The 108,820-nt window shown below is 41.8% G+C and overlaps 1 protein-coding gene across 2 annotated transcripts; it reads left to right on the top strand.

Annotated features, from left to right (window-relative positions):
- The first annotated feature begins 14,265 nt into the window (after window positions 1-14,265).
- Window positions 14,266-90,704, top strand: SCML4 (Scm polycomb group protein like 4). Of its 2 annotated transcripts, XM_080999811.1 has the most exons (9): window positions 14,266-14,818; window positions 26,534-26,606; window positions 45,482-45,693; window positions 59,010-59,139; window positions 63,294-63,494; window positions 67,794-67,985; window positions 78,206-78,472; window positions 83,912-84,057; window positions 89,662-90,704. In XM_080999811.1, exons 3-9 carry the CDS (start codon window positions 45,493-45,495, stop codon window positions 89,785-89,787), a joined length of 1,263 nt encoding a protein of 420 aa, XP_080855937.1. In that variant the 5' UTR covers window positions 14,266-14,818; window positions 26,534-26,606; window positions 45,482-45,492; the 3' UTR covers window positions 89,788-90,704. The 2 variants fall into 2 exon arrangements, with proteins under 2 accessions (XP_080855937.1, XP_080855936.1); XM_080999810.1 differs by lacking the exon at window positions 26,534-26,606.
- The last annotated feature ends 18,116 nt before the right edge of the window (window positions 90,705-108,820 follow it).

The raw sequence follows: 108,820 nt of genomic DNA, 5'->3' as shown, positions 1-108,820 counted from the left end.
CTATTTTGAAATATATTTCTCTAGTATGTGCTGACAGGGATTTGTATGCAGTCTTAGCCCACAGCCAATTCCAGCTGTCATAACACCTGGAGTTTATTAGGTACCCTTGGATAAGAAGATTTAATAACAGACAAACTTTTCTGAAAAACAACTTGGCCAGTGTGCCTTATGTTCCGCTGCCATATACAGCTGAAAGGGACTGTGATTTTCCAGAGAACTTGCTGATTTCAGATAGTAAGTTTCAGCTGACTTGGTCAGTACCCTACTTCAATTGAGTGTAATCCCTAGTAAATTCATTAGAATTCTCTGCAACCCAAAGGGCTATTTGCAGGATCAATAAGGCCCTGAAGCCAAAATGAGAGCTGGTGTTGTGTAGTGGTTACAGTGTTGGACTAGGACCTCGGAGACCAGGGTTCAAATCTCCATTCAGCCATGTAGCTCACTGGGTGACCTTGGGCCAGTCACTGCCTCTCAGCCTAACCTGCTTCACAGGGTCATTGTGGGGATTAAATGAGGGGGAGCACCAGCATCTCTCATGATCACCACTGGGTGTTGGTGCATTTAATTTAGCACTTTTATTTTTATTTGCTTCTATTTTCTACCGTCAACCTGTGCTACTGAAATATATGGTTTCATAATTTAATTAATCGCCATGATTTGTAATCATGTGGAATGACTGATTTATTAGCTTTCAAGGCTTCTGTAATTACTCTGTGTAAATCAAGTTTGGAGAGATTATGTTGTAATGGCTGCAAATGTACATTACTTGCGACACAGCAGGGATTGGTCAGACAAGAGAGGTTGTTCAGATGAATGCATTAATGGCTTGAATTCTGTAAAAACACGTGGATGGCACAATATTGTTGGTGGGGGGGATCTCAAGATGGACATCTGTGTTAGAATTCCTGCTCCATAACTGCAGTCATGGGATTTTTGTCTTTCAAATGACGGTATATGTTTTGACTCCACAGAGTGGGAAGTGAAGAAGACAGGATGTTTGTGTTAATGTGTTCCGTGAAGTGGGACTATTGTCCTTTTTTCTTTTTCTCTTTGCTGTCTGATGCTAGAGAGAGAGGGAGCCATGTTGCAGTGCTCTGTGTGTGTTTATATGTAAATAAAGTAGATTAGCCAAAATGCTGAGTTGTTGAGGTCTGTCACGCATGATGCACAAACTCTGCAGATCCTTAAGTGTGCCAGGGTCGGTTGGCATTGGTCGCTGTGATGTTCGGGCTGAAAAAAGCTTTTGAAGCTCCCGAATGATCGACCAGGAGGGAGAGAACATGCCAGTCGGGCATGTGTCTCTACCAGGGTCCTACTCGAGTGTAGGCTAAACTCCTGACAATCTGAAGCTATTGTTTAGACTAGGGTATGTGGGAATGTTGTGAATTAAAAGTCTTACATTACGGCACATACATAACTTGTGCAGTTTGTTGTCCAAATGGCTTTGGGGCTCTTGAAAATAGAACCTCTGAAAGAGTGAAGGTTCTTCAACCTTGCTAGATCCTAACTTTACCTTCCATGAATTGAATAGCTCTTTCTATCCACAGAACGCTTTTGCTCTACTGGTGGAAGTAGAAAGAAGGCAATTATTGCTGCTTCCCCTATCCCCTGCTGGATGTCCCAATCCTCTGGAGTAGATTTTCAGAAGTCACAAAGGGCTGTAGAGGAAGGATTGGACACTATGGGATGCATGAGATGGGTCTTTGGCACGACCCAGTAGGGTTCTTCTTGTGTTCTTAAAAGGAATTGGAAAAGGCCTTTCCACAGGATCCAAGCCTATTGATACAACTCTAAACACATTTACTCAGAAACAGTGAGTCTTCCTTCTGTGTTCATATGCATAGGGCTAAGCTGCAAGTTTCTGTACTGCTGTTGTATGTTGGTTTGCTGATATCTTCCACTTTAAAAAAAATGCATTGGTGCTTGAAATTTAAGCTATGTGTTGGGCTGCAGACAGACAATAGTTTTGTCTTAGAGATGACAGAGAATTGAAAATGATATGCGAGATATATCATTTTCCGTGGTGTGTGTGCACTCCTTCCTTTTATTCTACTATTGTCTGGAGTCAACAGTTTTTGCAGGCTTTTAAAACACTACAAAACCCTGTTTTACCAGAAATGATTGTGGAACAAAAGAAATGAATGAGCACACCCTGGGCAATGATGGTGCTGTCATGCCACTTTCAACTCTTTCTCAAAAATAATAATTCTTTCCGCCCTTAAGTATTACCCTTGAAATGCACCTTTCTTATTTGACAGAAGTTTATTCCCGAATCTTCTGCCTTTAAACCATCACAACCTAAAAATGAAATGAAACCTTACCTCTGTGGTAATCAGCTACAGCCTACTGTGTAATAAAACAGTTGCGATAATAGAAAATAATTGGAAAGAGACAAATGTCTTAAACTAGGCCTAATTCATTTTTCCCAGGAGGGTGAAAGCAACCCCTCTAGATACTGTGCCAACCCTAGCAGCGAGACAGAATTGCCTTTAAATACAAGAATAAAACATTCTGTGGAACAGGTATTTAATGGCTAATAAAATGCCAGGATGTGTGCCAGACCATGTGTGGTGAATTGCTCCAAGAAGTAGCAGAGGAAATGTACTCCCCTCTCCTCTGTTTATAAGTGTTTTGTGCACAGAGCGGGACCTTGCAATATGTTGATCTTATTTCTGGACCTTCCTTTATGAAGTATGATTCTATGTATGAATAGTGCTATTAGATGTACAAATACAAAGCACATGCCAATGTGTTTAAGTTCAGTCTTGTATTTAGTGTACTTCATCTGATATATGTTACTGTCTACTGTCAGTAAGTTCCAATAATTTGGTCAATGTTGATATCAACTGGTAAGTCTTAAGAAACCCAGAGGGAAATGTTAGGGGGAAACTGATGTTTACCAGTGAATGTGAGCAATTTTGGATGATGTGGGCATCCTGATGGAGGTATTATACTCATGGCTGCCCCATAGTTAAACAATTCCTTCTTTACAGAAGCTTGTAAAAGCAACAGTCACTTTGGGAAGTAGCATAAGACTTTTAAAGTTTGATAGACCATTGTTGGTAAGGGTGAAGCTTTTAACTGGAATGCACCTTATTTTTCTTGGACATTGATACTGCATGTTTATGTCTAGCAAGACCCTCAGAAGACTTAGGTTCTAAGAGAGGAAGTGAGCTAGAAATCCAATTAATCAAAGCAAAATTCAGGACATTCCTTCCAGTGTAGTTCTTCACTGAAATGATGCTCGATCTTGAGTGGATGAAAGCATGGCCTGAGATATGAAGTCCCGTAGACTTATCCATACAACATGTGTGGACGGTTTATGCTGTTGCTTTGCTCTGCCGCAAGCATATATATAACCTGGTGATGGATCATGGGGGAGAACTGCCTTTAAAGACTGAGAGCATAGAGTACAAGTTTATAATGTACATTGGCCTATGATTGCAAATCTGTAGCTAAAACAGGTTCTGGACTTTTAGCTTCACACCTGCTTATGTCAAAAGATAGTTCTGGTTCCCCACATTCCATAGCTCAGAACTACCACTCCATTTTAAAGAGCTGAACTTCATTGCATGTCTGGCTCACTTCCAGGCCACCAAATCGCAATTGCAGCCTTAAGGCAAACTGTGAGCTGTTCAGATCAATGGGAGTTTTGACACAGACCTGATGATATGTACTTCTTTAAAGATGTTTGACTTATGTAGGGCTTCACACTACACCCTTCTGCTTTGGCCCCAGATCTCAGTCCTTCCTTAGACTGATTTCAGTTATACATTGAATTTTGACTGAACATGACAGCTTCATTTTTCTACTAAAAGCTTATGATAATTAGACTTAATTAGTTTAAATTTTTAAATTATTTAAATTATAGGGTACCGTTTGATGTAAAACGACATTCTGTGGGAGCATATTAATTTTACTTGTGTATCTGCTCTGAGGATTAGTTGATGGTGGTGAGGGAATGTCATCTGGGTAGAACTTGACATATTTGTCTGCGTATTGCATACCAGGCCCACTACAGCAAGAGGCTTTATTGAGCAGATGACAACTGTTTAACACATTCAGCTTGGTCCATAAACCCAATGGAGCAGTTCACATGCATATGTAATTTTCAATTTGCCCTAGTTTTTCTGAAAATACTATATTGCAAGTTTTAAAAAGTAAATCAAGTACATTGGATCCTGCTTGTTTAAGGCTCACGAAGACCCCGTAACACTTTAATTTAAAGTATTCGTGGGATTCTTTGTTAGATCAGGTCAATGGGCTCCCCATGTGGAAGTGAACTAGGGGATTCTAGAGAAAACAACTGAAAAGCAGAAGCTCTCACCTTTTCCCCAGCATGGGCAGTTCCAGGCTACTGCTATTTTTTGGGTAGGATTCAGTCAGATACCAGCAAATTCAGGCTTCACAACTAAAGTTGATCTGGCACTTTGGCACAACAAACTTGCTTGCCCCTAAAAAAAACATTGATTGTAATTTTAATTACATCTTAATTCTTTTGCAATAAAGAAAAATGACGGGGAAATCTGAATCAAACTGAGTTAAATTTCTCCCCACTCCTTGCTCAACAGCCTTGCTTCACATCCTCCTTGAGTGTTTTTGCCTGACTGGAATCTGCCCTTGAACTTGGAGAAGGATTCTTGCTTGCCTGGAAGGAGGTTGGAGAAGGGTGTGTGAGTGGTATGGAAATCTGCCTAACAAACAAAGTTTTAAATTCATTGTTCTACCCCCTTTGCCCTTTTGGCTCCTGCAAGGTTGCCCAGAAAGGAATGTGGCTCTGAGTCTTGAAAATGTCCCCCACTCCTCCAGTATAGCCATAATGACTATTAGCCACTGACATGCCTGCCCTTCGTTTGCTCCACACTCAGAAGTCGCAAGAAATCTTTTTATGGTGAACAATATTACTGAGCAGACCTGAAAAGAATGTAATTCAACTAAGCAGAACAGAATGAACATGCTGTTTGTTCATTATGTGTCTTTGTACAGCCACTTGTAAATATTTCGCAGAGCGTTATATGGCCACACTCGTTAATGTTTACGGCTTGATGTTGAGCAGAGAAACAGAAGTAAGGAAAGGCAAAGGCTTTTTTAAAAGCTGAGAAAATTTACTGACTGCTCTGAAGCCGACTGAGAACTCCCAGGTAAGTTCCACCCACTATTGTGTGGGCACGTCGATCCCTCCCCTTACCTGGCCAACTCTCTCCTGGCAATGCCTCCCAGCTGGGATTGGGTAACTGGCAGAGGTAGGCGGCCACCTCCAGGTGTCCAGCCTGGGGGGGAGGGGTGCGAATCCCGGCTGTACTGCCAGGAGCCACATGGGATTGTGGGGGCTGCGCGCAACCACACAAAAGCCCCCCCCCCCATTTGATGTCATTGACGGTTAGCCATTAACTTTCTTGCAAAAGTGTGTGTGGTTAGGTGTTCTCGCCAGACGTTAAATTTCTGAGGCAATGGATTTGAGAGAGCGGGTGATTATTATTTAGATGGATTAATGTGTTTTACCATTAATACTTTAACTGTGTGCACTACAACTTGGCATTATTCCCATGAAAGAGATGTGCAACTGAGACAGATACTGCATCCCCCAGTAACTCTGTGCCTTGCACGTGCACACCAGAACCTGACATTCTGGTACATGTATTCTGTAATCACTTCCTATGGTCTGTGTTGGTCTGACAGTGCAAGGCTAGAAATCACACTCGTTCCTGATGCCTGTTCATTCACTGATGGGCAACTGATATTCCAAGTTCTAGAACAAACATCACACTACCCTGCCCAGGTAGAGATGAAATTTGACCAAGAGGAGAATCAGCACGAAGGTTCATGCTACAATAAGTGCATTCGTCTTTAAGGTATCGTGGGACTCTGACATTTATCCAGATTTGCTAAGGTGCTTTGCATTTCACATGCAAATCATATTTGAAAGGACAAGTGTACTTTTGAAGATTGTGAAACTGCACAAAAGGCGTATAACCATAAATATGTCAGTGGAACATTAAAAATGAGAGGCTGGGTTTGAGATTCTTACGAAAGCTTGACCTATAAATGTCAATGCAAAGGATAATGTTATGCCCTATAACCAACCACAATGTGTTGTGATAAAATGAGTAGACAGGACTCTGTTGTTTAACTGACACAGCAGGCTTTCTCCCCAGCTAATAAATAAATGAATGGATGAATTAAAGGGTGTAAATGAAGGCTGGTCTGCCTTTTGGAGGAAATTATATATGATTTCATAGACTTTTATTATCTTCCGTTTGGCTGTTACTTCCTAGTATTCACTTAAAACAAAACAAAACAAAAAAGTACAGGAAGCTGTGTTTGTCCATTAGTGAAATTCCAAAATCCACTGCAAGGCAGTATCTTTCTAGGACAAACCAAAATGGCACAGTATATAGTGAAGCAGTTTTTTATTGCTCCAGAGCTCTTCACTTAGGTTGGATGCTAAGCAAAATGAATGTGGGGAAAAGTGGGAAAAAGCTGGCTTGATGTGGAAGCCACAGAGCCTGCATTTCACTCCCAGTCTTAGGATGGAGCATATGATTGCAGACTTACACTGATTAGACTCCACTAGGTGCTATTGACCTTTCAGGTGTTTTGTTGCTAAAAGCTATGGATAGGCTAGATTTGTGGCAAAAGGAACTCTCTACACAGATTTGGGTTTGTGGCTTTGTTCCATAAGTGATGGGCTACATTTTAAGCCTTGTCAGTGATGCGCACATAGGTTCTTGCAGAAAAGCCTATGGGATTTTGGCCTTCAGTGAAAATATACCAGGTAAAAGGAGAAAGTGATTTGCAAGCCCGAAAGCAAGCCCCAATGAAAGCACAGCTTCTAAAAGGTATCGTGACAACAACTTAAACCTGTAGCAGCTTATACCACTATAATGGCTACAACTTGCCCAAAAGACTCTTGGGAATTGTAATTTGATGAGGTTGCTGAGATCTGCTCCCTGCCCAGAATCCCAGGAAGGATGGCTAAACAGGTTTGTCTGTGGTACAGGTCTATCCAGAAACTTCATTCAGTTTTTAATGTGACTGTAGTTCAGGCATTAGGAGCTGATCTCACCCTTGCTTTTCACATGCTGTTTGGGATTTTAGAAAGCACAGTTGCATCTTGTTGTATCTAGTTTGGCCCATAAGTGTGCTTTACAGGTGCACAAACAGGTGTTTGCTGCCGCCAGCATCATAACTGCTTTAGAGGTTGGAGTCTCTATAAACCTTATGCTCAGAAAGTGCCAAATAACAGCTGATTTGTTGGTGCTTTGGAAGCTATGAGCAGGGGAGGGGGGTTTGCAGGCACCAGTGTGTGCCTGCAAAGACCTTCTGATCTAAGCCCTACCTTTAGCTATGCCACAGCTGATGTCATATATGACATCAGGTGTGTGGCAGCTAGGAGGAGCTTGGCCAAAATGACACTGAGGGTCAAATGGGGAGGCCTGTGGGCTGGAGGTCATCTCCCCCATGCCTCCCCACATGATTTTTCTATGCTGTATATTTTTACTGTACTATAAGCAGCCATGGCTTCCGCCGCAAAATCCTAGGAAATGAGTTTGTAAAGGGTGCTGAAAGTTGCTAGGAGACTCTTATTCCCCTTGCAGAACTTCAGTTCCCAGAATTCCCTGGGAAGAGTGGTTTCCAATCCACTTTGAGAATTGTACTCTGTGAGATGAATAGCGCACTCAAACCACAGCTCCCAGGATTCTTTGGAGGAAGCCATCATGACTGTTTAAAGGGATGTGATACTGCTTTAAATGCATAGTGCAGATGTGGGTTAAGGCATACTTTGCACACCACATCCACAAATGGTTAAGAGTGAAATTAAGACTAAAATCAAAGAGACTTAAAACTGTCCTTCCTAAAGCAGCCTGGACACCCAAAGAAATTATGGCAGTTCATTTATATTTAAGAATTGGATATTCAATTAAAACCAGGATAGTGAGCACTGCGGTGGCGGGGAGTGGGGAAGGGTAATTTCTTTCCTGCACCTTAATGAACACTAGGCAGAAGCCTGCTGTGTCAGCCAGCTCATGTTACATGACACTGGTAACGTAGTGTGAACGGGCTGAAGTAACTGGACATGACAAGCCACAACAATGACACATCTGCTGAGGAAATGCAAAAAGACAGGGGTGACTGGGAATTATGGTGAAAAACTTTTACAGAATCTGAAGGAAGAAAAAAGAATAACCTTTTCATAAGAATCTGTTGAGGAATGCATTTTTGTCTCACAGAAGAGGAGGGCAGGGGGATGTTGGAGTAAAGCTTGTGAGCAGATCCTGGTTTGTATGGCATAATGCACATAGTGGTGTTAAATATGCACCAATTAATTAAGCAAAGTGAAGCCTTTGGAAATAATAATAATACCCCACCCATCTGCCCCAGCCACTCTGGCTTCCAACAAATCATAAAACCACAGCAAAGCATCAAACATTATACACTATTTAGGGAAGCACTTGCACATTTAGCGCTTTTTCATTTGTTACGAAGTCATGAGCTTTGGAATGAGCATTCTTATCAATGTTATTCTACACAACAAAATATCTTTTACATTCACACCGTAATACCGTGAGCCATGGCTGTTGCAGAATGTTCAAGAACATTCTGGCTGCTCCGGGAAAAAAGCTCACAATTTCAGCTTGCAGCTTCTTGTGAGAATTGGCAGGGCAAACTTTCACACAGACTCAAGGAGGGAAGTTAAAACATGGAGGTCTGTGAAGCAATGGAACTCACAAGACAAGGGAAAGATAAGGAGCCATTATGTGCTGTGGCTGAAGGAAGGAAATTAAAGGAAGGAAGGAAGGAAGGAAGTGGAGGAAGCAGGCAGTGTTCTCAAGGTCATCTGAGAACACTTTTTTTAAACCCTCCTTCTAAAACACATACACATTAGCAGCAAGAGAGAGTGTTTATTTGGATGAGATGGAGGAACTACATCTTCAAGAAGCCATCATGAAGTCATGCAGCTGCACAATAATCAATGAGAGCATCGGGGCAGGTGGCTGTGGTCCCTGGTCAGCTGAACACTGACTCAGTTCAAAATATTTGCCAGTCTGAACTGCATACAGTTGTCTTGGAATATAGTTCAGCATTACCAATAGACAAATCTGTATTTCAGGAATGGAATGGAAAACATTTGTTGACCTTCCTTTTTTGAATCACCTGTAGCTGCCTTCAACGGCATCCCTGTGGCAACATTCATGTGTGCTCCAGACAAGTTATCTCAGGGAACAGTAGATGGAAGAGCTAGAGATTGGAGCGGGGGCAGAGAAGATTAGGATTCAAAGAAGGGAGCAACAAATGAGAAAGGGGTCTGGCAATTGGCACTAATCTGCAGGCAAATTTTCACGGTAACTTCAAAAATAGAACTTGCAAACCGATGTGGAACTGAGTTGAACTTAAGATTGCACAAATGAGAAACAGAGATATAAAAAATAATAATAGTAGTAGTTACAGGTAGGTAGCTGTGTTGGTCTGCCGTAGTCGAAACAAAATTAAAAAAATCCTTCCAGTAGCACCTTAGAGACCAACTAAGTTTGTTATTGGTATGAGCTTTTGTGTGCATGCAGTGTATCTGAAGAAGTGTGCATGCACACGAAAGCTCATACCAATAACAAACTTAGTTGGTCTCTAAGGTGCTTCTGGAAGGATTTTTTAAATTTTGTTTCAAAATAATAATAAACGGATTTGCCAATCCTTACTGGAGATTATTTAAAACTATTGCAATATATATATATTTTTTAATAAACCACAAACTAGGGCACAAATCACCTCAGAAATAAATACGGCAGCATGGTTAACAATAAGCAGAATCAAGGGGTGCTTCCAGATGGGCAGCTGTTAGCAATATTAAATCACTGCTCCCCCACTGTTACTAGCAAAATTCCACTTGACTGTCCACTATAACTTACTGCACTTTTTCATCAGTCACAGTGGGTGGGATGTAGTGCTTTGAGCAGGGAAGGGAAAAGTCCAATGGTCAGAATGGTCATATGAAAATTGGAAAAAAGATTCTAAACTGGTGGTGACCATGAAGTTTCTTTCCTTGTTTACATTTGAAGTATAGTGTTATACCACTAACATTCATTCATTCAAACAATATATTTCCAATATGTTAATATTTTAAAAAATATGTTAATATTTAAAAAACCCAGATTGAAGCCAATGGAAGAATTAAGGAGCCAAGTCACGGATTGGTTACAGTATCACCAACTACACAGTATATTTAAACTAGATAAAAAAAAAAGGGTTTTGGACCAAAGCTCACAATCTGAAAGAGAGTTATTACAGAATAAGGAAAAACTACTGTCTAAAATGTATAAATTATTACTGGAATGGGAAACAAAGGACAAGCTGGTTAAAGCTTTAATGACCCACTGGGCAATGGACATAGGGCATAATATAGAATTAAAACTCTGGAAGAAACTTTGGAAGAATGATTTGGAATTTACTGTTTGCTACACACTGAAAGATAACTACATGAAAATGATTCATAGATGGTATTTAAACCTGAGCAGATAGGCTAAGATGTATAAGGTAGAATCAGATTTGTGTTGGAAATGTAATGAAATGGAAAGAACTTTTTCATATGTTGTGGGCATGTAAAAAAGTTAAAGAATATTGAGAAATGATATATAATGAAATGAAAAAAATGTTTAAAACAAACTTCCCAAAAAACCTGAAGGCATTTCTGTTAGGAATTGTTCAGACAGAGGTCCCCAGGTGTCAGAAAAACTTATTTATGTATGCAACAATGATGGCTCAGAGTTTGTTAGCCCAAAAATGGAAAGTGAGAGAGGTCCCAGGTAAGGAGGATTGGCAGCTTAAGATGATAGAATATGCAGAGTTAGCTGGTCTAACAAATAGAATAAGAGAGAAAAAAGAACAGGTATTTAAAGAGGAGTGGAAATTTTTTGTTGAGTATACAGAAAACAATTGTGCACAGTTGAAAAATGCTGGCAGCATTAGGGTAAATAAATTGAAAACACATATAACCTATAACATATATAATACTTAAAGCTGCAGCTATCGAATCTGCACTTCCTAAAGCAGTATGAGAACAAAAATGTAGGCATCCCTCGAAATTTGCACCTACCTGAATTTTGCAAGAGAGTTCTTCAACCGAACAATGCTTACAAAAATGCATATATTAGAGCAAAGTGTGCATATCAATGAAGATAACATAAAAATGAATTATATTAGGAGAACTTGCTTGCAAAATGTGTACATGAGTCCAAACCATATACAAAAATTTGTTTATTATGAGGAATGCACACTAACATGCTGAATAATTTGCATGAGGATTTTTTAAAATAACAAATCGCTGCAGAAATGTGGACAACTGAATTTAAGACTGGAAAAGTGAGAAGCCAAAAGAGCTGACATGTCCTTCTATCCCTTACCCCCTGCGTTTTCTTACCATTAGCTATAGCACAATGACACTCATTCATTTAAGCTGTATTTCCCATATATTTTAAATAATTATATCTGGAAATGCATTTTAGCACTGATTAAAAGGGTTTTTTTTAAAAAAAAAAGAAAAAGAAATGGAAGTTATGCATGCTGCCAAGGTGATAGTGAGTTTGTACTATGTAGTGAGAGGCTAACCTGCCTACTAGGTCACTGTTCACATCAAAACTGTGCGCCTTAAAAATGATGGAAGCATCACACTAAGTGCATCTACATCTGTGGAAATTGTGCTGCTCTTCCCCTCTTTAGAAAAACTTGATATTTTTGTGATAATAAAAAGGTTGGGTAAAAGAAAAGCATTACAATGGACAACTGAGTTGCATGGACTTCCTGTAAATATGAGTGAATGAGGCATGACAATTCCAAACTCAACCCCTAGTGTGGAAGAACCTAAGAGGAAGATTTTATACAACAGGCAAGAAAGGTTTCTTTGCAAAAGTGAAAGTGAAAAGGAAGGCATATGAAGAGCAAATTGCTAAAAATACACATCTTTAAATACTTCAGGAGCAGGCCCAACCAGAGGGCTGGTTCACATAACACCCCAAGCTGAACCTTGGCTTACCAAGAATGCCCAACTGCACAATTTGTCAGGCTCCTGGAGATGAGCTTGCAGCCAATTTGCTCCTCCTTGGTTCTGTTCTCTCCTATTTGTGGTATGATGAATCTCATATAACCATTAAGGCATGAAGGGAATTAATACCATAGAGCAAGGTGTCCTGCCAGGTTTAGCTAGGTCACCCCTCCTTACTTTGGGAGGAAGGTAATCAAGTCTATTGCTCTCTTGCAGTCTACTTGAGAAGATCAGCATGTAGAGGTCTGAGTAAGTTGCTCCAAGCTCAAACTATATGGTTTACATGAGCAGTTCTTGCATTCATATACCAGTAATTTAGGAACTGTAACCACTCTAAGTAAGCTAAGTTTTACTGCCTGTGCAATATTTTCTGAATGCTGTATGGAAAAGCACACGAACCTGACCTTTGGAGAGTAAACCTTTGTAAGTAAACCATTTTTAACATACTAAATGCATGGTCTTTTTCTATGCAAGGGAAAAAGGAAAACTTCAGAAGGAACTCACAATGACCTATTTTAAACATCTAACATCCTATATTTCCACACTTTACTGCACATTTCATGATTTTAAATGGGTTCTCTCACCAAAGAGTACTTGCCCCAAACTTTGATCTTGGCATTCAAGGAATTCACTCCCCCCCATTGCGAACCCACAGCAATGTCAAGCAAAGCTAAACTAAGGATTGGCTGTGCATGCCATATGAACTTAGACTTAAGGTTAAGCCCAACCCACACTTACCATGAGCTGTAACCAGTAGAGCTGCTACATGTCTTCCTAAAAAAAGCTTTTTGAAATATGGCAACCCTAGTAACCAGTATACAATGTGGAGAAAATGTATATAATTATTTTTCTCCCATGTTCTTAGGTCTAGAACTCAGAGTTAACCAGCAAGGTTGTTCACAAGTGGGACTTGCAACTTGTACAGTCCAGCCAGCCATAACGTCTTCTAAGTTCCTCCATTCCGTTCCTCTTTCTCTCCAGTTTTCTGTCAGTCCATCTGACAAATACCCAGCATATCGTGGCTACTGAGCCTGCTCAAACCTCTATAGGCTACTTTTGTGTGTTTTCTCAGAGATGAAGTTCATTAATAGCATATATAAGTGTATACTACTGCAGCAGTAAATATACTGGTGGTGATAGGCAAAAGAAAGTACTCAATGCAAAATTAATTTCACAGAGGATAGGTCTTCCGAGGCCTGTTAACCTTGGTGGAGGAATATAACTTCCATGTTGTAGTTATACCTCTAATTATCAGATGCTGGGGACAGGGCTTCCCAAACTTGGATCTCCAGCTGTTTTTGAACTATAATTCCCATCCTCCCTAACCACTGGTCCTACTAGCTAGAGATGATGGGACTTGCAGTCCAAATCAGCTGGAGACGCAAGTTTCAGAAACCCTGAAACATCATGTCCTGCTTGTAAGCTTTCCAGAAGCATCTGGTTGTAAACAAAATGTGAGATTATATGGACCTTGGTCTGAACCAACAACGCTGTGTTCATTTTTGTCTAACATTTTTCTCCAAAGAGGCCTATATTACCAGGGACTGCCTTTTGAATTTATAACAAATCTAATGCAGCAAATTATATATAAGCCTATGTAGTGAATGATAGATGTCACACTCTTTTCTTTTTTAAAGCCACAATAAAAACTAATCTAATCGCAGACATCACAGTGGTACATGGAAGGATGATTGTTGTTTAATTTTATTTGCAGGAAGTTTTCCTCAAACGCTACCGGCCTGTTCTATGCCTTGGAAGGTGAATGAAGATATGATCTCCTCCTCACTGAGGGAGACTGTGATGAAGATGGAAAGGGGAGCAACTTCCCTGGGCTCATCCTGCCCATCCTCGCCTGCTATTTTAACCAACTTTTGTAGATAGCGTTTTGTGCCCATCACTGTTGCATTGTATGCACCTGATACGCCCTAGATCGGGAGCACAAGCGTCAGTACATAAAATGGCTAGCCTGCATAAACAGTGCCATTAACCGAGGAAAACATTTGTTGCATCAAAAGCCACAGCCGCCTGCTGTCGTTAACGCCAGTCGAACGAACGACAGATCCTTCATGTCGCTGATGTCGTCTAAAGCGCAATACTGGGCCACGTTGCTGCATGACTGGGACAAAGAGATGATGATACAGTCTGGTTACTATGGCAACAAAGGAGGGATAGTTTAAAAAAAAGAGAGAGAGAGAGAAAGAGAGAGAGAGAGAGAGAAAGATTGAGAGAGAGAGAGGTTCCTAACACCCACTGTAATCATTGTCAAAGAATTCCTGTTACTGTAAGGGACATTATTTTAAAAGTACAAATGCTTTTTACCTATTTATGCAGACTTTCTATAACGTGACACATCCCTCCCTCTTTAGTTTAGCTGCAGCGAGCGGAAGAAAACACAGCACAGCACAGCACAGCATCACACACACACACACACACACACACATACAGGCCTCATTTTCTGCTTGTAAAATGTGTGTGTGTGTGTTCTTTAAAAGGCAGTGGTTGGCTGGTTTTCCGGACATGATGTGGTTGAAGCTGTCATCGTAATGGAAATTCATTGCTGTAGCTATGGTAAATCGAGTTTTCTGCCTGTGCTGAATGCATTAGTCTAATGAGATGTTTGCAGCTGGAGAGCGGAGCTGCTGGAGATGTACGGTGTGCTAACGGACAGGGGGAAAATGGCTTGTGGAACGGTCTGCGTGCACGTGCTCCAAGTCCTCTACTCTCTGGGCCAAAATATCTGGTGTCTGTAAAGAAGCTGATCCATCATTAAAACATAAGCAATAGGTAAGGGGAGGGGGGTTGTTGTTGTGGTGGTTGTTTTCCCTGTGCTTTGTTGCTGCTGCTGCTGGGTCATCCCGTTATTAAAAAATCAGCTGTCATTATATCGGCATGGCATGCTATCGACTTCAATATTTCTACAGCCTTTTTAATGTGATTCATACATGTATGCATATGCACATATCCTGGTGTACAATTTCAGGGAACACTCAAGCCTTAAGTTTAACCACCTTAATGCTAATTATCAGTACTGTCTTTGGAACAGTTCTGTATGGAAAGGCATCCTATTAAAGCCTTCTGCATGTTTTGTTTTTTCAGTATCAAACAAAGTCTGTGTGTGTGTGTGTGTAGTTAATTCTGTGGTTTTGATGATAAATGAATGGCTTGAAGGTTTTTCATATGTTTGTCAAAGTGGACTTTCCCCATTTCTGACAAGTAAAGGGGTGTGTGTGTGTGTTTTGAAAACTGCTTATACCAGAATATAAACAGTGTGGTTATAGCCTAGATTTTGCTGTTACGGCTATGAATCCCTTTAAACATTCTGTCCAAAACTGATCTATTTATACCTGAAGATTTATGCTGATGTACCCTTAATGAAATTCACAGGAAGCCCTGTATATATTTTAAGCATGATGATTTTAACTTGGAGAGTGTAAAACATAGAACTTACAGAGAAAACCTTTTTTTTTTTTTTTTTAGCTTTGGCTGTGTTTACCTGCACTATATTATTTTACATGTTTTAAAATGTATATGGAAATGTGTATTTGATGACTATTGAGTAGAACACCCAGAAACAAAAAGAGTCTTCGTCTGAGTCAGGGGAAATGCATCTGTTGCATAAAAAAGCCTCTCCGATGCCCCTAACGTAATTACCTTCCACCTTAGACCAAGGGGATTATCAATGAGTAATTGAACAATGAGCATCTCTGAAAGTTGCTTCTCTCCCCCCACCCCACCCCCGCTTGTAAATACGAGTCCATGAATGGGCTTTCAGTGAATAGGTTCATCTCATTAAGGAGGAATAATATGGAGTTTCCTGCTCATGTGTGACATGTTCCTGAAATTAAAATTTTATTTTTAAACAAAATGCCTGCGGATTTGTGGTCAAGCAGCCTCTTAATTGGTGGATGCTTTTAAAAATAAAATTAAAATATTATATGCTCTGGGCTTCTAAGGCTGGCTCCGCAGAAAAATAGAGGTTGGGGGGTGGGGGGAAGCAGACACAACAGGAGTGAATGAGTAGAAAATGCCGAGTGTTTGTTCTGTGCATATATAAAGCTGCAACCTGGAAATCAAGAGGATTTAGCTGGACTGAATTGCTTGCAGCTTTCTCAGAGATTCAGTCATTACTATCTTGAGTTTAGGACAAGTCTTTAGGGACAAATCTGATGCTGATGTGAATTGGTGACTCTGATCCTGAAGCCAACAGAGCTTGAGAAGTTGGATACAGGTTGAGTTTATGTCCAATAAATTCTGTGCTTCTGCACTGGTATTACCTATCTGTGGACCAGGCAGAAAATGTTTCAGTAGCATATTCCTCCAGCAGAGGATTTGCTGACCTTTAAAATACCTGCTTTTAGAGATCTTTTGGCAATATTAGGTTCAATAGATTTCTTGCTTATTCACTCCCATGTGTATGTTTCAAAGAATTGTCTTATGGTGGTTGTTTTCTCTATACAATTTTGTCAAGAGTGGTTAGATTGCCACTCCTGGGGATAAAGCATGAGTCTATGTCCTGGGCTTGATCAAAAATTCCTGGGCTAGATCAAAAATTTGAGTCTAATCTCTTGTCGGAATCAATCCTGACACTCAGGCTTGTAGAAATGTGGCAGCTGAATAGATTTGATATCTTTGCGTCTTCAGAGACCTGTTTGAAGCATTTGTAACCAGAATGCTTTGTAATACACAGGTGAATGCCATGGGGAACGGAATTAATACTGCAAGCTGATATGTGAGTTTGAACAGCCTTCAGCAACAGTTTATACTGTGAATGAACAAAAGGTGACCACACAACCAATAAGTGATATCCCACCCCCTCAGGCACTTACCAAGACAGCTTAACTGATACCTCTACCTGGGGATTGTCCCCAGTTAATTTTGACCCTTACTCCTTCTTTACTGTCCCCAAATAGAGAACAGTTATTTGAAAGTGAGGTGGCATAGCATCCTTTCTGCTTTCATACTAATTCCCCTCCCTTTGCAATCCTAGCAATGATACTATTTTGAGCTGGCATAAGGAAAATACAGACAGTGACACCCCACCCTTTTGCTTGCAGCCTGCATTGTTCAGTTACATTTTTCACTATCTACTCAAAGTTTTGGATCCAGTACAGTACTAGAAAGACGCTATGGGGATATAAAACCTGCAGCTCTCTCTCCCCCCTGCATATTTTCAACTATGCAGCACTCATTTTGCTTATCCATAAATTAATATCAGGTTTGTAAAACCATAAAATAGTACTAAGTCCCCCCCCCCCCATCCAATGTAGATTTAAAGGGGGTTAGACCAACACACGGAGCATAGGTCTATTAACAGCAGTTAGCTATGATAGCTCAATGAAACCTCCATGCTTGGATGCAGTAGCTCTGATTATTAGTATTAGATTCTAGAGACAAGATAAGGCTGTTGCCTTCACATCTTAGTACCTGCTTGGCCACTGCAGGGTGGAAGATGGTGAAACAGATAGATTTTTGGACTGATCTAACAGGAGTTTTCTTATGTTTGCATGTCCCTTCTTTTGTCTTATGAAATTGGGATTTTTGTTTTATTTTGCTGACTTAAAGCAATTGGAAGAGCAAGATTACAACAGGAATAGACCCATGACAACATGCCATGGTGTTTAAATATTTCAGGATTTTTATGTTTGTTTTTTAAAAAAAATGTTTATAAAACAGAGAACAGACCCTGCAAGCTTGAGCCCACATTTAAAATGCTTGTATCTTTTAGGCAAATGGTAAGAACAATTGTCACATAGTGCCTAAGAGACATGGACTGTATACACAGTATATTCTTAAAGCACATTTGAAACACATTCTTTTCCTAAAAAAACCTCTGGGCACTGTAGTTTGTTAAGGGCTGCTGTGAACTGTAACTCTGTGAAGGGCTAAACTACAGTGCCCAGAATTCTTTGAGGGAAGGAACATGGTTTGAATGTGCTTTAAAGGTAAAGTATGTACACAGTGTAGTCAAATATCATGTTTGCTATCAATTTAGGAATCTTTGGCAAGCCACTCCTCAGACTGCTCTGCCCTCCTCCCAAATATGTATTTGTGGAGAAAATAATACTGCTGTGACTCACAAAGAAGGTATAAGGATTGCTGAGAGAATGTGCCTGTTTTAATTTTTTTTAAAGTTATTTTTCATTTTGTTATTTATAGCAGTTTTCCTCAAAGACAAGAAACATATACCTAACAGGAATCTGAATAAAATCCTCAGTATCTAACAGTCACACTAAGCATTCTCTCCATTATACTAGCAACGATGGCTGATATCCAACTTAGTCATATTCAGAGTACATTTGTTCAAATCAATGAACTTAAGTCATTTAACTCCATTGATTTCAGTGGATCTACCCTATGACTACTGTTGGATATCACCCAATATCTGATTTATATAGTCACACAGATGTGTACTGGAAAACTATAGTGTTGTGCAATTCAGTCCAATATCTCAAAGCTTTACTCTTCCTTCCTTAACATGTATATGGCGTATAGAATGTCTTCTGCATCACTTAGTTACAGCTTAAGAGATAGAAAGGACTGCTCTGCAGGCTGAGTGGTGAAATGCTAAATTTGGGTTGAGCTGCAATATACAGCAGTCTCAGCAGCTCACACCAGGCTTCAAGGAGCTTCTCAGTCTTCATTCTCAAGCAGTTAATTTTGCCAAGATGAAGTAGCCTTGAAACAGGGCTACTTGAAAGGTGCAGAGTAAATTTGCATAGCAGTAGGTTTCAGAGATCAGAAGCCCCTGGGCCAGGAGGAATACCTCACAAACCCAGAGAGGCACCAGGGACATTAGGCCTTGGAAGCCAGCGCTTTGGAGAGGGGTGGTGGTGGTCCATGTCTGCTACTCACTCCCTTCTCAGAGTGGCCGTCCAGAAAAAATCTAGTTGCTGACCTGATATCTGCTGAGCTGATGTTTAGTATAATTTAGTGACCAGAAGGGATATGTAGCCAAACATTCATATGTGTCTCAGCAGAACAGAATAACTAGTGTGTATATTATTTATACATAAATGTATATTTTGCTATTCAGACTAAAGACTTCTGGAATGTCTAACAACCATAATTAAAAACAATAATCAGGTAGAAATATAGGTGTATTCTTGTTAAACGGGTCTTTTAAAAATCCTGTTATTCATTTTGCAATATCTCCTCTTTATGCTCCAAAAGATGGGAATAAAGAGAAAATATCTATTTACTTCCTTGCCCAAATGGCACGAATGTTTGAAATAAGTTGCTGTTAATATATAGGTGTATTAATATGCTGTTAAGTGAAACGGTGATTTGTTCACCTCCCCATTTAAAACATTTTAAAACAGATTTTTTTGCGTATGTAGAAAATACTCTGAAGATACAAATATCTCGGTCATCCAGAATGAGATGGTTTGGTGTGTAATTTTGTGAGAATACAGAACCGTACAGGGGAAAGAAATAAGATAAATGTGCATGCGGATCAATTAAACCCTTACAGATTTCAGTAAATGGAGACTTAAAACTTGGGGTAATTAAGGATGTGTGAGTATGAACTTTTAGTTTTTCACCCCAGTTTTGCTGTTTGTGAAGCAACTGCTGATATAGGTAACTTGCCCCCCTGCTTTTCTGTAGGCAGGTGGATAAGATTGTATTTGGACAATGAGAATGAGTCAAAAGGTTGCTAAACAAAGGTGAGAGAATCACCCTTTGAAATACCAAATTTGAAGCGGAACTTAAGATTTAAAATGATAGCAAGGCACCTCCTACAGAACTTGAGAGATAATTCTTAGTATATAGAATGTGGTATACATATGCATGGTATACCAGGATTGGATTTCTCTATTAAATCCCATAGGTTCTTATAAAATATATAAGATGTTGCCATTTCCCAGCACCATCTGTGGGAATTTCCCTGAGGAGAAATGCTATTTGAGAGAGAAATAGTCAAGTCTATAGCAGTGTGCTACAAGTGGACTTTGAGTATTGGAAAATGCTAATATTGTGAGGAATCTTCTAATCACAGGTATCGCCTAGGTAACCAGAGATTGTGAAGGAACTTTAAAAAGATTAGCTATTGCTACATTCATTGTTTCGTGAAAGATGATTGACAGATCTTTATTACAAGAAAAGCATACAGGATATGCAGCAAGCTTCTGTGACTATACTGTACTAGTAACAGAATGCAAGTCATCACATTATCTCTAGGTCTGTAATTAATTTTCTGATTTTTTTAAAAATAGTTTCTATGCAAAATTTGCCTCTGAAGCATCAGAAGATGGCTGCCTATTAGTGGCTTCTAGTGCACTTGTGGGGTGTGGAACTAGAATCTTCTGCTGTCTATTTGATGAAAATGCTCAGATCTATCTATGGCATATCCTGGAAGAAGGCTGGGGTGCCCAGCCAGATAGGCAGGGTATAAATATAACAACAACAACAACAACATGGTGTTTGAGCTGGACCCTGAGCAGAGGCATTCCATACTACCATGTTTTGCTGTAGAGACAACTTGACTAAGGGCTTATCCACCATTCCTCTTGTCCCACTGTTTACCCTCAGGAAAAATTGCTCTTTAGCACTCAATCGAAGCCAATGGAAATTTGGGGTTGCTCTAGATTGAGGTCTGCTCTGATTTAGCATAAAAGAGTGGGTTTTTCCTGGGAAATGAATGGGACAAGGGGAAAACCACTGAGCTCCACGTTTTCTAGGCATGGGACAAGCAGAAGTTTGGATGAGCCCTGAGATTCTAGAGCAGTGCTCTGAAACCTCAGGAGCTGGGCGGGGATGTTGTCCAGCCCAGTGAAGAGAGATTTGCAGTACAAGTGACTCTATGATCTGAAAATGGCACAGCTTATAACTGCTTACACACACAGAGAAAAATATGTTCATAAGAGACTATCATGAAAAAAAATCTATTTATCCTTAATGTTGCTGCAGCTGTGCACTTTGCCTTTGCAACAGAGAAATATTTTGCATATATCTTATCTCCCGATTCCATTTGGTAGCCTCCATCTATTTTCCCTATCAATGACGATGAGAGATGTGCCTAGTAGCTCTCTCATGGCTCAGTAAATACTTGAATTTATTTGCATATTAAGTTAGCTAAGTGTAGCATTACAAAATACTTCACAATGGGCCTAGTTCATCAGTAACGTGTCTAGGATTGATATTTTCAAGGCCCCTTAACACTAACAGAAAATAACTGCATAAATTCGGGAAGCTGGGCCATCATGGAGGCAAATATTTGTTTTATTGAGTCTCTGATTCAAGGGCTTCTGAAGTCAAATGTGATTCTTTCAGCCAGTCAATTAACTCTTGAAATTAAATAATACATTTTCTCCTTTCTTGCTTTCAACTGAAACCTTCTCCTAAAAAATGGTGAAATCATTTCATTGTTTGGCACATTCATCCTTTAATGTAAGGAAAGAGCACTTGCCACAATCCTGACTCTCCCATCTGAATATGTAAGTCTGTGCACCAAAAATATAGCTGTGCGCAGAGAGGCAGAAGTGCGGGAAGCAGACTAGAACCATGTACAAGATAAACGAGGCCAAAACTTCATTGGGTACAGGATCATTGGGTTTGATCTTGCATAAAGGCAAGGATCCTCTCTCTTGCTTCTAGGCTAAGGTTACCAGATTTCCCCGTTTCCTGGGGACAATCCCGGATTTACAAATCAGTCCCCTGACAAAATCCATCTATTTAGTAGGAAGCTGAAAAGTGTCCCCAGATTCATTGGAAAAAATCTGGTAACCTTATTCTAGGCAGCCCACATCCTGCACTGGGATTCCACCCAGCCTGCCTGCTGGGCAACCAGTAGGAATTGCCATGGGGAGGTTCACACCAAGGTGCATGCTAAGAAACAAATTAAAACACACACCAACATTCTACATGTTTCAGCAGGCTTTTAAAAAGGGGTTTTTAGCAGGCTCTGAGAAGAGTACAGCAAAGGCACCTGCCTAATGTCAATAGGGAGTTCCAAAGTTTGGTGCTATCACACTGAAAGATCGATTTCTTACAAATGCAGAATGGGTAATATATAATACCTGTAGTGTAGCAGTGCCAGCTCTGCAGATCAAAGCGGCATAGTGGGCATATTTGGAGTAAGGGGACAGGTACTGGTCCCAAGTTGTTGAAGGCTTTATATACTAGTAGCAGCACCTTGAACTTGGTCCAGTAGCAAATTGGCAACCAGGGCAGCTTCCAGATCAAGCACAAGGGAAGTCTCACACAGAACACATTGCAGTAATCCAGTCTTGGTACTTTATGTCATTATTTTACCCTATTAGGGTGATGTAAACACAATATAAAAAACAGATCACTGCATATCCTTTAGCTGTGGGATAAATATGGTTCCTCATGGCTTTGCAGTGACAAACATTCATTATCATGCTTCAGATGAACTGTCCACCTTCTTAAAATGTTAAACCGCTGCTGAAATATTCATATTTTATCTGTTCATTCATTGCCTTATTAATTTTTTAAAAGGAAACTTTTTTTTAAAAAAAAGAATAGAGCAGTTTTTTGTTATGACACAGGAATGCAGCCAATTGGAATCCTACACAGTTTCTGATTCTCACTTGCAAAGCTGATACTCCCTGCAAAAGCTCAACCCTAGAGAAGAAAAGTACGTTTGGACTGAATATAGTGCTTTAAACTCAGTACCATCACCCTAAAAAAATGTTACACATGTATTCTCCTTCCTGTACAAAATGCCAGTTTTACAACTTGTGGGATTGCAGTAATTTTATGATGTCTGCACAATATTGACTCCCCCCCCCCCCCAGGTTGTGTTTACTTCATGAGTCCTGGCTTCATTTTAGGGTAAAAATGAATGTGGTGCCTCTTAAATTCTGCTTAAATTCACTGTCTGCTGTCTGCTTTTCAAATAAGTGGAAAGGAAGTCACGGGAGTCCTGTGAGAGGACTACTTTGTAATGCAATTTTTAAAATGGTGCATTGTAATGCAAATTAAATTTGATTTCTCGCAACTTTCAGCGTGATCGCAAGAACCATTGTGTGGTCCCTTCTAGTCAGAAATGCTTCATGAATCAGCCAGTTGATGGATGTGCAAAAAGTTGGTTTGTCAATCCAAGCTGCCATGCTGCGTTCAGAGACCCTTCCCTTCCCCTCTCATAAAGGCAATTGCAAATGGTTGTTTCAGGAGAATTCTCATGCTCGATAGGGTTTGTCATGTATTGGTAGCAAGTGGCTTTGGTGTTTACCTTATTTGTTTTCCCCTTTGGCAGTAAGTTTGATTGCATCTGAGTTAACCCAATGTCTTTTCAAAGTGACAGGAATGTATTAATTGCCACGCTACTCTTTTGAGGCAAAACCAAACCTCAGCACTATCCCCTGAAAGGCAGGGCTGTGTTGTGTAATAGGCAAGACCTTGGACAGGTAATGAAGCAATGGGTAAGGATGCTAACCTTAAGGCTGCTTCTGCGTTGCTCTGCGACCTTGAAAATGTCCTTGAGAATGCTGTGCGCCACTTTCTTGCACTGCTATGCCAAACAAGCTTAAATAGCCTTTGAACAGCTCGCTGTGTATAGTGAAAATTTTACCCTTCATTTTAACTCATTTACAAGTCCACTGAATTAAACACGGGCTCAATTGGTGCTCCTTCCTAAAGCTACAGTCCTATGCACAATTGGAAGAAAGAACCACTGACATCTGTAGGACTTACAGCTCAGTCCTATGCCTGTTTACTAACTGGGTGTCAGCTATACTGGAGAGAAAATGTTTTGCAGAAAGATTTTGCTCTGGTTATTGAATTCAGAGTTTGAGTGTGACCCTATAGGATGATATAAAGGAAAACTGGGTGTCCCATTGTATTTTTTTTGGGGGGGGGGTCTGTTTTGGAGTGCATGGCTGGCACAATAAAAGAACCACATTTCCAAAATTCCAGCGGTCTCTGTATAATCAAAGCCGTGGAGTTTGTCACAGGTTTACATCTAGTCCAACATTTCCCCCATTGGGCTTGGTCTTTTTTAAAAATTCAATTTCCATAGGAAATGCTTCCTAGACATCAATGACAGGAGGATCAGAGATCTTTGAACATATCCCCAAGAGGACACTGCTATTAAAGCAAATTGTCTACATTTCAAACTCCCGCTGATTCCTGAGAGTTTGCTCTCCTTTTTATTGTCCACCTACATTAGCAAAAATAGTATTTCAAAAGGCATCATTTTCTTTAGCAGCGCAGCCAGTATTAGTGGATAATTGGTTTCCTCACATTGGTGTGTTTCAACATGGATCTCTTGTAGGCACAGAAGGTTTAAAAATAGATTACAGACAGGTAAGTTAATGCCTTATTGTGTTAAGGATAATGAAAGACATACTGCTTCTCTTCTGCTATGTTTTTATGAAATTTGGGGCTTGGCTTTCCCCTTATAGTGGTGAAGGGAACTATGCCATTTCGGGCTGCAGGTGGTGTGTGTCTCTCTGTGTGTGCATGTGAAACTTTTGAATGTTCCCAACTGTGGCATCCCCCCCCCCAAAAAAACTCCTTACAGGTAAATTTTAGGTCATCAGGAAGAATTGTTCCAGTATAACTACTGTACTCCCTTCTCTGCTCTCTTTCCATTTTCTTTCTTTTTGCCAAGGAAACATTTTTTTAAAAAATGTGATTGTTCATTTACAACCTGAGGTAAGACTGATCAACCTATCACTTCATACCCACCTAATTCTGCTGCATATGTAGACCAGGCCAGTCAAATAAGTCGTTGCTACTTACCAGGAGGCAGAGAGGGATGGGCAAGGCAGAGGCGAAGTTGGCTCTTGAACTGGAATTAAATGAGGAGAATATTACCTCAAGTAAGCATACACTGGACTGCAGCCTTAAACGTTGTTCCTCAGAGTTGGCCTTCCTATTCCCTGCAGCTTCTTCTCAGGTAATTTATCTTCTAGGCACCTTGTCCATTGAGTAGCTATACTGAACATGTGCAGTAAACTGTTCCTCAGCTGGGATCCAATTCATGCATGGCACAAGTAGGCTTAATTTAAATGAAGCTAGCCCAGTTTCCACCATCTGAGAAAGACCTGCTAGAGAGCAGATCCTTTTCTGTTTTCCCCCAGAAGGCTTAGGATGAAGTTGTGCTTGCAGTGAGCAAGCAGCTGGACATGGAATTAGTGTCAACAGGGTTTTTAACAGGTGTTTTAGAATTAGCTTTTTATTATTATTGACACAAATAGTACAGACAGTAACATTTGTGCAAAGGCAGGTATTCAGAGTGCCTATATTAAATTTGCCTTCTGTGGGTGCCATACATGATTCCTCATTAGCCAAAGCTGCTCAATTTGAAGACTATTGCAAAATGGGAGGGGTGGGGATATAGAACTCTGTAGCTTTAGCCAGTAATTTATACATAGTTAGAAGAGTCATACGGAGCCAACAAGCTGTATGGAGCCAGCAAGAAGACTAAATTATTTGTCACTGCTAAAAAGCACGTCCGTTCAGCAGTGCTTCAATTAACATCAGTATGTCAGGCCTTTAATCCTTGTTTCATTTTTAAAAGACTCTACTTATTTGCCAGAGCATTCGGAAAAGATAATTCACATTTGTTATCCTCTCATATTTATTATTGCAAAGGGAAGAGATTTTCTCATTCTTAACTGGGCAAACATGTCTATTTTGGTTTTTCTCTGTTTCTTATTTTTCCAGTCTTATGCTTGGTTCTTCATATTTCCACATCATTTCAGGATTTAAAAAAAAGTCCTCATGAAACTTCAGCATTTTAGTGCAAATCTCTCCTAATGGATGCATTTTTGCAAAAGCAATTTCCCCTAATATAATGTGTTTTTGTATGTCGTTTTCACCAATATATTCCTTTATATGCACAGTTTATCCTATTAAATGCATTTCTGTACACATTTGGCTGGAGAACTGCACTCCAAGATTTGGGAAAGTGCAAATTTCAAATTATGGCTATGCTTCATGGATAGTCTGGAAAGTGTGAATTAGATAAGATCACCTTTAAGTGTAAACTGACTTGGATTTCTCTCACATCCCTAATCTTAACTAGTAAAACAATTGCCAAAAAATCCATACTGTTCACTCACCCCAGCTTCTCTCATCTCTGCCCATCTTTTCCATGCAACATGGATTCTTATTTGACTATTAGCTTTGGTAACTTAATTCTGAAATCCAGTGCTATTCTCTTTATGCCTCTTTCATCATTCATCAGCCAGCTTCCAAAGGGCATAGAAATATGTTTCTCTTATGTTGAGGAACAGACAAGCTGAAATAGAAATGCTGTTTATTATTCTACTTTATTTGGTATAAATAGTGCTAGGAGGTATATGAGACTAAAAGTTTTTTTATTAAAAAAATAATACACTGTAATTAAAACAAAAACAAATCAAACCATTTTGCATAATTCATCATTTGTATAATATGTTAGAGAGAGAGAGAGAGAGAGAGAGAGAGAGAGTTTGCAAGATTTTGATGTTCTGAAGTGCAAGATTCCCAGGGAATCTACACTTCTTGCATCAAATGTGCATTGTGCTGTCCTCTTATTTGTTTCAACAGCAGCAGATTTGCTGGCCTGCTGAACAAAGCACTCCTGCCTGCTGGATATTGCAGGCACTGTGCCCTTATGAAGGTAAGAACCCAGTTTGCCCTTACAGTGAACCAGTAAGCAGTGTAATAAATGTCACATCACACAGATGTTTCATCAAGTGCTCAGTAGGTAACATCTACTGGAGATGTCCTCATCACATCTGGTTGTGAACAACTCAGCAAATAATTGCCATTTCAGCAGCCATTGTTTTCATCAGCATTTTCCTGTGTAGCAAGAATGCCAGCACAGAACTTTTAGAATTTCAAAGTGAAAGTTAGCTTTGGTTCTTGAAAAGCATGAATGAATTCTGATAAGGCTTATCAACAACTACTCTGTGCCATCAGTAAATTATGAAACAGGCTGCACTACAGTGTTGGTCACAGTAGAAGTGGTCAAATACTAACAGCCGACCCAATGAAATACCATGGGCCTGACAGACATTTCTGCAAATGTAGAAGTGACTATTGGTACACTGTCATCCAGACAGCATAAAACAGTGTGTGTTCCTGACAGAGCTAATTGAGGCAGTCAAATAAATATCCTTTTTAAATATTTAATTTTGTAACCAGCTTGAATGGAAAACCAAAACCGCACGCAGTGAAAAGTCATGCTTCCCTGATTAAGCTATCTGTTTCTTCCTGAATGAACACTGAAACAAATCTAGCCCATCTTCCATCTTTTCCTTTTGAACTACACCCAAGTTTTCCTATTGAAACACCAGAGTAAACATGTTTAGGAAAGGACTATGGCTCAGTGGTAGGTAAGATGTTTTTCATGCAGAAGGAGCCATCTCCAAGTTGACAAGCCACACCTGATGAACTTCACTCTCTATCATCATCATTGTCATCATCATGTGGCACTTTTATCCTGCTTTCAGCCAAAAAAAGGGGGGTTTCCAGAGTAGCTTACAAATGCAGACAGAAGATCAGGGGTGCCAACTTGAATAAAATATTGGGAGGGGGGCAGGTAAGCCCCACCCTGCATAACTGATCACAAGACGTGGTGCACACACACCATTTGAACGGCAATGCCCAACAACTTGGGGCGGGGGCAGCCCCCTCAAATATTTTAAGGCGCCCCTAGGAGATGGCTCCTACGCAGAAGATAGTCCCTGACATGTGGCTAAAAGACAAGACACAAAAAAAGGAGGATGGGAGGGAGGAAGAGAAAAGCAAACTCAAGTACAGTGGTACCTCAGGTTAAGTACTTAATTTGTTCCGGAGGTCCGTTCTTAACCTGAAACTGTTCTTAACCTGAAGCACCACTTTAGCTAATGGGGCCTCCTGCTGCCGCCACGCCGCCAGAGCCCGATTTCTGTTCTTATCCTGAAGCAAAGTTCTTAACCCGAAGCACTATTTCTGGGTTAGCGGAGTGTGTAACCTGAAGTGTATGTAACCTGAAGCGTATGTAACCTGAGGTACCACTGTACTACAGAGATCTTGTAGTGAACAGCAGGAGAAGACAAATTTGGAGATGAGCCAAAAGTTACTGGTCTGGTGGAAGAGCCGTGTTTTTTTTTTTGGATCTTGCCTCCCTACCTCCAGGTCGGGCTAAGGAAGACCCCTGTCTGAAACCCTGAGAAATTACTGCCTGTCAGTTTAGATAGCATTGAGCTACAGGGATCAAAGATATCAGGAAAGCACAGTTTCTATGTTCTTCCTAAAATCATAATTGTTTTCATAAGATTCTTAGCCAGTAGTTTGCCAAAGTGTAAGCATTTAATTCTATATGAGTTCATTTTTAGCTTGATAACATCTCAGGCTTTTAAATATGGGCCTCTATTCTACATGGGATTGTAATAAATCTCTGTTGAAAAGGACATTTGAAAAAGGTAGGGTTCACCAACTGGTTTATGCCAGCTGAGACAGACACAGCTGTGCTTTTCAAGAATAATGCAGTTAAATGAGGACTCTGAGTGGTTCCTCCTGACGCGTCACTTCCTGTTGCACCCTTTCTTTTTTCAGAACAGTGGAGCATTGTGAGATCATGTTAGCTGAATTGTAGGGTGAAGGAAAGAAGGAGAGCAGGAGTCATTTCCCAAAGTTTGCATTCAGATTTTTCAAGTTTTAGATTAAGGCAAATCTTTGTTTCAGGTATGCTCTAAGGAGCCCTTCCTTCATCCTTGCCATCATTCAGTATTGCAGCTTGTAATCCCCGCCTCCCCAGTATGTTCCTGAATGATGCTAAGATGTAAGGGTCAGATGGCAAGTTACATACCGTGGGCAAGGGTTGTGCTTCAGCTGCAGAGGTCAGTTATGGACTAAGCAGTCACACAATGGGACACGTCTTAATTCATCGTGATGGCTGCCTTCTGACTAAAATGACCTATCCCAGTGATGTTAATGGAGCCATTCACCTGAATAAAAGTATACTGAATATGACTGAAGGTTTCGAAGTGGGGTTTTGGGTTTTTTAAATGCAGAACTCGTTGAATTACATAATTCGCTGTGGAATGCCCACATATCCAATGAACATAAAGGTCTTCAAGTAATGTTTTTCCAGTCAGGGAAGGTGTGCAAGGGAGAGCAAAAACCAACAAGCTGAGGGAGAGTAATATACCTGCAAATAACCAAGGGTTAGGGTTTCCTCAGGTGTGCATCACACACTCCTGTAGCACTGCTATAGCAGGGTCACACACTCCTTGCTATTGTGGACTCTGTTAGCTTATGTAAACAGGAGGGTACATATAGAATCTGGGAGAGAAGTGGAGCAGGGGGAATATAGGCTTTTGATGGGCTGGGAAGAAGTGGCTCTGATGTATAAGGCAAGGCCAGGTATAACTCATGAGGTTTCTAGGCTACATGTGACTGGGTGGATGAAGAAGATTCTAACATGTTTGTGAAAGCAGTTGTAAAACCAAACGATTTCCCCCCTCAAAACTTATGTTGCTTTAAAGGCAGAAAGCCCATCTTCATCTGCCCATTATAAACAGTACATATAGGAAGCATATTTCTTACCCAGCAAACCAGGAGAAATAAAATCTAGGCTGGAATAGGACCTGAAACAGATGGCCGAAGGCACAGCATGTCTGAAAAAGGACCAAATTGGAGTGGAATTGTGCATCTTCCTTTCCATGGCAAACATTAATTCCCAGTGCAGTTATGCACCATTCCACAAGTCCATAAACATTTTCTCATTACATTATTCTGCAACTGCTAATGCACTTGTGGCTTCTCATCTGCCTCTCTTTCATGATCTGTGCTTGTGCTAGGTCAGCCCATAACACACTGCCCTTGGCTATACTGACACTAATTAAATGGTCTTTCTTCTTCCTTCTGTGATAGGTGCCTATATAGAGATATATATGTACAGTCTTAACCAGTGCTTTTTTATAAAAAAATGTTTAGGGGTACTCTCATTTTCCTACTAATATTGAAATACTGCCCCTCAATGAGGCCAAACTTAGATTCACAACATGTTTAGGGGTATGCGTACCCCTGCGTACACCCCCCCCCAAAAAAGCACTGGTCTTAACCAAAGTGCCAGTTCACAGGTAGGGGCAGTGTCCAAAAAACTAAGGGAATGTTCTCTTGGCATATATAGAAAGGCATAAGTATAGGGAGGGAGTTTTTGGCACATAGAGAAAAGCATAAGGAAAGAGAAGTGGATTATTTGCACTGATAGTTTGGGTGACTATTTTGCATTTTTCTTACTTAAAACTTCCAGCACCTCCCTCAGATGCTTTGATATATTTTATGAAAGTGCAAGTTATAAATAAAATACTAGACTCTGGATGCCTGGAGTTCACAACTGGAAGGGTGGGGTGGCAGCAGTGCAGCCTTTTGCCTCCTATGGGAAAATTTGTAGATAGAATTGCATAGTTGGAAGGGATGCCAAGGGCCATCTAGTCCAACCCCCTGCAATGCAGGAATCTCAGCAAAAGCATCTGTGACAGATGGCCATCCAAATGTAGACGTGTTACTTTAAAAGCAGGTGCAGCACCGGACGTGCATCCAATAAGAAGTCACATGGGAAGTCACATGAGCAACGTCATGGGAGGAGTGTTCCTAGGACCAAGGTGGAACTGTGATGCTCCCTTGTAGTTTTTGTTATCAAATGCTGCATGTTGCTTAAGTGATCTTGTTATATTTGTAATATTGGAATGCAGTTTCTTGGTATGTTGTTATATTTGTTTGAAATGCATCTAGTTTCTGTCGTAAGCCGCTTTGAGCATGATTTTTTTGAAAAATAAAAAATGTGACATATAAATAAAATGAATGAATGGGAGAGGCTTTTAAGGTCTGTCTGTCCATTTCCAGCAGATGGATGGTAAACTACCCTTCCTGCCAGATCATGGCAGTGTGGGTCCAGCTTGTTGTCTCAGGACTAAGTAGGTATGGTTGCCATGTTGAGCTTTTTTTTGGCAAATTCACAATAACTGCCGACATGGGTTGCCATACGTCCGGATTTCCCCAGACCTTTCTTTGCCATTTCCAGCATGATGCTGCTTTCGGCTGCAGTATTCCGGATGTGTCCGGGAAATTCCCTAAAGTAGGAACCTTTTGCTCTGTGATCTGAATTAGCAGTTGGCAAGGGTGTTTCTAAACTTAATCTGGAAGAGCCTTCTAAAGAGAAAATTAAAAATTACAACAGGGCAAAACTATGGTGAGGGAATGGGGAATCAATGTTGTGAACTGCCCTGAGATTTACAGATGAAGGGCAGTGTGTGTGTATATATATATATACACACACAGAAGTAACAGTAATAGTGATAGATTTGGCTGGCTATGAGCAGTGTACAGCTCTAATCAAGGCTTGGAACCAGGGTTAAGTTACCCAAGCATTCTTCAGTAGGTACCACTTTTACAGTTGAAGATTTGGGTGGATAACCAAGGACTTTTGTAGATCAGCAACTCAATTAAATTCTTATTTAAATACAGGTGTCTTGATTCCTGGGTCTGGGAGCAACGAAACATGTTGCATGGATTGAAAAGCAAAATGGAATGGTGGTTTCCCCCCGACCTCCATTTTATTTTTCTGTCAAGCAGATCAGTATGTGGTCAGGCTTCTAACTAATCAAGAGAGCTTATATTGGTCAGACAAAGAATGAAGAGGAAGCTGCCCTCTGGGTTACTATTTTATCAAAGGTTGATTTAAGCGTCTCCAGTTCCAGCAATGTTTCTTCAGAGCATTGTGTTTCCAGATTAGATTAAACACTTAATCTTGTTTTCAAGGTCAAGCAGGGTTTGATTAAGTTTTCTGGTTCAACTTTATGAGATTAAAAAAAAAAAACTACTGCTGCTCCTTCCCTTCTAGTTCAGAAAAGCATTGCCTATGCCTCTCCCCCCCACCCCCAAGTCCAGTAACAAAACAGTTATTCTGATAGAGTGTTTTGATCCAAGTGAAAAGAAGAGCTATGGGCACTATCTGCTTTTTACAACAGGAGCTGTGATGACTTTAATTTTGTCATAGAAAATGTACAAAATCTAAACTTTGTATGCATTTTAAATTAATTTTTCAAAGTCATCTCTGGAGAAAACCATTTATGTAGACTAACACTGCAATCCTAGGTGTTACTCTGAATTAATTCCCATTGTTTTCAATGGGGCTCACTCCCAGAAAAGTGTGCATAGGATTGCAGCCTAACTATGACTGGGATCCAAAGGACTGTGCAACTAGTTCCATGAACCTAATGAGCTTTGGTGCTTGAGTTCGCAAACAGCCACATTCAGATGTTGGATGGGGACCTGCTTTTCAAGGAAGGAAACATTACAGTTTGGTCATGCCCAAATCCTTGGCATCTTTAACATTGGTTTGAGATCCTGGCCTTTAATTACTCTGATGCTGAATTCACAGTAGGACGAGACCTTTACTAGGGGACCAAGCAAAATAGCATGAAATAGTAAGTTTTATGATTGTTCCTAATAAAAACATTGCTATACTGTAGATTTTTATAGACCAATATGACTATCTATACTTTGTTCTGATGTGGATGCAAATTTGCCTAAAAATCCAGGGATGCAACTCTCATTGGCTCAAGACAGTTTGTTGCCCAATCAGCTATGCCATGCGATCCAATAATCCTGTGCCAATATTTCTTGCAATCTAGCAGCAAATTCCAGGGTACAGTCCTCTGACTGCACCTGTCTAGGTAGAATCTGAAAGTTGCACCCATGATCTTCTGCCTCAGTGATGGTCACCTCCCACCCACCCTGGGTCACATGCTGGCTGAGGGTAAGGCACTCCTGGATATGCAGGGTGTGCCCTTCTGTTCAGCCCACCTTGCCTCTTCCAAGAACTTGATGCTACAAGATAAAGGGGAAGATGAGCCTTATCAGGCTGTCCTTTATCAATCAACAACCTCTTTCCTGGGGTCTGCCTGAAATTTGCAAAGTAGAGAAGGTTATGGCGTCTAGGCATAAGGGTGTTTACAATAGTAGAAAAAGTTTACTAAAATGAGAAAGAGATAATTTTAAGGAAAACATAATTGAGAATCCAGCAAATTCCCCAACCGAGCAAAAACCAAAAGTAGATTAAAATGCAGACCTTGAACTTAAACAGTCCCTTTCCCTACCAGACTTTCAGAAGAATCTTGCTCTTGAGTATCAGCTTTCTTGTTTGCCCCTCTTTCAGGCTTAAAATATTTTTTCCTTACCATGCTGAGAGCCACCTTGATCTACCTACCCTCTGGCTAGCAACCTTTGTTTCAAGCCTTTGTCTACCTGCCCGCTTTATATCACAGGCTCTTCACAGCAGGTTACGGCAACAGGAAGTCTTAGAGCCCAGATCACAGGCTCCAGGAAGTGATGGAGCCCTTAATTTTCCCACCTTCAGGCAAGGGATGTGCTATCTTTCACACACAGATACACATACTGGAGCTGTACTGCCTCCACATCTGGGTTTAATGTTTAATTGCTTGTTCAGCACTAGACTAGAATCTCCACAAGCCAACCAAATACCTCTAGGAAGTTTACAAGGAAATACTATATCATCATGGGAAGGGCAATCATCCCTTGTAGTTCATCTGCAGCATTTGATAATCCAAATTACTGCTTATTTGATTCAGATTCATTAGTAGCATTCAGCCTATTCTGCTGGCACTGGACAGAAAGGCAGAGCGTGAAGTGAATGTGTGGCATTATGGAGTCAGGTAGCACATCGAGAAGCATGAAGTCAATAAAAATACTCTATAAGGGATTTAAAAAATAAATAGGAATTCCATCATGCAAATAAAATGGATGGTATAAAATTCATTCAGATGACACACGAAGCCACTGGTTCTGCAGGCTTCTGGCTTTCTTTCGTTTTTGGAGAGGGTGTCCAAATGACGTATGAGAATTTGATTAAAATCTTTCCTCCAACCTTCTTGAGGGTGATAAAAGAGCTAAGAAATCTTTGCTGCATGGGGGAATGATGAACTGCACAAGGGAGGAGAAAGGGAGAAGAGAGGTTTAACGAACAATTTCGGGTTATAAATATGACTGCATATAAATATGATTCCGACAGTGAATCCTATAACCCGTTTTGGGGGATCAGCATGACAGAAGCTGTGTTCTTGGAATTTGATCCACTCTTCGCTTTTGTGGCAACCTGTCCTTTAACTTGAATGGTGCGGGACAGGTGCATTGTAGGGACTGAAGGGAGCAGGGAGACAGCTTCTGCGGCAAGTGATGAAGACAAAATAAAATGAAGATACAGCTCAAGAAGTGGTGGTGAGAGCTATTTCCTTGTAGTTAACCTCCTGCTAAATGAATAATAGTTCTAAGAATGTATTTCACATCCCTGCTGTTCTTCAGATAGCCCTCTGTCAATCACTATCAAACCACCATGGAAGCAATTGCCAACTTGGTGCCCACCAGATATTTTGGACAAGAAATCTCTTCAGCCCAGCCAGCTCGCTACTCTCCTTCCTATCCTGGCTCAGAACATCTGCTTTACCCTTTACCATTCTATGCCCCGTATAAGCCCAGGACATAAATCAATTTTTATGTTGGAATCTGAAATGTTTCTGCTAAATATGTCAGACAGAACTAGGATTTCTATCCAAACCCAAGTTTCAGCATGTAGATTTCGACCGTCAGATGTCATCATTGGCCATTGTTTCCTTGAATAGCCATCCTGCAGCATTGTGGTGTTCATTCAAGAAGCACCGGTCTATGATTTGCTGATCTTAGATTGGAGTGCAGAGAAGCTCTTAGGGCATCTCTTGCTTAAAATGGTAACTTGCAAATCTGATTCTGTTTCAGCAGGAGAGTCTCTTCTTGAGCAAAATGAATGGCAGAATGGTGCTCATAACAGGGCAATTTGTAAAATTACACAGACATCTTCCTTTTTGATTAGTAATAAAGTCATTTGTCCTCGCGGCCACTTGATTGAGTACATGAAAAGGAGCTTAACAGCACAAACCCCTCGATTTCAATAAGATTTCTCATGGCACAGGATCAATTAAGCTTAAAGTTTAAAAGAAGAGTTTCCGCTTTGGAATGTTCAGGGCAGCACATTTATTTCAATGTCATCTCATTAAAAGTAAGTACTCAGATATCATAAGTAAATGGTTTCTGTTTTACTCCGCTCAGAAAAGGGCAGGCTCTGTAGCCTGCGCTTGAAGTCAGCTCATCTGTTCATTGGATGGGATATTTATCCCAGCTGTCAGCCCTGAAGTAAGCAAGCTGTAATCAGTCGTTTCCTTGGTCAGGACCTCTCCTGTTTGTGCATCTTTATATAGAAGAGCTGCTCACCTACTGAATACATTTTTAATGTATTTTTTTATTCCAGCAAGCATCTTGCTTAAATTTGATTTCATGATTTTTACTGACTTTCATTTTTATTGCACTGAGAGTTTTTGTTGTACATCAAGCAGTTATATAAATTGCAGAAATAAACTTAAATAATTATAAATATATAGCCATTTCTCCAGGGCAAGGTTTAACCCTGCTAATGCATTCTGCCTTTTTACTTAGAGTTCCTCTTTTCTTTTCTTTTTTTTTACATAAGGGGGCAGAAACATATTAACCATATGCTTCAGGCAGACTGTAAATTAAGAGAAGATTGAAACACTGGCCACTGGTTTGAGCAGTGGTGTACACAATCCACATCTATCCTGTTGTCTCATATGAAATACTGCATTTTTTGTGTTTTTCTGCAAAACAGCTTCAATCTGAATTTCATTTTTTAAAATAAATTAAATTTACGTACTGCCCTTCATCCAAAGATCAAGGGCAGTTTACAGTATAAAAACACAAAATACATGACATATGAGAAAAAAGAAAATAAAAGAGAATTGAGAGACAGAATGTCCTGGCTGCATTTTAAGCTGGTAGTATGTGCACAGCCAGTGAGAACAATAACTCAGAAATCTTTTGACACTGCCTTCAACAGTCTTACAGGTGTCTGTCTGTCTGTCTGTCTGTCTGTCTATCTATCTATCTATCTATCTATCTATCTATCTATCTCTCTATCGCAATAGGGTATGTGTTCCCTAAACGGGATTTAGAGTGTCTGTTAAACAAGCTGTCTGATCCAAGTCTGGTTTAAAGATTATGAGCTATAAAAATGGAGCCCAGGAGAGACCTTGAAGTTGCCAGTCTACGGTGAGGCTTTGGGTAGCAGACTGAGCAGGCATGCAGGTGACCTGCTCACATTGTATTTCTATTTAAATTATAGTAATTATTTCTAAACTTGCATCTATACATATGAATTTTATGCAAATCTGTATCCTCCTTTGTCTTTTCTTTTTTTTTGACGAAGCATTTTCTCATTTTGGGTGATGCGAAAATGTCCATTTAACAGTCCACTGAAAAAAAAAAAGGGGGGGGGGGAATCTCACCAAACCGCTAAGGCCTAGAAAATCCTCTGGAAGATGTATTCAGAGTATTGAAGCATATTATCTCCATTAAATATTATTTAAATACTGAAATCTGCATTTGTTACTCTCCCTCAAAGTACTTATTGAATACTTATTAAATATTTACCATTGAACTCTTAAAATAAGTCTAGTGATCATAAGCTAATAATTCTGTATCCAGCAATTTGTTCAGGGAACTTGCAATCATCTTGCAATCAATGCATGTTCCTCCACCACAGACCTAAAATACTGTCAACATAGGCTAGAAATGGAAAGAAACACATTTTTAATATATGCATTCTTAATATATTTAATATGTGTATTAATTTAAATACATTAATATATTAATTTAATATATGCACTATTAAATATGTACTCTTGCAAGTTCAGCTCTTAGATAATGTGACAAATATCACAAGAGAGCCAAAATTGCATAGTAGTCAGTGGGTGGTATTCTGCTATCAGCATAAGGATTTCTGTTTGTGTAACAGGACTTTCCTCCTTTCCTCTGAACGTGGGTGTCCTGCACCCTCCCCAAAACCATTCCAGAGGGTTGGGGGAGCCCCTAGAACAGATTTAGGGACACTCAGGAGGAGGAGAGGGCAAGAATATTTTGTGGCACAAGTGGAAATTCATTCCCTGACAGAATGTTTATCTGATTGCTATCTGATTGCTATGCTGGATTCCACCAAGAATATTTGCCTTTTACCTCAGTCAGTCTTGGGTTCAAAATCCCCTTTAGCCTTGAAACTCACTGGGTGACAAGCTATATTTACTTGTTGGTTAATTGTTTTTTAAAAAAAACTCCCAGTTGTGAGGTGGTGGAAGAAAAAGACATGGAAGAGCAAATGCCAATATAATAAATACATCTGAGTGATGGCCTGGGATATTCCAAGAACTGGTTCAGCTTGCATAGCCCCAGACACTTCACTGATTACTTAAGAAGTAAACAATAGTATGTATGAACAGCAGTGGAAGATTTTCCCCTCAATTTTGTTAGTCCTCTAGTAGGCAGCAACAATGATAACATAAATTTTATTAGTGAACAAAACTGGCCTTGAACTCAGTGCATGAGCTAAACTAATCAATCATAACTAATCAATCATATTCACAAAGGCAAAGAAAATTCCCAGCATTTTATGGCTATATTTTCAGTGTTTTCTTTTTCTTCAACTTGGATAAAGGGACTTTAACTGAAGATATAGCTCAGATGGTTAGAGTGTGGTGCTGATAACACCAAGATTGCAGGTTTGCTCCCCATGTGGGACAGTTGCATATTCCTGCACTGCAGAGGGTTGGACTAGATGATCCTCAGGGTCCCTTCCAAGTTCTATGACTTTGGAAAGAACATTTACCAGCACACGCTTACATCCATCAAATGGAAATCAACATGATTTTGTGGCTGGATTAACTGTGGCTGGATCATACCAGCACTCTTTGTCCACACCAGCTAACTGTACGGCCTTGTTCCTCACTGTTGAGAATGGGAAAGGGTTTCATAGCAATTTTTCTTTAATTTCACCCGAACATTATGACAGAGACCACTCACAGTTATGTGAGTCATTGTGTTGCAAAGGCACAAGAATGAGATTTGCCCTTTAAAATCACTAAAAAAAGAGGGGGGATCATATATTTCAATAAATACAATAAAGAAAATACTTCAGTCTATGCCTTGAAAGACTGGCTGTAGCAATCTGTTTTTTTTAAATTTCACATTAATTCTAGTCTCTCTCTCTCTCTCTCTCTCTCTCTCTCTCTCTCTCTCTCTTTCTTTCTTTCATAGGGCATATACCTGTGTGTCAACTGCCCCCCTTAAAGTCTGAAACCTGAATTTGATAATTTCTTTTTCTGTTCTCTCTTTATGCACTCAAACTACCTAGCAAATCCTGATAATCACGTGCCCTTGTCAGCTACATTTTTCATATATTTACTTCTTTTTCTAAAAAAAACCCTGTCTACATCATTCTTGTCTGTAGAGTTTTACATCGTCAATTCATTGCCATAGGCTGCTAGTCTTCAACAAAAATGTCAGACCAAATGAAGAAAGGTAAGACTGTAGGAATGGAAGTTGGTCACTTCTACTCCTCTGGGTCCCATTCCTTCAAAGACTCTTTCAGGTTCTTCTGGCTCATTAACCAAACCTGAGTTAGAGGCGTATTCAGCTACTGCTCTTCCTTCTGTCACTGGAGTGTCATACTTCAAAGAAACATCTCCTAAAGGACAGCAAAGTGCCACTGCTGGTGAATTCAGCTTTTTTATTTAAAAAATGTACTATGAGATGACACCAAGGACCCATTCACTCTCATTCTCCTTCCTCCCCGAAGTGAGGAAAAGAACAAAGGCAGTCAGAGCACTAATTCTGAAGTCCTGGTGGATTTGGGGAAGAAATCCTCCTCAGTTAAGTACGACTCCATGGAGGTGCAATTGAGGACTGTAAGAAAACTTTAATTGTGGGTTCTGCTTCAATGCAAACACAGGTGGGATAATTTATATCCTGTGACATGGTGACCATGAAAAGCTAGTAAGCTCAGCCCAAACCAGGTGCATGCAGTGTGGATTCAATTTGTGAAGTAATCTTGTTGTTCTTTGTCACAGCCACCAAGTCAACTGTTCACAACATGAAGCCGCTCCTCTGTGCTCTGCAACAATATATAGAACTGAAATATTGTTCCTCTCTGCCTGTTGCCTGCTGTTGCTATCCTGCTGCTGCTTTTATTTAACCCCCCCGGTTCCCTAAACAAACAAACAAACAAACAAACAAATGAAAATATGAAGATATTTTTCTCTCTGCCTGAATTATTCATCCCTGCCCTGTCTATATGTGCTGCACTTTCCCAAGTCCACCCTCGCAGGGAGCTGTGCACATGCAGGAACGTAAAAGACGTGAAGTTCTCTGTGTGGCTTCAACATGCATGTAACTTGTCATGCATGCAAGCATAATGTGTGCTAGGTTATTTAACACTGTCATAGTTTTTCAGCTCTGCCCATTTCTCATTGTGCAAGTACCACGTTGCCTAGAAGAAGTAAAAACAATGATATGGAGAAGGCCGCTGGGGATGCGTTCTCCCCATCTGTAATTAATAATACCTTATTTTCCTTTCCCCCACTCCCATGTCTGGACTGTGAATTTTCTGTGGGTATATTCAGGTGAACAGCTGAAGTGGTGTGCGACGTGATAAAAATACCTGTGATAAAATTGTGGGCATGGAGACAAGTGATTTGAATGTCCTGACATATCAGAGATGTGTGGCAAGATCAAAATCACCACCTCCTGAGAAATTTATGAAATTTGGCTTGCGCCAGGAGGTGGAAAGTTGCAATCGCACTGTGCATTTGTCACATATCAAAACATGCAGTCAATTAGGTCATGTTGAAACAACGAGAAAATCACTGGTTTCAACATTTCTGCCGTCCCCTCCATCGACTGTTTGAATTCCTCAGTGGAAACTTCAGAATGCAGGGAAATGAATGCACATAGGATGCTATTAATGAAAGAACAGAAACAAATATAGTTTGTTCCATTCTGTGGTCATTCCCTGTGAGATTTTTGCGAGAAGAGGTGGTGATTGCAATTACTTTTTACAAGTAGTTTTGAGAGAAACTTGCAAAAAAGAAGAAAACCTTAGGTACCACAAAATTCCCCTGCTTATACATCAACTATGCATACCTTTCTTGTCCCTAAGTATAGCCTTTCAACAAAATGGCAGCTTCTTTACTCATTGTTACAGTGTAGGAAGCAAAAGAGCTGCTGTGTGCCATTTTGTGGCTCCTTCTAGTCTTGTCTCCATTCAGTAAGTAAGCAGTTAAAATGAACAAGGGTCTTATGCAGAGAGAGAAAATGTTTCTAATCCCAGTGCAAATACAGATGTGGATAAAAAATTGCTCTGTCGGACATAGTGAGTCCTGTATGTAAGTGGTGACATCTGTCATGGTGGGAGAAGTTTGAAATGGCTTCTGTTTGGCAGCCATTTTGTGTGTACTGGCCAAGGACTGCAAGTCTGCATGTAGTTTACCTGTAGAGTAGCCCCATACCATAGAGAGGTTTTTCTTTTTTGCTAACAAGGATACCAACAACATGTAGCTGCGAGGGGGGGGGGGGACGACGACGACGTGCAAGCAAGTTCTAGTAGCCCATTCCTTGGCTCTGACTCCCAGATTTAGGAATCACTGCCTTGGAATACAGCTGGAAGTTTAAAAATTAATACGAGTTGCAGTGGAAGGTTAATATAACTCATTTATAACTCCACAATCCTGACCTTTTGCAAATGATATCAAAAGTCCATAAAGGCATTAATGCTGCCTATTACCACAGGTTAATTTATATACTACTTCTCACATTCATGAGGCTCAGAAACATGAAAGGAACTCTGCTTCTTTCAAGTATTATCTCCTGAATATCAAATTTCCTGTCCTCCAAAGGAACCTTTAACTCTGTTAAGCTAACTATATAGGAAACTATTATTCTGTGAAACTGAACCTGAAAATTAACTGCTGTCTCCTTACTAGCTTGGGCTTGTGATTTTTTGTTGATCAGGTAGATGCTATATGGACATAGTACATATTATTTTTTAGCAAGAGGTGGAAGGCAGACAGGAACTTAGATGCTATTCTTTGGACATTGCTGATTTCCAATCTGGTTGTGTGTTCTGTTTACGTTAGTGATTAATACTTCCAAAGAATTGGATACATTGCCAATGCAGGAATGCCGCTTCACAGGTCCAAGCCTTGAGTTAATAAGTATTTTTAAAAATGACACAATTTAACCAAATGTATGCATATGAGCAGTAGAATTATGGCCCCTGCTCTTCTCTTCTGTTTCCCATTTATCCACATGACTTGGGAACATTCAGAGCATCCAGATTATGAGATGAACAGAAAAATGCTTGTGCTTTACAAATATATGTAAGGTGGCTTCAAATGGGGGGGGGGGGATAAGGCAGAGGGAATCTAAATAGTAATAATGAGATATCAGGAATTCTCTATGGCACAGGAGTCAAAATGCATGACATGGAAAAGCAAATCCGTACTCAGCAGATGCCTAAAAAAGGGGTGGGAGGGAAATTTGGTTCAGTTTGCAATTAAGGGCAGCCTTACCTAATTCGCAATTTCTGAAACAATATGCAAACTGACATACAACCATCCTTCAAAATCCACACTTTCCTGTATTTTGCAATGCAGTTCTCCTACCAATTCATGTGTACATACGTGTAGATTAGGTGAAAGTGTAGCAATGGTTGGGGCCAGGGTGGTTTTCCTTTGCTTTCCTTTATCTATGTATATCGTTTTAGTTCTATTAATTAATCCCATTAATGTTTAATTGTTTTTTAATTACTGTTTTTCCTGTGTTGTTAGCAATTCTTATTTTTACGCAGCCTTGACTCCTTTCAGGGGAAAAGGTGGGATATGAATAAATATATAATAAAGATGTTTTCCTGGAAATAAGAGCTCAACCTAGTAACTTACTCAGGGCATTGGTTTTCCAGCTCTAAATATGATTAGATATTTTGTGTGAAGTGTGATAAAGCTGCTTACCAGCCATCTTGGTGACACCTAAAGATGGGCTGTGATCAGACTACCACCTCTTTCACTAGGCTTCCCATCAAGTTGAATACCAGCTTTGAATATATCCACCTTCCTTATTATTTTCTGGCATAAGGTAATTAATTTTTTTTAATTTGCTGAGTCTTTTTAGTTATTGCTATATATTTTGGTGCTTTAAAAAATCCTACTGGCTGTTGCTTGGTTTTCAGAACTGCCACTGTTTTTAATGTCTCACTGCTTTATATTTTAATATTGATGGCTATTCTTTCAATTTATTGTTTTAAATATTACCTGCCCAGAGAACCATTTGGAATTGAACTGTGGACTATTTATCTATATAAGGATTGTTACCCTGTCTTTCTAAAGCCCCTGTGGGTCTGTTTATCATAATGAGGGTGACAATAAATTATATTAGAACTTATTTTACAAAGAAACCCAAAATGACTAACAATATAAACCAATCAGCATAAGCAAATAAACAATCAGTAAAAGTAACAATCTGAATATAACATTAGATAACAGTATGAAGAGAAGCAAGCAGAAACTATAATCTCTTTAGAAGTGACTCTAACAGGAAGACATAAAATACAATTTTAAATGTCAATACAGCTACAACACTTTCTAGCACCACTCTCTGACATTTCAAAAAGCAGAGTAAGAAACTATTGTTACATTAAAGCATGGCCATCTAGGGACTAGGGTCAAGGGGAAATTGCACTTCCAATATCCACAGATCCCAACCTTCCTACCTTCCTTCCTTGTATGTTTCTGGCATAGTCTTCTCATTTTTTCTGAGAAGCTAGCTTGCTCCTCACTTTCCATATTTTACCTTGCCCTCCTCTGGAAAAACTCCTGCAGATATCCCGGCGTGTAAGACCAATCCACAAAGGCCCAGCTTCTCTTTACTTCTGCTTTCTGTCTAACCAGGAACCAATGTGTTTCCATTACTGCATGCCACAGATCTGGGTAACCTTTGTGCTTTCAAAAACGGAGAGCAGCCGTTGTTTCTGTGTCTCAGAATCTTTGTTGTATGATATACACCACCCAGCAGAGACTTATTCGGTATGTAGTTTCCATCTTGGAAATGAGTCTGAAAGCTGACTGCCGGCTATAGCACCTGACCCTAATTGCCGGAATTTTTTTCTTAGGATTTTTCCTTGTCCCACTACTTCCTGCTTTGTGTAACATCTTGCCAAAGAGAGCTGGAGAAAAATTGCCCTTATTTTATGACATTTTTGTTAGTTCTGATAAAGGTATTGCCCAAATGTGGATTTTGGTGTGCTGATCGTCTCTTATGAACCAACCTTTTGCTTTCTGTGTGCTTTTCCAATTGTGACTATGTCTGGATGTGAGGAGGGGAAAAGTCCTGCACAATTATCGGAAATCTCTACTTTGAAAGAGAAAAAATTATATCAATAGAATGTGTGTGTAAAAAGCTGGTGGGGTCTGTCTCTGCAGCCTTATCACATCATTTCTAGGCAATCTATTAATTTAGCCTCTTTGTATTTACCATCCTTCTTTACTCAGCATGTGGTTTTATATGATGTTAGACCTTTTACCATGTGTTTGAGAGTTTTGGACAGCTGGTGTTAATGGTGTTATAACCAATCTTCAAATCTTACAGCGTATAATGGATCTATCTGAGCAGAGTAAGTGCCTGTAACTCTGTTTAAAAGATCTATTATTGAGTAGCTTCAAAAACAAATGCATTTGCTTCAGCACAAAATTGGAGTCATCTCTGCTCCTTTTTCTAAGGATCATTTTGCGTAAATACATTCATAATTATGGAAGCCTTATTGGTGTCATCTACAATAATTTCATGTCATATTTTCTGGCTTCTCCAATATATTAACCTCAATGTAATGGGGATTAATACTACATGCTACAAACAAGCCATTGGTCACTGTGCCTGAGTCTCACCTTGTCTGAGGCCAAAAGCAGTTTTCAATGCCACCAATCAGTCTGGGAACTTTCATGTAACATGGAGATTTTTCTAGCCCTTTGCAAAGTGCATTTCTCTCACCATTTGGATAACTTTAGCTAGCCTGTGTGCATCAGAGATGGAGAAGAAGAGCTGCGAGGTCTAAAATGATAATTTCCAGGTCAAGCCAAACAGTTGTATCTCTCATTTTAAGATTTAAGGATTGTTTACTCTTTGCTTTGTGGAGGGAAAAATGTGTTTTGTCTGCGTGTGCTAAAGCACATTATTGCATCAATATTGTAATAGTTTTTAAAGAATGAGTAAAATAAGCAGAAATTGAAGTGCTGATTTAAGAAATACATGGCTGAAATGGTGCTGGCTGATAGTGGCAGCTGAAGGATGGATGCAAGAGATAGGCTCAACCTATAAACATCAAAATAGGGTAGTGATAGAGACCTGTGGAGATTGTGCTAGTGTTCTGTTCTTTTTTTTAAAAAAGTTGGACAAATGGAGCATAGGAAAGTTGCAGGAGGACAATGACCTGAGATGAAATCATGTAGAAGTTCTTTAGAAATGGAGTCAATAAAGTATGGCAATTCTATAGGCAACACCTAATATGCAAGCATCTCCTAGAACTGAGCATTCACACCAAACTTAACCAAAATGTGGGAAGCTATGAGGCATGATGGTATTGCACAGTGCAAACTGAAGACAGATGTGTCCTTAATCCATAGATTAAAGAAGGAATGGGGAACCTTTTTCAGTCCAAAGACAACTGTCCTGGGTCCACCTGTCAACAGCCAAATGCAAAAGTGGCCATGACTAAAGTAAAAAAGTGGGTGGAGCAACAGATACGAGTTTTACATCTATACAGAAGTCTCTGTTCCAGCCATGCAGAAACCGTCCTTTCCATGGTTAGTGGCTTGGCTCCAGGTTTTGCTCCTACTGGCAGGAGCATCCTCTGGGCAGTGGAAGGTGAACAGGTGTCCTTCTATAGGAACACACTAGAAGCTGAGGTAATGGCTATTGAGTTTTATTCTTGATGAGGCCTGGGAGCCTGCACGAAGCAGAAACTAACACTCTAGCCAGGGCATACCTGTGAGTCTGCTGTCCAGCAGTTGGCCCCCCTGGGTCATAGCTGTTTCTCTTAAAGGGGCCATATGTCAAGTATTTAGTTGATAATGCATACATTACAGAGACTTTTGCTTATTTCTCTGCCCCACAGTCCTTCCAAAAATCTGACTAGAGGGATTGAGGCATGTTCCCACAACAGGGTGGGGACTGTAGAGAAGGGGGGGGGGGATAAGAGGAAATTGATTCATCCCTTTTCCCCGTGGGTTTCCTCCATTACATCGAAAGACTTCTGTGAGCAGAAGGGGCCTTTCAGCTCAGAAATAGCAGTCTGGATTGAACCCACTGTGATTAGAAGTGTGTTCTGTCATTGTGGATGGGCACATTATTTTCCCCATGACATTGGTGATAACGATAAAATGTAATGGAGGAAGATGGTCCTTCAGACACCCCTGCGGTGCTAGCTGGGAGAGGGAGGGACCACTATGGGAGATGGATGGTGACCATTTCTCTACCTTGCTTACAAAATTTGTTTGTGGTTCTCTCTTCCCCACCCACCCCCATTTTCAACAATATAACTTTTTTTAAATTAAATTACAGCTCCTTTACTTATGAATCATTTGCCATCACTGCCTCCAAGACTGGATACTGTGGACATGCAGTCTCCCAGAATACCAGGTCGAAAAAGAGGAAGACCCCCGCTGCATTCGACGCCTATGAAAATGGCTGTTCATAACCTCTATTCTGCACCAGCTGGTTCTCTGCCTGTTGTGAAGATTCCAAAGAAGCGAGGGAGGAAACCTGGATACAAGGTATGCCATCCTACCGGCTCATTAAGTAGCTATGATGTTTGTCTTTTTGTCTTGTAGCTAGCCTGTGGCCTTCTGGATATTGCTGGTCTCCATCTTCCACCAGCCTACAGCCAGCTTGACCCACTGGCAGGGATGCTAGGAGCTGCAGTTCATCAAAATCCTGAAGGCCACATGTTAGCCTCTCCTTGATATTTGGAATATATCCATGTGGCATGAACACATATGCCAATGTGAGAAGGCGGAAGGAGATTCATGCTCCTTCTTCTTGCTGCTGCTGTGTGGTTAAGAAGCAGGAAGGGCAGTAGCGCAGAATCCTTAGCAGCCTGTTCAGGCTAACACCCTCGTTGGCTCATGCCAGTACAGATATTCAGAAGATTCTATGGACATGCAGTGTAGCAAACTAGTCTTCCACCACCACTGGTTCTTCCTTGGTTGCTTGCTGTTCAGTCACGGTACCAAGAATTTCCGGTGGTGTTTCCTTTTCCTTTTCGCTACAGCAATTCTGACTGCTGAAGAGCCAAACCACTGCTTTAAACCAAACAGGAGAGCACATGTCCAGCAATGGGAAATGGCTATTGTGAAAAATTTTCAAAGAAAGCTCTGTTTGCTGAGATATGATTCTGGTTTAAGACAATAATTTCGTGGTCAAAGTGTTCAGGAGAGGGAATTATCAAAACACACAAAAGTTAAAACTATCCTCCATATTTAGGTAATTTATATACAACCATACTTCTGTAAGGTAAAATAATTAATGATAAGCAGAATATTACCCTCTGTAAGCGGCTTCACTATTCACATTGGGTTGTGTTTTTTTTAAAAAAACAAAACTAAAAACAACTACTGGGCTCTATAATAAGTTAATGAATTCTCCTGCATTTGACCATTTTCATAATATCCCACAGTTTCCCAAGCCATTCTTATTTCACAGGCATCTCCTTACATATCCAACAAGCATAAACCACTCTAGCAACTGATAGACCATGAAATATTACTTCAGGGTTCTTTCTGGTGTACAAAATCTGCTGTGAACTTAAGAAGGCAAACAAGATATTGCTTGGAATAAATGAGTTCAGTGGTTGGTTTCAGATTCCTATTTTAATGCACTTTTATTGAAGCTGATTGGTTGTTTCAAAAATTTTGTGAGCCACTGGAAACACCCAACAGAATGGAAAGATGGAAGAGAAGCTGTAAATAAGCATTTGGGTTTTGGTTTTTTTAAAATCTGCATTTGCTAAATTGATAAGTTTATGCAGGTCACAGAATCCAGCCTGATGCAGATATTTGATTTTTAGTGTAGACTATAGACTGCTTTGAAAGCAGCTGACAAGCTAGGTTACATCCAAAGGTCACCTTTCTCAGCCAGAAGCAGCTTCCTCTGACAGAAGGGAGACCTTCATTCAGTGAAAGGAATCCATTTATCAAAGGAGGGCTCCTTCTGAGAGAGAAAGGGAACTTTTGCATCCAACTCATGTGTCCTGTATAAGCTGCTGTCCATCGCATTATGGGGCACAAGAAATTCAAACTACTATTAAATGCTTTCCAAGTAAGGATAGAGAAGAAATTCAATTCAGTGCCATTTAAAGGCAAACCTTCCTTATTTGCACTTTCTGAAACAATACAATACAGTGGTACCTCGGGTTACATACACTTCAGGTTACATACGCTTCAGGTTACAGACTCCGCTAACCCAGAAATATTACCTTGGGTTAAGAATTTTGCTTCAGGATGAGAACAGAAATCGTGCTCCGACGGCGTGGCGGCAGCAGGAGGCCCCATTAGCTAAAGTGGTGCTTCAGGTTAAGAACAGTTTCGGGTTAAGAACAGACCTCCGGAACAAATTAAGTACTTAACCTGAGGTACCACTGTAATGAAAACACAACTATCTTTCATAATTCACACTTTTCCATATTTTGAAATGCAGTTTTCCAACCAAGTACTGTACAGTCATACCTTATGTTGCGTTCAGTTCATGTTGCGTCTATTCGGCCTGCGAACGCGGCGAACCTGGAAGTGTATAATTCCGGGTTCCACCGCACGCACGCATAAGTGTTCTGCACGCTTTGCACATGTGCAGAAGTGCTCTATCGCGCTCCGCACTTGCGCAGAAGCGCTGCTCTAGTTGCGGACTTTTCGGGTTGCGAACGGCACCTTGGAGCGGATCGTGTCCGCAACTAGAGGTACCGCTGTAATGCATACAAATGTTCATCTACGAGGGTAAAATGTGCATCAAAATACACATATTATTGGCAAAAGCATACAAAATGCACCATAAAAGGGAAATGACTCTGGAAAAGTGTGATTATTGCATAATACAAAAATATGTGCATTAGGAAAAATTCACACCAAAATTCTGATGAGGTTTTTTAAAGAATTGCAAGCTGATGTGGAAATGTGATGAATTGAATGGGAAAATGGAAAAACGAGAAACCAAAATTTACAGCTTTGCCTATCGCCACTTCCAAATAGTACTTGGTTTTCTGTGCTCCTATAACAATAGGATTTGGGACAAATCTTTGCAAGGTCAAATTTCACCTCCTCCAGCAAAAGGAAAGTTTGAGGTGTTTTACATAATTGTTTTAGTGAAACCTGACAAAGATGCATGCCCTTTTCTTCATGTGTGAAGACTTTTATTTGCTACCAAATATAGAAGTGGGGCAAAAAAAAGGGAGGCAGTAAATTGAAGATCATTCATTATTTATGGGGACTGGTTTAATGCAATCATTTCTGTCATCTAACCCGTAAGAATAGCAAGTTCGGGGGTGATGCTGTTTCTTGATGAATGGAGACCAAAAGTAAGACATTCTCTAGTAAACAATGGCTCCAGGTTCTGAGGCTGACAACAGCAATCTGTAATGCTCAACACATCTGACTTTGTGTTTTTCATTAGCATTGGAAGATTTGTACACCGAAGCAACATTTCAGCAAGAAGCCTTTCTGTTGGATATGGTCCCCACTGCTAAAGCATACAGCTCTCAATCACAATGCACTTGCTGCTAGAGTCAGAGAATACATTTGTGACGGGTAGATCTCTTGATTTAATTAGCTCCCAAATAGCATGGGTTCCTGCTTCCATGAGACTTTTATGTGCATTTTTAAAAGCTCTTGCATGCTCAAATGGCAGGCGACCAACTTCTTTATGGCAGCTGGATGTTGGATTATTACAGAACAGATGGATCAATTTGTGTCTGTACGTTACAAAAAAATGAATTTACAATCTGGGTTAAATTTTATTTTGATGGAAGTTTGCAATAAATCCATAGATGCCAACAAAGGCATTTTTATTGTCCCCTGTATAGATCTGACTTTTCCAGTTACCATTAAACCTTCATGACTGGAATAATTAGCACATTATAGATAGATAAAGACAGACATGAAGTTTTAGTTCCCCCTCCCCATTTTTTCTTATAGTGGTCTCTCACTGATGCCTGTGGGTTACTCTAGTTAGTTGTGTGCATCTAGACAACCTAGAGTGCAGCCTAAAAGCCTATTGCTTGGTGGAAGATGAATAGGCAAGATGTTGCATTGAAACAATTGATCTACACAGACTTCAGAGCCTATAGAGACTATTGATGTCTATTACTAACCCACTCATGGAATGGAGCCATGGCCCCAACTCAGCATTTCAGTTCCATTGTGGCACCCCTCTGTTACATGTGGTGCTAAATGCATCCATATAATTATATTTTTCTAGTTGGCCAGGTAACTGATCTCCATGGAGACTGATCGATCAGGAAATTGATCTCCAAGAAAGCTCATTTAGATAAATCAGATACTGCTGGATCAATTTCCTTCGAAGGAGAAAATATTGTACATGGTGGTGTCTTTGTAACCATTTTGCAAATGTATAGGCTGAGTATATATTACAGGGAAGAATAGCAAGCACAGCAGGCATGGCCAGCATTTACCGTATTTTTCGCCCCATAGGACGCACCGCCCTATAGGACGCACCTAGTTTTTTGGGGGGGGGAAAGAAAGGGAAAAAAATTATTTCCCCCCCCAGGCACGGGGCTGGCGCGGGGGAAGCCCGAGCTTCCCCCGACCCCAGCCCCCAGAAGAGCCTGCTATCCGCAAGCCTAGGGAGCCGTGCCGGTCTACCTAGGCTTGCGGACAGCTGTGCGAAGCCCAGGCGTGCTGAGGCTTCCTAATGCAGGCAGCTCTGCGCAACCCTCCGGAGGCCGGCGCGGCTTCGTGCCGGGCTCCGGAGGGTTGCGCAGAGCTTCCTGAAGCCTGGAGAGCGAGAGCCTCTCGCTCTCCAGGCTTCAGCGAAAACCTGTATTCGCCCCATAGGACGCACCCACATTTCCCCTTCATTTTTGGAGGGGGAAAAGTGCATCTTATAGGGTGAAAAATACGGTATCCCCAAATCAATATCACTTCAACCCCTTCTACTAACCAAAATTTTATAGAGAGAAGAACGTACTTATTATTATTATTATTAGGCCCAAGCCCACAGAAAGTTGTCCTCAAAGAAATGTAGCCTTCAGGCTGAAAAAAGTAAGTTCCCTAGCCCTGCATTAAAACCATCAGAATAATTAAAACAGACATAGGTAAGAATCTGAAAGCACTAGCAGCCCTGCGCTCCTTTGGGATGGAGGTTGGGGTATAAGTTTAATAAACAAGTGAATAAATTTAAAACCTAGATCATAAAACAGTGTTCTTTAGTTGCTTGAAAACAGCTGAAGAAGGGGAGAGGATGATAACAAGCTGTCCTGGATCTCTGCTGACAAAGCATCCCATAGTGCTGGCACTGCTGCTGGAAAGGACCTGTCTTTCCTACCCACCATTTTGATCTCACAGGTGTCTGGGACAGAGAGCAGGGCCTTTGCTGCTGCTTTTAAAGTCCAGGAGGGAGAAGGCCAGTTTCTCAGGTAATCTGGCCCCAAGCTTTTTATACCATTAATGTTTAACACCTCTACAGTAAATTGGGCTCGTAATCAAATAGGCAGCCCATGCAGATGGAATAGAAATGGAGCAATAGGAGTCTCAGCATACAAAAAAGAAAAAAGTTTAAAAAATAAATTTCCTTCCCTCTGCAGTACAGAAAGCAGCGGCTGTTGCAATATCTTCCCTCTGATGTTATACCTGCTGCTTACTACTAGCTAAAATTTATTTAGAAGCCACAGTATATTAGGCACCCACACTTACTCATTTTGGCACCAGCCTTGTTACAAGATTTTTATCAAGATTCTTTCAGCCGACAACTATAAACGTTTGCCTCTGTTTAGCTTAATAGATAACCGCTGTAAATGTCTGCCTTTGTTTAGCTTCATGGCTTTTCTCTCTCCCCTCCCCTCTTGCCTAAACCTTTCTCTTAGCTGAGGCTGAAGGAATGCATTGGCTTTGACGGCTTCTGCTATGTGTCATTTTCTTGCCCTCACCACATTGCCTCTTTCACTTGACTGGAGCAAGTGCCTTGGGTATTGTGCGTAGTCTTTTGTGCTGTCATTCTCTTCACCATATAAACATATCAAAAGTTAAATCCTATCAGCATTAAAGAAAACAAAAACAGGATAAGCCGTTTCAAATGGCAGGATAAGTGCGCCAGACAAATTGGAGGTCATTAACATGTGCTATGACCACCAGAAAGAAAGACCATAAAGAAAGTTGATGCTTTTGAATTATGGTGCTGGAGGAGACTCTTGAGAGTCCCATGGACTGCAAGAAGATCAAACCTATCCACTCTTAAGGAAGTCAGCCCTGAGTGCTCACTGGAAGGACAGATTGTGAAGCTGAGGCTCCAATACTTTGGCCACCTCATGAGACGAGAAGACTCCCCGGAAAAGACCCTGATGTTGGGAAAGATGGAGGGCCCAAGGAGAAGGGGACGACAGAGGACGAGATGGTTGGACAGTGTTCTCGAAGCTACCAGCATGAGTTTGACCAAACTGCGGGAGGCTGTGGAAGACAGGGGTGCCTGGCGTGCTCTGGTCCATGGGGTCACGAAGAGTCGGACATGACTAAACGACTAAACAACAACAACAACAACGACCACCAGATCTGTGTGATTCAGTTCACAGTGCTTATATGTATTATACCTGTGATCCTTATCATAGGGCCACAATGCCTGTCTCAAGTCCCCCACTCACTCTAATGTTGTTGCACTTCAACTCCCATCAGCCACAGCCAGTGTGGCTTTTGGTCAAGGTGATGGTGGGAGTTGGAGTCCAACAACATCTGGAGAGCTACAGGTTGCCCATCCCTGGCATAAAATATCCATCATATTTATGAAGCCTTGTTTCTAGGAACATAGCAAATCATACTGAGTCTGACCATTGATCCATCAAGCTTGGTATTGTCTGCACCAATGGCAGCAGATCTAAAGGGTTTCAGGCTAGAGTCTCTCCCAGTCTTACCTGAAGATGTTAGGATTGAACTTGGAACATTTTGATACTCCCACATAAGCTCCTATCGTTTTGCTTAGTAGCTGTGTTTCATGGAATGATTCTTCGGATTCTAGCATAATAACTTTCCATCTAGAGTTGCAGTAAAGTGCCTCTGTGCTTTGGGGCTGTATGGAGCCACCCCAAAATAAGTGTGGGTTCTACATGACTAAGGGATTCCTTAAGGATATCATGGGATATCCTTATTTTTTTTTTCAAATTTAAAAAGAAGTAAGGATAATACTACCCAAACATTGGCTGATAAGGACCAGGACCTTTGAGGTTGGGAGCATAAAGGTAAGAACATTTTGGAGCACCTCATCTCTGTCTGGAGAGGGAGCTTCCAGGCTGAACACCAAGAGAAACTCCTATCTGTTTGACAGGAGCAGACACTTCTATCCAATCACAGCTGTGCTAGAATCTTGGATTTCTCTATTGCTTTTTATGGGTAGCTGTCACTTCCATTGTGGCAGTGACAAAGTAGCTTGGCAGACTCTGTGAGTGACTGAGAACAGCTGAGACATGAAGTGTTAGGATATTGGTTGGAACAAACCAGAGTAATAAAGGACATGTAAGAGAGCAGCTGAGACAATGAAGTTTGGGTCCTGTAATAACTTAAACTTCATGGCAGTAAAGGTTCCCATTGTCTCCTCCCACCTGCAGCCACCTGCCGGCTGGTTGAATTTTGCTTAAAGGCCTTTCCACCTTGCTGCAACAGAAAGTTGGGACAGTGTTAAGAACTGTGTGGCTGCAGGTAAAGGTAAATCACCCCTGGAGGATTAAGTAGCTATTTATCTACTTGCTTTGATAAGCTTTTGAACCGCTAGGTTGGCAGAAGCTGGGACAGAGCAATGGGAGCTCACCCCGTTGTTCGGATTCAAATTGCCAACCTTGTGATCAGCAAGCCCAAGAGGCTTGGTGGTTTAGACCACATCACCACCCGTGTCCCATGTAGCTGCAGAGACTATTGGTGCTAATGACTTGAGGGCTCCCAGATCTCAAGAACCATCTATTTTGTATGGGCATGGTGTGAGGTGGCAGGGTTCTGTCACTGGGCCAATCCCCAAAGGGGTGACTAAAGTCTTGCTTAAAATGACAATGAGCCTGAAATCCCATGTAACAAGTTGCAGCAGCATAAGTTCTCAAGTGGCCTACAGGTACATTTTCATGTCCAAAGGGATCCTTATAGGTTCTTCTTTATGTCCATTGATGGAGGGAGAAAACATAACAGAGTGAAAATAGTTGTTTAGTTATTCCTGCTTGATTTTTAAAAAAAAGTATTTGAGAGGTAGGAGGGAGCATGCAAAAGGACATTACTTATATCCGGTGATCTCCATTTTCTCAGACAAAGGGATCATTTCACTTACTGATTTATTGTGTTCCGTGAAGTCTTCGTCAGATCCAAATTAGAACTTGTAACATGCAATTTTCTCCTCCATTGCTTTTGATTGTCTTCTTGAAAAGTCTCTTTACACCGGATAGGTTTTTCCACAGCTTTGTATACTCATGTCTTTATTACAGAAATATATTTTTATTACGCAGAAAGCAGAGATGCACAGGTTTCTCAAATCATTCCTGAGCTCAAGAGATACAGAAGCCTTAGGCAGAAGGCAGAGCCCTTACACTGGATCTGTGCTGTGGAAGGGTGAGGTAGCAATTCCATTCAGATTGCATTTAAAGGCAAACCTCCCCTATTTGCACTTTCTGAAACAATAAATGAACCAAAACATAGCTATCCACCAGAATTTCACAAGGCGGTGCTCCAACCAAAAAATGTGTATTAACATGCATATCTTGTTTTTATTTTATTCACTTAAATATTTATACATCACACTTTCATATAAGGTATAAAAAATCTGGGTTCAACTCAAAAACACAACCTTACAGTAACACCAGTAAAAACAATCAATAACATATAAATAAAAATTGGCTGGTAGAAGATTTCCACAGGCCAGTCCGAACAATGCAGTTTTGAAAAGACATTGAGAAGAAAGCAAGAATGACTCCCACTGAACTTCTGTTGGCAAGGAGTTCCACAGGGCAGGACCTGCCCCCCTGATGACTTAGTTTCTCATAAAAGCCAAACAAATCTCAGAGGTATGGAGGACCACCAAAAGTGCCCCATGAGAAGATCTCAGTGGCCAAGGTGGAGCACAAGGAATGAGAGAAAGTGTACATGAAAATACATAGTGAAAATAACACAAACTGCATTATATTTAGTCAAATTTACATAAAAAAATGTGCATATTAAGAGAAATGTACACCAAAATGCTAATGAATTTATAAAACAATTTTTGTTGACTGAACAATCACCTCATTCTTTACAAAGTATTTGTCTGGGGATGAGATTACAGATAATAGTAACTTCAACATGGAGACTTTATAGTTCTCCCTAGCCTAAAGAGTTGAAGTTACGTAGTTTGAAGGAAGTACTATCATTTGTGGTAAGAACAAGTGTTCTATGTGGGGCTAACTTGGGGGTTCATTTGGCAGTGCAGAATGTGGCGGACCAGTTGCTCAAGGTGGCAGACTCCCGTCAGTATGCAACACCCTACTGTCAGGATTTGCCCTGGCTGCCATTCTGCTACCAGACCAAGTTCAAGGTGGTAGTATAACATATAAGGCCCTGTACCACTCAGGATCAGGTTACTTGAGAGACCACTTCATCCCTTATGCACCTAGTAGGTTGCTGCAGTTTGCAGGAGAGTTTCTCCTGCAAGTTGTTATTGTTATTAGCCTTTATTGGCATAAGTTTAAACAATAAAATCATACAAAGTCATCCAAATACATTAATACTCCAAACTCATGCAATATATAACAGTCTAGAGTTCCAAAGTTCCAAAGATTTCAGATGCCTACTCTGCAGACTTTTAGTGTTCCTGTTGATACATGACAGGTGCCCACTACCTGCACTTTCTGGAAGGAACTGGAGACATTTTGGTTCCAATGGGCTTTTCCAGCTAGATAAATGGCTCCTTGCCCCATGTGTGTCTATTTTGTATAGTTGTAGTTTTAAATGTATCTGGGTTTTGCTTGTGGCATTTTAAACAGTATTTAAACTATTTCCTCCTTTTTAAAATTGTACATCACCCTAGAGAATTGTATAGAAAGCAATCAATAAATCAATAATAAATACAAAAACAAAACTCATTCCACTTTCTGCTGTATTGATTTAGTGAATCAAAAGGAATGCTATGTGCATGCACCATAGGAGGTTAGCGTAGGGTTGCCATATTTCAAAAAGTAAAAATCAGGACACACACAAAATGAAGTTTTTCAGCTATTTTGGGGGGAATTTGCCCAAAAAATCAACACTTCTGATATTGGCTGCCATACACCCAGGTTTTCCCCGACATTTTAACCGATTGCTAAAAATTCCGCCTGGATGCCAGTTTTGACGGATGAATCCTGGCTATGTCCTGGAAATTCCAGACATATGCCAGCCCTGTTATCGCCCTCCATTTCTACTTTTAACTGTTGCCATTCACTCTGCTTTCTAGTTAGCAGATGGTCCATTTTTTAGCCTAAACATCTGTCAAACACTAGACCAGTCTCTCCCAACCTTAGATGTTTTGGACTACAACCCCCAAGTGAGTCAAAGTGCCCTTTGCTAAACACATTTCATGTTCTCCTTATCTATTGATTACAAAACTATCTTGTAGCTCTTATGGTAAAGATGAGAGATATTTAAATACATATGCATCTCTCTCCCCCCCTCTCGCCCCAGTATTGCTGTTGGCCCCTGTGAAGGTGTGGTGAAATATATTTACAGGAACTTTCATTTCAGTATGATATGTCTATACCTGTACCCACTTTAAGCACACAAGTTTCAGCTAAGTGGAATATTTCTATTCCAATAAATTCATTGCGGTCTTTACATGCTGTGCCAGGAATGGCATTTGAAAGGGCAGGAGAAATGCTTTTGAAAATGTAGATTTCAGTCAACTGACTTTTAAAATGTACCTTTTCATATTATCTGTTGTCATATTACTTTTTAATGGGTAATAAATAGGGGCATAAATTTTGTTGTCAGGCAGTGACAGGAAAGTGATGGGGGAAATAAGATGAAATACAGTATTTAGCTTTCTGCATAAGTGTTTGACAGTAGCCCTGGCTTTGTGCTTAGAAGTGCGCTCAAGGTGTCTAGTTTATAAGACCACTCTTAAAGGATGGATTGGTCCTTCTTAGATTAGAAATGACACAGTCGGAGACATACTATTAGGGCAAAGAAGCAGTGGACCTATCTACACTGCCAGTCCCTGTCCAAACTAGATCACTGTTCTGTTTCTCCTCTCCTCTCCCTGGAGCTCCTCTCCACTGTTCTGTTTCTTAAAGAGAAAGAAAGGGAAGGGAATATCCCTTTGTGCCTGCTACAGATTCACTGTTTGAGCTAAGGCTGGAATTGTAGGGGAAATGTCATAGTCTGGGATAATTTTTATGTATGTAGATCACCCCATGGCTCATTGGTTCCCTAAAACCCTAAAAGTTTGCCATATGAACCAATCCAGACTTGCAACCATCATCTGAGGCCCTTCTTTGTGAGAGGTCTAGAGGGCAAAAACACAAGAACGGGCCTTTTCTGTGGGGACTCCCCATTTGTGGAATACTCTTGCCTGGTGTCATCATTACATATATTTAGGCACCAGGCAAAACTTTCCTCTATAACCAAGCCTGTGGCCTTTTAGAAGTGGGCAGGATGTTTTCAATGTCCTGCACCCTTGGTTTTAATGTATTTATGGACGGTTTTGTTTTGTTTGCTGGAAGTCGCTTTGATTTGCCTTGGGCAAAATAAACTGACTAACAAATTTAATAAATGATAAAAAATATAATTGGATGCGGTAAGTAGGTAGTTGCTTCTATGGTTCTTTTGCAGCTCTCCTAACCTTTCTTTTTTGGGGTTTGATTCTGATCTGTAGCAGACCCAATGCTTTGTATTTGCATTCTTGAAAACACACACACACACACACACACACACCCCGAGCCCTTTCAGATATTCTGAGTTGATTTTATTATTTGTTGTTCTCTGCTTTCAGTACAATGTAGGGACTCCCCTTCTTTTCACACCCTGAGCGATGCATGAGATAGCTGCTGAATAGCAAACATTTCGTTTAAAACCTAATGGATCTGAAATTTCCCAGCAAACCTACATTTGTGCGTGCATTTGTTCTACAGCATCTTTTATTTTGTCATTTGCAATAAATGGAGGGAAACCAATTACTAGCCGGAATGTAAGGTTCGTTCTCAGAAATGGTGCAGAATGCTACATCAACATTGTGATGTAGGTATGAACCCACAGCATAGTTGGGAGATCAAACATCTCATGGGAACTAGGCAATAATGACATTTGATAACACAAGCATTCGCTTTTACTATCAATGCTGGCATGATCCTATTATAGTTACAGATACTCTGGCTCGTCTATGTCTCTAAACATAACAGGTAGGATTATACGTTGATTCCTAAGAACAAGGAGGGCTCATAAAACAGAATTTCCCATGTCTTCCTTTCTGTTGTATTTTCCTGTGGGGATCCCTGGAAATGCTGTTGGCTGTAGCATGCGGGTAAAGCTGGAGTGGGGAATTAGCAAAAATCAGGAGCTGTCTCCTGGCGCAAGAGAAAGTGTCCTCTGCTTAAGCAAGCAGCCATTGTAAATTAGACCTACTGTGGTCCCAAATTCTGGGACATCACCATTGCGGAGAAGCTTACACATAAAATCCATGTCATTAAGGGACAAGCCGAACAGGATGCCTTTCTTTTGCAGAATGGAATATTTATCTTTTTCATGTAAGTCTGGCAGTACAAGGGCCAGTCCAAAATGCAACAATTTAGAAAAATAATTCATGATTTAAGTGTCTAGGGAAGGATAATCAGTTCACACTAACGAAGCCTTATGCCCTTCTGTCTGACAAATCTGATTTGTCAGATTTTTAAAACACACACATGCCAAACACTGGATGGGGGTCTAAATCTCTGCTTGTTGTGCAATGACTGCATTACCTAAGGGTTCCCTTCGGCATGGGGCTAATATGGTGCAAATATGGATACATTTTTATTAAAGCAAAATAAAAAATGGCTTTCACACTTGAGGTGTATATTTTTGTGATTAAATCAGTAAACGGTTTTAAATATTGTGTTTTAATGTTGTAACCCACTCAAGGTGGGTGGGTAACAAACAAAGGGTGGGTAACAAACAAACCAACAACTGCAAGAGAGTTACACGTGTGCAGTTAAGGGCCAAATTGTAAATGACAACTTTATGTCAAGGGTTCCCAAGCTCTGGTCCATAAACCACGTGGTCTGCAAGTTTCATTCAGATGGTCCATGGCATGTCTGCATTAAATATTCACATTGATTTTTAACAGTATTTTTATTTCTTATATTGGATTTTATTGTAGCAAACTTCAAAATCTATAGAATGCAAATTGTAATACAATAAATACAATATAAGAAGCAAAAGAAGCAAAAAATACAATTAAAAATAATACAGCATCTTTCACAGTGCAATACAATTGCTAATGCGGGCAGAAAAATAATTAAGTGGTCTGCTACAACCACCAGCAATTTTCAAGTAGTCTCTGTGGTCTAACATTCCAGCATTGCACTTTATGTAAGAAATTTTTACATCTGCATTGAATTTTTTTTTACATCTGCATTGAAAAAGTTATTTTTTAAAAAATAAGCAATACTTTGATAGTCCTTTCCTAAGATGTAAATAACTATGCCTTGAATTGCATAATATTTTGTTTTTTGCAACTTCACTTGCGTTAACATTTTAGTTCCATTCCCTGTATTCCTTGAAAGCATTAATGTGTCTAAGAATGAATGTGATACTGTGGTAATTTGCTGTAGTGTGGGAGTTTAAAGAGCTCCAATATGTAGTATAATAAAACAGATTCTGCATGTGTTTTCATTACCCAAATTGGTTCTGTCTTCCAGCTGAAATCTCGTGTTCTAATGACTCCTTTAGCGATTTCCCCACCAAGAAGCACCCCGGAACCTGATATTAGCTCAATCCCTCAGGATGCAGCTACAATCCCCAACTCAGCGGCCCCACAAGCCCTCACAGGTATGTGAAACGAAACAGTCCATCAGAAAAGGAGTATTCATTTATGGATTTATTTAAAGGATTTCTAACCTGCTCTTCAACCAGATCTCAGGGAATAGAGGGGGATTCAATTCACTTCACTTTCCAATATAATATGTGAACTAAAAGGTGGCTGTGTTCTCAATTTGCACCTCTGCAAATTCTGTGCTGCAGTGCTTCAATCAAAATAATGTACCATAATGTGTGGTATTAGGGGAAAACGTGCACAAAAATATGCATTTTGGTGAAAATAACATACAAAGATGCATTCGATTGGGGAAAATTGATTCTAAAAATGTACATATTAGGATAAAGTGCATGCAAAATACTCAGTTTAGGTATGATAAGGATACAACCCCCCCTCCATCAAAACTATTTTATTGAACTTTAAAAACCCACTATCCTATACATGTTTTGAGCTGTACTGTTCATCAGTGATTCTTGTTTAAGTAAAGCAAATATTTGAACTCCAAAGACAAGTTATCAGTTGTTTGCTGGAGATCTATCCAGATTTCTTCTTCATTCTCTTTATATTCTCAATTTTGTTTCCGGCTACCATGTCTGTACGTGATAGAAAATCAACTGCACACACATAAACAAAGCACACCCCAGCTCTGCCTTAAGAAACACTGTGTCACTCATCGGTAGGAAGCAAAAATCTGTGCTGTTTTGTATTAATAAATCTGTCATCAGATCTCCGTAATGCAGTTCATGTCCTTCGTTCGTGCTTGTAATGGTTTCTCCTGTTTGTTTGTATGGCCTTTTGATGGCTTGAAGTGCTATGTAATGCTAACTATTATTGCCATTATAGTCCTATTTACCCAGAATAGATTGCTTTGAGTCTTTTTATTGTTCAGCCTGAGTGGCTGTTAACACTTCAAGCACTAGATTTTCATTATGGTGTGATACTAACTGTATATTATCCCCAACACTGCTCAGCCATCATCCACGTCCTTCGCTCTGTTATAATTTCTTTTGTCACCTATCTGATTTCTGTCACAGGGTAATGCTATATGTTCTGAAAGATGACAACTCTAGCACGCTTGCAGCCAGCAATAACAATGTGTCTTACTTTAGGCTGACTCACACAATCCTATAAAATAAGCACGCATGCCAGAAAGACTGGAACCTCTGCTACCCCTTAAAACAGGAAGGTTCCGGTATGTAAAATGTTAACAGGGATTCTCATGCTACAGAGGCCTAATCGTCTTATAAACCATGTTATTAATCCGTGCAACAATATGTAAAAGCTGGGTTGTCCTTTTAGCCTCAACATTGTCCTCTATTGAACATTTAAGTACAAGGAAAAGAGATAAAATATATGTTGATAGATTTCAGCATAAGTATCAAAGATTGGTTTTCTTTTTCCTGAGTAGTTCATTTTAGTGGCCTCTTAATTAACTAATTAACTAACTAAAAGGTTTTTGGGCTGCTTTATTCAACAATGTCCTCTCAAGGTGGCTTACATACCTAATTCAATAAATCACAAGCGACAATAAAATAATATAATTGCAACACACCACAAATTAAACCTCTTAAAAGTACAGACCCGTAGGATGAGATGCAATATAGTTTGAGGTTTGCACTTACGCCGTTGGGCTTTCCGTTCTGCTCCCTGCATGCCCCAAAACATTGGTGCAGGGCATCCTCCAGAGAAGATATTGAGGTCACATAGGGAGGGGAGCTGGGGGGAGGGAAACTGAAGGTTAACTGTGTGCAAGCTGGAGAACATCATTGAATATTGCCTATATCCTTAAAGCACTTTATAGGAGAAAGCTTTTGTGCTTTCTTACAAGAAGATTTCTCATATACTAGGAATGAGGTGTACCACTACCAGAACATGAAATATGACTTTTCAAGTAAGTTAAAAAAACACCAAATAAACTTCTTTTATTAGTAAACGGCCTTTCATCAATAAATTCAGTTTTGTATTGTGCAAATGGCAGTATTCTCTAACCATATTCTTATCTGTAGACCACTGCATTAATTTCTCCCCATTTCAAATGCTTGCCTTACAACACAGTCCTATGCCTACTTAGTAACGGGTTCAGAGGGGCTTATTCCCAGGAAAGAGGGTTTAGCACTGCAGTCTGAATTATATGTCCAGTGAACAGCGGATATCATGATGAAATATAGTGCACACTGAACCTTCAGCCTGTTAATTAATTCCTTACGGTTTGCTATCTCTTCTCAGAACACAGCTTAGGTCAATTTCTGTTTCCTTCACTCTCAGATAAGAGATTTTTTAAAAAGTGGATTTATGGATTTCAGAGAAATCTGCCATGCAGAACTGTGCAAACTCTTCTTTCTTGAGAATGTAAACTTTAAAATTAGCCTTGAAACAACTTCTGCACAGACATTGGGAGCAAACATTAAATATACTGAAATTATCACTGAAATTATCCAGGATAGGGTTACACAAATACTGTTAGGCTTAATTCTCAATAGTTGGGGGGTCCCTGGAGTTCAGCAGGAAATATGCTTAGCCCTCCCCTTCAATGGTTTCTTTGCCACTTTATTTTCTCCTGTAAATGAACACTTGGCATTCACTCCTGTGGATTAAAGTTCAGTGTTGCAGGAAGATTAAAACTCTTAAAAACATTTGTTTGTTTTTTTGTTTTCAAAAAAAGGTTGAACAAATGTCACAATTACTTGTAATGCATTCTGTACTGATTGTTCTAAATGTGTACCTTTTAATACATAAAACTTCTGTCTAAAATACAAACCTGGGAGTGAAGCACCACAGGTGTACATAGGGTGCCTCATGGTCTTTATAGTCAGCACCTAGCATCTTACGCAGCTGGAGGGGGGTCCCATGCCCAAGAAGGACCAACCTCTAAACCAGCCTCTCCCCTCTCCCATAAAGCTGGTTCTGTGACCCACCTGCTATTTTAATTCCCTACAGTGTCTCAGAACAACACTATGTCAATAGTACTGTGGGTAAAGTGCTGGGCAGCTAGCAATCACCTACCAGAGATATAAAATATTACTACCAGAAGGTAAGTGCAATGGGAGCCCCCACAAGAAGGGGGCGTCTCAAACCCGAGCTAGCCCTGGTTCCAAACCACTATCTTGTCCTATTATTAGAAGCAGATAAAATGGCAATTCAAAAGCTGTTTGCCTTTGCTCAAATCAGTGCTGCCAGACCAAAAATATGTTTCATTTTCTTATAGGTTTTTTTTCCTGGGACAACTAGTGGAAGCCACCCAGAGTGGCTAGGGCAACCCAGTCAGATGGACAGGGCACAAATAATAAAATTATTATTAGTCAGGTCCTCCATCATGGAGGGCACGTGTTGTGGTGAGATCATCAGAAACTGCCTCCCTGTTGTGGGGCAGGACCATTTGGATGGCCACAACACTCCATTGGTTGCCCCTCTGTTGCTGGGGCAGAAATTTGGTCAGTTGGGTTGGGTATTGGCTGCTGAGGGGCTACTTAAGCTGCTGCACATCGCTGGAGAGTTTCACTTTCTTGCAACGTGCAGTGGATCACCCGCCCTCCTCTCCCTATATGTAGGGTTGTTCTTATGGCCTTGCTATCCCTGTCTAGGGGTCATCTGTTTTGGAGCAGGGGCCCGGTAGGAATTTTGCCATTTGGCTGATTGGTTGGTGCCACTTGGTTTTTGCATACTGTGTAGCAAATCGTCACAACTTTGTAAGGTTGGTGGTTAGGCATTTGGTTCAATGTTTTGGTTGGCTGTGCCTGCCCCTCAATTGCTGCTGCTAGGGAATCCAGGGGCTTAAAGAAATCCAGGGGCTTGCCTTGCTTTTGTCTGAACCCTGTCAAGGGGCTAAGGCCATGCCAGAGCCCCTGGGAGCATCTGGGGTGAGCTGTAAGATCGAAGGAGTTCTCACTCTCCCAGGATGCTTTCCCTTACTGATATCTGGTGGCGCCCAGTGTCAGTCCTGTTCCTGCCACCGTGCAGGTTCAGGTAGTCTGGAACCAATACCCAAGCAACCACTCACATGCTGTAATCAATAAAGTTGTAGCCAAAATTTAATGCCAAAAACCTTAAACTAAAATCTGTGTCTATTGTGTCTTCATTTGGGGGTGGTTTTGGGGGTCTTCACACGTTGTTGTTGTTGTTGTTGTTGTTGTTGTTGTTGTTACAGTGACATCTTTCTCCTTTTGTTTAGTCTGCATTTATGTCAACAAGCAAGCAAATGTGGGGCCATACCTTGAACGAAAGAAAGTGCTGCAACTTCCAGACCACTTTGGACCTGAGCGGCCTTCGATGGTGCTACAGCAGGCAGTTCAGGCATGCATTGACTGTGCACACCAGCAAAAGACCGTCTTCTCACTTGTCAAGCAGGGCTACGGAGGTGAAATGGTGTCAGGTGAGAATGTATGTTGTGTTTAGGGTAGCCATATGTCTTCTTTTTCCAGGGCACATCCTCTTTTTTCACTGGTATGTAAAATGAGAGTCGTTATAACGATCCAGAGTTAAAAGTAGAATTTGGCAAATGTGTCCTCTTTTTCGTTCTTCAAAATATGGCAACTCTAGTTATGTTACATTTGTCTCTGTACTTAGAAGCAGTCTTTTGTCTAATTCCAGCTGATAAAAATGAGTGATTAAAGGGATTCACTTTAGATGATGGATTACAATCTGTTTTGCACTCTTCCACGCAACCTTTTTTGAGCATGAGCTGGTCTTCAAACATGAAATATATAATAGTTTTCTAAGCATGCACCAAGCATTCTATGTTGCATTCTTCAAAGTGGACTGTATGGCTCCCTTGGAATTCTGTTCCTTCCCTGTGTCTGTGAGGGGGGAAGCATTTGCCACACCCTCCACCCCTGCAAGAAGAGGAGAGATGGACTCTGCTGCAGGGGTAACGTGGGCAACCAAATGGGGTGATTTTCCCTGTAGGGGAAAAGTGGAGATCCAGCAATTTAAGCCAGTTCCACCCTGCACTCTTCCCTCTTCTCATTGAGGGGACTGAGAAGGATTTTTTGGGGAGAAACTAATTGGCCTGTGTCACATCTTTTTCTTCTGCTTCACACTTTTGGTTGTTGTCTGAATATGGCTAATTGGCATTTGTTCCAGGTTGATGAGTGGATTTTGGCGGAAAATCCAACTAATATCAGAGACAGAGTGGTGTTTGGGCCTGTCCGGTGCATTGGGGTGAACACTGGCCAATGGGGCCTTGGTGCACATGTCAGGTTCCTATACCCAAGGAGCGTGCAGCGAGGCGGGAGGAGTTTCCTTGGGCCTTGCTGCTGGATCACAGCATGTAGCTGGCAGCTGGCTCAGGAGATGGGGGAGCTGAAATCCTCCCCTTAATCTGCATCAACATCCAGACTTCATTGGTTTTGGTTAATTTGATCGAATTATTCTGCTTGGCATTGCACTTTGCATTTGGTGATGGCTGAAGGGGTGGCACTAGATTTAAACTTGAAATGCATAATTGTTTCCCAGATGTATCAAATTTCATTCCAATATTTTAATGTTCAATGGAGCTGTTGCATTAAAAGCAAGAAGAGAAGCAAATGGAATGCTGGGTGGTAAATTACAAACTAATGGTGTTACTTTGATCCACCGGTAAGGTTACTTGCACGTAACAATTTATTGTTGTCTCGGCGCTGTTCATGCATGCAACATTTTCATAGTGACCATAAGAAGTCCTCTTCAAAATGCCACCTGATATTCCACCCACCCAATATAATATACTTTTACTGTTACTATGGGTTATTTAGTTATGTATTGGATTTTCTGCATAAATGGTAATTCGAAATTAAATGAGAAAATAATACAGGGTGGAATTGTTATGAGGATGAGGTTGCGTGGATGCTGCACAAAGCTTGAGTGCATGAGCAGTACCAAGTCGGCAGTCAACTGCCATATGGAAGTATCCTTAGGGCACAGTCACTTCCTCATATTATGAGGCATGGCCTCCACAAGAAGTTACGGATGTGCTCAGGCTCCTTCCTGGCTCCTTTCCAAGCCATGTGTGTCTTGCTTTGACAAGTAGGTGAAGTGATTGCTTGAATGACTAAGTAGAGTAACTAAATGAGCATCAATTACTGCTGTTCTGAATCATTGTTCTTGCAAGGTAATTGTCGCACACTGTATGTTTTTGTATTTAACGTCCATCTGATGAGGATGTCACCGGGGATGGGGAAACTGCAGTCCTCCAGATCTTGCTGGACTCCTGCTTCCATCTACCCCAGCCAGTATGGCCATTGGTCAGGGAGGATGGGCGTTAGAGTTTGATAATAACTGGAGGGCCACAGGTGCCCCAGCCCTGCTCTATACTCATATGTATCTGCCAACTGAGGATAGACTCTAGTCAATCAAAGTTTGTGCTGTAATAAACTTGCCAGTCCTCAATGTGCCACAAGACTCTTGTCTTGGACCTCCTGGAGAATGCTGATAGTTTCTGTGAGGAGGATAGAGAGAGAAATAATGGAAATGTTTAAGCCTCTATGTTAGTTGACTCAAACGTTTACAAGATTTTTGCTTTGTTTTCGTTTTTAAGCTATGTAATAGTTACTTGGAAATTAGGCATTAACATTTTTAGCTGAATTTACTAAGGAAAAGGTGAAGAACAAATACACGTTAAGAACTATTTAGTTCCCTGAAAGTGGATGTAGATAAAACATGTTTGGCAGTGATCACCACACCATTGCTGCCGCATCCTTGGGACCCTCCTCCATGCTGTGCAACCCTGAGCTTTATCCTGCTGTGCAACATTTAATTATATTCTGTCTCTACTTTCATTTCCCCCCGAGGCACTCTGATCCCAGTTTGCATCCTTGTTGAAAGAAACAAAAAGCTACACATGTTTGAGAAATTATTTCAGCTTGTTCCTGAAAGCATGCCAATCAGTTGTGTCCAATAAAGTCCATTATTTCTTCTTGTATGGATATGATTAAATTCCTATTAACATTAATGAGATGATAGCCTTATGGGCTCAGGCTGTAATTCATTTGACTTCGGTCCTCTGAATAAACTCAAACTGAAGCACTAAAGCTGAAAGATAAGTATATTTGTTGAGATCATTGGCTGGTTCTCTGCTAGAAGTAAAAGGCAAAGCTCAAAAGCTACCAGTGCAAATCCTAGCCGAAGAGATGTTAGTAAACTTCCAGCACAACTGCCCAGCAGGTCTAAATGGACGTGATGGACTTCTATAGATCTACATCACTACGTGGCACATGCCAAAAGCAGCTTGCACAGTGGGGGGAAGCTGTGGCCGACTCTCTGTGGCGCCCTGTGTGATGCTAAAACTGGGTGCCCCCGCCTCTCACACTCCATTTTACAGCATAGAATGTGCTCCCCTAAAACCACCTCTGTGGGAAGCTGCAATGCATACCAGGAGAGTCAATGTGGCGGGGAGGTTGAGATGATGGGGATGCATGGGCAGGAGTGCCAGATTGGCTCTGCTAGCGCACCCAAATTGCACCAACCTCTCCTCCCCCTCCCCCTGCTGCCGGCAAGCTAGTATTGTGCACGTTCCCCACTGGACACGTTTCTTCTGGCAGTGGGAATGCTGGGGCAGAAGGCAAGGAGGCCAACAGCAGGTGGCACCAGAGCCACTGACAGGTAGAGCCAACTAACGATAGCTTGGTCCCCATAATCTTCCCTGCTGAGTGCTACAAGGGCAACAATAAAACCTAGGAGGATGAAGCTGGCAGGCAATGTCACACCCCTGGACTGCTTGTAAGTAAAAAGGCATGTGGGGTGAGGGGCTGGCTGAGGAGAGAGCTCCATTTGCCCATGTGGACCAGCCTTCACTGGCTTCTGGCGCAAGCTTTATCTACGGTACTTTAAAAAAAAATGTTGGTCCCCATTCAGGCTTTGGGCCAATCTGTTGAATGTATACCATGGATCACTTGGCACAACCATTTTTCATGCTATTTTCTCCAGTCCGTTGCAACATTTTCCACTTTACAGATCCATATAGTTATCTATTTATTTCTTAAAATAACACAACATAGTATTGCTAAGTCTGTTTTAATAATATTTATGTGATTTTAATTGTTTTGTTTGCTTGTTTTTTACTTTGGTGGCAAATCACTTAGGAACTTCTTTAGTGGGAAGCAATGCATAAACTGAATAAACCTGAAACAAACTTGAAACCTCAGCCTAAATATGTATGCTACCTCTTTGCAAAGGTTCCAGTTAATGGTGCCACTACAAATTATTTAAAAAGACAATTAGAAGTGACATGCTCTTTTGTCATTTGTAAAGTATATGTCACCATAGATTGGGGTTAGGGTGGGTAGAAATTTCACCAAAGTAGTGAATTGGTCCTGCGATCTAGGATTCAGAGTACAGCTTTCATCAGAGTCTGGTGATTTGATTTTTAGCTTAGCACAAAGAGATGAAGTAACAGAGAAGTTTGTGTATGGATTTGAAGGTAATCCACATTGTGACTCTGGAAGAGAGATTCAGACTCTTCCCTTTCTGTGAAATATTTAAAGCAACAAAAATCAATGATACTCTGTAGTACTTTCATCCTTCTTGTATTTATTTAGTGAATGGCCTAAAGAGGTCACAGTATCAGCATTTGCTCAAAAGATGTGTGGCTTGTAAAAAAGAGAATGTGTGCTCTGTTAAGAGAACCATCTGTTTTATGAAAGAAACTACTGCTTATATTGGAGAATCTCCTAATTCCTCCTCATTTCTCCCCCAGTTTCTGCTTCTTTTGATGGAAAACAGCACCTCTTGAGCCTGCCAGTAGTGAACAGCATTGGTTATGTTTTGCGGTTCCTCAAAAAGCTTTGCCGTAGCTTATTGTGTGACAATCTTTTCAGCAATCAACCTTTCCCACAATACAACACTGCCGAAAACCCTGAAGAATATGAAAATGGACGGATGGAATCAGGTCAGTTGGTTTTTTATGACTTTTGAATATGTATTTGAAGAAATCCATGTCTGTGTGTTGGACTACCATTTTCAAGGGAGAATCAGGGACAGCAGGTTCTTAACCCTTCTCACACGTTAGCTCTTCCTCACAAATTCCTGCTTATTCTTTCTTCACAGCAAATACTGCTTTCCCTCCCAACCACACCTCTTCTGATCTTAGGGCCCAGCTGAGGGGAAACAGTTTTAAACAGAAAGAGAGATCTGCAGGAGAGAAACAGCAAGTGTGTGGAGGGTTCAAATCTCCTATCCACCTACTATCTCCAGCAAATTCTTGCCTCCTAATCCACATTAGTGTTATGGGGAAAACACAACACGCGGAGGCCAATTTTTCTCTTGTAGTGTTTAGTTTCCCTCTACCTTTGTGAGATCTTGGAGAGACACACAGATTTATTAGTCTGACAGGTATTATATTTGCATTAGAAGTGGATATTATACCACTTAACTGTACACACATGACACTTTGATGTATCCTGAATCTTGGACAGTAAGTCCAGCCTCCTTTTGCAAAGATGAAAACATGCTTTTTGTCTCTTGCTGTATGAATTTGGAGGACTGTTCTTTCAAGTCACACTGTCACAGTTATGCCCAACTGATACAAGCTGGGAGGGTGGAGTGTTTTGAGAGCTAAGCTTTGTAATGTCATTTGTTATTTTGCTTATGCCATTTAAAGTTTTTATTTTTAGACTATCAAGGACTTTATTAAAACCTTATAATGTTTAGAAAAAATAGACATGTGAGTCTCCTGCCTGATTTCAAAGTGATCTTCTGAAGGGGAGGAGGGAGGCAACATGAGTTCAATATCTCAAAAGCAATAAATGTGTTGTGTTATTCTTACTCTTATTTAGTCCTGTGGCAGACTTGATTTTGCCTTCCCCTGTATAATAACTGCAGTACATGGCTTTGGAACATAGTCAAAATAAATGGCTTTTATGGTTATCAGTAGTCTCGGCTTTGGTTCAGCATTTAATTACCTGCACAAGCCATTTATTGCCTCATATATTCTTCTGCCACGAACATTATCCCTTAAACAATAAATAAAATATTAAGGTCAGATTTAAAGGGGGAATGGGAGATCTGTGCAATGCACTCAACCACAACAAAATTTAATAGAAAACTATTTGCCTGATCTAAAAAGGTTTGTGGAGAAGAGGTCATTATGTTATCTTCGGTGTTTGAAATGAGATGGAATGTGATGATTGTATACATGGATTTTTCATCCCTTTTGACAGCTGAGCTGCAGTCAAAAGGGTTATGGCACTGCCACCTTTACACCCCCAATTCAGACACTGCTTGACAGTGATTCAGTGAAGAGGACATTAGATTAGCATAATATGCCATTTGTAAACATCTACTTTGCACAAAGTAGAAACTGACATTTATTTACTGTACTACGTTCTATTCATGACAGCTGTCTAGTGTACCTGTGGAACAACACTGGGATGCTGCCTGGCAAATTTTCAACCAGGCTGGGTATTTTTCTTGTTAATATCCGACCATGTGTTGGTTTGCTTGCAGCACAAACCATAATCCTTATGGTATAATGCTTATTTTTAGTATTGCAAGTAACTGATCCCCATAGCTCAGGCACACTGGTGGGCTTTAACGTGTGCACATCTAGGGCAGTTCACACTGCTGATAGGGATGGCTTGCAGAAGAAATGTCAGTATCACCCGGCTGGTACAGACTGCTGTGTAAGCTATCATAAATTGGGGCAGGGCATGAGGATGGTGGCTAGATCTGAGCATGAAAGGGGAAGTGGGGATCTTCCTTTTAATGCTGAGCAGGAGTGGCAGCATTACAAAGCAGCAACAGGCAAGTGTGGATCAGTGCTCAAATTATGTGGGGTGGGGAGGTAGGAGGGCCCTTAAAGAAATTCAAAGCCCCAGTCCATGATCCCCTTTCCCAAATTTTATCACAATTCCCTGGAACATCCTGAAACAGTAGCCAAGGGAACTGTCACTCAGGTGAGGCCCCCATAATTCAACAACTGCTATGGTCTCCAGTTCACCTGATGCTTCCAAATTTCTGTTCTGCAGTGTGCCTGTTTAGACAAGCATTCCCCTGATCTTTTGATTTGAATCTCCTGCTTTGAGTTTTGTTTAACTGTTATACTGTTTTAATCGACTTGTTTTTTTAATGTTTTAATTGTGGACATTTTAATGTAGTTGTTTTACTGTGCATTTTAATTAAAAGTAGCTATTTTTTTTATAATTGGTTTTGTTTGCATTATTTTGCTGTTGGCTTTTATTTGTATGTGAACCACCTTGGTATTTCTTCTTGAAATGGAAGGCAGTATATAAATTATGAGATAATGATTAATAATAATAACATAGGAAGCACACACACATACACAATGAATCGTTCATGATGAACAACAGAAAACAAATGTTTCAAGCAAACAAATGAATAATGTTCACAGGGGTCACACCTTGAAGTAATCCTCATTGCACTTGCCCGTGTCAGAGATGTTCATCATACCTGGGTCCCTGTGAGAGAGGCGTTCATCTTGCCCTCTTCCAGGAAACCCATAAGTGTGGAGTGGATACTTGGGAGGAGGAAGTCAATCAAGCTTCCTCTCTTGCTGCTTCTGTGGAATGTACAAAATGGCTCAGGATCTATCTCCACGCATCTGGTGAAAGGTCAAAATAAAGATCTTCCTGTAAAACTATTGCTCCAATCCATTTTTTTTAATGCACCAGTCTGTTAATAACAAGGAGTTTGGGGTTGAAGTTTGTTGATTTCAGGGAGTTGGAAGGCCATCTGTTTCAACACATTGCATCCCCTAATAAGAATTTGAAGGTGGCTTCAGAACTGACACAGATGTTAAATCAGTCTCAACATTATGTAAAAAAAAGAAATAAATAAAAGTAGATATTATTTATTGAGGCCGTCTTTGGAATACAGCTTTAAGGCTGTTCTAATCTCTTCCAACCGGTAGATGAGCCAATGGCATAGCTCAAACGAAGGGCAGGGCTGTGTGACCATAGGGCTGATAATAGATGGGCCACATCTGGCCACCCCATTATAAGAAAAATATTATAGCACTTTAAAAGGTAGAGGGGTGGGGTCATGGGGTGATTTCAGGATGAAATATTATGAGCAATGGGAAGAGAAAGAGAGGCAAATGTGGACCTGAGGAATATTCATGAGAAATATAGCTGAGACAGCATAAATCAGGAAATCCTGCAAAAAATAGTGCAAAATACTGTATTTAAAAATGAAAATATAAGTTGTGGAACATTTGCCCTGGTGTATGGTGGTAGAGAAATCCTACATTAAAGATCTGGACATCCAGTTTGTGAGGTGAGAGTCTAACATCTGTATTGCCTCTGCACATAGCTGATCAAATGTGTGTGGTGAAAACTGAGTCTTGGCAGGTTTTCCTCACCTGGTATCTCCTGCCTTGCATACTTGCCCCACTCCTGATGCCCACATGGGTGCTGCAGGCACAAAACAAATTGTGTGTATACTCAATGTGCATAATCTATGCACCAAAAATTGGAGTGCGTGTAGATATTATAGAGTGTAAAGATATTTATACTTATGTCCTTCTCAACTCCCAGGTTCAGAAATGGCTAGTGGTTGTTATTTAAAAATGCCAGCTAGGGAACTGGTAAAAGAATGATGATAGAAAGTGAGGAGAAGGCAGGACAAGAACAAGGGCCCTTATTCTAGATGGCAGAGAACTCTGTTAAATGGAATTAATGTCTCCCAATTTGCTCATCACTCCCTCTTATATTCTTTTGACATCCACAATGATGATCTATACATGAGACTGTAGTATCCCTTTCCACTTATTGGACTCATCATATTAGGCGAAATACTGGCTTCCTCACAATTTTCACAAAATATTTTTCATATTAAATCTCCTTCAGCCTCTAAGGCTTACTTTTCCATCTCTAATATTTGTGTACTGCTATGTGTTGTTAACAAAACTAATTAAATCTTGTAATACTGTCACAAATACTGTGTTAGCATTTGATTGAGCTGCTAACAGCTTCTTGTTATGAGTCCTGTGGATTGCAACATTGACCTATGCCAATGTGGGTTTAAGGACCAGTTCAGACACTAACTATCTGAATTTAATAAACAATTATAAGTTAGGCTGAGAACAAACCTTGTGTTGTTGTGTTCCATTCTTGTTCCCCTCCTCTTCTTATGTGTCCACTTTCAGCCCAGCTTCTATCAGGATTTATTAAACCACAATTCCCCATTATGTACAAGCATAGAAACTCTTTTTTACAAACCAGAATATGAAACTAGGATCAGATTGTGGAGAGTAAGCACTGATTAAACCACAGTTTTCCAGTTCAGATGTAATAGGAAACAAGGGCTTAACAAAACCCAGAATCACTCTCTCATGTTATGCAACAGAAGGGAAATAATGTGAGGGAAGGAGCACATGGACACAAACTTGAATGGAAACTAGCCAATAGAGAACACACAGAGAAACACCAGACTTGTTCTTAAAATCATGGTCTCAATTTAAAAAAACAAACAAACCACATGCATATATAGTCGCAAAGTGATTTCATGCTCTTTATTCAGCTCATAGTGGTGAGGAGGAATGAATAAATGTCCCCTCACAGTATCTGCTTTATATACATTATTTACACAATGGGCTGCACATGATTGGCTAATTCTGGAATTCTACTGTAAGCCAATCAGGTTGTGGATTCACTTCTATCTGGAGCAGGATTGGGTGGTTCCTGCCAACCAATCATACTGCTGCATTGTTCTAGGACCAATCAGACTGCTGCATTCTGAATCCTATTGTTCTAGGACCAATCAGACTGCTGCCTTTTGGATCCTATTGTTCTAGGACCAATCAGACTGCTACAGTTTGGATCCTATTCAACTCAGTACATAACACCCCTCCCCTCTAAGTTCCAGTCCTGCCCGGGAGGTCGCATTCATAGTCCTCAAGGTATGCCGGCGGCCTACGTGTGCGTTGTGGCCTGGGGTGTTCCCTGGTCCGGGCTCCGGGTTCTGGCTCGTGTTCCAAGGATGCTGGCTGTGATGCAGCTGTTTGGTCTGGTGCAACCGGCTCGCTCAGTCGTGGTTCTGGTTCCGGTGTCCTTTCGGCCTCACGGGTCCTCTCTGTATTTACTGATTCTGCCTCTCCTGCTGGCCCCTCCTGCTCTATGGGCCTCACTGCCCCGCTGTTCCCTTGGGACTCCTCTGACCTGTCCTCCTCCTGGTTTTCTCCCGGGAATCGTCGCCGTATCTGGTCGCAGTGGCGGCGCCAGCATTGCCCCCCATCCGTTAGCACCTCGTACGACACGGGGCCAGTGACCCTGGTGATTGTGGCGGGTACCCATGCTGGGCCTGCCCCAAAATTCTTTGCGTACACTGGGTCCTGGGCCTCGAAGGTCCGGGGGTTCCTGCCTTCCCCCACCACTATCTCATCCTGAGCTCTATCGGGGTGAAGGCGGTCCAATCTGATTGCAAGGCGCCGACCCATTAGTAGTTCAGCGGGGCTCCGGCCAGTCGTTGAGCTGGGGGTGCTGTGCTGTGCTAGAAGGAATGTGGCAAGGCGGTACTCCCAGTCCCCTTGCGTCATGCGGCGAAGGGTGTCCTTGGTGGTCCGCACCATGCGTTCTGCTTGGCCATTGGTGGCAGGGTGGAACGGCGCCGAACGGATGTGGCGGATGGCGTTCGGCGCTGTGAAGGTTTGGAATTCTCCTGACGTAAATGCAGTCCCGTTGTCTGAGACGAGAGTGTCAGGGAGCCCGTGGGTTGCAAACAGCCTGCGTAGTACCCGGATGGCTGCGGACGTGGAAGTGGACGGTACCAGTGCGACTTCCAGCCATTTGGTGTAGGAGTCCACCACTATGAAGAATGTTTTCCCCTGAAAGGGGCCAGCGAAATCCACATGCAGGCGTGACCATGGTGCTCGGGCGGACTCCCAGGACTGGACTGGGGCCCTTGGGGGATCTGGGCGGGATTCTTGGCAGGCCTGGCAGTGTTTGACCCAGGCCTCTATCTCTCCATCGATCCCCGGCCACCACACATAACTCCTGGCAAGGGCCTTCATTCTTACTACCCCTGGATGTGTCTCGTGTAGGGCTGTGAGGACCCTTTTGCAGAGGGGCTGGGGAACAACGACTCTGCTTCCCCATAACAGGCACCCCTTGTGGGCCGACAGTTCATGTTTGCGGGTTGTGTAGCCGGCGAATTCTGGCCCGGGGCTGCTGCTGGGCCATCCCCTCCACACCCAGTCCAGGACCCGGGAGATGACCCTATCTTTCTTGGAATGGTGTGCAACTTCTTGTGCCTGAATGGGGCGGTCGGGAAGCAGCTCCAGGCTCATAACCTCTTGTGCAGGTGCTGGGTCAGGGCCTGTTTCCGGTAGTGGTAGCCTGCTGAGGGCGTCCGCATGGCCCATCGCCTTCCCAGGTCGGTGAATCAGTGCATACTGGTAGCTGGCAAGGAAAATTGACCACCTGAGGACGCGAGGAGACAGCACTTGGGGGGTCTGCTTTTCGGGGGCAAACAAGCCAAGCAACGGCTTGTGGTCAGTCACCACGGTGAAGGGCCGCCCGTACAAGAAATCATGGAATTTTTTTACTCCCTTTACGATTGCCAGACCCTCCTTGTCGATTTGCGAGTAGTTCCGCTCGGTTGTGTTGAGTGTCTGGGAAAAGTACGCCACCGGTACCTCTCTTCCATCCGGGAGTTGGTGCCCCAGGACAGCTCCAATGCCATAGGGTGAGGCGTCGCATGCTAGCACCACCGGCAGCCTCTCGTCGAAGTGTGCCAAGACCGAGTTTGAGACAAGCAAGTCCTTGACTGCCTGGAATGCGGCCTCCTGGCGCTGGCCCCACACCCAAGGGGCCCGCTTGTCCAGGAGTCTGTGTAGGGGCTCCGCTACCGCCGCCTTGTGGGGAAGGAAGGAATGGTAAAAGTTCAATAGCCCCAAGAAGGCCTGAAGTTCAGTCTTGCTCTTGGGCGCTGGGGCATCACAAATGGCCCGTACCTTGTCCCCAGTCGGGTGGACCCCTTCTGCGTCCACCATAAATCCCAGAAAGTCCACCTGAGGCACTCCTAGTAGACATTTTTCCCGCTTCACCTTGAGACCCGCCGTCTGGAAACGGTGCAGAACGGTGCGGAGGCGGTCCTCAAACTCCTCTGGTGTGGGGCCGGCAATCAACACATCATCGAAGAAGGGGGTGACGCCAGGAATCCCTTTAAGGAGAGAGTCCATTATATTCTGGAATATGCCTGGTGCCACGCTGACACCGAATTGCAGCCGCTTTACCCTGAACGCTCCTCTGTGCGTCACAATCGTCTGTGCCTCTGCTGTGGCCTCATCTACTGGCAGCTGTTGATATGCTTGGGCCAAGTCCAGCTTGCCAAAAATTTTCGACCCAGCCAGGGTGGCAAGGACATGGCTGACCACTGGCACTGGGTATGCGTGGGCCGTGAGGGCCTTGTTTATGGTACATTTGTAGTCTGCGCAGATGCGGACCGAACCATTAGGCTTGACGGGTGTGACGATTGGGGTTTCCCAGGGAGCATTAGGCACCGGCTCCAGCACTCCTTGCTCTACGAGTCGGTCCAATTCCTCGTCTATACGGGGTTTCAAGGCGAACGGGACCCGGCGGGCCTTGAGCCTGACCGGTCGTACTGCGGGGTCAAGCTGTAGCGCAATGGGGGGGCCCGTATACTGTCCCAATTTCCCATCGAAAACCCCTGGAAATTCCTTGCATATGGCGTCCACGTCCACTTGTAAGCTAGTGTGGTTCACCCCGGTGACAGCTAGCCCCAGTGGTCCAAACCATGCCAATCCCAGTAAGCTAATGTAGGGGCCCTTGACCACAAGCAAGTCCAGTTGCCGCGTCCGCCCTCGGTATTGCACCCTGAAGGTCCCCACCCCCATTGTGGGGACCTTACGTTTCTGGAAGTCCCGGAGGGTGAATGGGGCCGGCCTGAGTTTGGGACCCCCAGTGGGACACAGTTTCCTTAAGGTCCTTGTCGAGATTATGGATAGAGTTGAACCCGTGTCAAGCTCCATGCGGCATGGGGCCCCCTCTATCTGTACCTCTACATAAATTTTCTCTACGTTGGGGTGGGGCAACTGGTATACCTGGAAGTCCGTGAGCTCCGTCGAGTTGCCTTGGTGCGTTGGGCCCCGGGACCTGGGGCTCTTGGATTGGTCATCTGATGCCTGGTGTCGGGTGGGCCGAGCCCGACACACCCGGGCGATGTGTCCCGATTTTCTGCACTGCCTGCACTCTGCGTTGCGGAAACGGCAGGTCCTCCTCTCGTGACTCTCCCCGCAGCTTGCGCAGTTCCCTCCTTCTCGTCGAGGCAGCTGTGGTCTGTGCGCTGCTTGAGTGCGCTGCTGTACTCGGTGCACCTCCTCCCTGTCGGATCCTGAGTCGTCGGTGAGGTCTTCATGGTGGACCCTCGGTTGGGATGGCAGGCTCGGCCGTGCCTCTTGGGTCGACCTCTCGGCAGCTTCTGTTGCCAGGGCCTCCTCCAGAGCGACCTGGAACGTTAGGTCCTTCTTAGCGTAGAGGCGTCGTTGCAGCTTCTCATCCTTCAGGCCACCGACGAGGCGGTCACGAAGCATGTTCTCCAGCTCTGAGAAGTTGCAGAACCGGGCGGCTTGGCGGAGAGAGGTCACAAACCCAGTTATGGTTTCCCCAGGGGCTTGCCGCTTTGCGTAGAAGGCATTTCGACGAGCCACCACTGAGGGCTGCGGCGAAAAGTGCCCCTTCAGCTGTTCCATTATTGTTTTGTATGGAACAGTAGCGACGTCTTCAGGCGCAAGGAGAGCCCGGGCGATTTCAAACGTCTCCTCTCCGCAGACGCTGAAGAATATCGCCCTCTTCTTGGCGTCTTCTTCGTCGGTGACCCCTTTGGCTTCTAGGAGGAAGGTGAAACGGGAGGCGTACGCTTCCCAGTCTCCAGATGCTGGGTTGAATGGCGAGAAGCTGCTGTTGGCTGCCATTCTGAGTTCCTTGTGCCCCGGAGCTGAAGCCTGGATACACGGTGCGAGGCAGCGGTGCGGCAGTTGGCGGTGCTGCGGTGCTGTGTGTGGCAGTCAGCTCAGCGGGATCCCACCTTCGTCGCCAGTGAAATATACTCAGAGTCGCAAAGGGATTTCATGCTCTTTATTCAGCTCATAGTGGTGAGGAGGAATGAATAAATGTCCCCTCACAGTATCTGCTTTATATACATTATTTACACAATGGGCTGCACATGATTGGCTAATTCTGGAATTCTACTGTAAGCCAATCAGGTTGTGGATTCACTTCTATCTGGAGCAGGATTGGGTGGTTCCTGCCAACCAATCATACTGCTGCATTGTTCTAGGACCAATCAGACTGCTGCATTCTGAATCCTATTGTTCTAGGACCAATCAGACTGCTGCCTTTTGGATCCTATTGTTCTAGGACCAATCAGACTGCTACAGTTTGGATCCTATTCAACTCAGTACATAACAGTAACATTTTGAGAGGAAAGCAGTCAGGGTTTTTTTTAATCTATTAGCCACATGTACTATTATTATTCTTTTTATTTACACCTTCATGTTGTAAGTACAAGTAAATAGTGGACTTGATGGCCGGTTAACTCCCTGTCTTCTCAAATTGTACTATTTGGCCTGGAGTGTATTATTAAATATCTGGCACTCCAGGTTTTGATGAACTACAACTCCCATCAGCCTTTTCGCTATGGATGATGGGAATAGTAGTTTGGAAACATCTGGAGGACTCCAGGTTAGCTTCCCCTGCATTAAGCAAATAAGCCTTGTGCTCAAGCCTCACCCCAACACCCTGAATCCATTTGGCCTATATATAAACATCTTTAAAATCATATACTTTCTGTAACTGCATAAAATCATTCTTCAGCAAACCAAGCACTGTAGTCAACCAAAGCCTCGAGTGAAGTTGACTTACATATATTATTAATTTCAGAATAGAAAGTCACAATCCCATAAATTAATTCAAATCCATTTCCTATTATAAATCCTCATTGATAAATTAAATCCCACATACTGCAGTTTCTTCTAATTCTGTTCACACTTTAGTTTGCTAATGGGTTTTAGCTGCCTGTCTGCTATTTAAGACTGAGTGAAAATAGAAAAAAATTTTTTTTTAAAGTAATTTCACTTCGGTAGAAAATCAATGATGTTATTTCATTAACCCCTGATCCTTTCTTTTCGAACAGAAACAGTCATACCTGAAGACTACCTGGTTGATCCAGTGAACACAAAGCATTACAGCGTAGACCCCTCTGATTCTGCCTTTAATTGTATGGGATCCGTGTACTCTATGAGGCAGAGTTCTGGGGATGGGCGTCACGGTGGAGGGTCATCTTCCTCTTGCAGTCATCGCTCTGGCCAGATGGCCTCTGGAGGACCATCAGCTGCAGCTCTGAGGCATCAGACATCAAGCCCAACCAGAAATGGAACCTACATGGAAGGAAACAGAAGTGGTAACATCTTACACTCAATTTTTATTTGATGATGTGTTGAGTTCCTTTGCTACCTGTGAAGTTTAATACTGTGAAGTTTCTATTCTTCCTTAAAGACTAACTCTTGTCATGATGATATCATTTTATGAGCCAGGCCACTCACAACCAAGTGCAGCTCAGCAGCCTTGTATAGTCTGACCCTGAAATGGAGGCGTTGTCCACAATTCTGATGGGCTCTATTGTGACTGATTCACCACAAGTTGTGTGGGTCTGATATAAGCATATAAGTTACAATAAAAAGCAGTTTCTTTTTATTTCTTACTGTTTATGTTAAGAAGAAGAAGAGAAACATTTGAAATATGTATTCCAAAAGGCTCAAGCCTTGAGATTAAAATAGTTTACTAACCTGTTTTTAAATAATTACACGAACATTTATTTTTGCAAGCCAGGAAAAGAAACTGAATCTTAATTAGTTGCAGACTCTAACAGAACCCAAGATTACTCCAGTTACAATATGTGTTTCTTTTTTTAAAATGAAATTACATACTGTTTTTTCTAGGTTTTGAAAATCTTTCCATTTATTTAGAATTTTTCAAAAACAATTCCTTGGTTTTATTAAATGAACCTGCAGTAATTCCCTTGCTGCACTTAGATACAATAATTCTGTTCATGGTCTGACCGGGAGCAATATTTTTTAAAAACAACAACAACAAAAACAACTAAAACTTTATTCATTTCTAATTTGTCAAATGTCACATATATATTTTTACATTTTAAAGAAAGATTTGCCCAAGTAACCTGGTATCTTGACCATTTTAAAGTAATGAATATGTTTCCCTAATTTATTAGTGGGCCTAATAGAACCATTAATATTTCTAATCTGTTTGAGGTACTGTTTGAGGTACTTTCCTCCTCAGCCTGTTGCTTGGCTGTAGCTTGTTGTGGCCTTTTGTTGTCTCACACCACATTTGGTTATTTTCTTTGCTTCAGAAATAACTCTCATTAAACTTCTATTTTATTGAGACTTCATTTATTTCCTTTTTTTCATGTTTGAGTTCAGTGTGGTTAGTGTGACCCAGAGAAATCTAAATTCAAGTCTAAGCTCATCTTTGGAGCCATTGGGTGGCCTGAGTGACTGAGGTCCAAGACAGAGCCATACTTTCCACTTGTCTCGCCGCTTTCCTCCAAGAAAATCGGCTGTTTACTAATGAATGAGAACAAATATCAATGTTCATTTTTATGCGGATTGATATTTGTTCTGATTCAGCGATAAACAATGGGTTTTCCTGGGGAAACTGGTAAGACAAACGTTAAACCACTTGAGATAAACATGAGTGTGGTCAAGCCCTCTGTCTGTTTAGGTGACCAGTCCTGTTACACTGTGTTTTACCTAAATCTAAAGGCAGTTCCAGATACCACCAGACAGTTCCAGTGAACTGTTTTCTTTTATTGGGAAGATATATGTATATATAATCAAATGATTCTGTTTTATCTGCTGCATCTGTCACTGTTTTTATTATATTGTATTTTTGGAATGCTGTTGCATTTATTGTTTGTTTTAATTGTTGGCTGCTGCCCTGAGTGCTGCATAAGCACTGGAAGGTGGGATATAAATCTTTCTAAAAATAAGTACAAATAAAATAAAATAGGTTGATTATCCCTCTGAGCTGCGTCACGAGTTTTTAAGCGCAGTTCATTTACATATTTTCTTGCCACCTGCCAAAGCCAGGAAATTGGATTTTACCTAAATTATGATCTTTAAGGATAATTATTGGTACTGAAGACTCCTCTCTCTTTGTAATCTGAGCATTCTTTATCATCTTGATTAATTCTGATGACACAATGCCCTAGGATACCTTTGACATGAGAGAGATGAGATCGTTATTAATGTATTTAATCCCTGGTGTGAATAAATTTCAGATGCATTAATGCAGGATTTATATACAGGTAGGGCTCCTCCAACAAAGCATGCAAGACCTGAGGAGTCAAGCAATTTTGCAACAGCTTTGTTGACTACCAATTAGCTTCTGAGCCCAATTCAAAGTGCTGGCTTTAATTTATTAAGTCCCTTATGTTATGTGTGGGTCTAATGTATCTGACAGAGTGTATCTCCTCAGGATTGGCTGGGAAGGCCCTGCTTAAAGTCCCGTTTTTGCATGAAGCACCATCCAGTACGGAACATCGTAGGGACTTCTTTGCGTTGGCTCTGATACCTGAGGATCACTATCAAAGTACTGTTATAACAGCCCCCTACACAAATCACAGTGATTGCTCAATAAAGACAATAGAGTCTAACTTATGTGCAAGAAACCCAAGAATGCTCAATAAACAGGCTGAAGACCAAGCCTGTTCAGATGCTTCCATGGTCCTCCTGAATTCAGGCTCGCCAGTCTCTTTGAACCTCTTGGCTCCTCTTTTCCAAAACCAGCGATGGGCAGAAGTTTGATCTGGATCTATTGGTTGATCTCTGGGTAGTTTGTAGTAGATGAGCAAGAATCTCTGATTCCCCATAGTTTAACAACAGTGGCAATCAAATTACTCACACCTCAATTAGACTGCCAAAGTAACAAAAGCTGGGGGTAATGGATTTGTGTGTGGGAGGACTATAAACTTGGCTCAGTTCTGATACTCAGAACAGATCCCTGTGTTTAGCAGCAGTTCAGAGGCACCGTGTTCTTTTAATTCTAGGTGGATGCCTTTTGCACTGATTCAACTCAGTGGAGCCTGTGGTTCTAGTAAAACACAAAGGGAATCTCCCAAGCCTGAAGTCTGCCCACCTCTGTCTTAAACCACTCTGCAATTTAAGTGTTCCGTGCCACTGACATCCTCAATCTTGCTGTCCCAATCTTATCCTAAAGATGTCTGTCAGACATCTACATATGAGGGAGCACTGATATTGGGTGCTTCACTGCATCTGATAAGCCACATACCACATATTCTGATCTCTTGTGCTCTTTATAGTCCACCTAGCAGACCAAAGAAAGTGCAGAGCTACTATAAGATGTTGGCGCAGCAGAAGGCCATGCAGTGGTGGCATCTTTCCCCTGCTCCATTCCTGTTACTACTTCCTGCATTTTCAATTGCATGACAAGACACCAAACTGGGAAGCTCCTCCTGTGCAAACGGCTTTTGCTGTTTTCAGCAGCTTCTTAATGGCACTATAGCAAGGAGTGATAGAGCAACCAGTGTCAAATCAAGGCTAACTTCATTTCACATTGAGCCGCCTCTTCTAAGCTCATTTGCCTTTGCTTCTCCATGTGTGCATACGCACTTTAATACACACACCAGCGATATAGCTAAAAGCCAAACAGGCTCTGTTTGTTCAGCCATAATGCAGCACTGCCAAGGAGAGAGAGGAGCAAATAAAGGGGGTTAAGTTTGGGAAGGAAACGGCACAGAGATAGCGACTAAGATTTATAATTCTGCAGAGACTAAAGAATAAAAAACATAAATGCACTTTCATCCCAGTGTGCTTTATTGCCTTGATTTAATGTTGAAAGGAGCTGATGTGACCTTAAATCATCTCGGCCTTGATGCCATTAAGAAGTCACATGCACAACGTTCATCTTTGTGCAATTTTTAGTAGCTCTCCAAATAGGTGTTCTTTGGGGACACTGCTTCATAAAAGCTGGTGATTAGGAGGATACTGAGCAGGAAGATATTCTGATCCTGTGGAAAGTGTTAGGGCTGCCTCACATGCAATATGTGTTTTTGCTACACGGAGCAAATGCAAATTTACAGGTGGGCTGTTCGGTCAGTGGTAGAGCATCTGCTTTGCCTATAGAAGTTCCCAGGTTCAATCCTGGACATTTCCAGGGAGAGCTGGGAGAACACCCCCCTACACCCACACACCCACACACACACCTGAAACCCAAGGAAGAGCCACTGCCAGTCAATGAAAGCAGTCTTCTGCTAGATGGACCAATGGTTGCTATAAGGCAGCTTCCTGTGTTCTTAAAAGTAGGGCAAGTGTGCATGCAGATGTGGGAATATAGGGGAAAGTGTCCACACACTGTGCGTGGAGAACAGGGAACGTGCCTCCTTTCCCCTGATGACATGAACCTAGACATTGCCAGGTGCTCCAGCTTCCAGGCCTACCTAATCAGTCCATCCCATGTCCTTTCATGTTTAGGCCTTGGTGGTGGTTCTGTACCCTCCTGCAAAGTAGGTCTTCTGTGAAGCAGCCCTCAGTCTAAGGCTTACAGAGGAGACATTTGCCAAAGCCCTGCTTTGTCCCTGCCTACCTTTTATTTTGTTCCATTAGCAGCTTCACGTTTTTAATTCCAGATGGGAAGATGGTGCTTACTTGAGCCACTATCTCTGCTGCCTGTGGTTATGATAGCAGCGGTTGTTCCCTTCAGACTGTGGCAGCTGGCATATTTTCTCTCTCCCAGCAGGAAAGTGAGTCCTTTGCATTTTTATAACCCAGGGTTAACCATAATGCCTTCTGCTGAGCAATCAAATCCAAAATGTCCAAACTTCTCTCTGCTTTCTCACTTCTTAGGCCAGCCTTTCCCAACCAGATGCCCTTCTCTCTGTGTGTGGCTGATGTTGTTTTTTACTATAACTTGTCAGGGTGACTGACCTGATGGAAGTTGTAGTCCAAAATATCTAGATAATACAGTGGTACCTCATGTTACAAACACCTCGGGTTACAGATACTTCAGGTTACAGACTCCGCTAACCCGGAAGTAGTACCTCGGGTTAAGAACCTTACCTCAGGATGAGAACAGAAATCGTGCACTGGCGGCGTGGCAGAAGCAGGAGGCCCCATTAGCTAAAGTGGTACCTCAGGTTAAGAACGGTTTCAGGTTAAGAACGGACCTCCGGAACGAATTAAGTTCTTAACCAGAGTTACCACTGTATGAGGCTGGGAAAGCTGCCTTAGGCTTGCTTCCATACAAGGCTCAGATACTAGGTGGCTGTCTTATGTACATTGGGAGTAAGTCCTATTGGCCTTAATAGGAGGACTTAATTCCAAGTTAACCTAAATAGGAATGGTCAATAGCATGGAAAAGCCAGTAGTTTGACCTAATTTAAAGGTTACTGCTCTTTGCTTGGAGGCCAAAGAGATGCACTTTGTAATGATGGCTCTTTCCCAACACGCTACCAGGAGAAGCCCATTCAAAGATGTCGTGTATGGATATCCCTGACTCTTCCTGGGTCTGCTTCTTGCAGCATAAGAAATCCTCTCTGTGGATGCACTTTGACAGTCATATACTCCCTTCCTGGCATTCACTGCTCCCTTCATGTGAACGCTTCAAGAATTAGCAGACATGAACAGCACAAAGTACATTTGTGAAACTTACTAGCCATGCAAATGCAGCCCAGGTTATTTCTATTACAAATATGCTGGTTTTGCAAGTAATGACTGCCATGCTACTGCTGAAGAAAGAAGTTCATCAGTGTTTATTTGTAACGTGCCGGGTTCTTTCGTTTGCTTCTTTTCACCTCAAATAGCCTCAAGTCCTTCACCAGAAAGGCAAGATGCAGCTCGGCCCATAAGCAAGAATCCTTTGACCTGGACCGTTGATGATGTGGTTTGGTTTGTAAAGGATGCTGACCCTCACGCTTTGGGACCCCACGTGGAGCTCTTCAGAAAACACGTATGTAGGAACTTGTCTGTGATGGAATTACATTATCCAGGACTAATGTTCAAGTGAATAAACACGATTTGCACAAAGCCAATGAAGCCCACCAGAACATTGTGTGCTACTTACCTGGGACTGTGAAAACGGGATTGTGAAGTGCTTGACACACTACCATATGTGGACAATGGCCAATTTGGCTTCCTGAGACACATCTTGCACAGGCTAGTAATAAACTAAAGAAACAGTTTGCACATCACAATTAATGGTTCGCTCCTCTTTTGCTTCCCGCCTTCTCCAGCATGACTGAGAGCAGTGCTGGATTTACGTATAAGCTAAACAAGTTATAGCTTAGGGCCCCACTCTCTTGGGGCCCCCCCAAAAAATTAAAGAAAAAAAATCTGGATGTACATTTCCAAAATATAAGATAAAAAAACAAATAAAATAAAACCTACATACAGTGTATGCTTCTTCTTAATTGTATTTCAGTTCAACAATTACTTTGATAAAAGACAAATTTTGTTATGTGCAAATGGCTTTAGACACCCATTAGGTCCATAAATGACCATATTGCACAGGCTTCTTCAACCTCGGCCCTCCAGATGTTTTGAGACTACAATTCCCATCATCCCTGACCACTGGTCCTGCTAGCTAGGGATCATGGGAGTTGTAGGCCAAAACATCTGGAGGGCCGAGGTTGAGCAAGCCTGATATAGCATATATTCAACACAAAAAACAGCGACAATTTGTTGTTGACAAAGGACAGCTGGACATATAAAAGGCCCCATTACCTTCAGCAGCTTAGGGCCTCATCAAACCTAAATCCGGCCCTAACTAAGAGCAACAAACTACAATCCCTAGCTTAATGATCTATCCAAACCAATGATCGTGGTTAGTTTCCCTCCCCCTAAAAATCCTATAATTGGTTAGCCAAGAACAAATCTTGGCTTGAGGTTTGCTTGGAATGAAAAGCATCCCAACCAGGAATCATGGTTTAGCCCTAAGCCAGGGATCATGGTTTGTTGCACTCACTAATGCTAGGGAAAATGTTACATGATACGTGAGACATGTTGCCTGGTACTTCAATGGCTTGGAGCACAGGTCCATGGCACACATCCTTAAAATTTCCATATGCTAATTTATGAGCAGAGATGCCTCTGGGTGGGCAGGGTCTCACTTGCACTGTGCATTGCAGTGTGTCCAGCTGCCTTGTAAGCAATGTTTTAAAAATGTTTTTTAAGGACACAAAATGTCAAGAAACCTGGGACTGAGGCCACGTAGGTCACTTCCTGACAGTGACCTTCCCAGGAAGATAGGTGTACAGACACTTCTTACTATTTATGTACTGATTAAAATATTTGTATACCACTGTGCCATTAAAAACATAGCAAAGGGGTTTACAACAATAAAACCATGCCATAAAAACCACAGAACGTTAAATACAGGCATCAACAAACCATTGTGAAAGGATGTACCGGTATTCTTAATTACCTGGCCTAGTCCTAGTGGATGAGAAAAGCTTTCAGCAGACATGGAGATGGCTGCTGGCTTAGAAGCCTTTGAAAGGGGGCTGGATGCATCCTTGATGATCGATTTAACAATGGCAATTAAGCCATGGTAGCTAAAGAGAACCTCAAGGTTCCATGGCCACTGAATTCCAGTTGCAACAAGAGTATCTATGCTCCTTTTGTGGGCTTCGTTAGGAATATCTCATTGGCTACTTTGGGAAATACAGTGTTGTACATTTGGATCTGTGATCTAACCCAGGAAGCTTCTTATGTTCTCAGCTCAGTAGCCGACAACTTAGCATTCTGTGCAATGCTGCAGTCCTTGATAATGGTGATGTGGTTTAAACATAATATGGGCTCTAAATTTTCCATATCAAAGCACCCACTAACCTGCTGCTTATATTCAGTCAGCTTCACAGAGATATATACAAGAGGTCTGATGCTTGATTAAGGCCATCACCCAATCCTGCTCAATTATGCCTTTGAATAACCCATTTCCCTGAAATTGTTTAACCTTCATTTCTAAACTGGATTAGCATGAAGACCCCAGAGGTGAGAGACAAGTGATTACTCCTTTAACCTTAGCCATGTCTTCCTGTGAGTTAAATGATTCTAAGGAGCAGGTGCATAATTTAGTCGGAAGCCTTGAATGCTGCTGACATTCCCAACCAGCACCTGAAATCCTTGCTTTTGCAGCTGATGACAAGCGCAGGATTGCAGAATGAGGTGGTGATGACCTTTGTTAGTTTAACTTCCTGGTGCTTTTATACTAAGACAGAAACAGCTTGCCTTGAGAGAGACCAACAACATGTTTACTGTCTGCAAGGAATCCTAGTTCATGTCAGTAGAAAAGCTTATGAGTAAATAGTGGCTCATTCCTCCAGGATGGCCAGATGTAAAAGAAGGTGACTGGCACTTGCCCAAATTGTAGTTGTGATTTCTTGGCTAGCCAGCTCCCCTCTTGGCATTTCTGAGGAGGGTGCAGAAGAATTTCAGGAGAGATTGGACCTAGAAAGGAGCGTGAATGAATGTGAAGGGAAGCAATGTGGGATACAGATTAAGAATAAGGAGAATTAGCCAGCAGGAATGCCAATCCAAGATGAGTGAGCAAAGTAATGCAACGGGCTGCTCTGATCTGTAACTGGAAAAATGAATATTGAAGGGAGAGTAAAGCTTTTGAGTTGAGGCCAATTAAACTTGCTCTTTCGGAATTATATCCTGACTCTTCCAATGATGGATATTATCACTGAAAGTGCATATTGTTTCATAGACCTGATATGTCTTGGTATTGATTATTTCAGCTTTCTTCCAATTAGCTTACCTCCCTTTACAGTATTTCTTGAATAGTGATTTTACTGCCAGGCAAAGTCCATCTTTTTTGCTTCTTTGAAAACAGTAGCAACAAAAAGAAAGGATTTTTCATTACCAAGCGCAGTGCTGTATGCCAAGGCATCACGCTGAAGCCAAGCCTCCAGATTTAGCATCCGTTTGCATTGGTCAGTGGGCTTATCATAGTGTTCAGCACTAAGCCTGAAATATTAAGCTTGACAGTCAGTGTTCACAGGATTAGATCTTAATAAAGCAGCATGAAATACTTCCAGATGCTGTATACTTTTGCAGCCTTCCAGCAGACTGCGAGAAGCTAGTCTAGGTCATAAGCCTTAGCAGCTATAAACCACAACAGAAATTATTACTACAGATCAGATCTATAATTGAACCAGGCCTATGACAGAGGAGTCACAGCAGGTCGTTAAATGTCATGCTGTTTCTGTTTCACAAGGTGCTTCCTAACCCCAAAATTCTGGATTGGGAGCATTCTACACAGCCAGATTTAGGACTACAACTTCCTCTAGCTTTTGTAGGTTTAGATATATACCTAAATGCAAAACACTTGTGTTCTCCCTTCAAGAGTAGGGTTACCAGACCTCCAGGACTGACCTGAAGTCTCCAGGTTTGCCTGCCCCCTCAAGGGGGCTGGTGGAGGGCTTGAATCTCCAGATGGATGAGCATCTTAAATAATAATAATAATAATAATAATAATAATAATAATAATAATAATAATTTTAAAAGAAGGCTATGGCTGTAGCTTGCAAACTTCAGCCCAGCAGGAGCAAAGGCACTATTGGTGGGGTGGGGTGGGGTCTGTCTTCTTCTGCTCCCCTCTTCCAATTAACCTCCATTTCCAGGGCCCAACCAGGGGATGGTCTTTGGCCTCAGATTCAGGCTGTGAAATTGCAGGGTCCAGGATGCTCCTGACGTGGCAACCCTATTCATGAGAGAATTGTACATAAATGTTTTTTGGGTCACACATTCCTTTAAAATATGTGGTTCTCTGTAAAATACAAGAACCCTTCCCTCCGCCCTGCCTGAGTCCCAGGATCTCTAGAAGTACATTTAAGCTGGGAAATGGGAGTGGGTCTTTTCCGTGTCTGTGCCCAAGCTCTGGAGCTCCTTCTCGCGAGTGGCTTGCTTTCCCCCTTCTTTATTGGCCTTCCATCGGGTGATTAGAAACACTAATCTAATCTAGTTGCCTCATCACAAAATTGTGTCATCATTCTACTTCACAAGTATGCCTGGGAGCAAAAAGCAGCCAGGAATTCCATGCAGGTGACTGAGCAGGATCCCAAAGAAGGGATGGATCTCTTGGTCCTGTCACACACAGACACAAACCCCGCTCTGCCAGTCCACTTGGGCAAAAGAGCCTTTCTTTCATTGTGTTTAACTAGGCTGCTATTATCCTGGATTTTTATGCTGGCTGTGGAGGAGGGGGCTTCCTTTCTTCTGCCGCCAGCATGGAAATGCAGGCTACTAACCTTGTATTTAGTAAAACAAAACAAAACAAAACAAAGGCTAGTAACTTATGTGGGCTTCATTAGAAAGCTTTACTAGAACCTGTCTGTTAGGTTAAAATTGTTAATGGTTCCTGGCCTTTTTTAATAGGTTGTTCTTATCACTTTACAGCTATTCTCGTGTTTTACTGCTGCTATTAATGTTTTGCCTTTGTTTTATAATTGTTAAATAGTTCTAATTCATTGTTGCTAGCCTCCTTGAGCTCAGCTGAGGAAAGCTGCGTAGAAGCATTTTGAATAAATGTGAGCAGCAATCAGGAAATTATTATAATATGTACTCAATGGTGCACCTCTCATACTTCTTTCTATAGTTGGGTGTTAATTCCTGAGTTCAAAATAGCCTGTCATCAAGAAATATATGGATTTCTTACTTAATGCGGGCACATGGATGTTTTGAATCCTGATATGTGCATCCGTGTATTATTTGTTGTTGTCTTTATTTATATAGCTTCATCAGTATAATTGGCACTATGCAGCATACAGAATAACAGAAGTACAAAAAGCTGCATTAACATCATTCCCAAGAATTATATAAGCATTTGATGGCTCATTGGTGAAGGGCCAACTGGTGATTTTTTTTAGAACAAACGCATATGGTGACTTATTTCCAGGTTCTCTCTCTCTCTCTCTCTCTCTCTCTGTGTGTGTGTGTGTGTGTGTGCTGACTGGGATGGTGGGAGTTGTAGTCCAAGTCATCTGAAGGGTACCAGGTTGAGGAAGATGGCTGTAGTCAACCTGCATCAACAGTGATGTGTATGCAGTCATTGAAGTGGCCCTAAGTGATATTAATTCACACAAACCAAAGACAGCCGGGGGGGGGGGGGGCCTCCAAAATCCATAGTTGGGCTGTGCTTTTATTAGAACCACTCAAAATGTCACCAAATACTGACCAAGTCATGAATAAGAGTTCTGATATACTACTAGGCAAGGACACTTGTGTCACTTTCTCGCCTCAATGTTGTGGAAATTAACTTTAGACTTACAGTATTTAAAGAGCAGATAAAGTTAGGAGAATACAAATTCCCCGTACTTCAGTTGGATAGATGCCAGGTGGAACGTTCAGGATTTTGAGGGCCGCAGTTCACCTGATTTCTCCAAATTTTCAAAGAAATCTTAAATTACCTAATTTTAAAGCAACTCAACACCATCCAAGCTGCTGCTGGCCATTCCTTTTGAGCTCATTGGGATAGTAGCTTTCTGTCCATTCAACACAGGTCAAAATCACATCACGTTTTTGATTCCTTCCTCATTTCTTTTTAAACTAGGAGATTGATGGCAATGCTTTGTTGCTACTGAAAAGCGACATGATCATGAAATATTTGGGCCTGAAGCTGGGACCGGCACTGAAACTCTGTTACCACATCGATAAACTGAAGCAAGCCAAGTTCTGACATTTCCTAAAAACACCAAACAATCCCAATGTAACTTGAGAAAGTAGGAGAAAGGTAACGTGTTGCCTTACAGAAAGCTATCCGTTTTGCCAGCTGTCTCCCCCTCTTTTTGTACTGAGAACTTTCTACAAGTGTACATCTTCACATTTTTTAAATCCAATGCAGAGGGTGGCGGGGAGCGAAATCTGTTTTGCTGGTTTGTGTTAATACTTTTCCAAAAAAGAATATAATAATAATTATTTTGTATTATTCATATGGTTATTATTGTTAATATTATTGTTGTTGTCCTGTTTTTGTATCACATATGGAAAATCAGATACAAAAAGACCATTCAAGCTGGATGCAGAAGAAAGGTCACTGCCAAAACAACTCAAGTCAACTGGTTGGTTGCAAGCTCCATGTTGCTTGACTCAGTGCCTCAATGTGGCATCAGTGGAACCAGGGGCTCACAGGTTTTGGCTTGGCTTAGTAGCTAGCCATTCTTTGCAGTTGTCTCCATTCCCACAAAGCCCTCTGGGACATGCAGAAGACTTGGGAGAGGGAGCAGGAAGTCACAAGTTGTGCAAAGCTTTGGGATACACATCACTGTATGCCTCTTCTGAAGCTCAGTGCGACAGAAGAGTCCTTCCCCATGTTCTCTGCAATATGTGGAGAACTCTGGGGATTGGGGAGCTGCATTGGCGCCACCACCGGTAGCAGCTGCCCTTGGCAACTGCATTTGGGGAAATCTGAGTGTAGCCCATTGTTAATAGCATCCTTCCTTTAGCTATATGTTATCTGGGTGGCCCTTGTTGCTATTTGGCTAAGCTTATACCTCCCCTGGAGGGATGCAGGTGGCGCTGTGAGTTAAACCACAGAGCCTAGGACTTGCCGATCAGAAGGTCGGCGGTTCAAATCCCCGCAATGGGGTGCGCTCCCATTGCTTGGACCCTGCTCCTGCCAACCTAGCATTTCGAAAGCACGTCAAAGTGCAAGTAGATAAATAGGTACCACTCCAGCGGGAAGGTAAACAGGGTTTCCGTGTGCTGCTCTGGTTCTCCAGAAGCAGCTTAGTCATGCTGGTCACATGACCCGGAAGCTGTACGCCAGCTCCCTCGGCCAATAAAGCGAGATGAGCGCCACAACCCCAGAGTCGGCCATGACTGGACCTAATGGTCAGGGGTCCCTTTACCTTTATACCTCCCCTACGTATTTGGGCCACAGAAACAGTTGTATGGTGAGATCGGAGCCAAGAAGCCATTGCTATCTTCAGGGGAAACCAGTCCCATGCCTTACACGCACTATCTGGAAAACTTGAATTCTTTCAACAGAAATAAGAAATTGGGATTTTTGCAAGCTCAAGTACCTTTTCTCCCCACTAGAGGGACTGGTGCTAATGAACTCCAGTCTTGAGCTGTGATGGTGGCATCATTGCTTTCTCCAATAGCTACTTCCCCTTGAGCTATATCTCGCTTTCAATCAATTACAGAATTGCAGCTCTGACTCTAATCAAACATTTCAGGTTTGATGCCACAACAAATAATGAGCCCCATTGCCAGGATTTGAGAGTAAAGAATAGAGACGTAAACAAGAATCATGACCACACCTATTACTTTCTTTATTCCCCCTTTCTTCTTAATTCAGTCCAGTTTGGAAGATCTTTTGTAATGCATTTGGGGGTAGGGGACGTGGGAAGCAGAATGCTCTAGGAAGGATTTTTTTTTTAAAAAAAAACAACATTAATTGCTTCATTGTAGATTCACAATGACATTAAATCTAGGCGATGCATAAGGTTTTGCTAGGTTTTTCTTGCAACTGAAGCTGCAGTGGCAGAAAATCTGGAAAAAAAATTCAATCGGCATCTTATCCAATTAAAAGGAAATGCACAACCTCTGCCAATCCATATAACAATAACAAAAATTTGATATCCTACATCTAACAAAGCCATGGTTGGAGGAAGACAGGCGGCAGATCTTTAAAAGATTTATTGGGGGTAGATGTATATTATCTTTGTTTTCTTTTCTTGTTTCAAATTTTGTATCTAAGTAACTTTCACAAGAAAGTGGTTTTTTGTCATAATCTGGAGAATGTAGTCCTGAACCTTTACATTGTACCGTTCCACTCTTTCTGTGTAGATTAATGTGATACCAGATGTCTTGGAGATTATACAAAGTATTGGTGTACAGTAGTAGAATGAGCTTCACATTCAAATTCATGCACGGTCTTACCCTGACTATAACTATGAAAAGCTTTACACCTTTATGCTGCAATCTAAAGGTCCCCTTGGATCTACCTAACTTCCTCCTTGGTGCTAAACAGATACTCTACAGGAGAAGGAAACAAGAGTGTTTTGGAGTGTTGATACAGGCAGAACATTTGGGGGGAGGGGGGCAGGATCCACAGACTGCTGCATGTAGATGTCAGCACGAGTGCTGGATGCATTCCACACATCCTATAAGTGGAAGGGAGAAATTGCCATGCAGAAACTATTGATCATGTTCTGATCACCTCCTCATTGGGTTAGGGCCATATGCCATTATACCCAGAGCTGAAGTTATTATTGTGAACCCATGTTTGCCAGATTAAGGTCTCCTATGTCTGGCCAATTGAACCAGAATATATGTGTATATGAAGTTATCACAATACAAATGACTGGGAAATTACTAAGGTCAAATTGCAGTGCACGATGTCGAAGGAGGCACATTGGGGCAATTCATTTCAACTGAAAACGTGCTAAGTTTCTCCACATGAGCAGGATGTTTGTACAGTTATCTGAAATTGTTGCTTTTAAAGAGCTGAATCGTTTGTTGTAAAACAAAGGTGTTCTGTATCTTGTCTTCTTAAAGCCTGGGTGTATATAGAGTTTAATACAGCTGTAATATTGTACTTTGAAAATCCTATGACAATCTTGTCTTCAACATGTTCTTCAATGTAGACCATCTTGTTTGTGGGGGTTTTCTGTTTCTCCTGAAGAACAGCAGGCCACCTGTGATCTCAAATGCCAGTGCACTTCTTGCCTTCAATGAAGCCCCATGGGTGAAGGACCCAGGTGGTCTGCCCTGCCCTCTGCTGCTCTCCGTCGCCACATTTGCAGACACCTTACCCCACCCCAGCACCTGCACATTCAGCCAGTGTGTGGAGAAGCTCCAGGAGTGCACAACTTCATTGCTGCTGGGTGATGGTAGTGCTCCATGCATTCTTTCAAAGTGTTTGTGAGGGGCACAACTCAACCCCACTTCAGTAATAACCCCAAGCCAATATTGTTACTGCCCACCAACCCATGGATTTCGAAACGTCTCCCTGTTTTAATTAACTGTAGCTGAAAGGCAAGAGTATCAGGGAGGAATCTTTTACATGGGTCAACTGCATGCCAACCTGAGACCGTGTCTAGGAAATTCAGAATCCAGGAATTCGCACCCACACCAACAAAACTCAGGTTTGAATACTAGAGCATCTGCTTTTTTAACAGCAGCATAAAAAAAACAACAATTCCCTTGTGCATCCCACCTAATACTCAACCACATTCACAACCTTAAGGAGAGAATCAATTCTCAGAAGAGCATGAAAGCTATACAGTACTACAAAAGTGAAGCAGGAAAGGGGTAGGAGCATGTCAATTTGGCACGAAACTCCAGAAGACAGGAAAAAGGTTTAGCTACACTTCACCCCAAGGAGCTCTCACAGCTGTAGATTAGCAGTGATGTAATGTGTGTGTAGAAGTCAGAACCAGAAGCTTGGGCCAGGAATTCCATGTCTAAAGTTCCCGTGTGATTTCCAGCTCATGGGGCTCACAAGCTCTGTTGTACAGCTGCTATAAGCATGACCACAATGAGGGGAAAACCAGGCAATCAAATCCTTTACTTCAGAGCTTCTTGGTCGCATGTCCTGCAGCCTGTAAGAAAGATGGAATATAATACATGTATGTAGGAAAAGGTCTGGCAGAGTGTGTTTTGTAAGAATTTGTCCTCATAGCAGTATCTGGAAGGGAGGAGTAAGGTGAGGTCCTTCTAGAAAAGGGGTGGGCATTTTCTCCTGTAAGAGTAACAATTACTTTCTGAGAATTTGAGATTACAATCATGCCTCAGAAGGGCGTTTTTCTTTTGCTGCATGGGCTGCTGTGGGCTAAGACTGTTGGTGGGGGCAGAATAATGTGTTTTGAATGTATGAAATGGATCTGGCCATAGTATGCAGCTACGTCTCTCTCCCCCTCCCTCTCTTCCTCTCTCTCTCTTTAATTAATTACAACCACAAAAGAGATAAGAGTGATACCAGGATTTCAGCAATAAGTGAGCTGTGAGAAGGTTGACCCCTTTCCATCCCAGCTATGACACAAATAGTGAAAACCACCCCCTGTGAAGCTGCAAGTTAAGTGGGTGTCTAGGGACATCAGATGCTACCTTATACTGAGACAAGATGCATACCCACCATGCATTGAAGGCACATGGCTTGCCCCCCCCCCCAAATCCACAGGACTGTCATTTCTTAAGGGTGCTGGGAATTGTGGCTCTGTGGAAGGTCAATCACCACTCCCAGGATTCTTTAGTGCAGTGGTTTTCAACCAGTGTGCTGTGGCACCCTAGGGTGCCTTGAATGGTGGTCAGGGGTGGCCCAGGCAACGCTGGTCTCTGTTCTTTTCCTTCCCTCCTTCTTCTGATGTCCTCTCTGCCTCCAAAACACTTGTGCAGCTGTTGCAGCAGCCCTGCCTACAAGCTCCCCAGGCAAATGGTGCCCCTGGGGCTGGCCAGGGGGTGCTGATTGCCAGGAGCTGAGGTGGTCTCGGAGGAAGCAAACAAGTGGGTGAGAGAGCCCAGTCAGCCAGTCCACCAGCCCTTGCTGTTGGGAATGGACAGACAAGTCCTATGGCCCTGTGGGACAGTATGAGGAGGCACCTCTCTTTGGGGCTCAGAGACCGGGGCGGCAGCAGTGGATGCTTGGAGGACTCCCAAGGACAGGGAGGAGGAAAGGAGGCTGAGGGAACACTCCCCAAGGGAGGGTGTTTGAAAAAGGGTGAGAGGCTACCAGTTCTGCAGGCAAGGGTGACATAACTGGGCTCCTGAGCCCCACAGGGGTGCCACAGAAAGAGTGTAGTGGTCAAGGGAGCCGTGGACTCAAAAACCTCTGCTTTAGAGGAAGTCATGTGATTTAAATGCAGCCTCAGTCTCTCAGAACATTGGTCTATCTGTCATCATACTGTCCACAAGGACCAGCAGCTGCCCCCCAGGATTTCAGAGAGGACATTCCCAGTCATACCTGGAGATTCTGGGAATTGAAGCTGGGCCCTTGGCATGCAAAGCACACACCCTACCACAATCTTTCTGCTCAGTCTCACAGTCTGAGCAGACTTTCAGGAGGGGTTGCAACTGCAGAGGGGAGGGATAAACTGCCTCTCCCTATATGCTGCAACCCCTGGAACAATTCTCCTCTGACTGCAATTAATTTAAGAAAAACAAGATGTAACTACATGTTAAATGTAATATGTAGCTTGACCCTGAGACTTCCATTCATCTGCTCTCTTGGGTGTTAACTAAAGAAACAATCATGAGGCCACGACCTTTTATTATGGATGAATAAATCCTGGATACCCAGCACTGCTGATTTGGTATGATCAGCAGTGTAGGATAAAACAATGCTCCACTCAAATGCACTGAAAGAGTAGGGGAAACAAATCCTTCTAATTTGTATGCACAAAAGGGTAGTTGAAATGAGCTAAGAGGTGACTAGTCCATATTTTATTAACTTTGGTATACGGTCTTTCATACTCCTATAAACTATTTCCTTTCTTTTTCTATCTGCTTTTCTTCACCCTAACTAACCTGCATGCAGGGTAATGGAAAATAACAGCACAAGCTTTCTGAGTTACAAGGAATGAGCAAAGTTTATAACTGTGTACACAATTTTTTTACACACCTTAATTGCTTTTGTAAAGACATTTAATGGTGCTATTTTTTAATCTCCGGTGATGGTCTGTGGAACTATAATAGCCAAGATGATATTTGTCCTGCAGAGGGGGTGGTAAGAAAACGACAGGCCCTTTAATGGATTTTCCTGCAACCACCTTGTTGTATGTTTTGAACTGATAGACATTTAGGAACCAAAAATTCTAGTAGCAATGTAACAATTATCACAATTTATCCTTTCGCAAGCGTTTGCTAAATTGCTGTTGTGTAAAAACTGTGTCAGACCGTTTCTTCTGAACGGATGCTGAAGAGTCGGGAAAGGCCTGCCATTCATTTCTAAATTAGGTGCTATTTCAGACATGGTTTGTACAAATTACATTGCTTGTTAGGGCATCCCTTCACTTTCACTTCAGACTGCAGCCAATCAAGTTCTCTCTTTTTCTTACCAGTTCCAAACAGCTATATGCCCTCCAATGCAATTATACGTGCCTGTTTTCTTTTATGAAAGAGCTCTGCTAGATCAAAAGCTGTTGCTTGCAGCAAAATTTAAAATGTTATGAACATTCCATTTCCTATACAATTTAGGACTTTAGTACAGAGGGAAGCGGGGCCGGCTATGTGCGCTATCTGTGGCATTGCAGGTAAAAGAGAGATTAGTTTGCCCCCCCCCCCGCATGTCTTAGAAGCTTAGGCTGTTTATCTTTGTTCTGTCCAATGACGGGATGGGCAACTGATGAATGGAAGTCCAAGCAGAAGCCTCCAGTCTATGCTTCAGGGATCAGCAGTGCAGCAGTGGTGTAAAATGGGGTGCTTGCACAGTGTGGATCCCACTCCCCCTTCTCTTGTGGCTTTTGATTTATGGGAAATCTCCTTGCCCATCATTAGCCTAGAAGGAATTATGTAAGTGTAAGGGTTTTTTTTACTCCCCCTGCCCCCTTCTTGTGCTTTTAAACGCCTGGGTGAATTTGCATTGAAGTAAAACATCCATCGAAGCCCTTTATAGGCAACTGAAGCTTTTAGCAAGGACTTTTTCTCAATTGCTGTCTACAGAATTTCTTAGTTCTATCAGTGGGGGAGGGGATACAGAGTCTCAAAAAGAGATCCTTTAAAGGAAGAAGAAGCATATCACAAGAAACCAGTTTAATCAGACGTGTGTGTAAAACTGATTCTTTCATAGACAGAACTCTCATTACAATATTTGTTATGTTTTGCTTGGTTATAAGCCATCTAGTTCAAAAAAGCAATTTATTCGTCACAGAAAAGAACCAGGCAAAAGCATAGAATCATAGAATCATAGAGTTGGAAGAGACCACAAGGGCCATCGAGTCCAACCCCCTGCCAAGCAGGAAACACCATCAGAGCACTCCTGACATATGGTTGTCAAGCCTCTGCTTAAAGACCTCCAAAGAAGGAGACTCCACCACACTCCTTGGCAGCAAATTCCACTGTCGAACAGCTCTTACTGTCAGGAAGTTCTTCCTAATGTTTAGGTGGAATCTTCTTTCTTGTAGTTTGGATCCATTGCTCCATGTCCGCTTCTCTGGAGCAGCAGAAAACAACCTTTCTCCCTCCTCTATGTGACATCCTTTTATATATTTGAACATGGCTATCATATCACCCCTTAACCTCCTCTTCTCCAGGCTAAACATGCCCAGCTCTCTTAGCCGTTCCTCATAAGGCATCGTTTCCAGGCCTTTGACCATTTTGGTTGCCCTCCTCTGGACACGTTCCAGTTTGTCAAGCAGCATAGAAATAGCAAAGTATGAATTGCTTAGACAAATGTTGGATTATCAAGTTACGCCCTTTAAACTTACAGATTTCAAAAAGTATTTTGTATTTTTTTCCAGTTCACCCAGTCTGATATGGCTCTAACCACATGGCCTCTAGACCACTCCTAGCTTAGAGCAGTTCTAGCTCAGCCAGGTGTGCCTTATGCAAGCATAAGAATGGAAGGAATATGAATCTTCTACGAAACATAGAAACACAACCATGTGGCAGACCTGGGTACTAGGACGCCCTGTGCAAGGCAAAAATTAGTTGCCCCCGCCAGCCCCTGTGCTGCCTCCCCAAAAGTGGGTAAGGAAGCACCTGGCTTTGGAAAGGAAGCACAAGGGCTCTGGCAGGGTCCTGCAGCCCTTCCACCTCCTCCCCAAAGCTAGGGAAGCTCTAACTAGGCTTTGGGAAGGACGGTGGAGGACTCTAGGACTGGACTTGCTTACAGGACTTTGAGATGGTGCCCTCTCGGCTCAGCACCCGGTGCATGCACACCACTTGCTTAGTCCTAAATCCATCACCAACTTCAGTAGGCAGAACCACTCAAGAATTGCAGAAACAGAAACTACTCACCTCCTGTAATGTCAACAGATCAATATTTTACACATCACAGAGACATCAAGAGGCTGGACTCTTGAAAAGTCAACCAGATAGGCTTCTGAGATGAGAATTCAATATGTTAAAGAAGGTGAGTTTTAATTTAAGCTGTAGTGCCAGCCCAATGCAGTTTGCTGCTAGAAGCATAGCCTGTGTGTGCATTATAGGGCCAACATTATAGGGCCAACACTTGTTTTTCTGCACTATTCAAACACTGCTTATGTCACCTGAAGTGGTGGCCACTAACCAGAAATGCACCACCAGAAAAGGGGGACAAAGTTCTGCATAAAATCCAAATGTACTAATTTCTATATGTAGTTGCACATTTAGAAATAATTACTATAATTAAAATAGAAATATAATACACCTTCCTGTAGTGGAGAACATTGTAAGCCGGGGTTGGTCTGTGTGCCTGTTTTTTTCTGATATCCAAGTGCTATTTGTTGATGGCCATCTTACATACATACATAATTTTATTTGTATGCTACTTTTCCACAATTCAAACCATGCTCAATGTGGCTTACAACATCAAGAAATACATAACTACAGCATAATAAAAGTAGTCATAAGCAGTAAATAAGACATTAAAAAATACACAACGAAACTGAACAATCTCCACATAAATAACAAATTCCAAAATATACAAAAAAACAACAGCAACAACCCCCACCCAACAAAAAATCTCAAGCAACACCCCAAACCGAGAGTCTGTTCAGCAGCCTCAGCGTTTGTGGCTGGAGTCAGTCAGGCTCCGCCCTCCCAGGCCAGGTGAAAAAAGGCTGTAAGGAAGAGCAGGTTTTCTAGGACTCGCGCCCAAGATGGTTCCAAGCCCCTTCTGCCCCTTCTGGTGCTTATCTTTATACTGTACTTCAACTGTTGTTGTTGTTGTTTAGTCGTTTAGTCGTGTCCGACTCTTCGTGACCCCATGGACCAGAGCACGCCAGGCATTTCTGTCCTCCACTGCCTCCCACAGTTTGGTCAAACTCATGCTGGTAGCTTCAAGAACACCATCCAACCATCTCGTCCTCTGTCGTCCCCTTCTCCTTGTGCCCTCCATCTTTCCCAACATCAGGGTCTTTTCCAGGGAGTCTTCTCTTCTCATGAGGTGGCCAAAGTATTGGAGCCTCAGCTTCACGATCTGTCCTTCCAGTGAGCACTCAGGGCTGACTTCCTTAAGAATGGAGAGATTTGATCTTCTTGCAGTCCATGGGACTCTCAAGGGACTCCTCCAACTCCTCCTCCTCCTCTCATGGGACTTCTCCAACTGTACAGCTCTTCAAAGATAGGGTGCTATCAAAAAGGTGCCTGTCCTCTGCCAGTCCTTCAGGGCTGTCCTTTATAAGGCAGGACACATGGTCAGCCCATCTGCCTGAAGCTGGTTGTGTTTTGCTCTGCTGCGTGGCAGACCAGGTATGGTACTTCCAAATGCTCCTGTGGCACAGTCCTGTGGGTTTTTACTCAGAAGCGGGTCCTGTAGAGCTTAACAGTGCTTAATCCCTGGCAAACAGGTATAAGATCGCAGCCAGGAAAGTGCTGAACAATCAGCCCAGTAAACATTTCCAATTTACAGTTCTGTAGAGTTGCTTGACCAACTCCCTCCAAAGAATGTATGGATACTTAAAGTTGATAGTTTGGAAATGTAGGGAAGAGTAGGCTTTTCATGTCTTAAGCAGCAGGCAGGGAAATACAGAAATGGCTGGCTTTTGTTTTTGGTTTCACAGGCTCTCAAATTTTAAGTTCTGGCATTTAAATTTAGGTTCTGGAATTGTGAAAATGGCAGTAGCTGCATCAAGCTGCTTGCTGTTATGGAAAGACAAAGTCCTTGGCAAATCCTAGAGTTGGAAGCAGAGCCAAGGGATGCAGAGGGTGAACAGAGCCTACCTCCACCAGGCTCCTCACCCGCTGCCTCCATCTAGACTAACTCACCTGCCACTGTGCCTCAGCTGCCAGGGCTCTGTACCTGTTGTGGAGGCACATAATTGCGCCCCCTCAAAAATGTGTGTCTGGGGCCATAGCTCCCCTGTCCCCCATGCTATGCCTCTGGTTGGAAGGAATTCTTAGGAAGAAAGAGGGTCAACTCTTTGAATTCTTTTGCAAATTACAACCCCTGAGGGACAGCTCAGTCGGTAATGCACAAGACTGTTAATCTCAGGGTCATGGGTTTGAGCCTCGCACTGCGTGAAAGATTCCTATAATGCAGGCGGTTGGACTAGATGATTCCTCATGGTCCTTTCAAACTCTGCAATTCTATGTTCTATGACAAGAAATACGGTGTTTTGTCAATCCATTTCGGTTTTTTGAGGACGTTTGCAGCCCAGGCAGCCTTCAAAATTCCCTGCAATGGCAACATGTTGCTGAGTAATACTGATTTGTTCACGGGCAATTGGAAACTGATTCTTTTGGAAACCAGAAATTTTTGCCTAGCAGAAAAAAACACACAACTCTTATTCATTGACATAAGTTAAATATTATGGAAACATGTCTGCTTACAATTTGCTTTGTAAGATTTGTGCTAATGCTAATAAGCAGCAGCTGTGAGACTTCCTCTTACAAGTTCTTTTGTGGCTGCAATGGTATTATCACACATGTTCTGAGCAAATATGAGAGATTCTCTCTCCTCCACAGCCCCAATGACTCTGTGTGGATTCCACAGATTCATTCAGCTCCAAATCAGATTTAGGAAATGTTCAGTTTAGAAGATGGATGTCCTTTTCTGGTCCACGTACTTGACAATATAGTTGATTAGGAAGGAACTCCTTCTGACTTTAGATGCTATCTATGTGGGCTCCAGTCTGCAGCCAACAGCTATGTGTGTGTGTGCGCTCTCTCAACACAAAAATTAGGGACGAATCACTAATATTCATAAGCATCAAATTTGGCACAAGTAGATGCAGCTACTTTGTACAGTACCTGATCAGCCGATGGTTATGATGATGATTTGTTTGCCACAGATTGCTGAAATGGCCATTTGCATAAATGCCTTTAAAAATTAGTTTGCATACAAGAAGAATGGATCATCAGTGATTACAACTGCTTATGACAACCAAAAGCACAAACTGCATTTCTCAGAAGCAAAGTATACGCTTGACTCTTAGATGCTGAAAATAAGCAAGTATTTGGTATATTGTGTATATTATGCCTTTTAAAGTGTTTTTTAAAGCATCACTCAGTCGGATGAATACTGAACAAAAAGCAACATTGCCCTCAGTGAACTCCAACAATACTTAAACATACAACTGCCAACAATGATAAGGAGGAGAAATGTCCAAAAATTAATCCAATATACCTAGCATAATGGCCAAGCATCCCTGTTTCACAGCAATAGTGGGGGTGGAGAAATTCAGCTCTATTTGCATTTTAATGTGAGCCTGCACACATCCCAAAGCAATATATGAACCAAAACAGAGCTATCCCTTTGAAATTTGCACTCCTACTAATGTTGTGATGCAGTATCCAACAGCAACAAAAATGACAAAAATGTGTATATTAAAGGAAGGTGTGCATGAAAAAGCACATAACAGTAAAAACTAGGTTTGCTTTTTTGGATGTAATAAGCTAAATTCTGTGCTTGGTATGTCCATGCACCTTACTCCATCTTGACAATTTCCAGTAATTCAGATGGTCTCCAGCAAACTGTAGGAAACTGTGGTGCTTCAGTAGAAGCCTTTGGGAATCAAGAACTCCTTTAGACTGCAATTGGCATTAATATGTAAGGCCCACTGAAATCAAAAGTGTTCTCATGTATTTAGGCTTACAAAAAACAGTAGGCTCTGGTGTTTGCTTGTTCTGGTTTCTCTGAAGTGTCAGAGAGGAGGAAAACCATGGGGGAGGGGGAAAGCAGATAGTGTGGGAGGACAACCCAGAGCAGGGGTGAGGCCCACTAGATGTTGCTGGACTACAACTCCTAGCATCCCTAGCCGTTGGCTGTGCTATCTGGGACAGATAGTTGTTGGAGTCTGCCAACATTTGGAGGGCCACAGGTCCCCAACCCCTGGTGCAGAGTTAGAGGTGGGGTGGGGTTAGGGAGAAGGCAGCATTAGGTAGGCAAAGTTGTTCATAGGAGAAATGTTTCTTTGCCCTGTCTCATACACAACACAAACCTTCACACATATGTGTGCAGCTTTCTGCACGTCTGCAGTTTAGAGTGTGCAGGGCTGGGGCCTCTCCTCACACCGCAAATCCTCATAGAGTCTTTTCTGTTTGGCTTGGCTTCTGCCATTCCAGATACAGCACATTAGCTATGTGTCTTCAAGTATCACATTCATTGCTTAAGCGGAAGAGATAGCAAACACCTCCAAACCAGGCACCTGCAGCAACCAGAATTCATTTTAGCTTCTGAGCACATAACCCTATCAAGTGCTTTTCTACTGGAAAAAAGGTATCGGTACTCGCCATGAAGTTGCTACAATGAGTGCCACACTTTTAAGCAGTGTTTTTATTCTAGAAAAAAGGTGCCAGTACTGCGTACCCTTGAGTACCCCCAGGGGGAAGCACTGCCCCTATCCCTGTTCCTGCAGCTCATTTGCTTGTAGGCAAACTTCGCTGATTAAGTGTTTTTAGAACTCCAACCATAGTTTATGCATCAGTTACTTATCTGCAAGAACCCTCGATGTAATTTTGGCTCCAGAATCCTTCCAGTAGTACATGAAAGAGAAACCAGAGTGCATAAGCTGGCTGGAATTCTTGGCAGCCTCCCTCTTCCCAGCATTCCTTTTAGAACGCCTGAGTGCCCGCACCCAGATTTCCCCTGAGTAGCGCAGTCTGTTACAAACCGCCATACATTTCCTGCCAAGAAAACATGCACTTCCACATGCAGATTCTCTCAGTCACAGATGTATGTTAATGACCCTTGCAGCCATTTTCTTCTAACGAAAAGGAGGGAAGTGGTCTTCGAGAGAAGAAGAAGCTAAGCAAGAAGTTGCTGGTTGCAAAATAAACATGAATGCATTCTCTTTCTTTTTAATCAGATCTGGATGAGAGAATCTACCTGATGCAAGGGAACTCGCCCTCCTGACATTGGTGGTGCTAATTTGGCCCCTTTGTATATGATCAAGTAGTAGGTTAGTGTGCAATAGAATATCCCCCACATAAACACATTTTGTTTTGCACAGTCCTCATAGTCTTCCCCCAAAGTTTTGCCGTTATTGTGGGGCTTATCTGCCTTTTCCAAATCCTTGTTTTAAAGAGCAGTACTTTGTACCTGGCCAAGTGCAATGCAATGCTAGATGGTGTTTTCATTACTCATGTGGCTGCACCAATAACAAGTGTGATGGACATCTGGTGAATGTCTGTGTACAACTGGTCTCTTCCATCACCATGCTGGCACTATATTATGAAGAATGCATCGTTGTTGTTGTTGTTGTTGTTGTTGACAATAAAGTGTATATATAGCTGCACATCATTAAATATTCCCTAGGTAGCTTACCATAAAATTAAAAAATGCAATCTATAATATAGTAATTAAAGTCAATAATAAAAGATAGTAAAAACAACAACAACCCCCCTTCCCCCCAAAAAAACACCAACAACAGAGGAGGCATAAAATCTATAGCCTGGATTTTTAACAGTTTAATCACGAAAGTCTGACTGAATTAGGTGCCAAAAATACCACAGAGAAGGCACCAGGATAATCTCTTTCGGGAGGGTACTCCATACTCAAGGTGCCAGTACTGAAAATGTAGTCACAGGCCTCACTTCACTTGGTGGGGAACCCTGGAGCAGGATTCAGGACTCAGTTACTCATGTTGCACATAATGTGTGGTTAATCCCTAGACCATCTTTTAATTGGTTCTTTATACAGTATATTTAAATACAACCAATGCTCTGTGGGTTGTATGTTCAAGTATTTTCACAACAAAATGCAATATTTACAAATTAATCTGTGTTATCTCAGCCTAGCATTATAACTCGACCAAGTAAAAACTATTTTGTAAAAAATGAGTTTCTGTGATGGCGGTCCTGAAATGATGGAATTTCAACAGAGCTACTCTGCCTTAGGGCTCATCCACACGTGTGCCTAGAAAGCACAAGTCTCAGTGGTTTTCCGCTCCGCCCACAGTTTCTAGACATGGGTCCAAGTGGTTTTGCTGTTGCTCCACTGCTTTCCCCTGCAAAACATGCTCTTTAGTGCTAAATGAGAACAAACAGCCATCCTTGGGAAGCCCAATTGCCCGTTGTTCCAATCCATCACTAGGGGAGAGTGGTGGGGCAAACAGGGGTGTGGATAAACCCATAGTCATCAATTCAATCCGTGGACAAACAAAATAAGTTTACTCAAGTTATTAAGGGGAACTGATATTTATGAATAGAAGTCCAATGAAGCCAACAATTCCAGCAACCTTGCTTTTGGATTTAGTGTGCATTTATATTGGATAATAATTAATTACATGTAGGGTTGTTTTGTAGTGTTTACTGCCAAGTGTATATTAAAATGTAAATAAATGAGATTTTCTTTTTAATACAGATGTGCTGTAATAGTGGGACTATCATCCCAAATGGCCAAAATAGTTGTGGCTTAAGATAAAGTGTGTAGAATTTTGGATTTATTTTTAAACAAATGATTGATTCTTCTATCTTCTGACTGTGTTCAGACTTTGGCTGGAAAATTCCATCCCAACTTTTATATGCTGACCTGGACAGCGCCTTTGCGTATTTGAAGAACTTTGGGGTTGCGTATACACTATACCTATAAAGCACATTCAAAGCACATTTTCCTCCTCAAAGAATTATGGGCACTGCAGTTTTACCCCTCACAGAGTTACAGTTCTTTGGATAGGAGAATGTGCTTCAAATGTGATTTAAAGGTATAGTGTGTACACAGCCTAGGATTATTTCTCCAGTAGGCTAATTTCATTATAAAACCAGGCTTACTCTAGCAACATTGTGCAAGGAAAACGCCTCAGCTGAAGTGTTTCCACACCATGATATGAAAGATGTCAGCCTTTCCCCCAGCCCTTCACCCAGCAGTCTTTCTGGATGATATCACCCACTCAGCTCCTCCTGACCTTCTTGCATCACAGGGCAGTTTCCTAGCCTCTCTGGCTCATGATGCGTTGACTTTTCAACACTTGGAGGCTGATTTCATCTTTCTCGTTTGTATATTGCAGGGTTAATTCCATCAATCTTGGATTAAGAGTTGCTTCAGATATAACAACATTCAGGAGAAAGGAGCAGGGGCACAGGCAGTATAAATGGCCCTTTCTTCCATCTCTCTATGTATCTTTGTAGTGTCTAAAGTTCAGCTTTCGCATCTCTTGCAGTCAGATATTGAGGCTCCATTAATAATAATGGAATGGAAGTTTATCACATATGATTTGGCGTTGTCTCAGCCACCGTTTGCACTGTACATTTAAAGCTCTATCACGCCACTTTAAGCAGTCATAGCTTCCCTAAAGACTCATGGGAAGTGTAGTTTGTTATGGGTGCTGAGAGATGTTAGGAGACCCATGTTTTTAGGGCACCTCAATTCTACCCCACCCACCAAGCCACAGTTCTCAGAGTGGTTTAACAATCAATCCCTCTGAGAGGGGAATAGGGTTCCTAACTGCTCTCAACAACTTTAACAATTGATGATTCCCACAATTCTTTGGGAGAAGCCATGACTGTTTAAAATGGTATGATACTGCTTCAAATGTCTAGTGCAGATGGGGTTTCAGGTGTCTGAAGCCAAAGTTTCATTTTTCCAATATGACGGTGTGCATCCTCTTATTTTAGCTACCATTTCATTGATGGCCTTGTATCCTGCATATTTGCTCCATTTGTGAAAGGAGATTTCTGCTCTGTTCATGCTTGATGGTTCTGATGGGTTTTATTCAATGCAAAGCTTTCTTTGGGGCATCACTCACTGAACTTTTGAGGAAGTAGCAGAAGGTTAGAGGGCCGTGCCTTTTTGATGCACGCGCTCTCCTGTTTTGCAATAGGAGAACTCATTAAAGATAATTTATAGTGTCTATGGCATGCCATTAAAGTATGGTTCCAGCTGATTGTGAAGCAGAGCCATCTTACTCTTCCTTGGAAGCATTGCTCAGACACTTCGATTCTTCATTGTAATCTCAGATAATAAAAACATCCGAGATATTCATGTTTAACAATCATCACTTATCATACCGCGGAGAATTCTATCCTACTGAATATTTCTCTTTGTATTCCTGCTATAAATATGCAGAGGGATGCTAGCTGGGGGTGGGGAGGGAAGTGTTTAACTGCTCCAAAGGGTGAAAAGAACACGGAGATAAAACGTCTGGAAAACTAGAAACAGCATGACAGTGATGTATGGGCAACAGCACCACTAGTTCAATATCCTTTGAGACTGCACCAAAGGGCCCATTCCTCTGCAACATTTAGTGTCCATTTAAAAGCTCCTGGGTAGATTCCTGTGCACACAGACTCTTGAAAAGGTTTTTAGGAAAATAGGCCATTCACATGCATCTTGCCAGTAGAGAGTTCTAGGTGCCGAGTTCATGGTGCTCCCTGTGAGGAAGCCATATGCAAGAGAACGCCTTATGTAGACAAGTCACCTTAGGGACTATCTGAGAAATTGCACAGAGATGCTGATATATAGGTGCGCAGGCAATCTACCCTGATTCTGCTCACCCACCTGCACCTGGCAGCCCATCTTGGTCTCCAAGAGGGAAAAGCTTACCTTGGACGTTAAGATGGAGTAGCAGGCAGTGCTATTTTCATCTTTGCTCCTTTGGGATGCAAGGAATCTATAATGTCATCTTCCCGATAAATCTCCTCTGAGTCACAATTCATCAAACATGAAGTGGTGAAGAGAAGCCAAGCAGTCTTTCTTTGGCAGGCTTGCTAATTTGAAAATGGCATCGTTGCTTCTGTATCCCTATAATTTTCAGCCATGCATTGCCACATAGGAATTTAGGGAAGCTGTTTGATGCCAAGTAATACCATGGGACCATCATGCTTAGAGAATTACCAACATCAGGGATGGAAGGAGCTACCCGTAGCAGCTTTCTCTGGTTGTCTTTTGTCCAAACTCCACATTTCTGCAGCAATTAGTACATTTTCTCTTTTTAAATCCCCATGAAAATTCTTGAGCATTTTAGTGTGAATCTATCTATCTACAGTATCTGAAGATTTGACAAATGTACACATTTTTGCAAGCAATTTCTCATAATATAATGCATTTTTGCACCTTATTTTCACTATTATCTTCATTTATATGCACCTTTCCCCTTAATATATGCATTTTTGTAAGCATTATCTGGTTGGAGTAGTGCATCGCAAATCTCAGATAAGTGAGAGTTTTGAAGGATGGCTGTGTTTCAACTTCCATAATACTTCAGAAAGCCCAAATTTCATCAATTTGGTTTTAAATGCAAACAGATGTCTCCCACATCCTTAATCAACACTGACTGTTGTATGCCACCAGGGTCTTTTTCTTTTACACAGGAAGATTCCCAGTCCTGCTTGGAGATGCTGAGGACTGAACCCTGTACCTTTTGTATGCAGAGTGCTCTGCCACTAAGATGCAGCAAGCTCACCCGCTTCAAACTACTATACCTCTACAGTGTCTCTGTTAAAACTCCTAGAAGTAGTTCTGACTTGGCTGGAACAAAAATAGAGATACCCTGCACTCATTCTGTTGGTAGGCAGGCAGGCAGGCAATGGAGCCTAAACTATGTAATGGATGCTTTAGTTGAGATTCCTGCATTGCAGAGGGTGGGTCTAGATGACCCTCAGTGTCCCTTCCAAGCAGTGCCAGATTTATGTATAGGCTAAGTAGACTGAAGCCTAGGGCCTCTAAATCTAGGGGGGTTTGCCAACCTGCCAGCTCCCCAGCAGGCAACCTCCCCTCTCCCAAAATTGCAAACCCAAGACTTCATGCAAGGGCAGGGCAGGGGGTGTTCAGTCAACTGTTGACTGAACACCCCCTGCTGTGCAGATAATGGAGAAAGCTCATAAATTGTATCCCTTCTGGCATCCTGGCCAACTCATTACGCTGGTGTAAACCCTGTTGCACTAGAAGCACAGAATAGCAGCAAATAAAATCCGCTCATACGTCAGCGACTGATAAGACTTGTCAACCAGTTCTTCCAAAGTCTTCCTAAATTATAAATCTCCAAAATACAGGCCAAAAGAGAACAAGTCTGGGAAGAGCAAGGCCTACAATGGGCACCACCAGTGAAAAGGCCCTGCTCTGTGTAGCTTTTGCCCTGTCATTTGATAGGGTGCCCATGTGCCCTCCTTCTTGACATGGAATGCTCTCTATTGTCCAGGTCCAGTACAAAGACCATAAGAAGAGAGAGCAGGGACCTTGAAGTTCCCAACAGCTGTTAAGCAAGCAAGCACACAGGTCATCTTTGTCACAGTCAGGACGCCTATGTCCTGGTCAGGCCTGCACCCAATCTTGTTTTTGTACAATCTTGTTTGTTTTCAGTAACCAAAATTATATTATCAACATATACAAGCAGAAAAGTTGTTTTTCTTCATTTGCAAGGAATCGTACAAAACAAAATGGCACTAATAAAGAAAAGTTCCAGGGTGGCAACAGAAAGCAAACTAAAAATGCTTTTGCAGTTCATCAAAACTATCCAGCAATATCAAGTTATAGGAAAACTGGTGCTATTAACAGTAACCCTTCTATTTGGGTAATTGATTAGGCAACTTCCATGCACATGACGTGTATGCTAATTATTTTCCCAAAGAGTTAAATGATAACTAATCAGAGGCAGCTACAGTTGCAAATGGCAACAAAATATCTGTGAAAAGAAGAGGAGCAGGTTTGTGTTGCAGGTAGAAATACTGTTTGTAATGAAGTGAGAGCAGTA

The sequence above is a fragment of the Podarcis pityusensis genome (assembly GCF_964106645.2).
Source record: "Podarcis pityusensis genome assembly, chromosome: 3".
NCBI lineage: Eukaryota > Metazoa > Chordata > Lepidosauria > Squamata > Lacertidae > Podarcis > Podarcis pityusensis.
This window is presented reverse-complemented; position numbering and strand designations above follow the sequence as displayed.

What these genes read in the sequence shown, in the direction of transcription:
- SCML4 (XM_080999810.1), top strand. Translation starts at nt 45,493, where the DNA reads ATGAATCATTTGCCATCACTGCCTCCAAGACTGGATACTGTGGACATG. An exon ending in GGAGGAAACCTGGATACAAG is followed by an intron (nt 45,694 to 59,009) that starts GTATGCCATCCT and finishes TCTGTCTTCCAG; the next exon opens with CTGAAATCTCGTGTTCTAAT. An exon ending in AAATGGACGGATGGAATCAG is followed by an intron (nt 67,986 to 78,205) that starts GTCAGTTGGTTT and finishes CTTTTCGAACAG; the next exon opens with AAACAGTCATACCTGAAGAC.